The sequence below is a fragment of the Cavia porcellus genome, unplaced genomic scaffold, assembly GCF_034190915.1.
Source record: "Cavia porcellus strain 051 isolate PalLab524CR breed Dunkin Hartley unplaced genomic scaffold, mCavPor4.1 scaffold_5, whole genome shotgun sequence".
NCBI classification, from domain to species: Eukaryota; Metazoa; Chordata; class Mammalia; order Rodentia; family Caviidae; genus Cavia; species Cavia porcellus.
Window position 1 is genome coordinate 52,450,074 of NW_026947488.1, and position 119,549 is coordinate 52,569,622.

At 42.4% G+C, this 119,549-nt stretch overlaps 3 protein-coding genes across 9 annotated transcripts; 1 reads left to right on the forward strand and 2 right to left on the reverse strand.

The window, feature by feature from the left end:
- Positions 1 to 15,638: 15,638 nt before the first annotated feature.
- On the forward strand, positions 15,639 to 44,357 carry Iho1 (interactor of HORMAD1 1). 3 transcript variants are annotated; one of them, XM_063248843.1, is made up of 8 exons: positions 15,639 to 15,880; positions 22,397 to 22,482; positions 26,584 to 26,761; positions 29,639 to 29,802; positions 32,742 to 32,790; positions 33,548 to 33,635; positions 41,785 to 41,888; positions 42,482 to 44,357. In XM_063248843.1, the coding sequence occupies exons 2-8, from the start codon at positions 22,427 to 22,429 to the stop codon at positions 43,610 to 43,612; spliced, it is 1,770 nt and encodes a 589-aa protein (XP_063104913.1). In that variant the 5' UTR covers positions 15,639 to 15,880; positions 22,397 to 22,426; the 3' UTR covers positions 43,613 to 44,357. The 3 variants fall into 3 exon arrangements, with proteins under 3 accessions (XP_063104913.1, XP_023415921.1, XP_063104914.1); XM_023560153.2 differs by having other exon boundaries at positions 22,412 to 22,482; XM_063248844.1 differs by lacking the exons at positions 15,639 to 15,880; positions 22,397 to 22,482; positions 26,584 to 26,761; positions 32,742 to 32,790 and having other exon boundaries at positions 29,693 to 29,802.
- A 16,154-nt stretch (positions 44,358 to 60,511) lies between these two features.
- CUNH3orf62 (chromosome unknown C3orf62 homolog) lies at positions 60,512 to 63,840 on the reverse strand. 2 transcript variants are annotated; one of them, XM_013159613.3, is made up of 4 exons: positions 63,673 to 63,840; positions 63,132 to 63,434; positions 62,238 to 62,329; positions 60,512 to 61,068 (listed from the first exon to the last, which is right to left on the reverse strand). In XM_013159613.3, exons 2-4 carry the CDS (start codon positions 63,428 to 63,430, stop codon positions 60,803 to 60,805), a joined length of 657 nt encoding a protein of 218 aa, XP_013015067.2. In that variant the 5' UTR covers positions 63,431 to 63,434; positions 63,673 to 63,840; the 3' UTR covers positions 60,512 to 60,802. The 2 variants fall into 2 exon arrangements, with proteins under 2 accessions (XP_013015067.2, XP_063104918.1); XM_063248848.1 differs by lacking the exon at positions 63,673 to 63,840 and having other exon boundaries at positions 63,132 to 63,630.
- A 184-nt stretch (positions 63,841 to 64,024) lies between these two features.
- Usp4 (ubiquitin specific peptidase 4) lies at positions 64,025 to 111,661 on the reverse strand. Of its 4 annotated transcripts, XM_063248845.1 has the most exons (22): positions 111,497 to 111,661; positions 108,436 to 108,563; positions 103,272 to 103,402; positions 100,836 to 100,962; positions 99,358 to 99,503; positions 99,188 to 99,249; positions 94,609 to 94,749; positions 93,736 to 93,853; positions 89,394 to 89,567; positions 86,968 to 87,126; positions 84,779 to 85,003; positions 82,982 to 83,065; positions 82,349 to 82,443; positions 80,786 to 80,977; positions 77,767 to 77,855; positions 75,440 to 75,667; positions 74,464 to 74,534; positions 73,769 to 73,887; positions 72,700 to 72,849; positions 66,825 to 66,928; positions 64,929 to 65,017; positions 64,025 to 64,584 (listed from the first exon to the last, which is right to left on the reverse strand). In XM_063248845.1, the coding sequence occupies exons 1-22, from the start codon at positions 111,595 to 111,597 to the stop codon at positions 64,423 to 64,425; spliced, it is 2,895 nt and encodes a 964-aa protein (XP_063104915.1). In that variant the 5' UTR covers positions 111,598 to 111,661; the 3' UTR covers positions 64,025 to 64,422. The 4 variants fall into 4 exon arrangements, with proteins under 4 accessions (XP_063104915.1, XP_063104916.1, XP_023416000.1 ...); XM_063248846.1 differs by lacking the exon at positions 94,609 to 94,749; XM_023560232.2 differs by lacking the exons at positions 100,836 to 100,962; positions 108,436 to 108,563; positions 111,497 to 111,661.
- Positions 111,662 to 119,549: the final 7,888 nt, after the last annotated feature.

Genomic DNA, 119,549 nt, shown 5'->3' on the forward strand with positions numbered 1-119,549 from the left:
TGTTACACAGTCTTGATATATTTGATGCTATAGCATATGAAGTTATATTTAAATATTTCAAAGAAAAAGACACTATGGTAACTACTATTAAGTCGGGTTATTTGGAGGTGAAGCACTAGGTTGCTGAAAGTGTTATGCTTTAACCTGTATTGTTATGTTGTTATGCCCCCTTTTATCTCATCCTTTCCCTTATTCATTAAAAAATCATTTAATTTTTTTAAAAAAATATATCAACCAATAAAAAATGCTCCTGGTTCTGAAGGGAAAAAGAAACCCTTTACAACTGTTGGTTAGAGAGTAGATTAGTACAAACACTGTGGAAATCAGTGTGGAGATTCCTCAAAAAATTAGGATTAGAGGTCCCATTCAACCCAGGTATTCCCCTTCTGTGTATCTTCCCAGGATTGAAAAACATTACACCACAGTGACATATGTGAAACCATAAGGTTCAAAATATACAATAGTCACTGTGAAATGGAAGGAAACTGTTCAATAAAAAGCAGAAACTAAGACAGGGGAAAAGAGAAAGGATAGAAGGGAAAAGAAAAAAATGCAAATTACTTATACCATTAGTGTCACTTCACTAAATAGGAAAGGTTGTGCTAATATTGATTGAAGAAATTTTTATGCCCATATTTTTTAGTTGAGTGACTAAGATAATGTTGTGTAATTTATCAACAATTGTTACTTTTTCATTATTTTGTTGTGAAAATTTGTTTTACTTTTTCTTCTTAATATTAACAAATAAAGTAATAAATTTAATAAAAAAATAAATTTGGGGGGGTATGATTTTTTTGAGTTCTTTATAAGTTCTCTATAGTAATCCTTTGAGCAAACATTTTCTCCAATATTGTGGACTGTCTCTTCACTCTGTTGGTGATTTCTCTTGTGCAAAAGGGTGAGATCAATAGGATAAGATGTTGATTCTTTGTGATAGTTTCTATACAATTAGGGTTTTGTTAATAAACTCTTTGCCTACATCTATGTCTTCAAGACTTTTATGTACTCTGTCTTTCATCAGATTTAATGTTTCTGGTTTTTTTTTGTTTGTTTGTTTTTTGTTTTTTGGTACCAGGGATCAAATTCATGAGCTCATGCTTGCCAGGCAGGCGCTCATGCCGCTGAGCTAAATCCCCGGCCCTAATGTTTCTGTTTTAGCAGTAATATCTTTTTTTTTTTTTTTTTTAATCGGTACCAGGGATCGAACTCAGGGCTGCGCACTTGCAAGGCAGGCTCTTATGCTGCTGAGCTAAACCCCCAGCCCCAGCAGTAATATCTTTGATCTATTCCAATTTTAGCTTAGGACACACTGAAAGACATGGGTCCAGTTTTAATCTTTGGCATGTGTAGAGCCAGTTTTTCCAGCACCATTTATTAAAGAGGCTAACTCTCTTCCAGTGAATGTATTGGGCACCTTGGTCAAAGATAAGGTGGCTTAGTGTGTCTGCAGTTGTTTCTGCATCTTCTAATCTGTTTCATTGATCTTTGGGCCTGTTTTTTTTGTCAGTACCACACTTTTTTTTTTTTTATCACAGTAGCTTTATAGTATAATTTTAAGTCAGGGATTATGATGCCCCCTGTCTTATATTTGTTGCTCAGGATTGCCTTTGCTATTCTAGGTCTCTTCTAGTTCCAGATGAATTTTCAGATTGTTTTCTCTAATTCTATGAGATATACTATAGGAATTTTGATTGGGGTTGCACTGAATCTGTATAACAGTTTTGGAAGTATGACCATTTTCACTCTATTGGTTCTTCCTACTCAAGAACATGGGATATCTCTCCATTTTCTAGTATCTTCTTCAATTTCCTTTTTTAGAGTACTGTAGTTTTCAATGTACCTCCTTTGTTATACTGATTCCTAGATATTTCATTTTTTTTAGTGCTACTGTAAAAGGTATTGTTTCCCTGATTTCTCTCTCAGTGAGTTTGTCATTCGTGTCCAGGAAGGCTATTGCTGATTTTTGAGTGTTGACTTTGTAACCAGCTACGTCACTGAATTTGCCTATTAAATCTAGAAGTCTTTTTTTTTTTTTTTTCGTTTTTATCGGTACCAGGGATTGAACTCATGACTGCCTGCTTGCAAGGCAGGCGCTTATGCTGCTAAATCCCCAGCCCCAAATCTAGAAGTCTTTTAGTGGAGTCTTTGGGGTCTTATAAGTAGAGTATCATGTCATCTGCAAATAACAATAGTTCAACTTCTTCCTTTCCTGTCTTTATTTCTTTCTTTTGTCTAATTGCTCCAGCTAAAGTTTCCAGGACTATGTTGTATAAGAGTGGAGACAGTGTACACCTTTGTCTTGTTCTTGATTTTAGATAATTTTCAGTTTTTGTCCATTTAGTATGATGTTGGCTCTTGGTTTGTCATAGATGGCTCTTGTCAGGTTGAGAGAAAGACCATCTGTTCCAGTTTTCTGTAGGGTTTTTTTTTTTTTTTTTTTTTTGTCATGAATGGGTGCTGGACTTTGTCAAAAGCTTTTTCTGCATCTATTGAGATGATCATACGATTTTTGTCCCTGAGTCTGTTAATACTGTATATTAAATTTATGGATTTAAGTATGTTGAACCAACCCTGCATCCCTGGGATGAATCCCACTTGATCATAGTGTATAATCTTTTTGATGATTTGCCACATTGTTTGCCAGTCTCTTCTTGAGGATTTTTGCATCTATGTTCTTTATGGAGATTGGCCTGTAATTCTCTTTTTTAGTTGGTTCCTTCTCCAATTTTGGTATGCTCACTTCCAGAAATAAATTTGGGAGTATTGCTTCTCTTTAAATTTCATTAAAGTGTTTGAGAAGTAATGGTGTTGAGTTTTCCATAAATTCTTGTAGAATTCAGCAGTAAGTCCATTAGGGCCTGGGCTTTTCTTTGTTGGTAGGTTTTTTCTTCCAGTTTTAACCATTCATCTTTACTGATAAAATAGGCTCCTATGCCAATGCATACGCTCAGACATAAATGTAAAGTTCCATAAAACAAAAAAGTGGGGTGGAAAACTGTTCTAAAAACAAAGTGTATGTATTTCAACATCCAAGATCTTAAAATTTAAGCAAGAAGGCCAAGAATAAATTAACTTACTTATTTAAAAAAATCATTCATCAAATAAATGTTTTATAACAGAGCTGCCTCAATGAACAGCCTCAGACTTAATCTCAACTGTGTAGCTTATTTTCTTTAATTTTTCCTTGGGATAAAACTATTTGAATGAATATGCCCTTTAATTAAGGGAAATTTTCCTTAAAACCTGTAGAAATTTTTTAAAATTTTATTTTGAAAGTATACAACAGAACAAGACAGAATAAAGCCAACTAAGATTGTACAGTGAAATTAGTACAGAACTTCACAGCAAAAACCTGTAGAAATTTTAAAAGTATCATTTATTTATAAAATATCAATTAAGGCCTCTGAATGAGAAAAGAAATCTAATATTTGGGCTATTAGCCATTTTTGTTTTGTTTTGTTTTTGTTTTTGGTATTCAGGATTGAACTCATGACCTTGTGCTTGCCAGGCAGGCACTTAAGCCGCTAAGCTAAATCCCCAGCCCTGTTAGCCATTTTTTAATCGGCCTTTTTTTAATCACCTCAAATTTAAAATAGAAAATCTTTGAAATAGCCTGGTGTGGTGGTTCACGCCTGTAATCCCAGCACTTGGGACGCTGAAACATGAGGATCATTGTGAGGTCGAGACCAGCCTAGGCTATAAAGTGAGCTCAAGGCCAGCCTGAACTGCATAGAGAGACCCTGCCTCAAAAAGAAAAAAAAAGAAAAAAAAATCTTTGAAGTGAAAAGCAGTTTTGAATTTTACCATTGTATGAAATAATACATAAATATTACAAGAAGTAGGGACTAGGGATTTAGCTCAGCGGCATAAGCGCCTGCCTTGGAAGCAGGCAGTCATGAGTTAGATCCCCGGTACCGATAAAAAGGAAAAAAACAAAAAAAAAAATTACAAGAAGTAATATTTCTTTAACAAATTATATACGTGGAAGTAGAACTTTCTATTTGTACAATTTTAATATGAACTTAATATAAATGAGTATAATATAATCATATTTGATACTCTTTAATATGCTCACTACATATAATCATATAATCATTTGGTACTCTTTCTATACTCACTACAAAATAAGAAAACTTTAGGTGTTTTTTTTTTTTTTTTTTTTGAGATGGGATATCACTATACAGTTCAGGCTGGCTTTGAGCTCACTTTGTGCCTAGGCTGGTATCGACCCCACAACGATCCTCCTGTCTCAGCCTCCCAAGTTCTGGGATTACAGGCGTCCACCATGCCCAGCTAAAACTTTAGGTCTTGGGCTGTTGATTTAGCTCAGCGGCATAAGCACCTGCCTTTCAAGCAGGCGGTCGTGAGTTTGATCCCAGTACCGATAAAAAACCTAGGTCTTAATTGGTGTTAAAGCACACATATCTGGTATCTTAAAAATTCATACATTGTACATTTGATTTTTTTGTTACATTTGATTTTTAAAAAAAAACAAAAGAAAATAAATACTTGTAAATCCATAGAAAGGTCAGAAATCCAAATGAAAGGTCACAAGAAAAACCTTACAGGTTATGAGTATCAGATGAAGTTTAAAAATACACCCAAAATATTTTTCTGAAGTTTGACTACTTTTTGTGTCTCAAGAGTAATTAAGAAGTTGGAGGTTTTTGTCATGATCACATTGATGAAAAAAAAAGAAGTTGGAGGTTTAGCTCAGTGTCATAAGAGCCTGCTGGCAAATGCAATGCTGTGAGTTTGATCCCCAGCATATGCATACACACACAAAAAGTAGTTAACAAAAAAGGGGACTTTCATGAACCAGAGAAATTCTGAATTTTATCTTGAAAGTTTCCATACCTAGCTTTCTATGTCAAACAGTTTAACTCTGTTAGCTAAATGAACCATATAATCTCCTTAAATAGGTGTAGACCAGAGAAGAAAAAAAATCTAATTTTCATAATGTCTGGGGAACCAAAATTTATTCTTTTTTTTTTTTTTTGTCTTTTTCTTTTTTTATCGGTACCAGGGATCGAACTCACGACTGACTGCCTGCTTGCAAGGCAGGCGCTTATGCCACTGAGCTAAATCCCCAGCCCCCAAAATTTATTCTTTCAAAGAAGTAGTTTAACCTACTAAGTATATCTATTATTTGATCTTCTTTCTCAGAAAGTAATTATTCCTTCTCTTTCACTCCTGAAATGTTTCATACATTTCAGCATGTTTTAGACAACTGAATGTTGGTAGGTTTTTAATTATATCTTTAATTTCATTGATTGATATTGATTTATTTAGGATTTTTATATTCTCTTTATTCAGTTTTGGTAATGCATATAGGAATGTCTATTTCTTTTGCATTTTCCATCTTATTAGAATACAAGTTTTCAAAGTAAGTATAGATGATTTCCTGGATTTCTGCAGGGTCCATTGTGAATTCATGCTTTTCATTCCTAATTGCGTGCATTTGGTCTTTTCTCTCTCTCTTTTTTTTATAAGGGTTTGTTGATATTAGTTAATCTTTTAAAGAGCCAACTCTTCAATTCATTGATTCTTTGTATTGTTTTTTAGTTTCCAATGCATTAATTTCTGCTCTCATCTTTTTTTTTTTGTCTTTTTTTCTTTTTATCGGTACTGGGGATTGAACTCACGACTGCCTGCTTGCAAGACAGGTGCTTATGCCACCGAGCTAAATTCCCAGCCCCTCTGCTCTCATCTTTATAATTTCCTTCTTTGTACAAGCTTTTGGCTGTCCTGCTCTTCTTTTTCTAGAAGTTTGAGGTTCATCACTAAGTTGTTTATTTGCACTTGCTCTGTTTTCCTGATATGGGTATTTACTGCTGTACATTTCCTTCTTAGGATTGCTTTCATTGTGTCCCATAAGTCCTGTACATTGTATTTTCATTATCACACAGTTGTAAAGACTGTGTAATTTCTTCTTTAATCCGTAACCTATTGATTGTTCAAGAGGTTGCTATTTAATTTCAATGTGTTTATGAAGTTTTTGTGGTTTCTGTTCATATTGATTTCAAATTTTATTGTGCTATGGCCCGATAATATGCATAAGATAACTTTGATTCCTTTGCATTTACTTATGCATGTTCTATGAGCTAGTATGTACTCTATTTGGAGAACATCACATGCACAATTTAGAAGAATGTATATTCTGATGTTGTAGTGTAGAGCATTCTTACATCTACTAAATCCATTTGTTCAAAAAATTTTTTCAGTTCTAATATTTCAGTTGTTTTTTTGTCTAATTGATCTATTTGTGACAGTGGGCTATTTAGATACCCCAATTTAATAGTGCTTATTTGGTCTTTCCTGCCCATTTATATAGCTCAGTGGCACAGCACTTGCTTGGCAAGCATGAGGTCCTGAGTTTGATTCCCGGTAACCCCCCAAATTTGTTTTATATACTTGGATACACTGGTATTTGTTGCATATATATTTATGATTGTTATCTCTTCCTCTTGGATTGTTTCCTTTCCAAAGATGTAGTGACCTTCTTTGTCTCTCTTAACCAGTCTTGGTTTGAAATCTAGCTTGCCTGCAAATAGAATAGCTGCGCCTATTTTTTCCAGGTCGCTGTCACATAGAGTATTGTTTTATGTACTTTTGACATACAACCTATTAATTTCTTTTTGAATTAAATGCGTATCTTGTATAGGCATATTGTTGGGTCTTGTTTCTTTTTTCTTTCTTTCTTTCTTACTTTTTTTTTTTTTTTTTTTGATACTGGGGCTCAAACTCATGACCTTGTGCTTGCCAGGCAGGCACTTGCTTATGCCACTGAGCTAAATCCCCAGCCCTAGATCTTACTTCTTCTTCTTCTTCTTCTTTTTTTTTTTTTTTTTTTTTTTTTTTTGGATCTTACTTCTTGATCCATTCTTCCAGTTTGTTTCTTTTGCCTGGTGAATTGAGACTATTAACATTGTTATAACTGGAATGTATTGACTTATCATATTATTTTTCTGTCGTTGGCTCCTTTTTTCTCTCCATTTGCTTTGCCTGGTGGATTCATTCTGGTGTGGTTCACAGAGGTGTAGTCCTTGTTATCTCTTTCTAAAATGACTTTTAGAACATTTTGGAGTGCTGGTTTGATGGTAGTATAACTTTTTTTGTGGGGTATGGGTACTGTAAATCAAACTCATGACCTTCCGTTTGGCAGGCAGGTGCTGTGTCATTGAGCTATATCCTCAGATTCTGTTTGCTAGTAATGTATCTTATTTCTCCATCAATTTTGAAAGATAGTTTTGAAGGGTACGTTAATCTGATTTGAAAATTGTTTTCCTTTAGGGCTTGAAATACTTCACTCCAAGCTCTCTTTGACTTGAGAGTTTGTGTTGAGAAGTTATGATTCTCATGGGCTTTCCTGTACAGGTGATTTCTTTTCTCTAGTAGCTTTTACATTTGATTTTAGGCAAAAGTTTGAGAAGTGATCTAGCAGCTTTCAATATTATTTTGTGTTGAATTTCTGGATTTTTTTTTTTTCGTACTAGGGATTGAACTCACGACCTTCCAATTGCCAGCGGGCATTTATTCCTGCTGAGCTAAATCTCTGCCAGGAATCTTAACTACTATATCTTGCTGTAGATTTTTTTGATCATGGCTAATTATAATCTATATGCCTAACTTGTCTGTATGTCAAATTCTTTTTCCCTATTAGGGAAGTTTTCTGCCATGACATCTCTGAACAAGTGTTTTATATCATTTGTGCTATCTCCTGCCTTTCATTAATTCCAGTTAATCTAATTTATTCTTCTTTGCGTCATCTAGCTGTCGCTGGATTGATTTTTTTGTGGTCTCTTGCTACTATCTTTTTTTTGTACCGGGGATCAAACTTACAACCTTGTGCTTGCCAGGCAGGCACTTATGCCACTGAGCTAAATCCTCAGCCTTCACTTGCTATTTTTAAGAAATGTTTCTTTTCATGATCACTAACCCAAAGTTTAGCTTTTCTTTTCTTTTTCTTTTTTTTTTTTTTAGCTTAGTTTTTCTATCTGAGATTCTGTCCTGACACTGGTTTGTTCTGCTGCAGATACGTTCAATGGATTTTTAGCCTCCTGGATATCTGCTTTAATAAGTTTTAGGAATTCCATTTCTTTCTCATGTTGGGCATTCATGGTTTCCATCATTTTCCTTAGCTGTTCTTTTCTCATTTGTAATCTATATCTGCTCTTGAGTCACTAAGCATGCTTTTCATTGTGGGTACCATCTCTGTCTAAGAAATTGTTTTGCATTTGACTTTTTTCTAGAGCCTCATTCATTTGCTTTGCTGTTACCACTTCAAAGAGGCCAGATGGGGCTGGGGATTTAGCTCAGCGGCATAAGTGCCTGCCTTGCAAGCAGGCAGTCGTGAGTTCGATCCTTGGTACCAATAAAAAGCAAAAAGACAAAAAAAAAAAAAAAAAAAAAAGAGGCCAGATGGGTAGCTTTTGGATTGCCTCACCTCATTGTCCTCTGGGTTTACCTTTGGCAAACTGAATTTCTGGGGTTTCTCAAGTGTCTTTTCTTTCTTTTTTCTTTAAGTTTAATTCCTGGTTTGATGCTTGCAAATTGCCTATCATGAGTAGCTTTTTTGCTATTATTTTGCACCTGTAGGAAATAACTACTTCTCAGAGATATCTTCTAGGTATAGCTGGATTTTGGGTTTTGAGTCTGTTGCAAGATCCTTCCTCTTTGGGCTCAGGGGTATAGTTTAGGGGCACAGTGCCTGCCTGGCAAGCACGAGGTTCTGAGTTCAATTCTTGATTTCAAAAAAAAAAAAATTCTACTTCAATTTATTGGAGTTGAGAAGTTGCTATCTTTTTGGCCCAGCCCCTGGTTCTTTGGCACTGGATCACAGTATTTTCTAAGTCCCTTAGGCAATCTCTCTCTTGGTATATCAGGAAGAACAGCAGGTTTAAAATAATTATGTTACTTTGGCTAAAGTGATACAATTAGCAAGAGTAATACAGCAAATATAGCCTAGAAAATGACAAACTAAGGTAACAATTTGTCACCTTTAACTGTATGAACTGGATTTGTGGTTATAAAACAAAATGTAAATTAAACTAGAAAATTGTATGAAGTAAATAAGCCCTCAATATGCCCTCAGGGGAGAAAATTTTAAAAGACTTATGGGAAAAATGTAAACAACTAGAAGAGAGCCTGGGGATTTAGCTCAGTGGGATAAGTCTGTGCCTGGAAAGCACAAGACTGTGAGTTCGATCCCTAGTACCAAAAAAAAGGAGGAAGAGATTAGAAGCGGAGTAAAGGAAGATCACCCACACTTTGGGAAACTGGTGCAGAAGACAGGAAGGATGAGAAGGAAAAATGGAAGAAAAAAAAAAAAGAGAGCCACCAAAAACAAAAACTAGAAACTATGTGCACACTCACATAAAAAGATCAAATAAGAACCTTCACCACTCCCAAATACCACTTCAAGGTTTATCAACCTCTTGACATAGCCTCCAGATCCACACTGATTTACCCCAGGAAGCCAACAGTAGCTTTACAACAGGGTAGTGGAATCATAGTAAGTATTCTATACATAGTATATTGTCTTTCACGCAACATAATTGAGATTTTTCATAGTGTGTTATTAAGTCTTTTTTATTACTTGTAGTTTTCTATTGTAGGATATTTTATATTGTAGGATATAGCAGGACTTCTGCTCTTTTGAAACCACACACCAATCAAGCTTCTATCAGGTTTTTGTCTCTACCACACCACTGAAAGTGCACCTGCAAAGATCAATTCTCACTTGTTAAAAAAAAAAAATCCTTACTCATCTTCCTTGCCTCAGCAATGGCAAGTCAATTTGATCCCCACCATGCACCCCCTCCCCCCGCAATTTGGGATTAACCCAGGGGCTTTACGTTGAGTTACATCTCCAGCCATTTTATTATTTTTGTTTGCTATGTAGCTCACTCTGTCCTGGACCTCACAGTAATCTTCCTGCCTCAGCCTCACAAATGCTGGGATCAGATATGTGCCACCACATTCAATCCCAAACCCTTTAAAACTTTGAGGCAGGCTCTTGCTAAATTCCCCAAACTAGATGCAAACTTGCCGTCTTTCTGCCTCAGCCTCCTGAGTGCTGGCATGATTCCTGCTCTCTCTGCATGGTTTCCTGGGGGGCCTCTGGAGCACCCTCTGCTTTGGGCTCCCTTCTCGGTGTAGGATTAGTGTGCTCTGGCGCTTGGCATCACTCTTGTCACCTCGTTGCCTTTCCTGGTCAGTTGCAGTCTGAGCTCTTTTTTTTGTTTTGTTTTGTTTTTTTTTTGAGACAGGGTCTCTCTATGCAGTTCAGGCTGGCCTTGAGCTCACTTTGTAGCCCAAGATGGGGTCTCGAACTCGCAACGATCCTCCTGCCTCAGCTTCCAGTCTGAGCTCATTTCACTCTCATTTCGTCTACACTCGCTGGTAAGCCCGTCCCGTAGACTTTCTGGATCGTCTCAAACCCCAAGGCAGAGTTGGGGACTCCTCCTGGGTACCCTGCCATCTCCGCCCACAGACAACTGTCTGCCTGGCTCCATCCTGCAGTGTCCTAGGTCTGCACCCCCACGTGATCTTAGTGCCTTCCGCCCTGGAATCCCACTCTGCCCACCTGGTTCCCGTTCCCAAGCCCGAGCCAGGTCCTAGTCCTTAGCTACCTGGTCGCTGCCCTTCCACAGCATTGTCATATCTAGGTGGCAGAGACTCCATTTTACGCAAATACTAGGTGATGAATGAGGACTGTGCTGCGCAGCTGGGTGCGGCTTACATTGCAGTGGGGACAGCTAGGCTACAAAAGTGCTGGGTAACCACAGCGGACTGTTAGGAATTTTAAAAACTTTTTTTTTTTTTTTGGTCTTTTCCCTTTTTATCGGTACCAGGGATCGAACTCACGACTGCCTGCTTGCAAGGCAGGCACTTATGCCACTGAGCTAAATCCCCAGCCCCGAATTTTAAAAACTTTTAACCGCGCACCGTGGAGGGGGCGGAATCTCATTGGTCACTGTGAGCCTAGAGGCGGGGCTGCGCATGCCTAGATAGTCTCCACTGACAAGGCGGGAATTCTGGAAGGACGATCCAACAAGGTGACTCCAGGTTGGCACGTGAGGACCAGTGGAGGTGGGGGCTCACAGAATGTGGGGAGAGGCCCGGAAACCGAGTGGAAAAGTTGGGGAGCCAAACAGGGCCTTGGGGAACAGGCGAGGCATTTCTGGGGACCTCGAGGCATTTCCAGGAATTTAGGCATTAGGGACCACGTCCTCTTCTTTTTTGAAGCTGCAGTTTGAGTAGAGTTAATGGGACCACGAAATGAGGAGGAGCTGCTTTTCCTTCAGTGGAGAAGCGGGACTCCTGAGGTATCAGTCCCAGCCTCAAGAGGACGTGGAGTGGGTGCAGGCCGTGCCCTCACCTACCCCCTGCCTACAAGGCACCTACCAGCTCCTCTCACCTTCCTTTAGCGGGGCCTGGGCAGGAAATGGAAGGAGAGCCCTCCCCTGCTGGGTGTGAGTGCAGTGTTTAAATCGTCCTTCATCTTGGGAGGAGGGATGAGACATGTGCCCTCTGAGGGGATTTAAGTAGATGGTACTTCCGGTTCAACCGGAAGTGAAAATTCCCTCAGGTAGCGTGAATTAGCTACACGCTCAAAAACAACATGAGCCAGAGTCCATTAAGCCCTGGACACTCCTTCGTGAAGGGAAGAGTACTTATCACAGTTGGTTTAAAAATGAGGGTATAGGGGCTGGAGATTTAGCTCAGCGGCATAAGCGCCTGCCTTGCAAGCAGGCAGTCATGAGTTGGATCCCTGGTACCGATAAAAAGGAAAAAGACAAAAAAAAAAAAAAAAAAGAAAGAAAAAAAAAGAAAATTGAGGGTATAATTACGATTTCTTTCAAAGATCTTCCTAAGAGTCTAGTGTGGTGGTGCACACTTGTGATCCGAGCATTAGGGAAGCTGAAGCAGGAGGGTCACTGTGAGTTTGAGGCTAGCTTGCTCTACATAGTTGGAGGGGACCCTATCCCAACTGCCCCTCCATCCCCCCCAAAAAGCTTCCTAAGAGTTGAGGGTGATGGTATAAGCTTATAATTTAAGCACTCAGGAGGCTGAGGCAAAGAAGTAGTCAGGAATTTGAGCCTATTTTGTGCTACATAGTGAGTTCAAGGCCAACCTAAGCTACATAGTGAGACTCAAAATCCTAAAAATAGGTTAGATTCTTAAACTCTGGTTAGCAGTATTCCTCCCTTATCCATTGCTTTCTGTAGCTTCATTTACCCATGGTTATCGCAACCCAAAAATATTAAATGGAAAATTCCAAAATTAGCAATTCGTGTGAAGTATGTGCCATTCAAAATATCATGATAAAATCTCCTGCTGTCCTGCTTCAGCTTGTGTCCTGGGCAGCACAAATCATTGTTTTGTCCAGGGTATCTAAACTGTATGTGATACCCACCCACTAATCACTTTATCCGAGTTCCTTTGGTTATTAGATAAACTGTCATATTATCTAAGTGCTTGTGATCAAGTAACCCTTATTTCACTTGGTAATGGTCACAGAGTGCAAGCATAATAATGTTGGGAATTGAGATATACAAAGAAAAATTTTAAAGTGCTCCTTGAAAGTGCCAAGATGATCCAACTGGGTCTGGTGATATGGAACTGTATTCTCAGCACTCAGAAGACTGAAACAGAAGGATCACTGTGAATCTGAGGCCAGTGAAGTGAGATCAAGGTCAGCCTGAACTGCATAGCAAAACTCTGTCTCAAAAAGATAAAAAAAAAAAAAAAGTGCCAAGATGACAGTTTCCAATTTAAGAAAAAAAATTGTATTTCTGAGGTTGCTAAGATCCATGATAAGAAAACTTTTATCCATTAAATTGTGAAGAAAATAAAAGCAACTTACATTAATTATTACTGTCATTCCTTAAAATGCAAAAGTTATAGTTAGGTGGTAAGATGGAAAAGGCAGTATATTATAGGGCTTGGTATGATATGTTTTTTCAGCAATCTGCTAAAAGTCTAAGAAAATAACCCATTGGGATAAGAGGAAACTATTATTGTCTAATGCCCAAGTCATGGACTATAAATTACTCTCCTTTGGCAACATAAACAGATATGAAAGGTGATAGAGGATAGACATATTAATCTAGGTATAGAATAATGACATTAAACAATGGACTTTTTTTTTGCTTTTGAGAGAGGGGTCTCACTGTATAATGCAAGCTGATTTTGAACTTGTGATCCTCCTGTCTGAATCTCCCAGGGTCCTGGGATTACAGGCACGTGCCATTACACCTGGCTTTTTATTTTTGATATGAGATCTTGCTATATTGCCCAGGCTGGCCTGGAACTCCTGTGATCCTGAGCTCAACTCAACCTGCTGGGTTTCTGGGAACTATAGGTGTGAATGGTAGTGCCTGTAAGAAGTCAGTACTGATCCAAGGATTTAGAATGTAATTGGGTGTAGGCCAATGGGAAAGTACCTGCTTAGCCCTGGGTTCAATGTCCAGTATCAAAAAAAGCCTTGTATGCTTTAAATTTTAGGTAGTTTGCTCCATTGTTTCTCTTGTTCTAATCTAATTCCCAAGTTTTTTACTCACTTAAAGCTAACTGTTTTCTGATATGTGCCTGACATGATTTCTAGCTTCTGGAAGATAAAGCAGTGAAGAAAAAAGCAGCCGTATCCTGAAAGAGCCTAATATTATATTCTAGTAAGCATGGATATGTGTACAGTGACAGAAGGCAAAGATAAATTAATAAGATACTGTATATACTGTGTTGGAATGATAATTTGCTGTGGAAAAAAATAAAGCAAGAGGGGCTGGGGATTTAGCTCAGTGGCATAAGCGCCTGCCTTGCAAGCAGGCAGTCGTGAGTTCAATCCCCGGTACCGATAAAAAGGAAAAAGACAAAAATAAATAAATAAATAAAGCAAGAGAGTCATAATTTAAGAGAACACCTGAAAAAAGTGGGGTGACCTGTGATGCTGATAGTTGACAAAGAAGTGTACCAAATCAAGGGCGCTGCGTACACAGGGACGTGAAACCAGTGTGTGCTCAGCACAGGAAGGAGCTAAGGAAAGGTATGGAGAGAGGTGTAGATGAAAAAGGGGCAAGGTTAGGGCGGATGGCAGAATACCCTGGAATTGTGAGAACTCTGGGTTGTATTTTCAGTAGGGTAGAGGGGTTGAGAGTCTGAGGAAAGGGAGGATATAATCTGATTCAGGGTTACCATACCTCTGATTATAGAGAAGACATTGAAATGGGTCACAGGGATTGCCTGTTTTGGCCTCTTGTCTCTTTACAGGAACTGTAGAATCAATGATATCCACAAACTAATTTGCTAGAATTCTTTTTATCAGAATTGCACTGAATTTGTAGATCGGATTGGGAAGAAATGATCTGTCAGTAATTTTGAATCTTCTTGTTCATCAATACAAGTCTCCACATGTTAGTTTTTCTTTGATTTATATCATCAGCATTTTATAGTTTTCCTCACATGTATCTGATGCTTTTTCTTTTCTTTCTTTTTTTTTTTTTTGAGACAGAATCTCACTATGTAGTTTAGGCTAGACTTAACTCACTATGCAGCCCAGGCTGGCTTTGAATTTGTGGCAGTCCTCTTGCCTCAGCCTCCCCAGTGCTGGAATCTCAGGTGTATGCCACCACATCCAGCCTTGATGGAAATTTTGTAAGATTTATACTTAAGTAGCCAGCTATGGTGGTGCATGCTTGTAATCTCAGCTCTTGGGAGGCTGAGGCAGGAGGATTGCAGCAAGTTTGAAGCCAACCTAGGCTACATAGTGAGTTCAAGACCAGCCTGAACTACATAGCAAGACCCTGTCTCAAAAAACAGAGAAGAAGGGCTGGGAATTTACCTCAGTGGCATAACTGCCTACGTTGCAAGTGTGTGGTCATGAGTTTGATCTGGGTACAAAAAAAAAAAACCCACAACAGAAGTTACATATGTTTTTTGGGGGGGTGCTAATATATGTGTTGCTGTATTTAATTTCTAATTGTGTTTATTCATACTAGTATGTAAGAAGTAAATGACTTTGTATTTTTTTTTTTTTGAGACAGGGTCTCACTCTGCAGTTCAGGCTGGCCTTGAACTTGCAGCAGTCCTTCTGCCTCAGCCTCCCAAGTGCTGGGAGTACATGTGTGAGCCACCACACCCAGCTGTGACTTCATATTCTTTTTGTCCTGTAACCTTGCTATAATCACTTATCAGTTCTAGGAATATTTTCTTGATTCTTTTATTTTCAACATAAAAGATAGTTTTCTTTCTTCCTTCCCAGTATGTGTATCTTTTATTTATTTATTTTTGTTTCTTTTATTTAAGCCTGCCTTATTCCTGATCTTAGCAGGATAGCATCTAGTTCCTCACTGTAAGTACAATGTCAAGCTGGGTATGGTGGCACCGTAAGTACAATGTCAGCAGGATGGCGGGGTCAGTATCAGGCTGAGCTACACAGCAAGTTGGAAGTTCCTGCATCTCAAACAAGCAAGTGAGCAGTGTGAGCTCTAGGTTTGTCGTGGATGTTTTTCATCAAGCTGAAGTTCCCCTTTCTTACTAGTTTCCTATGACTTTCTATTATGACTTAGTGTTGAATTTTGTCAAACGCTTTTTCAGCAACAATTGATATGATTGTATGATTTTTCTTCTTTTTTTAAGAGTAGGAAAATTTATTGGAGAAAAGGAATGGGGAATAGGATTGGGGAAATAGCTTCTGAGAGATAGGAGGGGTTGCCAACAAGCCCACCTCTCAGAGGAAGTTTCTTTTTTTGTCTTTTTTCCTTTTTATCGGTACCAGGGATCGAACTCACGACCACCTGCTTGCAAGACAGGTGCTTATGCTGCTGAGCTAAATCCCTAGCCCCTTCAGAGGAAGTTTCATAGAACAAAATCTGAGGTGAGTACAATGTGACTCAAAATTATGATCAACCAATAATATTGCAAGCATAGTTGCTCAGGTAACATTGATGTAATAGTAGCAAGGATTCATGGGTGACATCCTTAACATTGGTGGATAATCTATAATTTAGTCTTATCTTCAGTCTTAGTAGTGTTAGTCTCAGTCTTAGTTGGTAGGAGAGGATGGCCCACTCCTTATAAAATAGTGGGAATTCTCAAAAGGCTGTTACCAATAACCCCAAACCTCCAGGTTCAACCCTTAGGGGTAAGTGTGTAGAACTAGCCATTACAGCTTTAATCTTCAGATGCCCTTCCAGCCACAGTCCTAATGCATTCTCATCTTTTGTACTTACTTCCTCAGGGCAGGCCCTATCTGACTGTATTTCCACCTAATTTAGCTGTTTATAATATTTTCCCTTCTGAAGGGGTGTCCCTAACTGTGGTTAGGGGAGAGGGGCTATCATTTCCTTCTAACTGTTTTGAGCTGAGAACGGTCATTATAGTGGAAACTATAGTCAGGGACCTTCTCCAGAGAGCTAATCTAATGGGCCTTAGAAGTCATACTGTAGTTTAGCAATTATGAACCCTTTACAAGTTTAATCTGGTGGATCCTGGGAAAGGAGCCTAGCACATTTGTTGTTGGTTCCATCTGCATGATCTCTTAGAGTCTAGCTGCCTTTCCTTCCAGATACCTCATGTGTTCTCCAAGATGCATAGGGGGTATGCTAGATGTCAGATATATTGAGTTTATGTCCCCTGAAGTAGAAAAATGAATTTTAAGGAACAGCAGACATTAAGAGTAGGAAAATTTATTAAAGAAAAGAAATGGAGAATAGGAATGGGGGAATAGGGAACAGGAATAAGTCCTGAGAGAAAGGAGGGCTCCGCATGGGTTGCCCCTTTCTCCTATTGATGTGGATTATATTAATTGGTTTTTGAATGTTGAAACAGCCTTGAGTGCTTGAAATAAATCCCACTTTGTTGAGCTATATGATTCTTTTTATAAATCTAAATGATTTATAAAGTAGAATAAATGATTCTACTTGCTTGTATTTTGTTAAGGACTTTGAATGTCTGTGATTTTCCTGTAATGTTGCTGCATAGTTTGGTAGAATACTGGCCTCTTAGAATGATTTAGGAAATGTTTTTTCTGACTCTGTTTATTGGAATGGATTGTAAAGAATTATCATAGGCTAGGCGCAGCACACCTGTAATCCCAGTACTCAGGGAGTATGAGGCAAGAGGATCACTATGAGTTCAAGGCCGGCCTGAACTGCATAGCAAGACCCTGTAAGAAAAACATAATAATTTCGTTAAATGTTTGATAGAATCCGACCTTTCATGTGTGCGTTTGTGTATGTGTGCACATATGTCTGTTTTGTGTGTATATTTGTGTATTTTTTTTTTCATTTTATTTAAGGAGAAAAAGAAAAAAAACAAAAAGGGTACAAGTAATACAGAATTTCAAAAAAAATAAACAGTAGGAAATCACTAGTTAATAGTTACATATTGTTGTCTTAGAAATAGTTATTCAAGTTACAAAATTAAAGCATATAAAGTAGACATTCAAACAGTGAGACTGCAAACAGTTCTGTTCAATGATCCAACAAAAACTCAGTAATATGGTTATCTATCTTATACGCTTAAATACACATGCAGTTATATCCTTTAGAGCACTTTCTTTTCCTCTCTTTTTTACAATGACAATTACACATTTTGGGTTTTATTACTCTCACAGTTCTTATTACTTTTTTTGAAGAGAGTAAAACCAAATGTGACATATCAGAACAGAGTCAGTCAAATCAAAACGATGGACATAATAGATAATGTAAAAACAAAATACAAGGTGATCAACAATAGTTACCATACTGCCTCTTGCTATCTTAAGAAGAATTGCCTATATCATCAGTTATAATAAAATTGAACAAAACAGTAAAGAATAAAACCAAAACATTGGAGACATAACAGGACTTTAAAAGAAGATAATAGTCAACCAGAATGGGCGTGATAATGAATCTTATTGTCTTCACAGTTGTTGTCTATACTTTCGAACTTGGTACTATCAAGCTAAGCAAAATAGGGAAAAATCAGTCAAAATAAGATGGTGAGGGCAATACAAGGTTTCAAATCAAGTTAATAGGAAATCAAAGTAGATTACTATAATGTTTCCTGCTATTTTTAATTTATTTTTCCCTTAATTAAAAAGATAAAAATAAAAAAGTAAATAACTTAAAAAAGGAGATTGAGATAAAAGAGGGCATAACAACAAAACAGTGCAGGTCATTTAAGCAAAATAGTGTTTCACCACAAGATATCCTGACATAAGGGCCAGAGGTTTAGCTCAGTGGCATAAGCGCCTGCCTGGCAAGTGCGAGTTCATGAGTTCAATCCCTGGTACCGCAAAAAAAAGAAGAAGAAGAAAAAAAAGATATCCTGACATAAAAGTAGGTTACCATAGTGTCTCTTTCCTTGAAATCTTTGAGTATAACTTCGTATACTGTAGCACCAAACATATCCAGACAATGTAAAACCATTCAAGAGAATGACATTATGACAGGGTATTTAGAGCCAACTAACAGAAAATGAACAATGGTTTCTGTATAATCTCCTTGTCTATAAAAGTTTTTGCTTATATTATCACATATAATAAAATCCTATAAGATACAACCTGTTAAGACCGATGGAGATAGAAGAATAAAAGCTTGATGGGACTTCAAAACAAGATGATACTAAATCAGCACTAGCTATTATGATGTCTTGTTTTCTCCAAAATAGCTGTTCCTACCTTCTAATCTTCTCTGCCTCATTTCTGTTGAGCTCTTTTTCTGTTGTTTGTTGTCAGTTTGTCTTCTTCATTTCTCTTTCTGCTCCATTCATTGTGGCCTCTCTGCCACTATTTCTGGAATCTTGGTATTTTCCTTTTTTAGAATATCCTGCAGTATTCTCTGTAGAGTTGAATTAGTGGTTGCAAATTCCCCTAGTTCCTCTTTATCCTGGAAGCACTTTGTTTTTCCATCAATTTCCAGGGACAATTGTGCAGGCTATATCAATCTTGGCTGGAGGTTATTATCTTTCAAAGCTTGAATTATTTCCCCCCACACTCTTCATGATTTGATGGTTTGTGCCAAGAAGTCTGCTGTAATTCTGATGGGTGTTCCCTTGTAAGTGATCTGTTTCTTGTCTCTGATGGCTTTTAATATTCTGTTCTTATATTGGATTTCTGGAATTTTGATTATTATATACCTGGGTGTAGCTCTGTTTGGGTTGTAGGTGGTTGGGGCCTGTATGCCTCATACATCTGAGTATCTTTACCTTTTGCTAAATTAGGGAAATTCTCTTGGATTATTTCTGTGAATAGCTTTTGTAGTCCATTTGTTTGTGTCCCTATTTCTTTTATGTTCTTAATTCTTAAGTTATAGATCCTCTTACCATCTTCTAGCCTTTGTATTATTGTTGTTTGTTTTCTTGTTATTTTAAAGAAGTTTTTCATTTTATGCTCCAACATTACAAATCTGCCCTCCAGTTCAGATAATCTATCCTTAGTTTCTTTCAAGCTGTTATGCCAGCTTTTGATAGAGTTTTTAGTTTCCCAGTAATCTCTTTGAACCTGCTTCACGTATTCTATGTTTTCTCTATTTTCTCCATCAAACAATTCTCCCCTTTTTTTCTGTTCTTCTATTCCACTATCTGTTTTTTCTTGGGTGGTGCTTAGCATTTCCCTAACTATTCTATTTATATCTTGCTTTAGGTCATTAATAACTTCATTTTTAAACTGGTCTATGAGGCTCTGGAGATAATGCTTTATGTCTATTGGTGCTGTGTCTGATATTGCATGTTTCTCAGGATTGGGGACCAAGGACCCTTTCTTGTTGCTCCCTCTTCGCATATTTTTTGTTCCTTCCATACAAGTGTATGTAGGAGGCCCAGTTTCTTTCTTTGTCGGTTACAGTTTGTTTGAATTGCACAGGCTAGGTGTTCCTGCCCACTGCAGTGTACTAGGGAGACACAGACCTGGGTAGCCTATGCTTGGCGCACCCCTCCAGGTAAACCTACTGAAGGCTTCACTGCTAGGGTGCACCTCCAGGGGCTGGGACCTGGTTTGGGCTAGCCTACTGGGTCTTAAGTCAGCGCTGACACCCAGGCCAGGCACTCCCCACCAATCCTGCTTGAGGGGAATATGCGACTAAGGACACTGCAGCATCCTGTTCCAGCTAGTCTTCCTGGTCCTAGTATGTCCTTTGCTGAAGCCTCCTACTCTATGGAAGGGTGCCCAATCTGCTCACTCACTGCAGGTCGATGTAGGGCTCCTGGCCAGTCCCACTTTCAACTCCATTCGCCACTTCCCACTCTCAGAGCTTTTGCACCTCTCTCCTTTCGGTGCCAATTGGGATGCATCAGTGGCTGCCGGAAATTCAAATCGCGGCTTCCAGTGGCACAGGCTCCAGCTTCTGCACTGAGACCTTATCTGTTCCTGTTATAGCACCAGGATTGCATTTCCAGTTGGTTTCTCTTAGTTTAGTTCGTTCCTGGGTCGGCAGGGTATATCTCCCCTTGCTTAGGACTTCTCGCCCTGCACCATTCCTGGATTTTAAGTGGGATATCTCAGAGAACCTCCGTAGCTTTGCTATCTATCCGCCATGTTTTCCCGGAAGTCATCATAGTGAATCTTATTGTCAAACTTGGTATTATCAAGCAAAACAGAATAGAGTAAAATCAGTAAAAACAAGATGGTAAGAGCAATACAGGGTTTCAAATCAAGTTAGTAGGAAATCAAAGTGGGTTATTATAATATATCCTGCTATTTTGTGTTTTTATTTTTTGAGACCTTTTCACTATGTAAACTAGTTTGGCCTTGAACTCACAGTGATCCTTGTGCTTCAACCTCTTGAGTGTTTGGATTACAGGTATATATCACCCAACCAGGCGTGTAGCTAGTTTTTGTTTGTTTGTTTGTTTGTTTTTGAGACAAGGTCTCAAAAAATCTTAAAAACCTGTGATATTTAGTTTCAATCCTCTGGGAATGTTATTTACACTAAGGTGAATGAGAGAGTCTGTATAAATTACTCATTTGAATTGAGAGCAATTAAATGTGAATAGTCCTCAGAGATCATGAATTTATTAGAAAATGGCAAAGCCACATTCTCTGAGAAAATAATTTTAAAAAGGCTAATAATAATTACCAGTGTTCATTCCAACTGTTTGGTTTTGTTTTTCTGAAAGACTAGGAATTGAGGCCAGGGCCTTTGTAGTGAGCCACATCCCCAGCCTTTTTTTTTTTTTTTTTTTAACACAGTGTCTCATTATGCAGTTTGAGCTGACCTTGAACTCACTTTGTAGCCCAGGCTGGTCTGGAATTTGCCGTGATCTTTCTGCCTCAACCTCTCAAGTACTAGGATTACAGTCCTGTGGCACCATGCCCAGCCCCATGCTTCTTTTTAAAAAGTTTTTTAAAACAAGATATTGCTGAATTGCTCAGGTGGAACACGAACTAGCAAGCCTCCTGAAACTGACAAGTTTCCCAGAATGTTGGGATTGTAGGCATGCACTATCATGTCTGACTGGTGTTTATGTGTTTTATTTTGTTGTTGTTGCTTTCACACATGCTAAACAGGTACTTCATCACTGAATCACTCATGTTCATATTCTTGAATTCCTATCTCTGTTCTTTAAGAAAGCTATTATCCTTTTGTTCTCATTTAATGAAGAAACTGAGGTTCCAAAAAGTGGGCTAGCTTCACTCAGTTTATAAATTCAAGAGTCAGGATCTGAACCTTCATCTGGTGGCTTTTAAAGCTTTTGGCTGAGTGTGGAGGTGCCCACCTCTAATCCCAGCACTTGGGAGGCGGAGGCAAGAAAAACATGAGTTCAAGCCAACCTGAACTACGTATCAAGATCCTGTCTCAAAAATAAATAAATAAATGAATAAGAAATTTTTAAAATGCAAGCAAGCAAGTTAGCTAGCCATATGGTTTCAATATATTGCCTTGATACTAACAATGGAAGACATTCAGAACAGCTTGGTCTTGGAAAATACCAAAAGTACCTGGAAAGTACCTAAAACAGTCAATGTTAAGAAACAGAGGACTGAGGATTTAGCTTAGCATTATAAGCGCCTGCCTGGCAAGCATGAAGTCGTGATTTTGATCTCCGGTACCAAAAAAAAGAAAGAAAGAAACAGAACATAGTGTGCTTTAAACAGTAGGACTTTGATACAGGGCTGACCTTGTTTAGAACCTCTTTGTCAGCCCATCATAGTTGTGCATGCCTATAATTCCAGTACTCTGGGAGACTGAGGCAGCAGGGTCTAATGTTTAAGCTCAACCTGTGTAAAATAATGATTTACTGAGACCTTGTCCCAAACTTAATTAATTTGAGATAGGGCCTTGGTGTGTAGGGCATGCTAACCTTGAACTTTAAGTCCTCCTGCCTCAACCTCCTGAATAGTTGGATTATAAGCATTCACAGCATACACATTCTTAATTAATATTCTTTCTTTTTAATTCTTCTTAATTAGTGTTCTTTCTCATAGAGAAAATCGTAAGAAATGAGCTTTAATGTCTGGAATATCAAAGAGATGCTCAGTATTCCTTCAGGCTCTGGGTAAGTTTTCTGGTTATGTTCTGTGTTATTGAAGGGGGCCTTAAGATTGTATAGAGACTGGGTGGGGATATAGTTCAGTAGCACAAGCACCTACCTGGCAAGCTGATGATTCTAAGTTTGATCTCCAGTACCAAAAAAAAAAAAAAAAAAGACACATACACAGAAAGTTTTTGCTGGGCATGGTGACTCATGTTGTAACCCCAGTACTTGGGAGGCTGAGGCAGGTGGATCCTTGCTGGGCTACAAAGTAAACTCAAGGTCATTCTGAACTGCATAGCAAGACTCTGTCTCAAAAATAAAATAAATAAATTAGAGTCACAGAGAAAAGGTCGCCTTCCTATTAGTTTATACTAATACAGATACCCCATACTGACTCTTTTCCATCTTCTATGTCATTGCTGGTCCTTCCTGTGCTTGTCATTTTCATTCTGCCCATTTCCTGGTAGGGAGTCACTTCCACTTTGTGTTAACAGTAATAAATATATTCTAGCACTAGGTTTACAGACCATACCTATGAAAATCATACATGGTCCAACACGGAACATCTGACCACCAGTTGGGCAACTCTACTGAATAGTAAAAAGCAAAATCAGATCAGTGTTCACTTATGAGTCTGACTGAATAGTGGAATGCGTAGGTGTTGTGGGGATAAGAGCCACTTATTGACAAGGCCCACTCCAAAAAAAAAGACAGTGCCCACTCCATTGCCCTTCTGAGTAATTTAATTGGTGTCTGTCCACCTCCAGTATGTCTGTTACTGCTAATTTGGAGGATACTCCCCCACTAGTGTACATTTCAGAGTATTCTAATTGCTTTTGGTATGCTTGTGGCATTATTAGGTAGTTCTTTTCCTCCCTAACACTTTTCTGAAGAAAAATATTAATTGATAAAAACCTAGAACACCTTCTCTTTATTTCTCCAAAAGAAAAAAGTGTTTACAGGAGATACAAATTAGAGAAAAATCCTTGTTTAATTCCAAGTTGTAGCTGGGCATAGTGGTGCATTCCTGTAATCCCAGCACTCTAGGAGGCTGAGGCAGAAGGGTCACCATGAGTTCAAGGCCAGCCTGTGCTATATATAGTGAGTTCAAGGCCAGCCTGAACTGCACAGTGACACCCCATCTCAAGAAAAAGAAAAGAGAAAGAAAAAGAAAACCTCAAATTCCAGGTTATTGGTTCCAGACATAAATCTCATATTATTTAAGTAGACTTATGGAACTTTTAGTTTTTTTCTAGCCTAGTTAATTTTGCTATTTTGAGCATGATTATGCAACCCATATTACAAAATACATGTGAAGCCCATTTAGCTAATCTGAAGAAAAGGTTCTATGAGTAAAAATAATTGCCTTTGTACTGAACTATTGAGTTTCTTTTAGTTTTATTAATATTTGCTTACAACAATATATGTTGACTTTTTGTTTGTATTGATAAAATGAACTTTTCTTTAACTTAGAGTATGTATTTACATACTAGTTTAAATTACATATTTGAAAATAGTGATTTGTAGGTAGATCCGTATCATTCATGCAAACCTTTTATTCTCAGGTTATTCAATAGCATTAAATAATGGAAATTGCCATTGAGATACCTTTTTTGTTAGGGTTTTTTTTGTTTTGTTTTGTTTTGTTTTGTTTTTTGAGACTGTCTCATTGTGCAGCCCAGTCCTTGGACTCATTATGTAATCCAGGCTGGCCTTGAACTCATGGCAATCCTCCTACCTCAACCTGAGTACTGAAATTAGAGATGTGAGTCACTTGGCTGAGATACCTTTTTTTCTCCTCTGGTTTTGGTTTGGATTTTGGATTTTCAAGACAGGGACTCACTTTGTAGTTCAGGTTGGCCTTGAACTTACTATGTGGCCCAGGCTGGTCTCAAACTCATGGTAATCTTACCTCACTCGGCCTCCTGAGTACAGGGATGTGCCACCACACCAGGCTGGGATATCTTTTCATCAAATTTTAAAAAAAAGTTCTTGGCAGTTTTAGGGATTGAGCCAAGGCTTTTATACTAATCTGTACTCCCAGGCCTTCCCCACCCCCTTTTTTGAAAAAAATCTTTCTAAATTGCCCAGCTGAACTCAAACCTGTGGTCCTTCCTTCATACCCAATGTTTAAAGACTGACAGGGGCCAGGGATATAGCTCAGTGGTGCAGCACCTGCCTTAACTATCTTAGGTCCTATGTTCGATTCCCAGTATTAAAAAAAGGAAAAAACCCTGACATAAAGGCCAAAGGGATTTAGAAATTATCAAAATATATTTTATTCATGTACAAATATAATAAATGAAACCCACTATTCTGTATAACTAATATACACTAAAAAAAAAAAAGACTGGCATAGATCTCCAAGGAAAGCATAGATGCACATATTTAAAGCAAGAAAAGACATGACATTAAAAGATGAAAAGGAATAACACCTGTAACAAAATTTTGTTTTGTTCTGTTTTTGATAGTTGAGACAGGATCTCAATATATAGCTTAGGTTGAGCTTGAACTGGCAATCCTCCTGCCTCAGCTTCCTGAGTTCTATGATCTCAAGTGTGTACCACCATGCCCAGTTTTCAAAAATATTTTTCTTAAATATTCCTGTGCATAGAGTGGAGTTGTTTATATGCTTCTCTGTGGACAAAGCCTGTCTGCTCAGGCTGCTGTAACAAAATAGGCTAAACGTGAGAAATTTATTTTCCCATAGTTCCTGAGTCTGGGCTCAGGGCACCAACTTGGTTGGTTTCTCATGAGGCCTGTATTCCTGGCTTACAGGCCGACCTCTTTCATTATGTATCTTTTCATAACTGAGACAGAAACCATGGTGTACTGTAGTGTGTGAGGGGGGGGAATTCTGAGCGTTTCTTAGCTATCTGATGTCTTTTTTTTTTTTTTAAGAGGACATTGATCCTATCATACCCTCAGAATCTCATTTAAACCTAAGTACTTTCCAAAGGCCCCACATCTAAATACCTTCACTTTGGGAAGGTTGGGTTTCAACATATAAATCTGAGGGGGATACGACAGCCCACAGCAAGACTTAGCTTGCATTTATTCCAAATGGTTCCTTCTCTCTCTCCAGTCCTATTGCCTTCTGCATAAGCACACACTTTTGAGAAAGTTAGTGTGTGTCCTTCTCCTTCATCTTCTATACACTCAGTATATTTGTTCAGTGTAAATAATGTTGGTTTAAAAATTCACAAAAATAAGCTGGGCATGGGAGAGCAGGCCTAAATCTGGAGGCTAAGGTAAGAGGATCACAAGTTCAAGGCCAGCATGTACTACACAAGATCCTTCCTCAAACAACAAAAATTCACATAAAAGATGTATGATAGGGCCACGGATTTAGCTCAGCAGTATAAGTACTTGTGTGGCAAGCACAAAGTTGTGAGTTTGCTTCCTGATACCAAAAAAAATATATATATATAAATATATATGATAGAGCTTGTTTGATTTTTAATTTGTTTACATACAAAATTGTTTTTCATACATAAATATGTGATTATATATAATTCTAGTTTATTGTTTCTATTATAGCAACTAAATGTATATTCCATATTTTATCTATCTAGTCCCTCAATAATGAACTAATATATCTTTTAAAAGCAGATATTCTTTTAATTCCTAAAAATTTTTATGAACTTTAATATCTAGAATGATATTATGGCCCAGAATGCTACAATACAAGAAGTAATAGTGTCAGTTTTTTCTGTTTGAATTTTCATTTGGTGGTTCCAAGGTCTTTATATTAAAAATATGTGGCATTTAAAATTTTCCTGCTGCCAGGCGTGGTTGTGCACCCTGTACTCTCAGCTCTGGAGAGACTGAAGTAGGAGGATCACTGTGGGTTTTAGGCCAGCCTGCACTATATAAAGAGACCCTGTCTCAAAACAAAGCAAAACAAAAAAGTGTGGGGGTAGGGTGGGGTGAGGTGTGTGTGTGTGGGGGGGGTATTTGTGGGTAATACTGGCAGTACATTGGGGTCTTAAAGGTCAGAACAAGCTAGCATTCTGCCCAGAATATTCTGAAAGTGTGAATTATGAATTATATTTGTTCAAGATATTAGCCTACTTATGTGTGTGTATATATATATATATATGTTATTTTTCGTAATTTCAGGACCGCTAAGTCATCTAACTGGAATAATAACAATCAGACTGATTATTCTGCTCTCAGTGATTCCCAGTTCCTCTTTGGATCTCAGTTTTGTCCGGAGAATTCAGAGACCCTGTCAGCACCCTTAGACTTAGGTGCTCACTTGAGACATCCAAAGCAGTTGCACCAAAATTCTCTGGACGTGAGTCTGATTTCTAGAATTTCTCTACATGTATTTCATAGTTATTATGGAGATAAGCTATGAAGAAGAATATTCTGTTGGAATATATTTTATTTTATTTTATTTTATTTTTTTTTTTTTTTTGAGACAGTTTTTCACTATGCTGTTCAGGCTGGCTTTGAACTCACTTTGTAGCCCAGGCTGCTCTTGAACTCACAATGATCCTCTTGTCTCAGCCTCCTGAATATATTCCTACCTGGAATATATTTTAGAATTGTACGTTTATAATGACTACCACCCTGAATCATAAGTTGTTTTATTGTCAATCCATTTGATGTGGTAGTCTGAAGTGAAAAAAAAAATTTGTAGTTTATCCTCCTACCAAAACAATATAGACTATTGTTGGTCTGTTGAATGCTTCTAGAGAAAAATGAGTATCATTTCCTAAGTCTAGTCATACTATAGTTTGTGAAAATTTCACAAGGGAAATAGTTTACATAAAATAGGGGTTAATGGGGCTGGGGATTTAGCTCAGCGGCATAAGCACCTGCCTTGCAAGCAGGTGGTCGTGAGTTTGATCCCCGGTACCAATAAAAAGATAAAAAATAAAATAAAATAAAATAGGGGTTAACTGGCATAAATTTTATCTTAGGTGGATTTTTTTTCCCTTTGGCTCCAGGAATCAAACTGAGGACCTTGCACTTGCCAGGCAGGCATTAATGCCACTGAACTATATACCTAGCCCTTTAGATGGACTTTGTTTTCTATGAAACTTCATGGCCATGCATTCATGCCTAGCTAAATCTTTGATTTTTTTTCACTTCCTTGACTTTTTTTTTTTTTTTTTTTTTTTTTTGTCTTTTTCCTTTTTTATCGGTACCGGGGATCGAACTCAGGACTGCCTGCTTGCAAGGCAGGCACTTATGCCGCTGAGCTAAATCCCCAGCTCTTGACTTTTTTTTTTCATTGGTACCGGGAATCAAACTCATGAGCACGTCCTTGAAAAGCAGGCGCTTATGCCGCTGAGCTAAATCCCCAGCCCCACTTCCTTGACTTTTTTGAGACCAATCTGTTCTCTCTCTCTCTCTCTTTTTTTTTTTTTTTTTTTTTTTGTCTTTTTCATTTTTATCGGTACCGGGGATCAAACTCACGACCGCCTGCTTGCAAGGCAGGTGCTTACCCCGCTGAGCTAAATCCCCAGCCCCAGGTAGCTCCTTTTGAAAATGGTTCACCAAATAAAGGTTACCAGGTTCTGAGTTGCCCACCTCTCTTTCAGGAGTTAGATTCTAGGTTCTTCTCATATTGAACAAAGAATTGGATGAAATGAGCCAAAAGAAGTGGCAAAGTTTATTTGAAAAAGTAAAAGTGAAGAGTGAAGGAGAAACTGGCTCTGCAAAGTGAGTTTGGGCCAAATAAAAGAGAAAAAGCAAGATAAAAGTACACCCTGAAGGAAGCAGGACAGGTTATCCTAAGGAAAGTCATAATAGCAAACTCTTCTTCGTATCTGTGCCCTTTTATACACTCTGAATCTTGAAGAAACCCAAAAGAAGTTTTATGTATGGGTCCTGAGAGGCAGTGGTAGGATCCCGGGCCTCAGGCTCATGTCAGATCTTGGTCTCACCATTAAAAAACTGCTCACATTTCCCTAAGAAGTGCAGGGCATGTGTTCTGGGATCTTGTAATTAACAGGTCACACCTACTTTCCCAGCCAGTTTTGCCATGTCCTAATTTCCTATGTCAACATAAAGAAAAATAGATGTATTTGCTGAATGTTTCAGGTTGTTTTCTAAGATGCAGGAAATGATGAGCTCAATATAGTGGTACACGCATATAAACCAAGCACCCAGAAGCCTGAGTCAGAAGGATCATGTGTTCAAGATCAGCCTGGGCTACATAGTAAGAACCCACTTAAACAAACAACAAATCACAAGAAATGGCTCATCACTGACACCCTGCTCACTGCCCAGGTCATATCAAACTTACCAGCAGGTTTTTAATTTTTTTTTTTTTTTTTTGTCTTTTTCGTTTTTATCGGTACCAGGGATCGAACTCACGACTGCCTGCTTGCAAGGCAGGTGCTTATGCTGCTGAGCTAAATCCCCAGCCCCAAGCAGGTTTTAAATTTATTAGCACCAAAAAGAAGCAGTTTTCCAGGTGTGGTGGTACCCTCCTATAATTCCAACTCGGGACTGAGGCAGGTTTGAGGCTGGCCTGGGGTACATTAACAAAACCTTATCTCAAATTAAAATGCAAACAGCAATTTGAATCAAACCTATTAATATAAAAACTTTAATACATTGTCTCAGAAAAGTAATTTGTCTTGTGCCTATAAATTTATGCAACCGATTTCAAGCCATTTTATCTAATTTTGTATGTGTGTGTGCATGGGGTGTGTGTGTGTGTGTGTGTGTGTGTGTGTGTGTGTGTGTGTATAGGTGTGGGTGGTATGGGGACTGAATCCAGGGCCTTGCACATTGAGCTATATCTCTAAGTCTCCTTCTTTCCTTTCTTCTTTTTTCTTTCTTCTTTCCTCTTTCTTTCTTTCTTTTTCTTTCTTTCTTTCCTTACTTCCTTCCTTCCTTCCTTCTTTCTTTTCCCAGGCTGAGCTCAAACTTGCAGTCCTCCTGCCTCAGTCTCTCAGAGTTCTGGGATTATAGGTTTGTGCTACCACACCTGGCTTTACCTGACATATTAAATATCTCTGTACTGACAGAAACTTTATTAGTAAAAAGGGTTGATTTACTATATTATTTTCTGATGGATACAAAAAATTAACATATATGCTATATTATTTTAGCAATATGGTTTTCAGATAAAAATGATTCTTCATTATACAAAAATTAATGAATTCTATAATCTTTATATGTAAAATGGTGTATCTTTTTTTTCATTTAACAGAGTGAACCTAGTATTTTCACAAAGTATCAGACAAAACCCCAACTCTTTGGAGGAGAGGCAAAGGATGGGGGGTTATTTTCCCTTCCTTTGCCAGTTGGAAAACCAAAATGCCTTTTGAAACAATTTGAGGAGAAAAACAAAAAAGCAAAAGACAAATGTGACAGGTATGGAAACTTTTCAAATGGATAAGCAAATCTGTGTTTCCTGAAGGAACAAAATGTAATGTCAGTAATCAAATAATTCAGTACTTTTGGAGAGTGAGGCAGGAGGATCACAAGTTCAGGCCCAGCTTGGGTAACTTAGTGATTTAGGGAGCCCATACCTGTAATCCCAGCATTCTGGGAGGCTGAGGCAGGAGGATTGCAGTTTCAAGCCCAGGCTAGGCAATTTAGTAATTTAAGAGAATCTGTTTCAAAATAAAAAGAGCTAGGAATGTAGTTCAGTATGAAGGCCTAGATCCAATCCCCAGTCTGCAAAGAAAAAAAAAAAAAGATAAATAAATACGAAGCTGAGGATGTAGCTCAGTGCAAAGCTCTGGGTTTAGTCCCAAAACCAGTTTTTTAAAAATCAATTCAATTGGGGCTGGGGATTTAGCTCAGCGGCTTAAGTGCCTGCCTTGCAAGCAGGCAGTCATGAGTTTGATCCCTGTATTGATAAAATAAAATAAATTCAATTCAATTTTAACACCATAGATATATTAAGAGTTCTCCATGCTGGGGCTGGGGATTTAGCTCAGCGGCATAAGCACCTGCCTTGCAAGCAGGTGGTCTTGAGTTCGATCCCTGGTACCGATAAAAAGTTTGAAAAAAAAAAAAAAAAGAAAGAAAAAAAAGAGTTCTCTATGCTGGGTATGGTGGTGCACGCTTGTAATCCCAGCACTTGGAAGGCTGAGGCAGGAGGATCATTGTGAGTTTTTGTTTTTCTTTCTTTTTTTTTTTTTTTTTTTTGGTACCAGGGATTGAACTCACGGCCTTGCACTTCCCAGGCAGGCACTTGTGCTGCTGAGCTAAATCCAGCCTATTGTGAGTTTGAAACCAGCCTAGGCTACAAAGAAAACTCAAGGCTAGTCTAAAATACAGAGTGAGATCCTGTCTCAGGAAAAAAAAAAAAAAAAAAAAAAAAGTTCTCCAAAGAAGCAAAATCTAGTGTCATCTTGTTTTGAAATCCCACCAAGCATATGTTCTTCTGTCTCCATCGGTTTTATCATGTTGTGTCTTATTGGATTTTATTGTATGTGAGAGTATAAACAAAATTTTTTATAGACAAGGAGATAATGTAGTAACCATTGTTCGTTTTCTGTTAGTTGGTTCTGAATACCCGTAATACTTTCATTCTCTTGAATGGTTTTACACTGTCTTTTTACATTTGATATGATAGTAAATCAAGGTATACTCAAATATTTCAAGGAAAGAGACATTATGGTAGCTACTGTTACGTCAGATTGTCTTGTGGTGAAACACTGTGTTGCTTAAATTGTTCTGTTCTGAAAAAAAAACAAATAAGCAAAATCAGTCAGATTTGTATATATTATAGGCAGAGACAGAAATAGAAACAGATAAGAAGAGATACACATGCCTGTAACCCCAATACTTGCGAATTTGAGGCAGGAGGATCACTACGAGTTTGAAGCCAGCCTGGGTTACATAGTGAGCTCAAGGCCAGCCTGAAATACAGAGTGAGACCCTGTCTCAAAAAAAAAAACCACTTAAGAATTCCTCTTTTGGTGGGTACTGAACTCAGGGGCTCCTTCGTGTTAGGTAAGTCCTTCTAAAGTACTACACCTCTGGCCAGTATAATGCACAAATTCTTAAGTCATAGTTCAGGCTGCTTTTCTCACTTTGAAATGTAATTACAATTCCAATTACAATGAAATTTGTAAGCTGTATTCTGAATTTTTTACATATTATTTATTATTTTTTTCATGGCAAATGTGGGATGAATGAGGACTATTAAACCAGGTATGATGGTCCACACCTGTAGTTCCAGTTCCTGCCATACCTGTAATCCCAGGCTAAGGCAGAAGGGTCACTTGAGCTCATAAATTCAGGACCAGCTTGGGGCCCATACTGAGATCTCATGGCTGGGGGCATGGGAGGTGAGAATGAGAATATGAATGAATTGCAATGGCCATATTTATTTATTTATTGAGACAGGTTATTGGTATGTGGTTTGGACTGGCCTTGAACTCACTGTGTAGCCCAGGCTGGCTCAGATTTGCAATGATCTGCCTGCCTCAGCTTCTCAAGTACTAGTGTTACAGACTTGTGCCACCATACCCAGCACCTATATTCATTTTTTTTGGTTCTATATTAATTTTTATGTAAGGAAGTTCATCAGAGAAATTAGTGACTTGGTAGTAAGTTATAAAGCTGCCTCTTTACCTGCCTGGCAAGCTCGAGGTCATGAGTTCAATCTCCAGTATCAAAAAAACCCAAAAAGCTGCCTCTAAAGGTTTAATAGGTAGCATATTTAATTATTTATATAAAGATGAGCTATTGCATAAATCCTAAAGATGTGATAGAAATCATAGAATTAGGCCAGGTGTGGTGGCGCACATCTGTAATCTCAGCACTCAGAGGAATCTGAGGCAGAAGGATCATATATTGAAACATAAATATATTGTATTGATACATTGATGTACTGTACTATATTGTGAGACCCTGTCTCAAAAACAAACAAGCAAAAAAACTCTCAAAGAACTGTTTGTATATTAACTTCAATATAGTGGTAATATAGTCAATATAGTGGTAAAACTAAGATGTGTGCAGGAACTTTGGACCATTAGAATGAAACCACTGCTTTCTGAAGTCATTGTTGCTGTAAAAATGAAAGCTGGTTTTTCCTACTTCGGTAAACTTGCTAAAATTTACTCTTATTTAAAATACATAATACATATTTTTTTCAAATGTGATTTTCCTTGGAAATGGTCACAATTCATGTTCCACTTAGTCTCTTTCTAAGCCCTGAGGTTTTTGGGTTGGGTTCCATCTCTGATCTGTTCTGACACTGTCCTCCATGGACACTTGCCATGTGCAAGGAATCAGCTCTGTTACATGTTGTTTCAATATTTCCAAAAAAAACCTTTTTTCTTCTCCAACTCCAGTGAAACTCTGTACAACTTCGTTTCCCAGGTCAGAGAAAGCATTCAGAGGGTAAGTTAGCTACATTTCAAGGATTTAGAGCATTTTACTTAAGACCTTTAATAATTAAAATGTAACCAGGGATGTAGCTCAGTGGCTTAAATGCCTGCCTGTTAAGCGCAAGGTCCCAAGTTTGATTTTTGGTTAAAAAAATAATGATAATTAAAATGTGTATTTCTGGGCTTGGTGGTGCATACCAGTAATTCCAGCACTTGGGAGGCTGAGGCCAGAAGATCACAATAAGTTCAAAGCCTCCCTGGGCTACATAGTGAACTTAAGGCCAAGGTAAACTACACAGTGAAACCTTGCCTCAAAAAGCCAAAAGGCCCAGGAATAGAGCTCAATGGCACAGTACTTACCTAGCAAGCATGAGGTCATGAGTTTGATTCCTGGTACAAACAAACCAACAAACATACAAAAGGCCAGGGATATAGCTTAGCAGCACAAGTCCTGCCCTCAAGTGCAAGATCCTGAGTTTGATTCCCAGTATCACAAAAAGCCAAAAAATTTATAATGTATTGATTTTAATTTTAACCACCCTGGTTTTTTTTTAAATCGGTACCGGGGATCGAACTCACGACCCCGTGCTTACAAGGCAGACACATGCCGCTGAGCTAAATCCCCAGCCCCTCTACCCTGTTTTATTAATTAAAAATTAAATGACAGTTCTCCAAGTTAGTAAAATATATGTGCTGCTGAAGCGAGCACTCCAAAGTTAGTAAAATAAATGAGTATTCTGTGATGTCTTTTTTAACTTTGGGTTCCTTAGTTACAGACATCTGTGGAAGAGTCTGAGGAACGCCTCAGTTCAAGAAGTCAATCGGTTTTGGATTGTCTGGAGACTGTAGCTAAGACACGTAAGTGTTTCATATGGGGGAGAGGTGTCACCAGAGGGTGCTGGTGAGCAGCCACCTTGAACTGTCTGACTTTTGTGCGCTGCTAGGGCTGTGGCCCGTATGTTTCAGATCAGGGGATGTGTAACAGGAGTTCTGGAGGGAGGCAGAGCACACATTAGGCTAGGTGATAGAAGCCAGCACTATGTGGCAACGCTGATTCTAAAATGTCTTTTGTGAAGTGCTTTTCCTCAAGTAACCCTGCTGTCCCAGGGGTCTTTCTCTGCCAGGTTTTTCATCTCACTGATGAAATGGGTCAGCAGCTGCCCTGAGCTGTCCAGGATCAGCCCCTGCTGTGCTGTCTATAGAGACACAGAAACACTGCTCACTAAAATTTCAGAAATGCTCCAGTCACCTGGCATTCTTCCTGCTGACTGCATTTCAGTGAGAGTTGTTTTCTGTTGGATCACAGCATCATTCTCAATTTTAGATAAAGTTTGTGATTTGTAAAATCCCCTGCCCTCCTAGTATAGTGATTTACAGGTAGATGAAACCATTGCTTTTGCCCTTACAATCAGAGGAGAGAAAACATATAAACCGTCTTAGCAGATGCTTCCCTAGATTTACTAGTTTCTAAACAAAATAGAGAGTTGATGACTCTGCATCTCTATTTGTTTGGCTTTGTCTGTGTTTATTTTTCATTTTAAATCAGTGGAAGTCAACATTCAAATGCCATGGGATGAATTGTTCATGATTTACAAAAAGTAATGCCTTTGTGTGGCATAGAAATTAATCCCCATCTGTCTGCAAAGAAACACTGTGTTGCCTGTCTGCTGGCTTCCACCAGGATTGTCCCCCACACAGGCCAGCTGTGCATCTGCTTGCAAACTAATGCTGGAGCCTTAGGACTGCTACCCCATAGAAGTAAGTAACAAGGCAGGAGACAGAAGCAGGTCATGGATGCTTCTTTGTATAATGTGATAGAATAACGCATTTGTAAGTGCCCAACGAAAACTATGTTAAATGGCTTTCTGTCACTGTGACAAAATACCTGAAATAATCAACTTATAAGGAGGAAAGGTTTTTTTGGTTGCTTGGCTCTGTTGCTTTTTGTTTTTGTTTTTGTCTTTTTGAGACAGCAATTTTGCTATGCAGTTCAATCTGGCTTTGATCTCACTTTGTAGCCCATGTTGGTCTCGAGCTTGCAATAATCCTTCTGCCTCAGTGCCTCTTCACTACCACCAGTGCTGGGATCACATGTGTGCCACCATATCAGAGTTTTTTTTTTAACTGTTACTTTGATACTGTGGCAGCACAGTACATCATTGCAGATGTGCATGTCAGAGGAGGCCTGTTGCCTTCATGGTGGCTGGAAAAAAAAGAAAGACAGGCCCGGCTTCCCAGTATTTCCTTTAAAGGTGAAACTTGAGGACCTAACTTCCTCCCATTAGGCCTTCTTCCTAAAGGTCCCACCGTTTCTGAATAGAAATGGCTGGCAACCAAACTTTTAACATATGAATCTTTGGGAGACTTCCTAAGCCAAAGTATACTCTGTTTTTGTTCTACATTTATACCTGGATGAATAACTGGGTATGGGAGAAGATACCTTTAGTCCTGGCACACACCTATAATCCCAGCACTCTGAAACTGGGCAGTTTAGTGATTTAGTTAGACCCTGTCTCCAAAAAAAAAAAAAAATTAAAAGGCCTTAGATTCCATCACGAGTACTGCAAATTAAAAAAAAAAAAGGAAACTTGAAGTATGCCAAAGGAGAATTGCAGTAAAAAGTGGCATTTAAATCCCAAGGTTCACAAAATCAAAGCAGGACCAGGCATGGTGGCACACAACTGTGATCCCAGCACTCTGGACTGAGACAGGAAGATCACTTTGAGACCAAGGCTAAGGTCTCCTGGGCAACATAGTTGAAGGCCAGCCTGAACTACATAGAGGGACCCTGTCTGGAATCAATAAGTAAACAGCAAACAGCAAACGAGATGATAGCAGAGAGAGGACTGGAACTGAATTTGCCTTATAGGAAGCACAGGGATCTTAATTTTGTTGTTGTTGTTTTTTGTTTGGTTGTTGTTGTTTTAAGACAAGGTCTTGGGGGCTGGGGATTTAGCTTAGTGGCATAAGCGCCTGCCTTGCAAACAGGCAGTCGTGAGTTCGATCCCCGGTACTGATAAAAAGGAAAAAGACAAAAAAAAAAAAAAAAAAAAGACAAGGTCTCACTATGTAGTTCAGACTGGCCTTGAACTCACTGGGTAGCCCAAACTGGCCTTGAACTCACACCAATCCTCTTGCCTCAGCCTCCTGAGTGCTAGGATTACAGGTGTGGGCCATACCTGGGCAAGGGATCTTGATTCTTGGGCCCTAATGGTTCCTTTCCTTTGAGAGGATCAGACTCAGGAGAGGGACCCACACCGAGAGGATAAATAATAACAAAGCAGTGACATCATATTAATTAGAAGCTAAGCCCTAAAGATGTTGAGTGAGAAGGCTAAATTGGCCAACATTGTTGGTACACAGCTGTAATCCCAGCTGCTAGGTCATCCTCGAAAATGGGTACAGGTAGCCTTTCCCGAATCATTCCTTTTCTTGATAGGTAATGATCAAGGGATGAAAGTTAGCAACTGACAAAGAAACCAGAAGAAGCTTCTATCACATAGGTAGGCCCTCACTCAGTGCCTTTGCCCAATAAAGGGAGAGTAAAGACCCTCTGTGCTGTATTGTGTTCATGTGCCTAGTGCCCTCAGGGAAAGAGATGGTGAGACCTTTTTCTCAGGCAGCATCTGCCTGTCTATCCAGGAGTCTCGCTGAAGCTGTCTATTTCTTCAGCCAAGGACACCAAGGGCCAGAGTAATCAAATTACCATGGTGTTACATTCTGCTTCACTTTGGGCTGGTGGGGGCCAATAAAACGAAGAGCAGGACTTTCACTGACAGCTATGAGTTCTTTTGAAAAATATGGGGATTATGAATTAAAAAGAAGTAGCCACAATCAAAATCATAAAATGTCCCTTTTGGAAAATAGAGAATGCTATGCATCAAAATAAATTCCTTATAAATCAATATATTTTAAAATTTTTGTTCATTTTTATCAACATACAGCATTCTAATAGAAGACTGTCTTTTTTTAGGAGTACTAAATCTTTATTTTTTCTCTGCTCTTAATTTAACTAATGAATTTTTGCTTCCATCAACCCATGAAAGTGCAATCTTATTCTTTTCTTACTGTGTACTCAACTGTACCAAAACACCTGAATTATTTAAAAGTTAAAATGGTTTTTCTTTGAAAAGATAAAATGGTTTTTCTTTGAAAAGATTAACAAAATTGACATTTAACTAGATGAATTTCTAAAAAAAGAAAACACCAATTACTAAAATCAGGGGCAAAAGAAAGGACATTGCTACCAATCTGGCAAAAATAAAAAGGACTTACAAGGTAATACCGTCAACAACTAACTTAGATGAAATGGATAAATTCCTAGAAAGACACAAAATCCTGGACTGATTCAGGAAGAAAATCAAAGTAAACCTGATAATGAAATTGAATTAGTGATTAAAAAGCTATGGGATGTGGTAGTGCATGTTGGTAATCCCAGCAGTTGGGAGGCTGAGGCAGAAGGATCGTTGCGAGTTCAAGACCAGCCTGGGCTACAACGTAAGCTCAAGGCCAGCCTGAACTGCATAGTGAAATGTTTAGTTCCTGGAGATGTCCCTTCCTTTGTTGGAATTTCAGCTAAGTGTCTTAAAAGTATATTTTATATTTATCCAGCATCTAAGAGTTTATGGAATGTTTTTCCATCCTGTTGCTGGTGTATGTATCACACTAACAGGAAATGCAACAAATCTGGAGCCTTGACATGGGTCTGAAGATGTTTCATACCCCCTTTTTGGATCGCACTACTGCTGCCCTTAAGTAAATGTCCTACTAGTGCAGTGTGCTTCAAACTATTGATTATGATCATTTTTTTGGTACTGCAAATCAAACTCAGGACCTTGTACTCACCTGTAAGGCACTTGTGTTGCTGAGCTGTATTCCAGGCCCAACTTTTGTGAATTTTTATATGAACGCTCAGTTTACATATATGTAATTCAGAAAACATTGACCCTAACTAAGTAGAATGCACTGTTTTTTTCTACTTTTGTTTTTTGAGAGAGGTTCTTGCTATGTAGTTCAGTCTGGTCTTGAACTTACTATGTAACCTAGGCTGGCCTCAAGTTTGTGGTGACCCTGCTTCCTTAGCCTTCTCAGCACTGGGGTCACAGCCATGCTTCACCATGCCTGGCTCTCCAGAATGTTACCTTTTAATCAAGGTTACTATAGACTGTCACTACCTAGTACACTATACTTACTTAACTCTTCTTTTGGTTGAAAGATTCTTTAGCAGCAGTAATGTGATTCAAAAAGGAAATATGAAGTCTTCAGACCCATTCCACGGCGCCAGATTTGTATGATACAATTATTTATTCTTACTGATTTGTAAATTGTCTTGTGATTTCAGTGAAATTTCTTAGCTTTTATTTACTGAATGATTTCTTCAGTAGGAAAACTTTTCATGTCAAAATACTTGCTACAAAATTAATGCATTTTTCCAAATCTTCTTTTTAACTTTGTTGCTTAAAATATAGTAAGATTGTCAGGAATAGTGGCACACCCCTGGAGTCCCAGTTCTTGAAAGGCTGAAGCAGGAGAATTGCTGTGAGTTTGAGGCCAGCCTAGGCTAAAAGGGAGACTGTGCCTCACAAAAAAAAAAGGTGGGCATGGTGGTACATGCTTGTATTACCAGTACTCTGGAGGCTAAGGCAGAAGGATTGCTGTGAATTTGAGGTCAACCTGGGCTACATAGTGAGTTCAAGGCCAGCCTGAAGTACATAGTAAGACCCTGTCTCAAAAAAAAAGGGCTGGGGATATAGCTCAATGGCACAATGCCTACTTGGCAAGCACAAGATCCTGAGTTCAATTCCTGGTACCAAAAAAATAAGTAAATAAAGTCAGGCATGTTGGTGCAAGCCTATCGTTTTAGTACTTGAGAGGCTGACACAGAAGGATCTCTACAAGTTTGAGGCCAGCCTGAGGGCTCCTTAGTAACTTTGAGTCTAGCCTGAACTACATAGTGAGACCCTTTCTCTAAATAAATAAATAAATAAATTACATAATAAAAATGAAATAAGATTCTTTGAAACTGAATGTGACATCAGTGGTTCCAAAATGTAAGCATAAACCCCATAGGAAAGAATCTATTCTCTCCCCTTTTGCTTTGCAGCAGGTATATGAATGTCCTGTATGAACATCTCATATGAATTTTCTGCATATAATCAATATATTATGAATGGTGATCAGATCATTAAAAAACTAGAAGAAAGTGTAGGCAAAATTTTGTAATTTTACAATGAGAACATTTTCAATCAAAGCATATAAAATTGTTAGGAGCACGATGCTGTTCAAGTACATATGATTTGCTCCCAGACTTGTTTCGTGGGTAGAATTCACCCCGCCAGTGAAGATTAGGAAGGGCGTCATTAAAGGAAAATGAAGACGGTTAAGTGTTTATTGTTACCTAGAGAAGCTCCCAGGACTTCCCTTACTCTCTCAGCAGCACATCAGGGAAATGCAGAATAACATGAAAATCACTAGCTACTGGCAGAAATAACTTGCTTTTATCAGAATCTGGGCTGGTGTGATGCTGCACATCTGGAATCCCAGCACTTGTGAGCCGGAAGCAGTAGAATCTCAGATTTGAGGCCAGCCTGGCCTACACAGAAAGACCGTCTCAAAAAAAGAAAAACTTGCCCATCCGCAGCAATCCTGCCTCAGCATCCCTCAGTGCTGGGATTACAGATGTGTGCCATGGTGCCTATCTTCATAACTCAATTTTTTAAAAGTAGACTTTGGAAGCCACACGTGTTAGCACATATGTACAGTCTCAGCACTCTGGAAGATTGAGGCAGGAAGATTGCAAGTTTTTTTTTTTTTTTGGTCTTTTTCCTTTTTATCGGTACCAGGGTCTAACTCACGACTGCCTGCTTGCAAGGCAGGCGTTTATGCTGCTGAGCTAAATCCCCAGCCCAGTTTTTGTTTTTTGAGACTGGCTCTCCTATGTAGCTCAGGCTAAGCTGGTCTTGAAGTCTGGAGATCTTCCTACCTCAACCTCCCAAATCCTGGGTTTATAGGCATATACCTAAAAGTGCTCTTTTTTTTTTTTTTACATCAGTATCCCATATCACATACTTTTAGCAATTTAAGACATAATTTATATGCCAGATGGTTTACTCATTTAGAATATACATTTCTTTTAAAAATGTTTTTATTGGGGCTGGGGATTTAGCTCAGCGGCATAAGTGCCTGCCTTGCAAGCAGGCAGTCGTGAGTTCGATCCCTGGTACCGATAAAAAGGAAAAAGACAAAAAAAAAAAAATAATAAAAAAAAAATGTTTTTATTAGTACACATTTGCAGTACGTGGTTACATTCATTATGCAGAGCTGCTACATGTACATAACACATCTAAATTCTTTTTATAGCCATTTCCCTCCTCTCCCTCCCTCTTTGGGAGTGTGACTTTTGAAGAGAAAAGGCAGTTGTGCCAACTTGCTGCCTAATTGTGTCAGTGACTAAGTCCTAGGACCCAGTTTTCAATCTTGATGTGGCACACACATCCCCAGCCCTGTCCCTGCCCAGCATGCATTGGACATGCTGAGCTTAGGCTTCCTCCCTGTGGACGGGTTCGTTTTTTTGCCGGTAACATTCTCCCCCTTGGGTTAAGAGTGGTTGAGCTAAGCAGAAGCTCCTTAGGGAAGCCTTGCCTCACCCCTTGAGACTGACCACCTCAGTCTCAGCATAGTTTTCCTCTAGAGCACTGATTACATCCATCAGTAGTTACTTGTGCAATTACTCACTGACTGCTCTTTTCCCCAGTAAGACTGTAATTTTAAGAAAGCTGTATCTTTCTTAAACCAATGTGGTGGCATACAACTGTCATCCTAGCACTCAGTAGGCTGATGTAGGAGGATTGCCTTAGGTTGGACATCAGCCTAGACTGTATAGTGAAACCCTGTCTCAAAAAAACAAAGAGCATTATCTTTTTTTTTTTTTTTTTAGCTTTATGTTTCTTGGCTACTGTTAGGTCTATAGGGCCTGGCACATAGAAGGTGCTCATTAAATATTTCTTAAATAAATGTAAAATCAGCTTTATATAACCTGTAGTCAAGCAAGAGGATGGCAATAATTAATTGCAACACAGAATGTTATTAAATGTGATGTGAGTCCAAGTGTAACTAGGAAGTAACCATAGGATGGCACATGATGCTCGAGCCTGGGGCCGCCAGCAGAGAGGAGGAGCACCCCACCAGACAAGAGTGGGGTTTTCCCAAGGAGGCGACTGTGAAAGCACAAAGAATGGGAATTAGCTGGACTATGGTAGTAGCTGGGAGAGGAGGCAGGTGTGACAAGAATAAAAGTAGCAGTCTTCCAAGCAGAGGAATCCAATGCACAAAAGACAGCAAGGGGCTGGGGATTTAGCTCAGCGGCATAAGTACCTGCTTTGCAAGTGCGCGGTTGTGAGTTTGATCCCTAGTACTGATTTAAAAAAAAAAAGTGGGGAATAAGTAAGCCTGGGGCTCATTATCCAGGTGAAAGATGAGGGCTGGTGGCTCATATCGGTCATTCCAGCACTCAGGAGGATCACAAATTCAAGCCCCACCTCGGTAATTTAGCATGACCCTGCCTGCAAAAATAAAGGTTGGAGATATAGCCTAGCATAGAGGTGCTGGGTTCAATTTCCAGTACAAAAGAAAAATTTTGGACTTTGTTCTGTGGCCAGTGGGATGCCATTGAACCAGTGAGGATTTGGGGGTCCACATGCTGCAGAGATCACGCTGATAACAGACCCAGGAAGGAAGGCTAAGGGGCGTGGTCCTGCCCTTTGACCCACGTGGCAGATTCTCAAGGTCCCTAGCAGGTACTGATGCCAGCCAGGATCGTCTCAGGAAGAAAAAAGAAAAAGAAGCCATGAAGAAGCAGCTCTAGCTGGGGAGGACAGAGTCCAGGGTGCTAGGAGAGAAGGCTCAAGGAGTCCATGCCAGTGTCTCTTCCCCTTTTCCGCCACTGTTCTGGGCAGGGGGATACACTGCAACCCTCCCGGAGTAAATGGTTGTTGTCTTCTGTATTTAGTGCAAGAAACTGCACGCGCCCAGAGTGACATGAGGTTTGAGGCAATACAAGAGAAAGGCAGTGCAGGGCAGGCCATCCTTGAGATGCAGAAGAAGTTTGAAGCTGTGAGTATAAATCCCAGATTCTTTAAGTTTATTTTTGGCTTTGTACCTCAGATCCAGAAGGACAGCTGAAAGTTGCACATTTTCTTTTTTTTTTTTTAATTTTATTTAAGGAGAAAAAGAAAAAAAAAAAACAGAAAAAGGGTACAAGTTATACAGAATTTCAGAAAAACAGGAGGAAATCACTAGTTAATAGATTACATATTGTCATCTTAGAAATAGTTGTGCAAGTTACAAAATTAAAGCATATAAAGTGGACATTCGAACAGTGACACTGCAAACAGTTCTGTTCAATGATCCAACAAAACTCAGTAATATGGTTATCTATCTTATACACTTAAATATACACGCAGTTATACCCTTTAGAGCAGAAAGTTGCACATTTTCAGCCAAGACCAGAGGTTAGCACAAGGGCCTTGGGAATGAGCCAGGGTACAGGTCGGCCCCCCAGGGGTTCCCAGCAGAGTGCAGCCCCAGTGCCTTCTCCATAGTGTAACTGTGCTTGCCCTGAGAGGTGTCCGCTGATTGCGGTCACATTTTATTGTACCTTTTGCCTTGCACTGCCCATTATCTGCTTTCTCACTGCTTCTCTGCAGAAACAAACAGAGTTTATAGAAATGAAATCCAGCCTGGAGCGTCTTGAGGTTTTAGTTGTCCAGCAGAGTAAGGACTTCAAGCAGTTGTGTGAGCAATTAGGCCAGCTGTACGTGCCTGACATCCTTGCAGAGCTGAAGAGACTGCTCCTGGCACCTCGGGTACTTGACCACAAGAAAGATAACGCTTCTCAGACGTCACCACCTCTGGCCCAGAGCCTCCGTTTCATCAATCAGAAAAAGCTCCCCCTGGAAGAGCCAGTTATAGGACAGACCCAGGCCGCCCCTGCTGCAAGGAACCCCAAGGCAGGCTCCCTGATGCCTGAGGAGTTTGGTGTCTGGGCTGATTATTTCCAGGAGAAGGCTGCACTGCCAGCAAGTGAGCCTTGCAAAGGAAATGGGCAAGTCCAGGACAAGGCGGTACAGACTAACTGCCAGGATACGGCCGGAAGTCCTAAGAACCATGTTGGCCCCGGCATCCCAGGTCACCAAGTACATGCTGATGGAGACCTGGCTTCCCAGAGAGACACACAGTTCACATCCCTGGACTTAAACAACACGGCAAACAGCATTCAGAGCGCCTGCCCAGAATATCACAGCCAAGGCATCGTTCTTTGTGACTCATGTGAACAGCTGGCAACTGAACAGAAAGGCAAGAGTGCAGAAACAGCGAAGAAAGGAAAGAAACGGCAGCCCATGAAGGCCCGCAGGGACAGGCACCTGCCTAGGAAGCCAGCGCAGACCCCACGCAAGACCTGTGCCCCTAACACTAAGTACCAGCGTCCCCAGTCTCCAGTCTCCAGCAAGCAAAGGCCCCCAGCAGGGCAGCAAGAGCTTCTTGCTCAGGCCCTGTGTGTGCAGACTCCTAGAAGCTCCCCAAAATCAGATTGTCCCACTCCAGGAGGCAGGGTCAAGCCCAGGAAGACAGCAAGGGCAGTAAGAGGGGGCACCTTACAGCTCACCATGTGCCCTTCCAAGAGAAGCAGGTTCCTTTCCAGCAGTTTCCAGGGAGACCACCAGATGAGCTGGTTCAGCAGCCTCAACCCGGAAGGCTCAGAGAATGCTCTGTGTAAGGAGGCAGAGAAGAATTTACTGTATCACCTGCATTTTGATAGCAGCGATGATGACTTTTGAGCAGCCAGCAGTGACTATTGATCTTACCTAGTGTTTGCAGAACACTTGAACTGGCACAGCAGAAAGTCCCCAGCCTGCTGGGTCACCCTCATGGCCAGAGGCCCTACTGCAGTAGAATCAGTGGGCGGTGGGGACAGCCCCAGTACGCTGTGTTTCCAGGGCTGCCGCCTCTGTGAAAGGCATGGGCAAGTTCACCCTGATTTCTTAGAAGAAAGGGTAGGGAGATGACACACGGGACTGCAGCCTGGGGGTGAGCATCAGAGCATGACTTTCCTGGGGGAAAAGGGACTGATGGGCTGTGGCAGCATAACTGCCAGACACAGCAATTTTTGTCGGCAGAATATTCCTTGTTTATAACCCATACCTTCCTGGGCCTCAGACATTTTTTCTTATCTTTATCCAATTATGGTGCCAGAGAGTTTGCCTGTTTCTATCAGAGGACGTGTTACAGATCACACTAAGTCAGTCTTCTTGCGAACAAAGGAGGATCAAAGCTGCCAGTGAAAACAGGTATCATACCACTAACTGTCCAGAGCACCTCTGTTTCTAAGACAGAGGAGTCCAGTTTTTCTTCCCCGCTGGTTTTCGGTTTTTTCCAACAACGTTTCAACCTGATGGCAGTGTCTGCAGATCCTGTGTTACTGCTGGAAAGTAGAAGGTCTATTTACATATTTACATATTCCTAAATTTGAATTTTTCCAACATGCATGTCTTTTTTGTAACTAAAAATAAATAAAAATTTAGATAAAACCCCTGAGAGCATTTCATTCTTTAAGTTTAATGAACTGATCTTCCAGTTTGATTTTTATTTACTTAAGAAATTAAATAGATTAGATGCATATCATCTTTTTATTCTCTAAGTCTTTCACAATATGATTTTGAAAGCCAGGCATGGTAGTGCACACCTGTAATTCCAGCACTCAGGAAGCTGAGGCAGGAGGATCTCTGAGTTGGAAGCTGGCCTGGGCTACACAGTGGTGAGTTCTAGGCCAATTTTTACTATATAACAAGACCCTGTCTCAAAAAGTTGGGGGGGGGGTTTGGATGATTTTGAATAAAGAATATATTATTTATGGTGATTTTATTTTTTAATTTTTGGTACCAGGGATCAAACTCATGACCCTGAACTTGCCAGGCAGGTGCTTATGCTGCTGAGCTAAATCCCTGGCTTGGAATATTCCATTTAAACTGGTTTTTATTTTCCTCTATTGAAACTTAAAATCGTCACGGAATTGATGATTTCCAGAATTTTCCCATTCCCAATTCAGTGCAGTCAGTGATATTAGAAGTAGGCATAATGACACATGCCTATAATCTCAGCTCTCAGGGCTGAGGCAGGATATGTTGTGTGTTGGAGGCCAGCCTGGGCTGCTTAGTGAGGTCTTATCTCAAAAAGCCAAAATAAATAAATAACAGACCAACATTAGGTGACATTAGGTCCACAGAGTGGAGTGTCATAGAAAGCAATGGGTTTTTACTTTGTCTCTTCCTCTTCTTCCTCTTCCTCCTCTTTTTCCTTCTCTTCCTCTTCTTCCTCCTCCTCCTCCTCCTCCTCTTCTTCTTCCTGATTTCTACTTCTTATGCTTTATTTTCAGGAATATATGTCCCAGGGAGGACCCTGGCCAGGCAGTGTGCATCTGCAATCCCAGCTACATGGGAGGCTGAGGCAGAAGAATCTGAATTCTAGTCCTGCTTAGGGAATTTAGCAAGAAGGCCCTGGGTTCAATCTCTAGTACTGCAAACAATAAAAGTTAGAAAGAAAAGGGCTGGGTACAAGCACAGCAATAGAGGACTTGTAGAGCATGTGGAAGGCCTGGGGTCAATCTAGTTACTGAAAAAAAGTCTGCTAGCACTGCAAGCCTGAGTCAGGGCTGGGAGTTTGAGACCAGTCTGAGCGACACATTTAGTCCTCTTGCCAAAAACAAAAAAGTCGGGTATGGTGGAGCACCCCTGTAATCCCGACACTCTGGGAGGCTGAGGCTGGAGGACAGTAAAATTGAGCCCAACCTAGGCAATTTACTGATAGAACTGTGGGGGACCAGTGGTGGCTGAAAAGATAAGTATGAAATATAAATGACCTTTATTTTGAGAATGTGGGGAGAGACAGCCCCGATCCCCTGGGTCACGGCATCTCCCCCCAGGGTCGCCAATCTCTCCATGGAACACATGGAGTGGAGGCATATAAGTAGCCTCAGTTTGGGGTGGAACCTAAGGGGGCATTAGGGATGTGCAGGTAGCCCGTGGGTCTTTGTTTGGCAGCCATAGGTAAATTCCTAGGGGTGGGGGAGATGGAACTCCTTGGTTCCACCTGAGGTTTTTCCAGCTACAGTATCCAGAATGGGCCAAACTGTTTCATTGACTAATTTAGCAAAATCCAGTGTCAAAAAAAGGACTGAGAAGGTAGTTGCCTCTAAAGGCCCTAGGTTCGGTCCTTATGCCTAAAAACCCAAACTAAAACAAACCAAAAGAAACAAAACCTCAGGAGGAGCTGGATTTGCCTTCAGCACCCATGGCTGAGAGGCTGAAAGGGTGGCTGGCCCAGACCGGACACTATAGCCAGAAAAAGCCTCAGCCGGAATTAGGGAGCTCCTGCCTCCCCCGCCCCTAGAGATTTACCTGTAACCCGATTTACCTGTAACCCTATACCCTTAGAAACCTACCTCTGGTGCCAAACTAAGACCAATGGGCTACCTGTGCATCCCTAATACCCCAGGCCGAGGCTACTTATGTGCCTCACACCACGTGTTCCACAGAGAGATCGCCAGCCCCGGGGTGGAGATGCTGAGCCCCGGCGGGCCAGGGGTGTCTTTCCCCGCATTCCCGAAATAAAGGTTACTTATATTTTATACTTCTTATCTTTTCAGCCACCGCCGGCCAGTCCTTCCCCCTCTCCCCCGTCCTCAGACCTATCAGGGGCCAGACTCCGCCCCACAGTACTCCCCTGTGGATTCCAGGCCACTTCCTGGGCCTGTTAACTGGGGCCTCGCGCTTAGCAGCTTTCCCTCAGGCCGAGGCAGGCAGGTTTGTCACACTCACAGTCTGCCTGCCTGCCTGTCGGCCTCCCTTTTGTGTTCTCTGCAGCCTCCACAGCCTCCCCTGCTGGTTTCCTGGTGTTTGTGCAAGGACAGCCTGGAAGGAAGAAGCCCAGCCACACCCTGGGTTCCTACAGCCCTACCGGACTGAATGCAGGAGCTGTCTGAGGAGCTATTCGAGAGGCTTACAGACCAGAGGACCCAGGAGCTAACTCGCTCTAGATCTTTTAGTCTTTCTCGTTTTCTCTCGCTCTCTTTTTTTGTAATAGATCTGTCTGTGTTGCCCAAGGTGGTCTAGAATTCATCGTTTAAACTACCCTCCTGCCTCAGTCTCCCTGAGCTGGGACTGAGACGTGTTGAACCACTGTGTCCAACTCACCCCATGTAGTTATTTTATTCAGAGTTGACATCACGTGGGGAGAACGCTATCCATATTTATAACTGTGACCATCTTGAAGGGTCTAACTTTAAAATGCCAAAGAAGGGCCTCTGGCTCTTGGCTCTGCTGTGTCACGACGTCCTGCGTTTCTTCAGAAATATTTCATATATTTCATTCCGTGTAGTGAAGTCACAGTTCAGAGTGAGTCAGGCATGTGCAGAGTGAGGGGTAAACTATCTCCTAATAAGGCTAAATTAAATAAAATTACATTGTCTGACTGTGATCACCAGGAAAGGATATGTTTCCTTTACTGTTTTATTATTGCTATTTTGTCCCGAGGGCTTTTACGCCGCTTTTTCAGCACCGCGTTCCCGCAGACTCAGTGTGCTGACACAGCCCGGGCGTTGCCTGGTGCAGGGCGCAGGGCTTTGCGGAGGCGCCTGGGCTGTGTGGGGCTGCGCGGCCGAGCGGGCGGCTCCTCTCCAGCTGCCACAGCTCCAGGCGGGGAGCGAGGCTGACTGTCCAGCAGCCCAGGGTCCTTCACCTAAAGATAGACAACCCGCCGGTCCTGTTCACCGCTCATGTGCTCGCCCCATTTTAACTGTGTCACTCTGCATTCCACGGGAATTACGTACTCATTTGTGCACTTGTGTTTCACTTGCCCAACCCAAGGGTACAATTCTGGAAGCAAGAGCAGCATCTGCCGTCTCTGCCCAGTCCCTATTGTAGTCTCAGCATAAGGGAAAGTGTTTGACATTAGTCACTAGGTCATACTTACTGAGATCAAGGATTGCTTTCTTATTTTCTTTCTTTCTTTCTTTCTTTCTTTCTTTCTTTCTTTCTTTTTGAAAGTGTCTTGCTATGTAGTTCTGCCTGGCCTCAAACTTGTGGTCATCCTCCTGTCTCAGCCTCCCTAGTGCTGGGATTACGAGTATACGCCATCTTGTCCAGCTTTTTTTTTTTTTTTTTTTTTTTTTTTTGGTAGTATTGGTGATTGAGCCCAGGGCTTTTGCACTGTGCTACATCAGAGGCCATTTATTTCTTTACATATATTTAAGGAAAAGAAATATGTGTACATATTTTAATACTAAATTTGTTGTGACACTGTGAGATTTAAAAAGTTACCTATGGCTTCTACAGTTACAAGAGGTGCTCGAAGTAGTGGCTGAGCTTCCAGACTGTTAGTAAGCTAACCTGCTGCTTGGGTCGCCTTGATCACTGAGATTGCTCCACATGTATTTTCTTTTTTTCTTTTTTTATCAGTACCAGGGATCGAACTTACGACCGCCTGCTTGCAAGGCAGGTGCTTATGCCACTGAGCTAAATTCTCAGCCCCTGCACATGCATTTTCAATTTCTTCTCTAAGGGTTAGCAGCATAGTAGGTTTTCTGTGACCTACAACATCCTCTAGGGTTCCCCATATGAGGGTACCACCACCTGTTGAAAAAACATTACCATTTTTCTGTTCCTGAAGTGTGTGTACCTTGCTAAATTGCTGGTCTTGACCCTCCTGCCTCAGCCCCTCAAAGTACTGGAATTACAGGCATGAGTCACTGTGCCCAGCAAGAGATTGCTATTCTTATACAACAGCTTCTCGTAGCCCTGTTTGGAAAGCAGAGCCTTTTTACAGTACCCCTTTACAGTTTCCCACTCATATGTTTGGCCTTGGAAGCAATAAAATGGCTTCTCATAAAGGGTTTCCCCGCAGTATACCCACTGATCTCTCCCTGGCCAGTTCCCAGTAGCCTTTCTGTTACCCAGAGTGCCCAGAAAGCAGCATATCTGCCCTCAAGAAAGATTCTAGATGCTAGGCATGATGCCATACATGTGAAATCCCAGCACTTGGGAGGCTGAGACAGGAAGATTGCAGCAAGTTCGAGGTCAGTCTGCCCAACCCAACATAGGAAGTTCAAAGCCAGCCTGGACTATGTAACAAGACCCAGGCAAAAACAAAAACAACAACAAGGAAAGATGGTGGGTTCTTACAGAGGTTGAGTAGTTTTTGATAGGTTTTTTCCCCACATAGGAGAGGCCTTGGGTGCTGGACAGCACCCCCTTGTGTTAATTTCGCAAACCCACTAGTCAAAGCGCTCGCTCTTGGCGCATGCGCAGAGGCTCCTCCTAGCGGCTGTCAGTGCATCATTCTACCTGCCCCTTTAGCTCCACCTCTGTTAGGTTTCAGATAAAAGGCGGTGATTGTTCTTAAAGATTCTGAGGCCCTTCCGTGTCCCCAGTAAAGGTCTGTTTACCTTGGTCCTGCTCTCTCTCAAATGGCGAAAAAAACAGTTTTTAAATTCTTAAATGTCATACTTCAGGCCCAAACTCATCAGACCAAACTTTTTAAACAGCTTAGCACAGAGACTCCACACCAGTCCTGGGATCAGCTGAGTAAACTTCGCTTCCTCTAGAGGTTGTAGGGTAGCGCATGTACATAATCTTAGCCCCGTGAGTTCAAGGCCACCCTGGGATACATAATAAGTTCAAGACCAGCCTGAACTAACAAATATTTAGTTAGACCCTACAATATTAATGTTTTCCCACACTCTCTAAAGAGCAGAGAAGCCACCAGCTGGCTGACCTGCCCATCTCCGGACACCCGTGCCTTTTCAGAGATCCTCTGAGGCTACTGAGAATCATCTCCAAAGCCTTCCCCTGCTTGCAGGAACCAGTGGTGTTTGCTGCCATGAGGAATCTGGAGCCATTAAGGAGGGCGTCCAGCCCTCCTGTAAAGCTTCATCAGTCTTCTTCAGCCCCCAGATTATCTGTCTCCTTCTCCTATCCACAAACCCCTCTGGCAGCATCTCTGAGGTATGAAGGGGAGGCTCCAGGAGGAGGCCAAGGAGCAGGGTAGGTGGCCTGGTGGAGGCAACCAAGGCCCAGAGGAGAGAAGGGAGGTTGTGGCACCGAGGGAGTGGCCCATCCTGCAGAGGCACAGGCAGCTAACCAGCACCCAGTGCTGCCCTAGCAAAGCTCTGCATCTAGAGCCAGACCCCATGGCCAGACAGGCAGCAGCGCTCATGGTGTGGCAGTGGTGCCTTCCAGATAGGTGAGAGCAAGGTCATGGATTCCTACTCTTGGCCCTTCCCCCTCGCCCCCAGTACTGTGTATCCAACCCAGTGGGGCTCTACCACTGAGCCACATCACAGCCCTTTTATTATTTTGAGACTCACTGACTTACCCCATGAGCCTCCTCTCTTAGCCCCCTCTGATGGGATTACAACTGTATACCACCATCCCAGCCTTTTGCTTTGAGAAAGGGTCTTCCTGTGTAGCCCAGGATGGCCTTAAACTCATAGTCCTTCTGCCTAGTCTCCCCAGTGCGTGTTACAGATGTGCAACCCACCTATACCCCAGGCCTCTCCAGCTGTCCCTTGCAAAGAGCTGCTGCTCTGGGAGCAGAGCCTTCACCCAGCCCCTTGTTCATTTACTTGTTCCTGTCCTTTCCCCCTCAACCTTCCCCAAGCCCTGCATCCTTCCCTTCTCAGGGTTTCTCCAGACCATTCCTGCTTTCAGCAGCTGTCCGGTCTGTCTACACAGCTGGCTTCAGTGGCTTTGCCATGAACTCTGGGCTACAGCATGGGATCTGATACTCTCTCCTACAGGGTTGGGTGGGACAGCACATTCCTTGTGCTGTGTGTGAGCTGGATTTGCACCTTGCAACTAGCAGGTTCCAAGGCTCCTGTTTATTCTTTTTATTTTTAGGGTACCAGGGATCAAACTCACGACCTGGTGCCTGCCAGGCAGGCACTTGTGCTGCTGACCTAAACCCCCAGCCTGGCCCCTGTTGATTCTTGAATGAATCTGCCTTGTTTCTATTTTGGTTCTGGTTTCCACATTGCAGACTGGTGTTTCCAGGGAGACAGTTCAGGGATTTGGGGCTTGCCAAAATAAGGTGGGGGGAGACCCAAATGGCACAGCATGTTGTTTCTCGTATGTGACCAGGATCATCTGTCCCATCTCTCTGAGCATGCTGTGGTCCCAGCTCCCTGCAAACCTAAGGAAACTTTATTAAATGAGACATTCTGGACTCCTGCCTCTGCTGAGCTAAATTCCTAGAGCAGGACTCCTCCTACCCTGTTCCCAAGGCACAGATGCAGCCCACAAAGGTGAGAAGGTCTCATTTAGGGAGGCAGAGATGGGCAACAATGCCAGAAGAGAGTCAGGGAGGCTTGTGTGCCCCTCACTCCCGCCGTCTGGGCCTGGTGTGCCAAAGGCTTGACTCATCTTCTTGCTGATCAGTGAGGAAAAGTCCCTCACTCAGGGATTCCAGGCTGAATTGCCTGTTCGATCAATCTGAGTTTTCACACAAAGCTTTTGCTAAAACAGAGCTTACCTACCTCTCTGCCCAGCGGAAGTCTAACCCCGCCTTGTTCTGCATCCTTATTACCAAAGTCCACGGTCTCCATCCAGTGGGAAAAAAGATCCTCTTGTTTAGAAAAAAAGTTTTCTAAAATTAGGGCTCCATTTACAGCAGCCACTTCCTTTGCAAAGCGCTCTCCCTCTCCCTTTGTACCGGGAATTGAACTCAGGACTTTGCACTTGCACAGGAGAGGTGCTTGTGCCACTGAGCTGTATCCCTGGCAAGGGACACAACCCTGACCAGTAAAGGACTGCTGAGAAGCTGCTCTGCGACCCAGAGCACCCAGGACTCTTGTATCATTCAGGGTTACTAGAGAAATAGATATAACACATATATACAGATGTGTAAGAGATTACAAGACTGGCTTACAGTGGTCAGCCACAAAGTCCAATAAGGGATCCATCGCAAAGGAGCACACGGAAGGTGTCTGCACACTAGAGGCTGAAGGGTCTAGCCCACTGCAAGTCCGAGTCAGGAGGCTGATGGGTCTGTGATGGGACACTGAAGAATCTATGACGAAGGCTGAAGAGTCCCAGGCAGAAGCCAAACAGTCTGTGCCAGGAGCCAGGAGACAACGTCCAAGATAAAAGCCCAGACTGGCAGCAATCTGTCCTGTCCTCCTAACCGGCCTTTTGCTATACGCAGGCTGCTCCCGAGCAGGCGGGTGCAGCACTTACCATCTGCCTGCCCTCCTGTTGCACGGGATGAGGATGCTACAAACTAGGGACCCTGGAATCTCTTAGTTAAAGTTCTGACCTTCTCAAACTGACACAATGAACAATACCCTAGAACAGTAACCTGCCCTCTACACCCCAGGAGGCAGAGCTGCTGAATCACTGAGAGAAGCTTCTGGACGTCTCAAGCTGACACAGGTGTAAACCAGAACAGTTCCTCTCGGAGTCCTGTCAGCCTTCCCGGGCTCCACTTGGGTTTGCAGAAACTGCCAGTCTGGCCTGGGCAGACTGGGTCCACAGCTAGCAAGGGAGATGAGGATTTCAAAAGAAACAAAACCTTATGGCCAGGGTGCAGCCGGGTGATGCAGCACTCACCCAGCACGTACCACAGACACAAAACAAAGAAGCCAGGTGCATTGATAATCCCAGCACTTGGGAGGCTGAGGCAGGAGGATGGAAAGTTTGAGTTCAGTCTGAGTAATTTAGCACCGGTTAAAGACTGTACCGAAATGAAAATTTAGAAAGGGTTAGAGGATAACCCTTAGTGAGAAGCATAATTTTTGTTTTGTTTTGTTTTAGTTTTTAAAACTGTTATCTTTTTTTAAATTCAAGGTCCCTTATGATCCCGCTTCCCTGAGAGACCAAGGGAGAGTGCTGGGGGAAGCCAGGCGTCAAGAAACCATCATCCCCACAACTTCCATTTATACACAGCACTAAACAGACACCTGCAGAGTCACTATTTCCCTTAGAAACTGGCAGTCTGGGAGCGGGAGGAGTAGGTGGGGGTAGGGATGTCATTAAAAAATACAGGCCACCCCCAATGCTAGCTGCCTGAGGGGAATTTGTCTGTTTCAACCCAACAGGAATCAGATCAAAAGCAGCTTGGACAGGCCAAAACCAGCAGGGATGGTGGCAGGAGGAAGGTCCAGGGGGTATGGGGGGTGTTTGGCACTGAGGGGAAGGGACTGCCCTCCCCGTGCTGGGATCCCCATCCTCCAGTCTGGCAGGAAGGGGGCAGCCTTCCACCCCCACACTGAGGGCAGGTCCAGGGCTGCCAGATGCCCCAGGGATTGGAGGGGCTGACAAAGGCTCACCCTCCAGGGAGGTGACTGCACTTGGCGCCCAGCAGTGGCCCTTGACCTCCCTGTAGCAATCCGTTTGTGATGGGCATAGAGATCAGATTTTTTGCTCTTAAGGGTGCACACTCAGGGGCCTAAAAGGTAAATACCAGGTCCTCCTCCTCACCCTCCTTGTCTCACAGATTGTGTCAGAGACAGTCCTGGTCTGACAGTATCTTGACAAAGGTGGCCTAGGGGTCTCCATGGTATGGCCCACTTCCCCAACAGGCTCTCCTTGCCTGCCTCTGGGATAAGCACCGTCTTCCTGTGCTTCTCACTGCTTCCTGGCAGTGAGGACCTGCGCACCTTCCTGTCACTGAAAACCTTGCCCACACCATCAGAGACATCCATGTCAGAGGCTGGGCTCCACCAGGACTCTCTCTCTCTCTCTCTCTCTCTCTTCAGAAATCATAATCCCTCTGCAGACAAATTAGAAAATACCAGAAAGGACCGGGGATTTAGCTCAGCAGCATAAGCACCTGCCTGCCAATTGCGAAGTCGTGAGTCTGATCCCCAGTACCAAAAAAACCCCCCAAAACAAAATAACACCTCTTATTTCTGATAGAGTTATTTCCAAAAGATGAAAAATATTAACAAAAGATGAGAAATATAAAATAAAAAGCGGCCTTTATTCTGAGAACACGGAGAGAGATGACCGGCAACCCCACCGCTGGCGTCCGGCGATCTCTCCGGCGGACACGCGGCGTGGGGGCCTGTAAATAGCCTCGGTTTGGGGTGGAACCTAAGGCGGGCATTAGGGATACACAGGTAGCCCATTGGTCCTAGGTTTGGCGCCATATGTAAATTCCCAGGGGCGGGAAGATGGCGTCACAGGTAACTTCCTAGGGGCAGGGCAAGATGGGGCTTCCTGCTTCCGGTTGTGGCTTTCCTGGCTACAGTGTCCTGCCTGGGCCAAAACCTTTCAATTTCCTGTATAACAGATCTCTACTACCAAGCATGGGGATTGAACCAAAGGCCTCACAATTAGCTACATTCCCAATGCTTTAAAAAAAGTTTTTAAATAATAAGAAACATTTAAAAAAATAAGAAACATGAGCTGAACATGGTGAGTCACACCTTTAGTCCCAGCACTTGGGGAGTAGGAGGATCTCTGTAAGTTTGAGACCAGCCTGGGCTACAAAGTGAGTTCAAAGTCTGTCCAAACTGCTTAGTAAGACATTGGGTCAAAAAGACCTCCCCTCAAAAAAAATATATGAAGAAGAAACATTTGTTAGAGATTGCTTCTCTTTTTGCTAATGAATAATTCTTAGCTGTAATATCACTGACCTGAATAAGTAAGTCATGTTTGAGTATATAAGGAAAAATAAACACATGTAAGTGAAGAAAACATTATTACTACATATTTACTAGACTGTGGCTGGGGATTTAGCTCAGGGCATAAGCACCTGCCTTGCAAGCAGGTGGTTGTGAGTTTGATCCCCGGTACTGAAGAGAAAGAAAGAAAAAAAAACCAATTCCATATTTACTAGACCATTTCTACCTCTAACATTTTAGAAGCTTAGCGATTTAGGGTATTTTTACATTAACTGCAAGAAAAATTAAATGAGAAATTCCTTTTTTGAGCTATGAAGTCATATGGTTATATAAATTCTGTATTTGTGTGCAAACCATAAAACGTACTTACCTTTATTCCTTGCTTAGTCTTATCAATCACCTAGCAGCATTTAATAGATACCTTTCCAAGAGACACAGCCTGAGATGTGTTTATATAACTTCAGTAACCCTAACCACAACAGGAGTGAGATGCAGTAGCCTCTGCATCTCTTCTACACCTGATAAACTACTTGTTGTTATGTTTCACCATGGCGTCACCTTCATTTTCACATAAGCATGATGGCATAATTCAAGTTTGATAAATCAGAAATCTTAATATTAAAAATTTATCTTGACTTTAAATCATTTCTGATAGGGTTTTAGCCACATAAATCTGCCAAACATCATGGCAGAGGTCCAACATGCTGAGGAGACCATAAAAAGACACCTTATCAGCCTTCTCCCTCTGGAGCTCCCAATCCAAAATAGACTTCCTGCCTTTACTTTGGGCTGGTGCCAAAGGCACTCTAATCCCTACATAAAATGTCACTCCTGCTCCACCCAGTGAAAGTTAATGTAAGCAGCCCCCAGCCCTTTGTCTAGCCAGGGAGTCTCTGCATTCCTCTGCAGCCTCTCCTCTCGACCCCTCCTTAAAGGCCTCTTCATACTTTGTTTCCTTCTTATCTCTCCGGAGACAATTTAGATTGAGTGCCAAAAATAATCAGTTACCATATTAACAATCAAAACAGGTAAACACACAGGAATGGGTACTATGAAACCACTGGGCTGGAGTTGGTTTCTTGACACATTAGCTCTTTTTTTATAGGAAAGAGGTAGTGCATCTTAGTTTGCTTACAAGGCAGGAGATCACTTTGAATTCTGAATTTTCTTTTTTTTATTTAAATTTTTTTTGTTTGTTTGAGACAGGGTCTCTCTATGCAGTTCAGGCCGGCCTTGAGCTCACTTTGTAGCCTAGGCTGGTCTCGAACTCACAATGATCCTCTTGCCTCAGCCTCCCGAGTGCTGGGATTACAGGCGTGAGCCACCACGCCCAGCGAATTCTGAATTTTCTAACTGCAAACAATATAGCACTTAAAACAGGGTATAAATAAACTTTTTCAAGCACAGAGCCAGTCCCAATACTACTACACTATTTTAATAGAGACCTATGCAATAAATTCTGTTTACAATGGAAAAAAAAAAAACTGTGCAAACAAGCTTAAACTACCTTTTGGTGCCTGCTAGGGTTATTTCCAAAAGATGAAAAATATTAACAAAAGATGAGAAATATAAAATAAAAAGCGGCCTTTATTCTGAGAACTCGGAGAGAGATGACAGGCACCCCCACCGCTGGTGTATCTCCGGCGGACACGTGGGGCGTGGGGGCATGTAAATAGCCTCGGTTTGGGGTGGAACCTAAGGCGGGCATTAGGGATGCACAGGTAGCCCATTGGTCCTAGGTTTGGCGCCATATGTAAATTTCCACGGGCAGGAAGATGGCGTCACAGGTAACTTCCTAGGGCCAGGGGAGATGGGGCTTCCTGCTTCTGGTTGTGGCTTTCCTGGCTACAGTGTCCTATCTGGGCCAAAACCCTTTCAGTGCCAGTGTTATAAAATGTAACTTTTAATAAAACCTTGATCCCAATGCCAGTAACTTCAGAAGAAAATCTAGGTGGAGAGAAAAAGAAAGTTATTTCACTTAGAAAAATAACCACTATTTTTCTCCCCTAATCTAACATACACAATTTATACATGAATAGCTGCTATAACACTTTACACAATTATACAATTACTTTTTTTTTTTTTTTTTTTTGCAGTACCAGGGATGGAACTTGCGACCTTGAACTTGCCAGGAAAGCACTTGTGCCACTGAGCTAAATCCCTGGCTCTACAATTACCTTTTTAAACACTGGGTCAAGACTTTACATAAAAAACATCCTATTCCCCCCCCATCAATATGTAAATATTTTCTAAAATATTTACATAAAAATATCATCCTATTTTTTTCCAAGTTTCTAGAATACTTTTCTCAACATCTGCAGCCATCCAGGGATTTTAAGGAAACTTTTGTGCATGATCTTAATCCCTAATCGCTGGCTCTTTGGTCTCAGTAACAAAAGATCAAAACCACCAGAAATGATGGCTCACTGGTCAGAGGAGAGACCTTGGCTTAGTCTCACAGGATGGAAGCAGTGTTGCATCCACCGGCTGCATGTAGGAGAGCCCCGAAGGACCTCATCAATCAGCTACAATCCAGCTGACAGATGGGCATGCGCGGCAGAAATCAGAATGGGGTCTTCCTAGACAAAGTCCAACATGCAGATCATACACTTCAAATCTTTTTTCTGGCCCATCTGTTCCAGTCATAAACTCCTTTACGCAGGGCTGTGCAAAGCCTGCTCTCTGAGCTACGCTAATTGGTTCCTCTTCAGTCAGCTGAGCTTCTGGCTGGGCTTTAGATGACAGACTGGTTCTGGAACTGCTGCAGAAGGGCGGCGGTGGTGGCTACTGAGCTCGCCAAAGCCAGCCCAATGGCCCTGAGACACGTGAAGCAGGGAGCTGTCATCCAAGGTGGGGGATGTGAAGCAGTTCCCTTCTTTTGAGGCTGAGCTGTGTGATCTGACTCTGAAATCTCTCTAGTCTTCTCCGCTCCCCCACACACTGTTTTACCTGGTTTAAGGCCTAAGCCTCGCCTCTTTCTTGGTGCAGTGTTCAAGAGTCTTCACTTTTTAAAAATGTTAAGCCACCGTTTCATGGTGCAGCAAGGCTGGCCTTGAATTTGTGATCTTCCTGCCTCAGCCTACTAAGTACTGGGGTTACAAGCGAGTCTTTTGCTCATATCCATTTTTACAAACTTGGAATCAATTATACTTTTTAAATTAAAAGGGGTCGGGCCAGGGATTTAGCTCAGTGGCATAAGTGCCTGCCTGGCAAGCGTGAGGTTGTGAGTTCGATCCCCAGTACTGCAAAAATAATTAATTAATTAATTAATTAAAAGGGGTTAGGGCTATAGCAAATCAGTGTAGTCCTTGCCTAGCATGTGCAAGGTCCTGGGTTCAACCTCCAGCACCACTAAAACAAATAAATAAAATAAACACATTTTAATTTTTTTGGTTTTTTTTTTTCCAAATTAGGGTCTCACTATGTAGTACAGACTGGCCTTGCACTCTTGACAATCCTGTCTCAGCCTCCGAGGTGCTGGGATTACAGGTGTGTGCCACTATATCCAGCTATTAAATTTTAAAATAATTATAGATTTGGGGCTGAGGATTTAGCTCAGTGGCATAAGCACCTGACTTGCAAGCAGGCAGTCGTGAGTTCGATCCCCGGTACCGATAAAAAAGAAAAAGACAAAACAACAACAACAACAACAAAAATAATTATAGATTTACAGAATTGCAAAGATAATGAGCTCATATATACTCTTCACCCAGCTGTGCCAGTGTTAACATCTTAACTGTTTACCTGGTGAAGTGAACATCAAAACACTAACTCTAGTCTTCATTTGGATTTCATGTTTTTCCATACCATTTTCTTTCTGTTCTAGGATGTAGTCCAAGCTTTCACACTTCCTTAGTCAATGTGTCCCCTCAGTTCTTGCTGGTCTGTGACTTTTAGAGTCTTTGTTTTCATTACTTCGATTTCTATTTTTTTGTTCTGTTTTTGAGACAAGAGTTTTAACGTGTTGCTCGGGCTGGCCTTGAGCTCACTTTGTAGCCTAGACTGGTCTCAAACTCAGAGATCCTCCTGCCTCGGCCTCCTGAGTGCTGGAATTATAGGCATGTACCACCACATCCAGCTTATCTTGATGTCTTGAATATCTCCAATCTAAGCTGGTCCACCATCTGTGTCTGGATTACCAAATGGGACCAGGTAGGACATAGGTTTTGGTTAGAAGACCACAGGTGGTGCCCCCATCACATCCTCAGGATGATATCCACATGACATCATTGGTGGAAGTGTCAATCTAGCTGACCCTTATGTGATGGCAACACAGGAAGGAGCAGGACTCAAGCTCCTTGCCTCTGAGTGCCCAGCACAGGGGATACACCTGTAATCCCAGGGACTCTGGATGCTGAGGCAGGATACAAAATTTGAGCCTAGTCTGGCAACTTAGTGAGATCCTGTATCAAAATAGAGAACAGTAACTGAGTGTGGTGGGGCACACTTATGCAGGGAGTTCAAGGCCAGCCTGGGCCTCATGGTGAGTTCAGAGCCAGCCTGAACTACATGGTGAAACCTTGTCTCAAACAAAAGAAAAATGAAAGAGGAAAGGTCTGGAGATGTATTCAGTGTGTCAGTTTTATTGAGAGACAGAGACAGACAGACTCCAGATAGGGTATTACGAACGTGGCAGTTTGAGGTTCAAGACAGAGTCTCATTAGGGAACTCAGGCTGGCCTCAAATTTATTTATTTTTTGGTACCAGGGATCGAACTCATGACCTCATGCTTGCCAGGCAGGCACTTATGCCGCTGAGCTAAATCCCTGATCCTCGGCCTCAAATTTATAGTGACTTTCCTGCCTCAACCTCCCACGTGCTGAGATTCCTGGCACGTACTATCAAACCTGGCCCACTCCATCCAGCCCATCCATTCCTTACCAAGCAGGACAAGGTCAGTATGGCCAGAGCATCGAGAGCCTGGCCTCACTTCCTCCAGGGACTGAGTAACTTCTGGGTAGCTCTGCTTTATCCTCCCATGCAAGCTAATGCCAATGTCCACACCAGGGCCAGAACTAAGCTAACACCCAGCAAGGAGGCCAAAGGCACAGAGGCCAGGCTCAGGAGCTAGGTGGGGCTATGCAAGGGAGCACATGGTTCTGCCTTCATGCCCAGAGGGGTCACCAGGCTGGGTGAAGAGGTCTTGAGTCTGCCTTGAAGATGGCCCAGTGGGCAGTCACTCAGCTACTGGCCTTTTCCTCACCTTCAGGTTGTTCAAATATACATTACGAACAGCCCTGTGCCAGCCTCCTCACACCCATCCTCCTTTAGTAGCTCAAGGTGGAAGCCCAGTGTGGTGGCCGCACACCTGTAATCCTAGCACTTGGGAGGCTGAGGCAGGAGGATTACAAATTCAAGCCCAGGCTGGGCAGCTAAGCAATTTATCAAGACATGATCTCGAGAACATTTTTTTAAAATGGTGATTTAACCCATTTTTTTAAAATGGTGATTTAACCCAGTGAGAAGGTCCTTGGGTTCAATCCCCACTACCAAAAAGTAATTTTTCCACATGAAGTTTTGGTGATGTCCTTTCTTTCCAAGGGTGGGGATGTTATGTTCCTACTGCTATGTTCATGGTCTGAGGCAGTGGCTTGGCCCGTCCTTCATCACTTACCCTGTCTTACCCAGTAAGGCCACTGCCATGGGAACCACCTGAGACCTGCAATGGGATGGATGAAGTCCAGGTGTGAAGGAGACCAGGAGACCCATACTCTTCCTCTCCTTTCCCTCAGCCAGGGCAGTGTCTGTGTAGGGATGTGTGGCAGGTGTCCTATTGCAGGCACCAGGGGCCTCTGCAGAAGTCTCCAAGGTAGGAAGGACTGGTGGGGACTAACAAGGTAGGACTGGATATAAGGATGACATGGGCATAGCAAGGGACAGGGAGCCCCCAGGCAAGCAGAGCTGTGTGTTGTAGCAGCAGAAGGCCTAGCTCAGATCCAGCTCAATCCTGGTTCTGTGCCAGATGAGCCAGTCTGGATGGGTGGACTGGAGGGCACAGAGCTCATCTGCTTCCAGCTCCTGCATGTTTTCAGGGCCCTTAAGAAACAACATCAAGACTCAGTAGAGGTACAACTCACACCTGCCTGGGTGTGGGTATTGGCTATATTGAACATCAATCAAAAAGAAACTTTCAAAAGTCAAAAAAATCAGTAAGAAACATTTCAAAGCAACAGAATACAAAGATTGGGCTCTCAGCTGAAAGAACACAAGTAACAAAGTAAAAAGGGGCTTGGTGACTGGAGTTGCAGCCCTGGGACAAGCACGGCCTTGGGTGACCACTGTGGCTGCCTCTGCACAGGCTCCATGTAGGCAGCCTCCTGCTGTAAAGAAGCAAAGCTGAACTAGACTCTCCTTACTCAGCTTGGTACTTGAAATAGGTCATTAAGTTGTAGTCTTCTTCCAAGTCCAGAACAGTCTCGATGATACTCTGATCATCAAAAGCCTGCTTGAGGCTGCCGGGGTCACCATCTGAGACCTTCAGAGGGCTCTCATCCAGAAGCAGGGCCCATGCTTCCTCCTGGAAGGGTGAATCTTGGCAGTGACCACACACGCGGTTCAATTCGTTTTCAAATTCTAGTTTTCCAGCCAATTCTTCAATAGTTCGGATACTTGTGTGGTCTTAAAAATAAGAACATGAGGCTTTGTAGTTACAGTGAGCAGTTTCTAAAAGCACAGCAGACATGAATGGGAAGAACCAACCAAAAAACCCCAAAACAAACAAACAAACAAACAAACAAAAACATGAATGGAAGACACATTTGTAGTCCTAGCACTTGGGAGGCAGAGGCAAGAGGATTGCCACAAGTTCAAGGCCAGCCTGGGCTACATAGTGAGATCAAAGCCAGCCTGAACTAGTTAGACCCCATTTAAAAAACCAAAAAAACACCATGAATGGACAGTCACTCTCTGCAGACAGCGTGGAGAGGGCAGTCTTGCACCAGGACAGACTTGGTACCCTCCTTTCTGACCCTGCCATTTATCCAGCTCCAACCACCTGCTTGTGCCCAAGAAAGGTGAGTGGGGGGGAAACAGCCTGTCCTGCTTCTTGGGGATCTCCCTCACGTGCAGGAATGACATACAAACCCCAGGATTCTTAGGGTAATCAAGACATTGACAGGGCTGGTGAGGCTGAGGAGATGGTGAATAAGGCAGTGATGGCTCAGCCCTCCCGTGGCTTCTGGAGGGGACTAGCCCCACTGCAAGTGCAGGCCAGCAGAGGTCTTATGGCTTAAGGTGAGTTACTTGCCTCACCAAGCCTCCTTTTTCATCTTTCATAACCTGGAGACCCTTCAGAGCCAACAGCTTCAGGCAGCACCCAGGGCTCTGCATTCCTCACCTACCAGGGCTCCCACACCACACAGCTCCAACTGGGTGTAGGCTGAAGCAGAGCAGCGCAGGTGGCTGCTCTGGGGGTGGGTAATAGAAGAGTACTGAGACCTCAGCTGCACTTATGCTCACAGTACCCACCACAGCTGGACGCCTCTCTCCTCTTCTTTGCCTGTGTCCTGCTGCCTTCAGATCTAACTTCCTTGCCTTCTGGGACTCACCAGAACCAGACATTAATGAAATGGCCTGATCTATGTGGGACTTCTCTAGGTCACCAGTTCTATAAAGGCAGGGACAGGATTTGATTAACTCACTGCCCTCTGAACAGAATCAGCTGTGAGCAAAATAAACAGATGATAAATGAGTGTTCTTTGTTTCTCACCCAAGTCTTATGGTGACTCTGGGCCTCTATGGAGGACCTATTGGCCCAAGAAGAGAATGGCTGGGGTCTCCTCACTCACCGATCATATCAAGCAGGTCCTTGGTGACTTCTTGGCTGGAACTGCTGAGTAGCAAGTTTGAGTCAGCTTTAACATCTCCCTCTGCATCTTTCCTGCAGCCCCCAAGTGGGGGAGGGGGCAAGGTGGGGAATTAGATCTCCTTTCAAGAAAAATACTGTGAACTCAATATTAGATAATCTAAAAGATATAAATTAACCAATGGTTTTAAGCTGTCATGTATTTTGTGATTAGAGAGAAATGAAAAGTTGCTAAAATCAGTTAAGAAACTAACAGATTATCATGACTCACAGCACCACAGGTGGTGCCTCCCTTACAATACCAATGTGCATACTCATGGTTAAATTGCTCCTTTCATAGGGAAGCATGATGGGGGACTGAAATGACATCCAGCATGGTTGTCCTTGGGCTAAATCAAGGTACCTGGGCCCAGACTGTTTGAAGTGGCTGGGGGAGGAGGGGAGGCAGGTAATGTAGAGCTGTGGAAAAGGTTTGGGGGCAGAGGAGGGTGCAGAGGAGGCGGAATCAAAGTGCGGCAAAAGAAGGTACTTAAAGCTCCAGTTCAAGCACAATAGTTAAGACAAAACTAACATTTTTTTTTTTTTGTACCAGGGATTGAACCATGACTGCGCGTTTGCAAGGCAGGCGCTTATGCCACTGAGCTAAATCCCCAGCCCACATTTTTGTTTTTGTAGCGTAAAAATAAGGCTTTTCTTAAAAGTCAGGTCAAAACTCGCTCTGTACGGTGGTTCCAGTAAAGGAATCAGAGCTGCTTTGGGCCTGGCTCTGAGGAATGTGCGGCCCTCCCTAAGTCTGGCTGCTCCCCTCCACAGCTTTCCAGGAACAAGAACCTCCCTCAGGGCGGCTGTGGCTAGGGCACGACAAAGCAGGCGTCACCTGAAGCTTTTCTCCCTCCAGTTCTCCGCGTCTCCTGCGGCTCTCCAGACGGAGGGGTGCAGCAGCACATTCTCCCTGCTGCTCAGGGGTTTCCTCCGAGGCCACACAGGTTGCGGCTTGGTGTTCCCCGGGCCACAGGGCAGCACGTGGTCCGGGCTCTCTCGACCCCCATGGGGTGCCCCGCGCACAGCCTGGGTGCCGGTGGCCAGGCCGGGCTCCTGGGAACGCCTGACCCCTTCGAGGGCGCGGTCAATAGCCGCTGTCAGCTCCTTTCTGCATCTTCTTAGTTTTTCGGACATTTCCCTAAAAGCGACCATGGTCTCCTTATGGAACATACTGGAACCACGTGAAGCAGCGAGCCCAAGAGGTCACCGAGGCGTAGCCGCGACACCCTGAGCCTGCTTGCTCCTCGGGGACAGCCCATGCAGTCTTTGTTCCCCCAGACCCCCAGGACAGTGGGGCTGCCCACCAGCAACACCCCCAGCCCCGGCCCCAAAGCCCACCCACCTGATCTCCACCCCGCCCTGCACCTGCTCCTCACCGTCACAGCCCAACTGTCACTGTCGTCCCAGCCCCGCCCCTTGGGCCAGGTCAAAGGTCAGCCAGCAGCGGAGGGGGGAGGGGTGGCAGTTAGTCTCAGAAATTCAGGTGACAATGCCAATCCCGAGCAGAACTGGACCAGAGAAGAACTGGGCCGGAACTGGCCAGACCACGCGCTCAGCACCTCTACCCAATGCTTTTTAAAGGGATTTCTAATAAAAGTGACACAGAGTCAGTTTATCAAGGGGAGGGGACAGAACAGCACCACCTCCAGAGGTCCAGGACCAGGGCACCCCAGTTCACTAGGTGCAGGAATGCAGAAATTTTGAGGGCTGAATACAGAAACAAAGAGCTTCAGTACCTAATTTTTATAAAATTATAAATCCATGTCAATGAACAGCAAAGGACAAGGGACAACATTAAGTTTACACGAGGCTTGGTTTACTATGCCCAACTACTAAGGTGACCAGGATGGGCAACAGTAGCACAGGCCCTGCTGAGTCCTGCTCCAGCGTCCACCCTTCCCTTGCCTCTGGCTGGTGGCTCCACTGTGCCCTATGCCACGGCTCAGGTCCACAGGCTTCTCGAACCACCTGCTTAAAAAGCACAGTCGACCTTGACATAACTCTCTGAGCAAATGGGGCCTTTTTCTCTTCACACAAAGGAAGGGAATTTTCTCCTGTGGTTTTGATATTCAGTGGCTTCTCAAGGTGGCAATGGTGCTGCAGAGTAGCAGGGCCTCTGAGTCACATCAGTTGGTGTCCATGCTGCAAGTGTCATCATCCCCCAAGCCCTGCTTCGAGCTGCCTGGCCTCATCTCACTGTCACAGGAACCAGGGAAGCCAGTGAGTGGAGGCTCCTTGCAACAGTCCTCATCCCGACGCTGGTAAAACAGCACATAAGCAGCTTTTGTCTAGAACACGGAGGAGAAAAGTCCATTTGCTGGTTTAAAAAATGGCTCATTTTCCCTTGCCTTCCTTTCCCTGTTTAACACTTCCAGAGATCAGCCACCTTGACCCTGCACACTGGAGGTGACCAGGAAGGCCCTGCCACCTGAGGCTGGGCACTGCTGCCTCTGGTGGGGAAAGGCAGGTGCTGTGTGCCACAGAACCTGGAGAAAAGCAGTGCTTCTCCCTTGGGAAGGGTCTCAGGAGAGGCAGCACCTCACGCCACATCTGCAGTTCCACCCACCTTTGGACTGGCTGGGCTTTGCCCCACCCAGGAGAAGGAAGGGCCAATGTAGAGCTGCACACTCACCACAATCTGGTCCTCAGAGGCCAGGGATACGTTGCTATCATCAAAGTAATACCATTTACCACTGAATTTGTTCTTTGCATATGCAGTGTCTGCCAAATAATACAGAAACATCCCCAATTGTGGGGAATTAATCCAGCTACTTTATCAGACTTGTATTACACACACACACACACACACACACACACACACACGCACACGCACACACACACGCACACACACACAGTAAAAATGATTTGCAATTTATGTCCTAATGACCAAGGTCTCAAACTCAGTGATTCTCCTGTCTCAGCCTCCTGAGTGGTGGATTATAGGTATGCACCACTGTGCCTAGCTTTTTTTATTTTTTTAAATGAGGTCTCACTATGCCCAGGCTAAGTTCAAACTTGTGATCCTCTTGCCTCAGCTCCTTGAACACTGACATTATACAGCACCCTATAATAACAGCTCAAGGTTTGAACTATAATTTTGGAAAACTAATCCAAAAGAGTGTATCTAGTATCAATCAATTTTAAGGCTAGAGGTAGTAATCCAGAGCCAGGAGACTCATAAATGGAGCTAATATTTGACCAAGACTACAGCTCTTAAACCAACAGTCCAGGGTGATCTCCACAACCTGTCCAGGCAGAGGGCTGCTATGTTCAGCAGGAAGCACACGGCCTCTGGAGCCTGAAGGGTAATCGCAATGGACACCTGGTTTGTAGAGCTGGGATTGGAACAGGTGGGCTGAACTTCTCCCCCTAAAACTGTGTGAGCCAGGTCTGTGGTTAGGTCATAATTTCTCATGCAGGTCCAAGTCTTCCCACGGTCTTCATTCTACGTGCAAGCAATAGGTGTTTGTAACAATCCCAACAGGCAGACCCAGGTGATCCTACACCCAATATGAAACACTACAGAACCTAAGGGATATGTGGTCTCCAGCCACAACAGCCAGAATGACTAAGGGCAGCTGTTTAGTGCTTCTGCCTCAGTCTCCCCAGCATCCCACTGCCTTCACAGAGTGGGAGGAGACCACCAGAGAAGAACTAAGCCTGGCAGCACCACTCCTGACAAACAGCAGAAATGTAGCTTGGGGAAATTCAGCCTTGGGGAGTTCATCCAGGGGGTCCCCATGAGCCTCATCTCCTGGGTGAGAAAATTAAGGCTTATGAGTCAAAACACAGCTAGAAAAACACTTTTGACCAGAATATGTGAATGTTAGTAGACATCAAAGTTACTTCTGAGAGAAAAAAGCAAGGTACAGTAGCCACTGTAGACATGGCCTGATAAAAAAAATCACTACCAGTCACTCTGGCAGGGCCCGGCTCTCACACAGGCACACTTGTCTTCCCAGCCCCTCCTATAGTGCTGTGTGACCAACGGGCCGATCGTAACCAGTGCAGAGTATGTGGAGGAGGCCAGGTGGACTCTTAAAGGCTGCCTTTTTCCCTTTGGATGGCACAGAATCCAAACATGAGGGTTCTAGAGCCAGGAGGTTACTCAGTAAGAACAGAGGGTCAAGGCCAGCACACTGTCATCCTAGCCACTCATGAGGCTGAGGGAGGACTGTATATTCAAGGCCGGTCTGAGCTACGCCGTAAACCCAAAGCCATTCTGAACTATACAGAGACCCTGTTTCTTTACTTTTTTTTCGGAGTAGGAACTACCAGGAATCAAACTCAGCACCTTGAGCTTGCCAGGCAGGCACTTGTGCTGCCAGCTACATCCCTGGCCCCAGTTTCAAACAAAACAAAGAAGTACATAAAACAGAATTTTTAAGAATGGGCAGGGCAGCAGTACTAAAAAGTCCAAATCCTGGGCCTGTGAAACTGCAAGTGAGGTGCACAGCACAGTGTCTGGGGAAAGAGGGCTGGCAAGGGCATTTTAATACCATCAACCGAAGCAGATGTCAATACTCACAGTGGCCAACTCCCATGGCTCCATAGTGATTAGACACGGCAATGAGGTCGTACACGTAAGGCTGGGCTGACGGGTCACAGACAAACTCAGACATGTTCAGAGCTCTGAGCATAACACAAGAACAACTCTTAGATATGTTAAAATGAGATTAAAAAAAAAAAAAGAGTAACCCAGCAATTCCTTTCAACAAGCTCTGACACACGGAGGCATTCAAAAACCTATTTAGGAATAAAATAAAGGGGTCAGGGATTTAGTTCAGCAGCACAAGCGACTGCATGGCATATGCAGGGTCATGAGTTTGATCGCTGGTACCAAAACAAAACAAACAAAGGAATAAAACAAATGAACAAGCAGGTATAGCAGCGCACACCTATGATCCCAGTGACTCACAAGCTAAGGCAGAGGATCTCAAATTGGAGGCCATTCTGGGCAGCTCAGTGAAACCCTGTCTCAGAATAAAATAAAAGGGTGGGATGGTGCTCAGTGGTAAAATGCCTGCAAAGTCCTGGCTCAATCCTCATTATGATAAAAACAAAAACAGACCACAACTGAGGGATGCTGTGGCCTATGGTATGACCAAATGACACCTTCAGGTCTGACACTGAAGTCACCTCCTGTGTAATTGTAACGGCTAACCAAGCAGGGAGGTTAAGGGCCTGGATTTCGGAACTAGGCAATCAATAGCCAATATTAACTATTACAAATGGTGCTGCCAGGATTTAAATTAAATACCAAAATAGGCTCCTACAAAGGTTTCTTCTTTTTTTTTTTGGATTCAGTTCTGATCTTTGATTTTTTTGTCTAGTTGTTCTATACAGTAGGGTATTGAGGTCCCCTATTACAACTGTATTAGTGCTTATTTATTTTTCATGTCTGTTAGTATTTGCTTTATACAGTTAAGTGTGCTAGTATCTGGAACATATATATTCATGGTTGTTATTTTGTCCTCTTAGATTGCTTCTTTTACAAAGATATAATGACTCTGTCTCTCTTTATCAGTCTTGGCTTAAAATCTACTTTGTCTGCAAATAGAATAGTTACCTCTGCCGTTTTTCTGCTTTCTGGTCAAATGGAAGAACGTTTTCTATTCTGACTTTTAGTCTATGAATTTCTTCCTGAATTAAGTTTGTTTCTTGTTTGCAGCACAACATTGGATGTTGCTTTTTGATCCATTCTGCCAGTCTGTTTCTTTTGATTGGCAAATTGAAGTCATTATCATAGATGGTTATAACTTCTATATACTGACTTACCCTTGTCATGGTATTTTCTCCTCTGTTTAACTGCTTGCCTCACCTGGTGGATTCATTCTGTTGGGATTCCTGGGGTTATGGTCTTCATTTTCTCTTTCAAGGGTGTCCTTCAGAACACTTTAGAGTGCTGGTTTACTGGTCATGAATTTCTTCAGGTGTTATCATGGAAGTATTTTATCCCTACATTTGTTTTTTTTTTTTTTTTTTTTGTCTTTTTCCTTTTCATTGGTACCAGGGATCGAACTCACAACAGCCTGCTTGCAAGGCAGGTGCTTATGCCACTAAGCTAAATCCCCAGCCCCATATCCCTACATCTTGAAAGACAGTTTTTTGAGGTACATCAGTGTAGGCTGGAGGTTGTTTTAGGGCTTGAACTGCTTCACTCCAAATTCTCCTTGACATGAGAGGGTCTGTGTTGAGAAGTCTGCTGTGATTCTGATGGGCTTCCCTTTCTAGGTGATTTGATCCTTTAACAGCTTTTAATTTTCTGATCTTGGGTTGAATTTCTGGAATTTTCACTGTTAAATTCCATGGTGTAGATCTGTTCTGATTCTGGCTAATTCGAGTTCTATATGCTTCACTTATTTGTATATCAAATTCTTTTCCCTTGCTTTGGAGACTTTTCTGCCATTACTTCTGGAAAACAGGTTTTTAAATGTTATTTGTGCTACTTCCTGTTTTTTCATTGACTGATCTTATGTTATTTGTCTTTGTACCATCTAGCAAAAAAGCCTGACTTTGCATCATCTCTTGCTCTTTTTAAGAACTCTTTCTTTTCATGATCACTATTTGCAACCCTGGGTTCTAGATCTGATATTCTGTCTTCACACTGGCTCATTCCGTTGCATATACTTTTTTTTAAATCGGTACCAGGGATCGAACTCACGACTGCCTGCTTGCAAGGCAGGCGCTTATGCCACTGAGCTAAATCCCCAGCCCCTGCATATACTTTCAATAGAAATTTTAAGCTCTTGAATATATTTGAATATGTTTCATGGATTCCATTTCTTTTTCTTCTTTTTTTTTTTTTTTTTTTGTCTTTTTCCTTTTTATTGGTACGGGGCATCAAACTCACGACTGCCTGCTTGCAAGGCAGGCGCTTATGCTGCTGAGCTAAATCTCCAGCCCCCAATGGATTCCATTTCTATGTTAGATGTTCTCAGCTTCCATTTTTCTAAGCTCCTCTATTGTTTTTTGGTACCAGGAACTGAACTGAGGGCCTTGCCAATTAGGCACTTGTAGGGAGCGGCATATCTCACTGCTACCACCTTATCTCGCCCTCCTGTGGGCCTCTGCAGTGTCTGCCTACATTTCCCATGATCTTCATGTCTGCCTACATTACCCACAATTCTCTCCTGCTCACATACTTTCTCTTCAGCTTACCTAGTTGCCTACCCATGGTTTCCTGCTAATCTGATAAGTCCACATCATATGAGGAGATCTAAACTGACCTATCCTATAAAGCCACATTCCCTTGGACTTTATATAAGCCATGTATACTTCCTGAATAGACGAGACTTGATTGGAATCTCATCTTGCCTCCATCTGTCTTTCCTCTTGCCCTGCTCCCCATCCCCGTTCTCTCTCCAGGCAAGACCCACAGACTGATCCAGAGGCCGGATCAGGCACTCCTCTATTTTTAAATCATTAAGCATGTATATTATAGTTACCATCTCGGTAGTTATGTGAGAAATGATTTCTGACTTGATTTTTTCTGGAGCTCACTCACTGGCTTGATTACTTCTGGTTTACCACTTCAGAGTCCTTCAGGATTCTAAACTGCTCAATCCTATTTTTCCCTGGTTTTGTCTTGGTAAACTGAAAGTCTAGGGTTGCACCTTGCCTAAAAGTCTTCTCATTTTCTCCCCCCCCCCCCCCCGGTACCAGAAATCGAATTCAGGACCTTGCGCATACCAGGCAGGTGCTGAGTTGTACCTCCAGCTACCCCGCCTTTTTTGTTTAATTCCAGGGTTGATGCTTATAAATTGCTTATGGCAACTAGATTTACTGCTGGTGTTGGATACCACAAATTCACAATGGCTAATTTCGCATACTTCCCTGAGGGATAAAATGGAGGCTTGGAATTGGCGATACCACTCATCTGAGATTTCCCACTGACTCTTCTTAGCATATGACATCTACACCCTCTAGTTATCCCAGGATTATACCCCAGGACAAGATCCTTCTTAGCATATGATCATCTATACCCTCTTGAATCATCTCAGGATTATACTTGCCCATAGAGTCATAAAACTCTAAGTCTTCCACCAAATTGGAATCTTTTGCTAGCCCCTCCTACCACTGTATGCACCCAATAAATAGTGGCTGTTTAGGAGTGTGAGGAGGAGGACCCATCAGGGGACCCTGACTTCCCAGTCACACATGTATAACTAAACTTGTCTCTGCTTTTTATTTTTCTTGCTGGACCCTTAACACAGACAACTGGAACTCTTTACTGGGTCTCTGATAGCTAGCATTTAGAACCCTCAGGAAATAACTACTTCTCAGAGCTATCTTCTGGGTGTAGCTGGCTTTTGGGTTTGGAGTCTGTTGCAAGATCCTACTTCTTGGGCCGGGGATATAGCTCAGTGGTACAGCACCTGTCTGGTAAACACAAGGTTCTGAGTTTAATTCCCAATACCCACCCCCCTTCAATTTATTGAGGATGAGAAATTTCTATTTTGTCCAGCCCCTGGTTCTTTGGCAATGGCCTGTAATATTTTTTTATGATCATTAGGCAATCTCAGTCTTGGTTTACCAGGATAACTGATTAGAACAATTATGTCACCTTGGCTAAAGTAACAATAATAGTACACAACAATAGTAATAACAAAAATACAATCAGTAATAACAATAGCATCAAGCACAGCCTACACAATGACAAACGATGTAACTATTAATCTGATACCTTTAACCATGTGAGCTAGATTCCTCAGTATGGAATTTACCTTCTGGGGAAAAGATTTAAAAGAGCTTGGGTAAAAATAGGGAACCAGAACAAGAAGAGATTAGAAGCAAGGGTGGAGTACAAAGTCAGTTTACAAAAACTGAGAAACTGGTGCAGAGGACAGGAGAGAAAGAGAAGAAATAAAAACAAGAACAGATCAACAAAAAACTAGAAATAATGTTCACAATTATATAAAAGCAAGGATAAATAATCAAGATGAAAGAAAGAAAAGGAAAGTTGCTGGCTGTGAGGCTGGAACCCAATTTGCTCAGCCTATAACATTCCATGAGCCTCCTGCAGGTCTGAACTTGGCCCCTGGACCTCCTGCACACTTAAACTCAGTTCTGCCTGACCCTGATACTAGGAGCCACTAGATGGAGCCAACCTGCAGCTGCTCTGAGTACTCAGCTCAGTGGGCCCCTCTTCAAAATGGCTACCTACCAACTGTCCTCTTCTAGATGTCTGAACCTAAATAACTCATCAGCTACTGCAGTCTGCTGTGTCCCTGTTCCACTGGTGCATTTCTCCACAGAGGCTTCTTGGGTTGCTAGTAGTGACCTTGCATCTGCAGATTCGAGCCACCCCTCCCACACAGCAAGTCAAGGTTCAAGGAGAAAGTACTACTTGCCATCTCCTTCTTCTGTGATGAGTTCTCTTTCTATGATCTCCCCATAGGCTTCAATTCTTGCTTCAAATCCTTGCTGGATCCTAGGGACCCACTTTTCTCCTTCTTCGCTTCCTCATGTTGCTATATTCTAGCTTCTGGACACCAAATCTCAGAGAGGTTCTTTCTCTGCTGTTCAGCACTCCACCATCTTTTGGGAAGTCCCTTCAATGAATGTTTTTTTTTTTTTTTTTTTTTTTTTTAAGGAACTCAGTATAATTTAGGATGGCCTCAAGATCACTGTGTAACTGAAGTTGGCTTCAAACCTGTTGCAATCCTCCTGCCTCAGTCTCTCAAATGCTAGGATTATCGGCACGTGTCATCACATTTGGCTAGAAAGCTTCTTTTCCTACAACATTCTTAGTTATTTTCTTTTTCTTGGGACAGGAACTTGCTAACTGCCCAAAGCTGATCTTAAGCTTTTTAGCTCAAATGATCCTCCTGCCTCAGTCTCCCAAGAACCTGGGCTTATAGACAGCTGGAACTACACTGTACGTGTCTTACATTTTATTTGGAAAATTTCAAACATATAGAAAAAAGTTTTTACAAAAAATATTCATTACATATCATTAACATTATTGCTGCATTTCATGTTATCTATTTCCCAAAAGAATCTTAAAATCCACATTTTATAGCGAAGTCCTATTTGGTTGGCTTACATTCCTCTCTTACAGTCTGCATCATGGAGCCTGAGGGGACTTAAAAGACCTAAGCAGACAGCCAGTGCCAGTCACTCCCTCAGGGACACCACCATGGAGGTGCAAGCCACCTACTACTGCCCATTAAAATCCCAGTTTCTTGCAGTAGAGTTGTACCTGTGCTGGCTGTCCAAGGGCAGGCACCCTGGGATCAGTGACATAGATGATTGGTAGCACCCCAAGCCAGGTAAGGGTTTCTACAGGAGTCCACCCTAACCCCAGAAGGCTGATGGCAGGTGCCACATCCAGGCTCCCCCAGCAAAGTGTGGCACACAGATGGCAAACTTCTCAGCTGATCAGCATCACAAGGACCCACCTGACTGGGAATTCCACAACTGTGTCAAGCTTATCCCTCCAATATCTGTTGTAGGAGAAACGTTTGAGGTGGACCACCAGAATCTTAGGCAACGACCACAGGTCAAACTTCTTTGTGGCCTGCTGGTGCTTCTTACAGTTAGGACAGTACCTGATAAGAAAAGAGGCAGCGAGTGACACATGGTCAAAAAGCATAATTACAACATCACATCCTCTCAGGCAACAATCAAAAGCGTAAATTCCATGAAGCAACCTGCCATCAGTCTGGAGATGGCTGTCTTAGCCTGGAACACACATCCCACACAGGAGGACTGTGGGGCAGGGCTGGTGTTTTAGAAGTGACATGTTCGGGCTGGGGATTTAGCTCAGCAGCATAAGCTCCTGCCTTGCAAGCAGGCGGTCCTGAGTTCGATCCCTGGTACCGATAAAAACGAAAAAGGAAAAAAAAAAAAAAAAAAAAGAAGTGACATGTTCACACAGGTCCCACTTGACCCAGCCATTCCCCTTATGGATATCTTTGCACTCATGTTTATAGCAGCACAATCTGTAATAACTAGATCTTGGAAACAACCCAAATGCCCATCAACTGAGGAATGGATACAAAAGAAGTGGTATTTTTGTACAATGGAGCACTACTTAGTCATAAAGGATAAACTAGAGACCTTTATAAATAAATGGATGCAACTTGAGATCATACTCATAAGTGAAATATTATGTAAACATTACATTGTCTCACCACTGTGAAAAGCTAAAACAACATATGTATATATACATGTAATATAAAAAAACTAATTAAGGTAGTTATACTACTGATTTCTCTGAGTTCACTGAAAAAAAAAGATTTGTGCTAGTATTGTTTGGACAATTGAATGCAGATGTCTTATGTCCTGGTTGAATGATTTGGAGATGACAATGCGCAATGTATGGAACACTGTTGCTCCTAATTAATGTGTTTTGAAATTTTGTTTTACATTTTTTTCTCCTTGAAATAAAGTAGATTTAAAAAAAAAAAAAAAAGTGACATGTCCATTCTCAAGGCATGCCGCCTGTGAGGTCAAAGAGCTCCATACCAAGGGTCGTGCTCGCCGAGGGTCTCCATGGTGGTGAAAAGCTCAATGCAGTCTCTCAGGGCCACTGAGGTCTTCTTTTTCTTTGGAGGCTGCACCATGCTCACATGCTTCTCGTAGGCCTGTGGAGATAAACAAGGTGCTGTGTTCAGCTGGAGAAACCTGATCTTCCCAGCTCAGAACATGGCCTACCAAGGAGCACCACTGGATAAACTACCTCCTGACGCCTCTCAGCATAAAAGGACAAATTCTTGGGTGCTTTTCATCTTCAGTCTTGTTTATGTTTTGTAGTAGTAAGGACTGAATTCATGGTTTTTGGACAAGGTTACATGCTCAGCCTTTCCTTTCCCCTTTTTAAAAATTAATTAATTAATTAATTAATTAATTACTTTATTGATTGATTGATTGATTGTCTTTTTCCTTTTTTATCAGTACCAGGGATCGAACTCACGACTGCCTGCTTGCAAGGCAGGCACTTATGCCACTGAACTAAATCCCCAGCCCCTTCCCCTTTTATTTTTTAAGACAAGGTTTCACTATGTAGTTAAGGCTGCCCTCAAATTTGCAATATTCCTGCCCCAGCCTCCTGAGTACATCTTCAGCCTTAATCAGTACTGTTGTCCAGCTAATGAGTGATACAGGCACACATCTAGAGCAGAAGCAGGTAACACCAATGACCACAAACCCATTTGACATACCTCAGATTCCTGCTCATCATAGTAAAGGCTCCGGGTTTCAGTGTCCCAGTCGATGGCCAGTGTGGATCGAGCTGCAGACGGGATCACAGTGTCACTCATTACAGAATGGCTAGCATCAGGAGAGGCTCTTTGAGTGACCAAAATAAGCACCATGCTCAGGTAGCACCAACCACACCTGCTCACCTGCCGGCAGCTACTGCCAAGAGCAGTGCCTTGGCCAGTAGGTGCCAGTCTCAGCCCCCAGAAACTGTTAACAAAGACTTTCTAGGAGCTCCTGATGGAGCTCCAAGGAACTAAGTATCCAAAATTCCAGCAGAGCACAGTCAAGATGGAGGAGTGGGGACCAGATTTATCATCTTAGCTTAAATCACAAGAAAGCCTGATAGTGCGTGCATGTGTGTGTTTGCATGTATGTAGGGCTCTTCTAGGACCACAGAGCTTGACAATAACTGAAACATTTATTTAATCTGTGGGTAGGGATTAGACTCAGGGCCTTTGCACTGTACCTCCAGTGCATTTTTATTCTGAGATAGGTTTTGCTAAGTCACTAAGTTGCCCAGTTTGGGCTTGAAGTTTGAGAACCTTCTGTCTCAGCCTCTCAGAATGCTGCTACTTCAGGAGTATGCCGCCATGACCAGATTTCTGTATTTTCATGGAACAAAAAGTTATACACAGGCATTCTCATATGCGAAATAAATCTAGAGTAGCCACAGGAAGTATCTCTGACCTAGAACAAAGGTCTTACAAAGCAGTGAGGGTAGAGGGAGGACTGCTTTCTGCCAGGTCACCACAGAGCACAGCAAAGAGCCTTGAGACAGCGACATGCCTCAACAGTCCACACAGGGCTATCAGTGACAGGTCACACAGGTGTCTGCTTCTGCAGCCACAAGGAGAATGTGACAACAGGGAGTGTTGAAGGCAAGGATTTGCAAACAGATCCAGAGTCCCCACAGTGAAAGGTCAGGGATGTGCTTACAGTTGAGTTTGAGTAGTTTCCCATCAGTTGCAAGTGAATTTATGTCGGCTGTTCCATATGAGTTCACAAGACTGAAGGTGAAAAGCCTCCTCAGACAGGGCTGGCCCTTGACCTTCTTTTGGGTGGTCTCACTGGGGTCACCACCCTGGCTGTCCTCCGCAGTGCCTTCTGGCTCTGAAAGCTCCTCTTTACCTTCATCCTGATGCTCCATTTCTTCTTCATCATCTCCTGCAACACAAATGAAAAACAACGTACAGTGGTACTTCAGTCCACAAACACTTTGCTTATGAACAATTTGGTTTGTAAATACATAAAAGTGCATGGCAAAATTTTTTGTTTGCAAACTCTGTATCAGGTGGCAAACACAACATGACCATCTTTCCCAAAATGATGGAACAAATGATGAACTGAGCTACCACTAAATACTTATTACCATGTAAATATTACAAATTGTAATATTAATAACTGTCATTATTATTATTATCATTATTACAATATTGATGGTTCATCCCAGATTTTGCACTATGTGAGACTCCCTTTGTATTTGTCAGATACTTGAGGTTACAGGAGACCCTTCCCAGGGTGGGGATAGGGGGTGAGACAGGCAGAGTTAACTACTGCTATTCCTGGAGAGAAAGCAGAGGCCCAGAGCTTAAATGGTCTCCCAGAGCGAAGTGTCCCTGCAACTCCATGCTAAACAGGTCATACTCTCTAACATATATGGGACTTCACACATACCCTTGCTCTTGATGTCATCATTAGATTCACAGAGAGAAAAGGACTACAGTGAGACAGACACTCAGTGCTCAGGGAGATAGTCTGGTAAGAAATGTCTCAAAATAAAACCAGAAAAAGGGATGGGGAGGTAGGTTAATAATAAAGTGCTTGCCTACCATGATCAAGACCCTGGGTTCCATCTCCAGCACCACACACACATACAGTAGGTCAATTTCCAAGTCTCACAATGAATAAAAACATGAAGTAGAAACATTTAGTTCCTCCAGAAAGAGACACGCTGAATGCTTAAAATGGAGCCTTGTGGCATTTTTATTTCTTTCCTCTCATTCTTCCTTCCTTCCTTTCTTCCAGTTTTGCTTTCTTGAGACAGGGTTTGTCATGTACCCTATGCTGGTCTTATAATCTTGTCTCAACTTCTCGTATGGAATTACAGGTGGCTGTTTTGTTTGAATAATATTGTCATTATTATTATTACTGTTATTATCAGTATTTTGGTTTATCTTTGAGACAGGGTCTTGCTTGGTAATGCAGGCTGGTCTTGAACTCACTATGTTGCCCAGGCTGTTGCTCACACTTAGAGCAATCCTCCTGCCTCAGTTTCCCAAGGACTGGGATTACGGGCAAGTGCCACCATGCCTGGCTCTGTGGTCATTTTTATATCAATTTTCACTTTCTAGGACTGTACATGTCTTGGAGATATCTGTGGAATTTGCAACTGAGACATTATAACACTAACTCAGAGGTACTTTATGGTTTTTTGTGATACTGAGGACTGAATCCATTAAGTTACATCCCCAGACCTTTGTTAACTTTTTATTTTCAAACACTGCTTTACTAAATCGCTGTCCAGGCTGGGCTCAAAATTGTGATCTTACTGTTTTGGCCTTCTAAAGTGATGATGAGAGGCCTGCATTAGTGTGCTCAGCTCCACTTTTGATTTTTTTTGGAATAAAATCATTGAGTTACCCACATTCTCAAAAGAAGAATAACTACTACACTGCAAATCAGACATGGCCTCTTGGTCAAAGATGGACCTGTTGACACCCAGTCACAAGGGAGACCAAAGCCTCTGGGTTTCCTGTAACAAGTCTCCTGCACTACTTTTCTGATCACAACTAACTTCCCTCTCACAGCAGTAGTTGTCTGGAGTCAGGCACCACCTGTAGCTTCTTAATGAGACATAAGGAAAGCTCAGGGAAGCCTATCTCCATCTTTCTACTGAAAGGCCAGGAATCGGTTCTACCTAGGGACTAAAGGCTCGCCAAACATGCTGAGCAGCACTTATGGGCCAAGATAACAATAATTTTGCCAAAAGAAGTCAGGTCACAGAGTCAGCCATATGCTAGGCAACCACCCATTTGACAACCCAAATGGATAAGCATTCAAATCTTGACTCTGCTTCCTGACCTCAGGCAAGTCACTTAATCCCTCATGGCTCAATGGGCCTGGAGTGAGACCCAGTCTACATGAGCAGGTTGGAGGCCAGCAGCACACAGAGCCGTTCCTGCAGCCAGAGCCCCCAGCCTCCCTTTCCCAGGTGACTCAGGTGCTGCAATTGGTCCCAGCCCCACAGCATGGCCAGCACTCACCTTCACAGCTGCCCCTGGAGCCATTGCAGGCCCCCGGCTCCAAGGGCGAGCTGCAAAACTCGTCAGGCAAAGGTTGCTTTATATAGCGGCTTACAAAATATGAAAGAAAGGACTGTTAGTTTTAACAATTTACTATTTTTCTCCACTATGCAGCTAAGAAGTAGTTCATAACTTTTATATTCAGCTATTCGCAAAGCAATTTATGTACATATAAGTGCTTTCAAATCATGTAATGATTCAACACTGTTAAGAAACTAGGAAGAACTTGAGATCAGATGTTTAACCTATAAAGCCATTGAAAACACCAGGGAAGATTGCTTCAGATCTTCTACGAATGCCATGCTTATTTCTAATCTGCTCTCAGCTGGTGGGCATGGGACCACAGGCCTATGATCCCAGCTATTCAGGAATCTAAAGCAGCAGGATCAAAAGTTTGAGGCCAGTCTGGGCAATTTAATGAGACTCTGCCTCAAAATAAAATTTTTAAATAAGGTGTGATGGTGCATGCCTATAATCTAAGCACTCTGGGAAGTAGAGGAAGGAGGATTGCAAGTTTGAGCCCAGCCTAGGCAACACATTGAGATCCTGTCTAAAAAGAAAAGAATGTATAAAAAGGGGTGCAGGTACAGTACAACGGGAAGTCCTTGGATGAATTCCCCAATATCAGGTGGACATACATACATACATAAATAACGCTATCAAACAGAACTAGGATGCAGCTCAGTGGGAGCACTTGCCTAGCACAGGTTTAATCCCAAGCACTGAAAACAAACAAGAAATCCCTTATAGTCCAACAGCAGAACTACAGTGAGGTACATCAGAGATAGATGTCATCTTCCCTCCCTTCAGTTCTGGTGATTGAACTAGGGCCTTGCACTAAACAACATCCCCAACCCTTCTTATGTTTTAAAGTAGGGTCTCACTAAGCTGCCCAGGGTCATCTCAAACTTGCCATAATCCTGCCTCCGCCTCCCAAGGATATATGTTCTATCCAGAGATAGAATTCAAAATACCAGTCTTCTGAACACAGGGGACTGAGGAGAGGCCTGGTGCCCCAAGTAGTGACACCTAAGTGACACCTGCCCTGTCTACCTAGGGATCAGCACAACTGCACTTCTTACATGACAAAACCATATATTTAAGTGGTGGGCTGGGGATTTAGCTCAGCGGCTTAAGTGCCTGCCTTGCAAACAGGCAGTCATGAGTTCAATCCCTGGTACCGGTAAAAATGAGAAAGCCAAAAAAAAAAAAAAAAAAAAAGACATATATATTTAAGTGGTACAACATGATGTTCTGAGATGCAAGTTAAGTTGTGAATAAAAAAAAAAAATGCTGTGAAAGATTGCTATAATAGGGGGCTGGGAATTTAGCTCAGCGGCATAAGCACCTGCCTTGCAAGCAGGCGGTCATGAGTTCGATCCCTGGTACTGATAAAAATGAAAAAGACAAAAAAAAGATTGCTATAACCAAATCAATTAATACAGCCGCCACTTCACATACTTATTTAAATTCTTACTTTTCTCTTTCTAGAAACATTTTATAATAGTACAAGTCAAATAATTTTTTTTTTTTTTTTTTTTTTTTTTTTTTTTTTTTAATAGAAAGTGTCTTACTGGGGCTGGGGATGCAGCTCAACAGCATAAGCGCCTACCTGGCAAGTGTGGGGTCATAAGTAAGCAAGAAAGTGTCTCATTATATAGTTCAAACTGACCTCGAAATCACTACGTGGCCTTAACTGGACTCAAGCTCAGATAATCTTCCTGTCTCAGCCTCCAGGGTGCTGAGATTATAGGAGTACATTACCAAGCAAGGCCCAAAATACTCATAATAAAAAGAATGTGCTCAGGATCTCACTCCCAGAGAGATACAGGGTTCCATAAATACCACTCTAGACCACCCCCCTCCACCCCCCAGTTCTGGAAAGGAAATCCTGGGCCTTGATACTGAACTACATTCATGGCCCTTCTTAAAAATTATATATGTACATATCTTTTTTTGTTTTAAATTTGGATGACACGTGGTCTACTTCACTAAAACACTAAGTTACCCAGGATAAAGCTGTGATCCTGCTTCAGCATTCCAGAATGGTACTAAGATTTACAGGCATGCACTACCACTACCAGTTTAGATGAGATCTTTCTTTCTTTTCCACTTGGATCTTTTGATATAGGATCTCACTAGGTAGTCCAGGCTGGTCTTGAACTCACAGCAATCCTCCTGCCTCAGCTTCTCAAGTGCTGGGATTACACTCATGTACCACCACACTTGCACTGATTTCTTGATATCACTAAACATAAATACATTTTTAAAAATTTAAAAATTTGGCAATCCTAAAGTTTTTTTAACCTGCTATTTCACTTAATGTAGTAGACAGCTTTTTAGCTTAATAAATTAATGTTGACATGTTGATCTCCTACCTTAATATTCCCTTCTTCCCTCCTCCTATTCCCTTTCTCTTATCTAATGATAGTCTCCTTTATGCATTCATGTGATCTCTTTCAGATTGCACGTATCAGGGAAAGCATGTGAAATGTGCCTTTCCCAGCCTGGTATATCTCTCGCAGAGGTGAGCACCTGGGGTTCACATAGACCCTCTGCAGGGATAGGCATTACTACTCTTAGTCTTTCTGGTTTTTTGTTTGTTTGGTTTTTTGGTATTAGGGGTTGAACCCAGGAGCTTCACAGTGTGTTATACCCCCAGTACATTTGTTTATTTGTTTGGTTGTTTGTTTGGAGACAGGGTCTCACTATGTAGTTTAGGTTGGCCTTGAACTTACTTTGTAGCCCAGGTTGATCTTGAGTGAGCAGCAATCCTCTTGCCTCAGCCTCCAAGTGCTGGGATTACAGGCATGTGCCACCACATCTGGTTTATTTTTGATTGTGAAATGGTATCTCATTGAGTAACATGGGCTGGGTCAATCCTCCTGCCTCAGGCCCCTGGAGTGTGTGTACCATAGACCCAGACCACCATGCTTATCTTCATCTTATATGACAACCCGACTGTGTGCCTGCCACCAACCTGATGCGATCACAAACAGTCTGGTACAGAGACTCCAGGGTCAGCTTGTGCTTGGGGATGGACACCAACAGTGGCTGTCCATAAAGCACCACCCCAGAGGAAGTGCCTGCTGGCCTGGACTTTCTTTCCCTGAAGTAGATGGGAAGTGTAATACACTCTGAGTCGTCTGTGGAGGTGCTGCAGACTTCATACCTGCAATCACAGAAAGGGGCTCCTTTAGTAGCTGGCCCGTAGGAACAAAGAGACCTGAGCTGCACTGAGAGAGAGGCCAGAACTATAATTACTAGGACAGAGCATCTTTAGCAGAAGAGGTAGTCAAGCCATCTCTGAGGCAATTCCAGCAGAAAGTGATAGAGGGTCATCATCAGTACAATGTAAACCCATACAACTGAGCCAGGCTTAACTCTGATGCTCTCCCATCACGGCCTCAACTCTGTGGGCTTCAACTGAGACTCAACATTGACAATGGCTGTCACCTGAATCATCCCAAGTCCTGGCCATCAAGTACATCTTTTGTCACCAAAGTGCTCAATGCTCTGGTTTTTTTTTTTTTGGTACCAGGGATTGAACTCATGACCTTGAGCTTGCCAGGCAGGCGCATATGCTGCTGAGCTAAATTCCCAGCCCTGGGTTTGGTTTTTTAGACAGGTTCTTGGTTAAGTTTTTCAGACTGCTTTTTTTTTTTTTTTCTGGTACCAGGGATGGTACTCACAACCTTGCACTTGCCAGGCAAGCACTTATGCCACTGAGTTAAATCCCTGGCCCCTTCAGGCTGGTTTTGACATCACTATGTATTCCATGCTGGCTTCAAACTCCAGGTGGTCTCCCTGCCTCAGCTTCCCAAGTGCTAGGATTACAGGTGTGCACTGGCACACCTAGCTTCAAAGCTCCACCTTTTTTTAAAATTCTATTTCAGTCCTCTTCCCCTCCCCTCCCCCTTCAACCTTTTTTCTCCTTCCCATTTATAAAACATCAATATCCATTTATCCATTTTTCCCTTCAATTTTTTTTTCCCTTTAAATCCCTACCCCTAACTGTGCGCCAAAATAAACTTTTCCTCTGTTAACTTGTGGATGTCAGGCATTTTGTCTCAGCAAAGAGAAAACATCTTCTGCTATAGAGATACAAATAAGGTACAGCTTATAGAAGAGGCAAGTACAACATGCAGGCTGCCTGGTCTTTTTTTTTTTTTTTTCCCCACTGTTTGGTTTGGGTTTTGTTGTGCTGAGACAGGGTCTCAATACGTAGCCCAGGGTCTCAGTATGTGGCCCAGGCTTACCTCAAATTCATGGTGATCATCCTACCTCAGCCACCTCCTGAGGATTACAGGAATGTACTACCAAGCCCAGTACTGCCCTCTTTTTCAAATGTTACAATGAATATTAAAAACAAGCTAAGTTTGTTTCCTATATACATGGAACTCTATAATCTATTCTATATGCAGCTTAAGACAGTCCTTCTCCACTCAAGACTGGGCTAGGTGAGCCAGGCTGCCCAACCCACAGGCTACAGGGCAGAATGCTGTGTTCCCTGACCCAGCACCAGAAACTGCTGAGTACTCACACAAAAATGTCATCTCGTGGCATGATGTGGCTTAAACCTTCATCCATTTGGAAAATTTTATGGAACCGGTGATTATACACATCTGTGACCACCATCTGGGAATCAATAGCAACAAGATTAGAGGATGGCTCAGAGCACCCTTTTGGCTAACAGCCTAGAAACAAATGGGGAAAATGCCCTGCTGGGTGCTGCCTTGAGAATTCGCTCTGCAGCCACTTCCAGGGTTCATGGCCAAGGGTGAGGGGACTGGCAGGACTGCTGCCAACATTATCACAATGGTAACCTCGGCCTCTAAGTAGTAGGAAGGACAACAGATGAGTGGTAACCACAGACCAGTCATCATCTAGAGGCTTCAGAGCACTGTGTAATACCCAGTCTGCCTGTCACCTCTGGCACACAGTGCTGGCCCTCTAACATGGGTAGTGTGACCTCGATGCAAGAAAGATGGCTTTTCCCGAAGCTGGGACAGCCTCAACTACAGGTTACACACTGAGGAAGGGCCAGGCATGGTGCACCAAGATACTCACCAATAATCACTATCCTCAAAAAAGTGGTTATAAGATTAAAAGCAAACCCCCAAGGACCACAAATAGACCCCAACAGTCTAAATGCCACTGATTCCCTCCACCTTACATTTTCTGCAGCAACGCCAGACAGTCTGGAAAGAGCCTCGCACAGGTCAGACACAGCCCCCATCAGTGGCACTGTCACACGATACTGCAAGGAAGAGACGGTCAGGATGATGGGTGCTCCAATGAGGAAGGAAATAACCAAGAGAAGCCGGCACCACTTGGTCAGGGGGTGCTTCAGAGACAGTTTCTGGGAAACTGGAGCTCAGAGGCACTAGCAACAGCACAAACAGGTAAGACTTTCATATCAGCATTCAGGCAGCAGTGTGGGACGTGGGTCATGTCTTTCCCTCTCAAACACTGCTTGCTTATTTGCTCTTTCTTTCTTTCTTTTTATTTTTCTGTATTTTTTAAATCTTTTTATCGGTACTAGGGATCAAACTCATACGGCCTGCTTGCAAGGCAGGTGCTTATGCCGCTGAGCTAAATCCCCAGCCCTCTTTCTTTCTTTTGTGTGTGTGTGTGTGTGTGTGTGTGTGTGTGTGTGTGTGTGTATGTGTGTGTATGTGTCTGTGTCTGTGTCTGTGTGTATGTGTGCGGTACTGGGGATTGAACTCATGACCTTGCGCTTGCCAGGCAGGCGCTGATGCTACTGAGCTAAATCCTCAGCCTGCCTGCCTGCCTTCCTTTCTTTGTCTTTCTGTCTTTCCTCCTCTCCGTCTCCCCCTCATCTCCTCTCCCTTCCCCTGTGTTCCTTTCTTCCTTCCTCTGGCAGCCCTGAGGATCAAACCTGGGGCCTCATCCATGCTAGGCACTGTGCCACTGAGCCAAGCCATCAATTCACTTCATTTTATTCTCTACTTTCTGGAATGGTTTACTACTTCCTCTAAAGAACTGTAAAATGATACAAATTGCCAGTTGGGCATGGTGGTACATGTTTGTAATCCCAGCACTCTAGGGAAGTGAAACAGGAGGATCATCAAAAGTTCAAGTCCAGCCTGGACAACTTAATGACTTACTAGGAGACTGTTTCAAAGTAAAAAAATTAAAAAGGCCTAGCCACAGAGGTCCTGAGTGTAATCTTTAGTACTAAAAAATAAAATAAAATTGTCATCTGGTCCTACATAACATATTTCTATTCTTTTGGTTTTTCTTTTCTTTGCTTCTTCTTCTTCTTCTTTTTTTTTTTTTTTTTTTTGTCTTTTTGAGCCAGGGTTTCACTATGCAGTTCAGGCTGGCCTTGAATTCACTTTGTAGCCTAGACTGGTCTGGAACTTGCAGTGATCCTCCTGTCTCAGCCTCCCAAATGCTCGGATTTCAGGCGTGTGCCACCATGCCTGGCTCACCTTTCTTTTTTGATAAAGACACCAACATTAGGGGCCAGGAATTTAGCTCATAAGTGCCTGCCAGGCAAGCATTACTCCCAAGTTTGATTCAAAACCAAAAAACCCAAGAAACTAACATCAGAAGACTAGTGACAAATCATACTGTGAGCTGTCAGCAAAATTGGACAGCAAGATGGCTAGTCACTCTGCTTACCTGACTCTCGTGGCCACAGTTCTAGCTGATTAAAGGACGAGCCTAAGCATCTAGCTCTGGGTTCTCCAACGTTTACAGTCATGGACTACTTAACAGATCACCCAGGTTACTACAGGTGCACAAATAAAGCATTGGTAAAAAAGGGACACAGAAGCCCCAAAGGTGTCTCCAACAGGGCCTGAATGACATGTTATTCTACAAAGCCCAAAGCCACACACACAGACAAGACTGATGGGACACAGGCAGTTGAGGAAGTGTCCTCATCCCACCACAGCAGGGACCCCTGCACTAAGGTAGACCGTGAGAGTACCGATTCTGTTACCTGGGTAGGTCTGCAGTGAGGGTCTGCAGGAACGAGGAAGACATCCATAACTCGATCTTTCTTCAAGGGCAGTGGGAGAGTTAGGTAGCAAAATGGGTCAAAGGTGACAGAAACCTTAGCACATTCTGGGCAAACCAATGTTGATTTGAAGAGGCCATGAAAAGTGTCCACAATCACAGAATCATTTCGCAACCTGTGATTCTCCCAGGCTTCCTTTGCTACCACCTGGATGAAAGGAGATGGATAAATGACATTCTCAACATCTCAGTTTTCTCCCATACAGAATGACTGCAGGACATGCTGAAAAGGACAGGGAGGCACGCTGTGCAGGCCAGGCAGGACTGGGGCTGGTGCTGGCATCCAGCACACATCAGCTCTAGCTGTCTTACTTTACAAAGTGTCAACCAAGGAAGTTATGGGAAACAAGGAGTGGTGAGAGCACTGTGGTTACCAGATCCCAAGATTAGTCTCAGTGAGCCAGGTATGGTGGTGCATGCCTGTAATGACAAGTACTAAGGAGGCTGAGGCAGGAGGACTGCCACAAGTTTGAGGCCAGCCTGGACTATAGAGAAAGACCACTTCAAAACAACCAAAAAAATAAAGTCCTTTTGGTGAGGTATTTTTTCCTTCTTTTTGTGGTACTGGGATTGAATCTAGGCCCTCATGCATGCTAGACAAGTGCTCAATTACTCAACTATAGTCTCAGATCTCTTTATTTATTTATTTATTTATTTTTTTGTCTTTTTCGTTTTTATCGGTACCAGGGATCGAACTCACGACTGCCTGCTTGCAAGGCAGGCGCTTATGCCGCTGAGCTAAATCCCCAGCTCCTCAGATCTCTTTATTTTTATTTTTTATTTTTTTGGTACCGGGGATTGAACTTACGACCTTGCACTTGCGTGGCAGATCTTTGTGAGACAAGGTCTTACTAAGTTGCTCAGGCTGTCCTCAAACTTGTAAGCCTCCTGTCTGAGCTCCCTAACTAGCTAGAATTAAAGGCATGCACCATCACAGTGGCTCTTGTGTGAGAGCTCACCAAATCTATCCAATAATTCAGCTCACTATGGCTTTTCCTTTAAGGCCTAAGTGCAACTTTAAAAGCATTCCATATTGATTATTCCAGTGTCACAGGGCAGTGAACTAATTCAAATCCCTTTCTGCACATGAGAAAATCAAGGCAGAAAAAGTATAAATGCCCTAAATTAATATTAATAACAGGCTTGGCTGGGGATGTAGCTGAGTGGCACAGCCCCTGCCTGACAAACACAAGATCCTGAGTTCAATTCCCAGTACCAAAAAAAAAAAAAAAAAAAAAATTAGTAACAGGTTGGTGTGGTGCATGCTGCTAACTCCAGCACTCAGGAGGCTGAGACAGCAGGATCATCTTGAGTTCAAGTCCAGCCTGGACTACACAGTGAGTTCAAGGCCAGCCCAAACTGCATAGCAAAGCCCTGTCTCACAAAGACAAAAAAAAAAAGTAATTACAGAAGAATTTTAAGGAGTAGCAACAATCTACACTGTAGATCGCAGTTTTCAGCGTGCACTAGTCTCATTCACCAATGAAATATTAAACAAAATGGTAAGTTAGGCCTGTAATTCCAGCATCCAGTAGAGTGACCATGAATTCAAGGTCAACCTGAACTATGTAGCAAGACCTTGTCTCAAGAAACTAAAAAACAAAACGAAAACCAAAAAGAAACATCCAGGCAGTAATGTTTGGCTACTTTGGTTGCAGGTGTCCCTCAGTGGCAGAGTGCCTGGGATGAGGATCCTGGGTTTAATTCTTAGCACTTAAAAACAAACAAACCCAGAAAATGAGTAACTGGCACCTTTCTGGGTGTTTTGTTTTGTTTTTGAGACAAGGTCTTGCTAGAAAGTTCAGGCTGCCCTTGAACTTGCCAGGTACCCCAGGCTCGCCTCCAGCTCACGAGGATTCTCTTGCTTCAGCCTCAATCCTCCTGCTTCAAGTTCACAGTGCTGGGATTATAGGCGTGTGCCACCACGCCCAGCTATAACTAGCCCCTTTTTGACCTGGTATGCATTTCTCTTCTAGAATCTACACCCTGTCCCAGCGAGAGGCAACACTATCCCAGCACTAATCCCCAAAGCACAGAAGACTGTCTCTACAATCCCACAATAGGAGGCAGCCTCCTGGACCATTACCATGCGAACAGCTTGCCACATCTTACCACATCTGGCCGCCCATTGGCATCCTTTGGTAGCAGGTAGGGCTTCTTCTTGACTCGATTCAGGTCTTCATGCAATCCATCTAGAATAAAGGCTAATAGCTCCTGAGAGTCTTGTTGCTGGTAGCCAGAAAACTGAGGGGCAAAGCGTCCCACTTGGGTCTACAACAAAAACAACTACATCAGAAAGCATAATATACAAGGAAGCAATGAAGTCAAAAGGGCAGTATCATCAAAAATCATTATGCAGAGTCAGCTGAGACATGCAGGAAACTAGGTGAGGAGCCCAGTTACATCTTGGAGAACTTAACAGAGCCAATGGTGCTCCCAGAAGGGAGGCTCTGACAGCCAGAACAGGGAGGGACCAGAGTCCAGGCCAGGACCCCAGTGGGGCAGGAGAACACTCTGATGACAAGGAGTATCAACTGACACGAATCTTTCTCCAGTATCCTGCTTTTGTTCAGAGAATTTTAGAAATGCTATATATATCAGCAAGAGACTCCTACACACAATGGCCTTCTGGCCCTAGATAACAGGCTGCTCAGTACTGATCCTTAGACGCCAACCAGCAGTGGCCCTGGGAGCACAGTGGCAATGCACATTCTCAGGCTCCTCTCCAGATCCACTTAACTGGAAACACCCAGCAGGTCAGCAGTCTACCTGGGAACAGCCCTCCTGGAGACTGTGATGAATCCTAAAATGGGACAATCACTACAGGTGTGTTATCCAATTCCACAGCCACTAACTATATGTGGCTATTTAAATTTAAATTAGTTACAAGACGAGGATGATGGCACACTCCTGCAATCCCGGCACTCAGGAGGCTGAGGCAGGAGGATCACTGCAAGTTCAAGACCAGCCTGGGTTACAAAGTGAGCCCAAAGCCAGCCTGAATTGCATAGTAAGACCTTGTCTCAAAAAGACAAAATAAAATTTTTAATCAGTTACAATTTAACACAGGGGCTAGAACACAGCTTGGTGATATGGCAGATTCCTAGCTTGTGCAAGTCCGTGGGTTCAATCCCCAACATCAAAAGAAAATACAAATACAACTTAAAATTCAGGTTCAGGCCAGTAGCATCTGAGCTAGTAATTCAGACAGTGCAACACAGAAAATGTCATCACTGAGGAAGCTCTAGACTACCCTAACATCCCAAATTCTGTATTTATGTTAACTTAAACCCAGGTGTTGGTCACACAACACCAGTTTATGACTTAGCATGTGACTATGACTTAGTAATTTACTTCTATTTCTAAAAAATTAATGTTATTAGGGCCGGGAATTTAGCTCAGTGGCATTAAGAGCCTGCCATGCAAGTATGTGGTCATAAGTTCGATTCCCGATGCAAAAAAAAAAAAAATGTCATCAAGGGGATTAGCAAGAATTCATTTTCAATTTCAACACCTCACTGAGATTTTTATTTTCTTTTTTTGATTTTTTGAGACAGAGTATCACTATGTAGTCCAGGCTCCCTAACCTTGAACTCATGGCAGTACTCCTACCTCAGCTTTCCAAGTGCTAGAATTACAGGAGTGTGCCACTATACTTGGTTTGAGACTTCTATTTTCTCACTGAGTTAAGGTGCTATTTTCTTTTTCCCTTCCTGAATCAAAATCTTGCAATTTTTTTTTTTTTAAACTATATACTTCCTGAAGACTCAGTGCAGGCTTCTTCAGATTTCAGCATATGGGAACAAGGATATTGACCTCCAGGCAAAAAGAAACATCTAGGCAATGAAAACCCGGAGTTGCTCCAAAGCCTGGTGCAAATCACACACGCTCTCCCCAAGTATTCCTAGCTGAGAGACAAGAATGAGACCTATTCCTCACATCACCTTGTGAGCATGTGAACTCCATTTCTGACTCAGGGGAGCCTAACTCAAAATAATAGGCCCAGGTTCAGAGAGTAGCCTTCTTTGGAAGTAGCCCTCATACTATCCTGGAATTTAAAATGAATTTTCATAAGATAAAATGAATCTTCAGGATTTTAATATTGTTACCAAGCTGGGCATGGTAGACATTTGCAATTCCAGCACTTGAGAGGCTGAGTCAGGAGGACTCCCATGAGTTTGAGGCAGCCTGGACTAGGTAGTGAGTTCAAGGCTAGCCTGAATTATATAGCAAGACCCTGTCTCAAAAAACCAAAATAATAATAATAAAAAAATAACTATACACATACACACAGAGTACCACAGAATGCAGAATTCTGAGCAACCATCTTACAAAGGGCTTCTGGGACAGAGGTGGGCATGGGGTACACTTACAACAAGTGTGTGCTGAATGACTGACAAAATGAATGAAAGAAGGGTATGAAGATGTGGTACTTTTGACTTAGAAACCTCTTAATCCTAAAATGCAAATAAAGGAACAGTTCATTACGACACTAAACCACCCTCCTCAAAAGGGGATAAAGGAAATACTTCACCTACTTTGAACATGCGAGGTGCCACGTGAGCGTCCCTTCCAGACCACATCTGCTTAATGAGTTCTGCATAGGCCTCTGCAATCTCCCCTTTCATGCCAAGAGGGTTGTCTCTGTTGATCTCAGCCTCATACTCATCTTTGAGAAAGTAGTCAGTCAGTGGTGCAGTGTTGCTCAGGCACTGAAATAGAAAGCCATCGCCAAACAAATGGGGAAACAGGATAATCAGGCTCCAAAACTCATGGCAGTACTTCTACCTCAGCTTTCTAAGTGTTAGAATTACAGGAGTGTGCCACTATGCTTGGTGTGAGACTTTTATTTTCTCACTGAGTTAAGGCTCCAAAAGGCTATGGAGGCTTCACCCTGACAAAAGCCTCCCAAGCAGAAAACCACAGCCTCAGGAGATCAAGCTGAGAGCCCGCCAGGGGCTGACTCAGGGACATGGTCTTGGAGAAGCCTAATACCTCCTGAGATGTGGTCTTTTCAACTAGCTACCTGAAGGCAAAAGATGAATGTTTTTATTCAATGGGAGATTGTTTTTAAGGTAATGTGTTTTAACAGAAGGGACTGGAAAATTCCAGTGTTTTATGGAAGACAAAATTTAATGAAGCCAAAGCAAAATACCTTATCACAACCAAAAAATGAGGGAAAAATCAGGATGATCAGCACAAAAACCATAATCATACATGTGTATACCAATTGTACCTATTTATAGTAAAAAATGAAGATGGATGCTACATTTTATCAAATAAACTTCCTACATTTACTAAGAATTGTATAGGCTTCTCCTTTATTCTGTGACCAGTTAAATAACAACTATTAATTATTCAGGTATCAAACCAACCTAATTTTCTTGGCACAAACCCTCAAGCGGTATGTTGTATCCCTTTTTTTTGTTATTGGAGATTAAACTTATAACCTCCTTACCATGCAGGTGCTGTACTGCCCCAGCTTCATTATCACTTTAATTAGGTATCATTTAATTGGACTTTCTAAATTTTTTTCAGGTCATTTGCGACTATAGTCATGAGATTTAATAGTCTAAAATTTTCTAACCAGGCATGGTAGGCAAGTCTATAATCCTATTACTCGTGAGGCTAAGGCAAGCGAATCAATGAACGTTCAGGGCCAGCCTGAAATGCATGGTGAAACCCTGTCTCAAAAAAAAGGATAAGTCAATAAATAAAAATTTTTTCTATAAACTTCCTTCTCAGATTATAGTATCAGCACATAATGCCTTGACAAATGATTTGACAGATGTTCTCTTTTTCAATGCTATGGGAATTTAAAGTAGACTGATGTTACCGAGTTCCTGAAATCTTTAAATACATTCACTAGTAAACCTATCCAGTAAAAGAATTTTCTTAGTTGTAAGGCTATTAATTATTGAATCAACTTCTTTAACACAAAAAAAATTTAGATTTTGTTTTTCCTTCTGTAAGGCTGGTAAATGGGGTTTTCAAGGCAACTTGTTCATGTTAACTGAACTGTCCAAATACATAAAGAGTTTTACCATTCCTCAATAATCTTTTTAAATGTAACATCTATTGTGGTTTCTTTCTTCATTCCTGCCATTAGTCATTTTGTATTTCTCCCTGTGAGTCTTCCTAGCAGGTTATTAAAGTTTTTTTTCAAAGAATTACATTTAAAGCCAGATGAGGCAGTACAAACATACAATATCAGCAGGGAGATCATAAACTGAACCCAGGCTATGAAACTTAGTGACTTAATGAGACCCTCTCTCAAAATAAAAAAAGGAAACTGGTTGTCGGGGCACTTGCCTGTAATTCCAGCACTTGAGAAGCTGAAGCAACAGGACTGCCATGAGTTTAAGGCCAGCCTGGGCAATATAGTGAGTTCAGGGCCATTGTGAACTACACAGTGAGACCCTATCTCAAAAAACAAAACAAAATAAAACAGAAGTGAAGTCCTTTGATTCAATTCTTCATTACTGGGGATTTTAAAAAAAGGATCACGTTTGAACCAAGTGAGGTGGAAGATACCTGTAGGAGGATGGCCGGTTCAAGCCCAGACAGGGCAACTTGTGAGATTCTACCTTGGGAAAATAAAAAGGTCTGTGAATGGAGCTCAGTGCAAAGGCCCTGAGTTCAATTCTCAGTACAGAAAAGGAAAAAAAGAAAAAGAAAATCCAAAGGCAATTTGTCTTTTTGAGACAGGGTCTAACTATGCAGCTCAGGTTGGTCTTGAGCTCACATTGTAGCCCAGGCTGGTCTTGAACTCATAATGATCCTCCTGCCTCAGCCTCCGAAGTGCTGTGATTATAGGAGGGAGCCACCATGCCTGGCTTCAAAGACAGTTTGGGCTACTTAGAGTACTACGATGGACCAAAAACCCAGGTCTCAATCTCAAAGAAAAGAAGAATTATGCACACCTGTACACTGCAGCTCAGGTGAGCTTCCATGAGGTAGCGCACTCTGTGGTAATGCTACACACCGTACCATGAAAACTATGTGTTCTTACTCCACAGAGAGAACACTCTTGCTCCACATCTGGACTCTGGACATGCCCCATTTGCTTCCTCCCTTGGCTAATTTTAATCTGTATTCTTTTGCTATCATAGACTATTATCAGGAGCTTAATGGTTTCAGGTGAATCCTGCTAAGAAATCATCAAAACTGAAGGTGGCCCTAGGAACCCCCAAACTTGCAGCTGGCTTCAGAACTTAGGCAGTCTTGGGGAGCATGCAATTCCTGACTGCAGCGGGACCCTAACTCCTGTGGTCTGTAAAAGTCACAGGGCTATCCTATACTGTATGCTCAATGAATATTTGATGAATGAACAAGTGAGGTTTCAAACAAAGATTCTAGGACTACTTCAGTAAGGTGAGGTAATTGACTCTCATGAAAAAGGGGCCATCCAGGGGCTGGGGATTTAGCTCAGCAGCTTAAGTGCCTGCCTTGCAAGCAGGCAGTCATGAGTTCGATCCCTGGTACCGATGAAAAATGAAAAAGACAAAAAAAAAAAAAAAAAAGAAAAAGGGGCCATCCTTCTGTGTACCCTAGCTGAGCATGGCCCACCTGTTCAAAATTCTTACCCCTCCAGAGACCAACCAGAAAGGTATTCCAATACTTTCTAGGGAGATTATACCCTAACAGCCAACAAAATTTTTACTATTTTTTACTATTGCTAACCCTATCTACTTAGGAAGCAGAATCAATAGGACTGAAAATTCAAAGCCACCTGGGCAATTTAGCAAGACCCTGTTTAAAAAGAAAATGATTCAAAACAAACAAACAAAACAAAACAAAACAAAACAGCAAGGCAGGTAGCTGAATAGTAGAGCACTTGCCTAGCATCTTTGGGTTTAATCTCCACTACTGGGAAAGTTTTCTCGTTTCATTTTTATTTTTATTTTATTTTTTACTGTAACACAAACTCAGAATTAAGAATATCTATTGTGGTCACAAGTACTCATGAAGGCTGTTTTTTAGTTTGTTTTGTTTTACTGTTTTAAGAGCAGAATATATTTACTGGGGGGAAAAGCTTCTGTTTGAGAGAGAGACTAAAGGGGTTCCAAGTAGGTTGCCAAGAACTTTGCCTTTTCTAGGGATTTTTCATAGAGCAAAACCACAAGTGAGGCAGGTTTGAAGTGGGAAAAAAATGGGAAATCACAGGTGGGATGAGGTGGGACAAAACTATGTTCAACCAGTAAGATTACAAGTATAACTGCTCAGCTAATATTGATTAAATGGGGATCAAATAGAGAAGCAAATTATGTAGCAAGCAGGCATGAAACAGGAAAAGGGCTCTTCCTGTAGGGAGTTGGGTCAATTGCTCCTCCTAGCTTTCTCCAGGTGATTGATACCTATTTAGAATATCAATCCTTGATGTTTATCGTCAGAAGAATGGGTGCATTTGGTTCATGTTTGTGTTGAGGTTTGATCCTCAGCTGGAGGTGCCTGTCTCCTCCACAGTTGCAAGGTATCCCCTCTTGTGCTCTGGCTCCTTCAAGGGCCTAGTCATATCTGACTGCCCAAAATATTTCTACTTAACTCAGCTGTCTATTACATCCCCCTCTCCAAAAAGTACCCCAAAATGCCGTGAGGGAACAATGGGAGATGACAGATCTAACTGATGAAGTCATTCTTTTTTTTTTTGAATACCAAGGTTTGAACTCATGACTTATACTTGCCAAGCAGGTACCTGTGTCACTGAGCTATACTCCTCGGCCCTGAAGTCATTCTTAACCAAGCCAATGAGGTATGCCCTTTCAAACTACCAAGCCACTAAAAGTAGGTAGAAACTACCACTCCTACCCAAAACTCGTACTCCAGACCACTATTGCAAGACTCAGGACACACTGATTCAGATAATAGCTCTTCCCATACCTGCAAAGCAGAGTTCATGAAGCAGGTATTCCCCAGGTTTCCAAGTCCACAGAGACCAGGCTGGATATGAGAAGATGGTGGTTCCTGGTAATTATACAAAGCGGAGAAGCCAGATCCACTGAAAAACATAACTCATGTCAGCAAAAAAAGTAAGTGCTGCACACATACCCACAGATGTTTTTGGGAGCTCTGCTGGGTCCTCTAGAACTCATGTCCAAGAACAGGCCCCTAATGTAAGTTCTTTCCTCTCCCCTATGCAGCCCTCCAGACCTGATCTTTTTGATGACTAGCAACTGGTAAACACATCTTTAAGGTGAGAAATACTACTTGTATTTTCCTCTTTTGGGCTTTGGTAAGTGCTATTTTTATAGCCTTCTAGAAGGCTATCTGTAGGTGACTTCAAGAACATTTAGATCACTAGGATAAACAGGTTTGCCTCTGGAACCACCCTCCAGACCACACCCAGCCTTGACTGGACCTGAGCATTTACACATAGTCTCTCAACTCATATCTGTCTATGCTATGTGGCAGACACTCCTGAAACTCCTGAAGCAAGTCATGGCCACACAGAAGAGAAACAGAGCATTTGCATAGCTAAGAACCCTCCCCATGCAGCTGTTGTGGCATATGGCCAGCCCATCCTTACACAAATAACTGTAGTTACACCCTCAGCTTCAGCCCCCATGACACAGGCTGTGGGAAACACCAGCTCGCAGGACAAGCAGAATTTGGCTGGAACTAGCAGAGAAACCACATGCAGCATGCTCCCACAGAGAGCTCTGATCCCATGATACTTAACGAAGTGGATGAGCACTCCAGACACAGCTTGCGAAAACTCAGAGAACAGGGATGCAGAGCATGCGTGCCTCTTACCCCCTGCTGATACCGGAACTGTGCACCCCAGAGATGTTAGTGCTATCACCATTTGCAACAGGAGAGGCAGACACTGAGGAACAGGGACTTGCTGATGCTTTTGGAGAGGTAGTAAAATTTCTGGTAGGTGCAGTGCTTGATCTGGGAGAAAGAAGTAGAAATAATACTACTGACTTTTTGCAAAGTACAAGCCTTATTTAAAGCCTTGGATCTCTTCTCAAAAAATAACATTCTCTGAGCCTGGTATAACAGTACATGCTTGTGATCATAGCACTTGGGAGGCTGAGGCAGAACAATCACCTTGAGTGTGAGGGCAACCTGGGCTACAAAGCGCATTCAAGAGCAGCCTGAATCACAAAGCAAGATTCTATCTCAAAAAAAGAAACAAAAGAAAAGAAAAAAAAATTCTGAGGTCATTTAAAATAAACTGTAAAAATCCTCTTGTACTAATACTTCAAGATAAATTATTTAAGTGAGAGTCAAGACATTAATTAGTCTTGCCAGGGATATAGCTCAGTGGCACAGTGTCTGCCTGGCAAACACAAGGTCCTAAGTTTGATTCATTCCCAATACCAAAACAAACAAACAAACAAGACATTAAACTGGGAGGTGAAGGGCTGGGGATTTAGCTCAGCGGCATAAGCCCCTGCCTTGCAAGCAGGCAGTTGTGAGTTTGATCCCCGGTACCCAAAAAAAAAAAAAAAAAAACAAAACTGGGAGGTGGTTCTCATCTATGGTCTCAGAATTCGGGAGACTGAGACAGGAGGATCACTGCAAGTGTAAGGCTAGTCTGGGCTACATAACAAGACCCTATCTCAAAATAAAACAAAAAAAATTTTTTTTAACTAGTTCTTTCTATCTCATTGGTTCACAGGGTCACACACTAAATGTGCCACTGTAACAAACCCCTAAAGATGGACCTTTCTGCTTTTATTTATATACAATAAGCTTCTCTGTATTTTAGGAATTACACATAAAAGGCATACAAAACAGCATACAAAAATGGCAAAAACAACTTTTCCCAAAAATACCCCACACAAATTAAGTATCTGGTTATAGAGATAGGTGCGGTAGCCCACACTGTCATTTCAGCACTTGGGAGGTTGAGGCAGGAGGATCACGTATCAATAGTGATTGCAAGGTTAGTGCCCAAACTATACAGTCAGATCCTGTCTTTAAAAGTTAAAAGCAAAGATAAATAAATAATTAAATAAAAATAAATGAATAGCTGGCTAGGGCACTAGAACAGGAAAATGTCAATTTAGTTCCACAATGCTTTTCAAAGGGAATTATATTTCTTCATATTTGTCAAACACAAGCACCTCCACTGTTTCAAACTCATGTTTTAATACCTTTCACAGATTAATCTGTGGCCTAATCATCCCATATCTTAAATTGCTACCTATTTTATAAATTTATTGGTGGGTTAAAGTTATGAAGTCAGCCAAACATGTTGGTACAAATCTTTAATTCCAGTACTCAGGAGGCTGAGGCAGAAAGATCACAAGTTTGAGCCCAACCTGGGCAATTTAGTAGTCTCTGTCTCAAAAAATCAAAGAGAGGCTGGGAACAGAGCTTAGTGTGAAGGTCCTGGGTTCAATCCCAAGTACCACAAATAAATAATAAACAAGGTATATTGATGTATGCCTGTAATCTCAATACTAAAAAGACTGAGGCAGAAGGATCATTGTGAGTTTAGCTCAGGCTACAAAACAAGTTTAAGCCTGTCTCAAAAAAATGTTCTTTAGACTCTGAAAAAAAAAAAAAAGAATCTTTTAGATCCATTACTGAGAAGCTTGACATCAGCTGGGCATGGTATCACACACTTGTAATTCCAACACTCTTGCCAGGTGAAGTTGAAGGACTACAGGTTCCAACTCACCCTGGGCAACTGAGCAACAGTATTCTCAAAACAAGCAACAAACAAAGCCCAGGGGACACAGCCCATTGCAAAGATCCTGGAGTAAATCTCCAGCATGAGGAGGAGAGATTTATATTGCTCTGCTTTTTCATTCTTCTTTTCCCCTGTTGCTAGGGTCTGAACCCAAGGCCTTCACACTAAGCTGCATCCTCAACCCATTTTTATTTTGAGACATGGTCTCATTAAGTCACTAAATTGAACAGGCAGGCTCAATCCACCTGACTCAGTAGCTTAGGGTGCTGAGGTTACAGGTAGGTGTGAGCCACCATAACCAGCTGTAAGTGGCCAGGTATAGTGGTACATGTCTACAGTCTCAGCACTGGGGGCTGAGGCAGGAGGATCACTATGAGTTTAAGGCCACCCTGGGCTACATGACAACACCATATCTCAAAACATAAACAAACAAAAATCACCCAACCACAAAACCAAATGAAATTCAAACACCAAATATAAGTGACTTGGAATTTTCTCTTCATCTTTGTTATTAATTTCACTCTTCTATATAGACCTATGGGTTTTTTAAAAATGTCATTTTATGTGATATTTGTTTTTTTTTAATTTTTTTTTTTTTTTTTGTCTTTTTCCTTTTTACCGGTACCAGGGATTGAACTCACGACTGCCTGCTTGCAAGGCAGGCGCTTATGCCGCTGAGCTAAATCCCCAGCCCCTTTATGTCATATTTGGCATGCTTTTGGGGGGTTGGAGTTGAGACAGGATCTTGCTATTAGCTCAAGCTGGCCTTAAACTCACTATGTAGCCCAGGCTGGCCTTGAACTTGTATCAATCCTTCTGCCTCAGCCTCTGAAAAGCTGGAATTACAGGGGTGCACCATGATACCAGGCAATATAGAAGTACTCTTACAGGGATACAAATTAATACAGAAAAATTAATACTCTCCATAGTACATTTCTATCATCTCCTTTTTTTATCCCTTCACAATGCCTTCTAGAATTCTTCAACTTGATCGTCCAAATTGTTTAGTCTTCAGCCTCAACCATTCTACTGTTCAAGCTGTGCTCTGAATTCTCTTTCCAAGTATATACACTTGTCCCTATTCATCACTTCAATAATATTCTTCATGCTTATTTCATCTTCTTATGCTGAGAGGAACTTTTTTGCTTTGGTTTGTTTGAGGCAGGGTCTCACTATGTAGTCCAGGCAGGCCTTGAACTCTAAGTGATCTTCCTGCCTCATCTTCTTGGTTCCTGGGGTTACAGGCATACAGCACCAGGCCCACTGAGAGAAGTCTGTTTTTTTCCACTTATGCTGACTATCCTTATCAACCTCTGATTCTAACTCCCTGGGAGTCACCACAGATCACAAACTATTCCTCAACATATCATCCAACAGGCTCCTCCTAGCTAGCATACCTAGCCCCCTTTTGCTTTGAACTACCAACCAACCCTACCTCATAGGCTGCAATCTACAGGCTGTCACTCCAGGTGGTTCTCAGTTTGCAGATTACTGTCCCCTTGCAGAATTTCCAGTTCTAGGGAAGAGTTGACTGCCTAGGTGTGTTAGTTTACTATCACTGTCACACACTCAATGACTTAAAACAATAAATGTACTATTTTGTATTTCCAAAGTCAGAGGTCCAAAATGCTTCTCTCTGAGCTAAAACCAAAGTGCTGGCCACATGGCCAGCTGTATCCCTCTTTAAGGCCATATGAACTGCTAGAGGCTGCCCATTTTCACTGCCCTCGCTCATGATTGCTCACTCCAATTCTGCTTCTTTTCTCACACCACATCAGGAATATTTCATTATAAGCTCACACAGTCACAGGTCCTGCAGATCAGGAGTGGGCATCTCTTGTGGGGACACGAGGCATTATTCTATCTACCACAGCTATTTCTGTCATCTTGTCAGGAAATAGTACCCATGGTTTCTCACAACTGGAGTCCATGACTGGGCTTCCAGGGGTCTGTGAAACTCCTGAAAATATTGACCAATCTTTTTTATGTCTTCATCCATGTTTATCAAGAGAGGCTTCAGTTTTAGTTTTGAAAAGAGCTATGAGGCTGATCACTACAAAACTGAAAGAAGAGAGCAGAGCTCACCATTCTCTCCATAAAGACTGAAGCAGACAAGATAAAAATTCATCAATTCTTTCCTTCTGAAGATATGCACAATTCCATGCATTACATGAATACCTCTGAAATATCTGTGGCCTGGAGTCCAAGTTTAGTAGCTGAAACAATTCCTCATCCAAGTTCCCAGAGCAACAAGGAATAACTGGCAGGGTGGGGTTGAATGAAACTGTCACCTTTAAGTCATACAAGACCCCATGCCTCAGTCATTTTCCTTTTTCCTGCAAAGCCTCTGTCTAAGGTAAGGAAAGAAAAGAGTTTAACAGAACAGCCACCTCGTGGCAGAGCAAGAGGGTCAGATCCTGGCCCCCTTTCTTCCTCCTCCTGTCATTCTCACAGGCAGAGGTTCTCAGCTTTCCTGAGACACCTGACAGGTCTCCTTTCCATGGCTGCCTCACATGCTGCTTACCAAAGGCTGGGGACTTCATCCTGACTCTGAATTCTGGATATGAAACAGTGAATATTCCATTTGATTCACAACAATTTTCCTTAGTACAATTAACCACCTTAGGAAAGAGTGTCTCTATGAGACCTGTGAACTCGGCCACACAGGAGAAAAGGTTCACTTACTTTGACTGCACAGTCTGCCTGGGCCATGTGCCATCTTCATTTTGGGGCTCAATTATTAGCACCTGAAAGGGTAAACCAAATGATGAGAGTGTCACCCACACTTCTGAAATGCTACAGCCAGTGATTTATCACATGCCCTGGGTGAAGTTTCTTGCTTGGTACCCTCCTACCTGGCCTTGGTATAGCCCAGCATCCTGGATAGTGTTGTCCAGCTTGCTCAGCTGCTCGTAGGTATTGCTCGTGTATTTATTCCAAAGCCGAGTTTCACGCTCTGCAGGGATGTTAAAAAGCTTCCGCATTTTTTTCTCAATGGTTGCTAGGGAGAGGCAGAACATCACTCAGGGATTTGGTTTTATGTGTGTATGTGTGTCTGTGTGTGTCACGAATCAAACTCAGGACCTTGTTTGTGCTTGTCATGTAGGCACTGTATCAATGAGCTGTATCCCCCACCACAAGAATTTCTCAATACAAGGATAAACATAGTGTGAACAAACCAGCACCTTCCTCCTCCCTTTTCAGATGTGCACAGGTACTGTGAAATGAAAGTTCTGACAGAAGTCAATCTCCCTGCCTTGCACTTGTATGACTGGAAAATGTCATTATACTTCTCTAGTAACATAGGTCTTACAACAGAGAAGCAACATAGTGAAAAAGCAAGGCTGGCAATGTAGCTCAGGGGTGAGCACATGAATGAGGCCCTGGGTTCAACCCTGAATATGGTGAGAAAAAAAGTGAGAAAACTTTTCTTTGGAGTTAAGACAGATGTGGCTTTATTTATTTTTTTTTTTCCTTAAACAGGTTCTCATTTTGTAGCCCAAGCTGACTTTGAACTCACTGTGATTCTCCTGCCTCAGCTTCCCGATGCTGAGACTACAAGGCATGTGCCACCACATCCATCTCTATCTCATCTTTTTGAGGCATCATGGCACACACCTATAATACTAGCACTGTTAGAAGCTAAGGCAGGATGCAATTTTGAGCCCAGTCTAGCCAATTTAGCCCAGTCTGTCTCTTTCTCTCCATCTTTCCCTCTCCCTTCATGGTATTAAGTTACATACCCAGACATTTTTATTTTTTACTTTGAGACAGTGTCTAAGTTTCCTAGACAGACCTCAAACTTGCTGATTCTTTTGTCTCAGCCTCACAGTATACTGGGATTACAGGTGTGTGCCATCATTTCCAGGTACAAGCCTTGTTCCTAAATAACAAAATTTTTAATGTGCTAGAATACAGCTTGGCTTCAATCCTGAGGGAGAGGGTAGGAGTGTTTACTAAATGTCATTTTCCTGTTGAGAACGTTGTGGTGGTAGTTTTGGATGTGTGCTAGGAATTGAACCCAAGGCACTACACACACTACTGCTACTAAACAACATCAGTCTCTTACTAGAACTTTTTACTAAGTTACATTTTAACTTCTCTAACTCTGCTTTTCTTCCTACTATCCTATGACAGATGGACAAGGACCACACCCAGTGTTCTATAGAACAAGATTCCTATACAAGTCTCTCCACAGGAATCTCCGGAGAACAGGTTCAGGGTCAACATGATCTGGGTAACAGGTTTACAGAATGTACAGCTTCCTTTTTACCAGCCACACTGCCCTACGGGTGTCTTACAACACACCCGGGACTCTAGCCTACTTGCTCACCGATGGTGTCTGCCTTGCTGAAATGGCAACTAAACACGTTGGTGGGGTCACTGTTCTCACAGAGCTTCAGTTCCAGCAAATACACCTCCACTTTGCACTGCTTGACAAACAGGCCATGCTCTATAACCTGGAAACAAGAAGTAGAGTGAAGGAGCAGTGCTTCATAACAAGCAGTCTTTTCTCTGTTCATTTTTTGGGCTTTTTGGTATTGAGGATCAAATTCATGACCTCGCACTTGTTAGGCAGATACTGTGCCACATCTCTGCACTTGGTAGGCAGATGTGGAGCTACATCTCTGGCTACACAGGCAGTCTTAGAAGCAATATATCCCAGTAGCAACAAACAGCAGAAACCTCATTATCATCAGTGTCCTTTGGTCATCAAGGGTTGAGAAGTACCAATTTTTTTAAATTACAGATTTTTAAAGATATCAGCATCTCCTCCAGAATATTAAAAATCTTTTTTCTAGTCAGACATGGAGGTACACTTCTATAATCCCAGCACTCAAGAGGCTGAGGCAAGAGGGTTACCAAGAGTTTGAAAATAACCTGGCTTACATATGAGCTCAAGGCCAGTCTGAACTACTTATGAGACTGTCTCAAAAAATCAACCAAAACTAAATATTTTTTCCTACTTACTAGGACCTACCAAGGGCACTTGATGGGACCACAGAAGAAAGTTTGTGCTTCCAACTCAACAAGATAAGCTCCAACTCTTTCTCCAGAAAGTACATACCTGGCTATATGGAAGAACTGCTGGGTTAGGGGGGTACAGCCCAGTGGGAAAGCACTTGCCTGACATACGTAAGGTTCCAGATTCAATCCCCAGCACCAACAAAACAAAACAAAACAAAACACATACACACACAGAGCAAAAAAGAAACTCCTAACATTAATTTAGAGCCACGCTTATCCATGAAGTCAGATACTGCCCAGAAGTAAAGTCACCATTCACCTCAAATGCAAGACCATGATCACTCCCTTGAAGGATCTGACTGATCAGGAGATTGAGAACATAGGCACAACCCTGAGCTCATGTGGCAGCACCCTAGATGCAGGAGGACACATGTAGGAGGTTAGAATACATCTAAAAAAAAAAAAAAAAAAAAGAAAAAAAAAAAATATATATATATATATATATGTCTATATGTTTTTTTTTTTTTTTTTTTGCTATTTTTGAAACAGGGTCTCATTATGCAGTTCAGGCTGGCCTTGAGCTCACTTTGCAGCCTAGGCTGGTCTCAAACTCACAGCAATCCTCCTGCCTCAGTCTCCTGAGTGCTAGGATTACAGGTGTGCACCACCACGCTCAGCTACCCCCTAAATTTTTGATTCCTAACCATTTTTGGTTCAAACTAGAGAAAAAGACTCTTCAGGCTTAAATAATGACTAAAAGAAACATGGTCTTAGGACTGTAGCACTCTCCTCCTCTGCTAAAATGGAGAACATATATCAGCAGAATGAGAAATTTACCTAGTGTCAAAATATCAGCCGGCAGATGGGCTCTTGTGATTCTGTTCTGGTAAGACAAACAACTGTGGGAGACAAGGTGGTGTCTTCTTGTGAGTCCTGACCATCAGAGCTGCTAACAGCCCATGCCAGAGCTTGCCTGCCCAAAGAACTTTTGTTAACCATGTGACTACCACTTAAACTCAAGGAGAAAAGTGTCAGAAAGGCAATGAAGGTGGTCATAGTATCTGCAGTGTGTGATTCAGTACAGGGCCTCACATGTGCTAGGTAAGCTCTTCACCACAGAACTCCATCCCAAGCCCGCAATTTTTTTTTTTTTTTTTGAGACAGGGTCTTGCTGTGCAGTTCAGGCTGCCCTTGAGCTCACTTTGTAGTGTAGGCTGGTCTCGAACTCGCAAAGATCCTCCTGCCTCAGCCTCCCGAGTGCTGGGATTACAGGCGTGAGCCACCACGCCTAGCTAAGCCCTCAAATATTTTACAATAAATAATTAGGGAATGAGGTGCAGTGGCCCATACCTATAATCCCAGGCGAGGCAACTCAGCAAGACCCTGTCTCAAAATAAAAAAGTTGAGGATGTAGCTTAGTGCATCCTGGCTTCAAGTTCAAGTATTAGGAGGCCAGAGAGGGTAGGAGGGGAACAGTTAAATTAAATTGTTAAGGAAAAAAAAGTACGTTAACTATACGTCCATTTGGTCCTCAGAGCCTTCAGGAAAGCACCCTCACACTGCTGGTTGCATCCCAAGCCAGTGGGCAGTGCTAGGGGCAGCTCACTCTAACACTATCAATGAGCAGCTTCACTCTCCACATACAACCCAGATCCCTTAAGAGAGCCACAAACAAGGGCTCAGTCACCTTCACTCAACCTCTTAAACACGTGCATTTTCCTAGGAAACCAGCACAAGTCAAGTGTCCCCCATAGAGCACACACAGGGACTGACCAGCAAATGTGGCCAATCATATACTCACTTTCCTGACAATGGGCTGCTGGCCTTCCACACAGCCATACCAATTCAGTAATTTGTTCCAGGCCTCAGCTGGGACCAATACATAGTCCAGTTCATCAATTAAGTGTTCTTTCAGGGTCTGACTCTCAGGATCTGGAAAAAGAAAATAGTAACATTCTATACTGGGTGTGGAGGCACACACCTGTAATCCCAGCACTCAGGAAGTTGAGGCAGGAGTATTGTTGTGGAGTTTGGGACCAGCCTGGGCTGTAAAGTGAGTTCAACGCCTGCTCGAACAGGATAGTGAGACCTTGTCTCAAAAAAGAAATGAAAGGCTGGGGATTTAACTCAGCAGCATAAGCGCCTGCCTTGCAAGCACACAGTTGTGAGTTTGATCCCCAGTACCAAAAAAAAAAAAGAAAGAAAGAAAGAAGCAAGCAAGCAACATATTAACTCACTGCTCTTCCAGAAATGTTTGTTTCACATTATTTGTACATATTTTTCATCAATAACAAAGTATTAAAGAGAAAAAAACACAAATCTCACAATTCCATACATTGCTGGGGATTTAGCTCAGCGGCATAAGCACTTGCCTTGCAAGTGTGCAGTTGTGAGTTCAATACCTGGTACCGATAAAAAAGAAAAACGAAAAAGACAAAAAAGAAAAAAATTTCTTACATTGACATAACAGAGCAGACTTCTGACTGGTGTTTGATCTTAGCCATGTTTTCCAAATATTTTACGAGGGACTCCTACTTTTTTTTTTTTTTACTGGTACCAGGGATCAAACTCATGACCACGCATTTGTAAGGCAGGTGCTTATGCCACTGAGCTAAATCCCCAACCCCGATACCTACTTCTTTTAACAATTAGTGAGAAAAGAAACTTGGGTGTGGTGGGGCAAGACTGTAATCCTATCTACCTTGGAAGCTGAAGGGGGAGGATGGAAAATTTGAAGCCAGACTTGACAACTTAGGGACTAAGAGATACTATGTCCAAAAATAAAAATAGAAATAGAAAAATAAACATGAAAATACCAGGCTAGGAACTTAGGGCAGTGCATAGGCCCTAGCAATCCCAGCCCCAACCACAAATAAAAGGAAAAAGAGAATAAAAAATTCCAATTTAAAGCACCTGCCTGACAAAGTCATGAGTTCGATCCCCAGTAGCAACAAAACAAAACAAAAATAAGGAACTTAGAGAATATGCTTAATATGCCACCATTCATTACACAGACACCTAAGAAGGTAAAGTACTCCTAGGATCTGAACTAGACACTCATGGTCTGAAATACACTCCATTAAAAATAAAGCCTAGGGGGCTGGGGATTTAGCTCAGCGGCATAAGCGCCTGCCTTGCAAGCAGGCAGTCGTGAGTTTGATCCCTGGTACCAATAAAAACGAAAAAGACAAAAAAAAAAAATAAAAAATAAAAATAAAAAAATTAAGCCTAGGCAGCACTATATTTTTTTTAAAGAAAGACAAAACAAGATAGAAAACAGGCAGAAATAGTACATACTTTCAAAGAAAAGAAACAGACAGTAATAAATCACTAGCTGATGTATACATATTGTTCCCCTATAAATAGTTGTTCAACTATCCAACAAAAACTAAGTATTATGGCTATCAATTCTATACACTTAGACATGTACGCATTTAACCATATCTACATTTATGCTGAAGCCTAACAGAGCATATTAGATTAAAATCCTTCTGAACAAAGATTAATAATATTATATTATTAATAATATAATAATGTTAATAATATTAATAATTAATAATAACATCATAACACTCTGGAATCAGGATTAGGTACTGCAGTGCCACTTTCTTTCTTTCAAATCATTTCATCATGTGTTATCAGATCAGTGCTCATAAACTGTTTATAGGTTTTACGTAAGCTTGAGTCTTTTTTTTTTTTTTGTCTTTTTCCTTTTTATCGGTACCGGGGATCGAACTCACGACTGCCTGCTTGCAAGGCAGGCGCTTATGCGGCTGAGCTAAATCCCCAGCCCCCTGGCTCTTTATCTTGAACAGTTAACTTGAACACTTATCTTGAACAGTTAAATTAACTTAATTTTGCTGTTGCTTTGTGGAATTAAGGAACAGAAATTTGTTAGGTTTTATTATCTAATAATAGTGATGAAAATTATTACCTATTCAGGCAGAATTTAAGATCTTGTCTTTTAAATAAAAGTTTATATAGTCGTAAATTGTGCATGTGCCAAAAATTTTTCATACTTCTGTGAGGGTGCTGTCCCTTTTAGGAAATACAGTAACTGGAGAATTGATTACATGAATTACATTTTCTAGACGTTTGAAAACAGATGAAGGACCAGAGATATAGCTCAGCGGCTTAAGTGCCTGCCCGGCAAGTGCAAGGCCCTGAGTTCAATTCCCAGCACAAAAAAAAAAAGCTCAGTGTGGTGGCACATGCACTGGCAAGGCTGAAGCAGAAAGATTATCACAAGTTCGAGCTCATCCTGGCTACAAAGTGAGTTCAAGGCAGTCTGACTGCACAGTGAGACCCTGTCTCAAAAAGAAAAAAATAAACAGCTAATTCTGTTTTAAATCTATATTTTTCTGTGGGAGGATATTTGATTTTTTTTTCTTTTTTTTTTTTATCGTTACCAGGGATCGAACTCACGACTGCCTGCTTGCAAGGCAGGTGCTTATGCTGCTGAGCTAAATCCCCAGCCCCCTGATACCTGATATTTTTAACTTTGTTTTTGAGTTTAGTTTTACACAGTGAATTTGTACTGCGGGTTGAGTATCTTCTATCTGAAATGCTTAGTACAAGAATTCTGATTTTTTTTTTTTTTTTTTTTTGTCTTTTTCGTTTTTATCGGTACCAGGGATCGAACTCACGACTGCCTGCTTGCAAGGCAGGCGCTTATGCCGCTGAGCTAAATCCCCAGCCCAAGAATTCTGATTTTAGTTTTTTCCAGACTTTTAGATATTTCTATCTACATAATGAGATATCTTGCATAGTGGGACCCAAGTTTAAACATTAAATCCATTTGTTTCATATTCTTAGTATACACAGCTATTTATTTCATACAGACTTTATACACACAAATAATATTACACAGTATGTTTCACTTTTGGTTGCAACTCCTCACTTGAGGAAATTACATCTGTGGCATAACATCAGCATTGACGATTTTTCAGATTTTGGAGCATTTTGGATTTCAGATTTTCAGATTAGGGATGCTCAGTCTATACCTACTCTTAAAAAGTAAAATCTTTTGTGGAGCTAAGGAATCAAACTCAGGCCTTGTACATGTAAAGGAAACACTTTACCACAGAGGTACATGTCCAGCCCCTAAAAAAGGCTTTTTTTAAAAAAAGCCTTCTTTACAGTAAAAAGGAACGTTTGCTAATTAACACTACCAATTAATATTAACACGATGTAATGGAGGAACTCTTAAGTTTGACGAATTCTCAGAATTGATGGCTTGTTTTACAATAAGATAATGAATTCACAAGCATTTAGAATTTTCTTTTGGGGCTGGGGATATAGCTCAGCGGCATAAGCGCCTGCCTTGCAAGTGTGTGGTCGTGAGTTTGATCCCCGGTACCGATTAAAAAAGAAAGAAAAAAAATTTTTCTTTCATAAATTTATTATTATTTACTGAATCCTACACTATTTCAGAAAAATAAATAAATAAATAAATAAATAAAAAGTTGCCGGGCATGGTGGCTCACGGCTGTAAACCCAGCACTTGGGAGGCTGAGGCAAGAGGATCATTGCAAGTTCAAGACCAGCCTGGGCTACAAAGTGAGCTCAAGGCCTGAACTGCATAGAGAGACCCTGTCTCAAAAAGACAAAAATAAAAAAATAAAAAGTCAAGGGTATAGCTCAGGGTGAAAGGCCTGGGTCTAGCACTTCCTTCCTTAAGGGAGCACCCAAGAAAAACTGATCAACATCCACTATGGTGGCCCCTGCCAAGCTTGTGACAATTAACACCTACTCTAAGAAAGCGGAAGTCACTGCTCTTTCCCAGACCAGTAAGTCATGAAACGGAAATTGCAAACAGTATTCACAATAATACAATTTCTCTGTAAGTCAAGTCAAACAACATAAAAACAAAAGAAAATAAAAGTCAACCATATGTGGGGCTTCCTACTGTCCTCTTAATAGCTTACACCCCATTCCATCAGGTCTTCCACCATTCTTTTTTTTTTTTTCATTTTTATCAATACCAGGGATCGAACTCATGACCCCCTGCTTGCAAGGCAGGTGCTTATGCTACTGAGCTAAACCCCCAGCCCCTAGACTTCCACCATTCTTAAGGACAAATTTCCACCCTGACTCAACTCCACGTTTTAGATTTCTAAGGAAGAAACTAGGGAGCTGTGGAAAAGAAGTGTATGTAGGTAAGTCAGATGAATGGATAAAGAAAATGTTGCATGTATGTATGTATATGTGTATGTATGTGTGTGCATGTGTGTGTGTATGGAGTAGCCTTGAAAGGGAAGGAAATTTTGCTGGACTTGGTGGTACACACTCATTATCTCAGCACTCTGGGAGGCTGAGACAAGAGATCACAAGTTCAAGGCCAGTCTGGGCAACTTACTTAGTGAGACTGTCTCTAAAAATAACAAAGGAGCCGGGCATGGTGGTGCACATCTATAATCCCAGCACTCCAGGAGGATGATATAGAAGGATCTTTGTGAGTTTGAGACCAGCCTGAGTTACAAAGTGAGCTCAAGGCCAACATAAACTGCATAGTGATACCCTGTCTCAAAAAGACAAAAATAAATAATAAATCCCAGCACTCTGGAAGCTAAGGCAGGATTGCCAGGAATTTGGGGCTAGTTTGAGCTACACAAAGAGTTCAAGGTCAGCCTGAGCTATACAGTAAGACCTTGTCTCAATAAATAAATAAATAAAAGGCAGCTTAACTTCTTAAGGATTTCTAAAGACATGCAAATTAAGGACACCTGTTTCTACCTCCTTATACCAGGAAAGACAGGTTCACAATGTCCACGTCACAGATATATAAAACCCCAGTCAGGTGTGGTGGTACATGCCTGCAATCACAGCACTAGGAGAATGAGTCAGGAGGATTACTAAGTTCTAGGTCAGCCTTCTATATTTCGAGACACTACTGTGAGGGGAGAAAAGAAAAGCAAGCTAGGTTATTTCCCAAGTAATCATTTAGCTAGAAAAGCATACTTTACCTGAAAAGAGTCCAGAGTTGTCTATTGGTCCAGGAAACAGGTTATGTTCACCCACATTATACATATCCCAGCTATCAAAGCCCACATACTTCTTCCATTGCTTGAACCATCGGATGTCAATAAGGTACCTAGAGAGAAACAATTTATTACAGCAAAAAAGATTAGTTTCTATAGCTCGCCTTTTGGGTTTCTTGTATCTTTGGTTTCAGTGCTGGGAATTGGAACATGAGATCTCCGGCTTGGTAGGCAAGTGATCTACCACTAATCTGCCTGTCCAGCCACCTTAATCTTTATTATGATTTTTTGACCTCGAGAATATTTAACCCCTACCATAACACACACTCCCAAACAAGGACCCCATATAGCACAGAAGGCTTGGCTTAAAAGCAGGCATCCACTAAGAAGGACTCCTATAATACTAAATATAGCCAGGCATAGTGGTACACACCTATAATCCTAGCTAGCACTAGCTGAAGTCTGAAGCAGGAAGATTGCCAAAGTCTGAGGCCAGCCTGGGCTATATAGTAAGTTCAAGGTCAGACTTAACTGCATAGCAAGATCTTGTTTCAAATAAATAAAAGAAGAAAGCTAAATAAATAAAAGGAAACACAGTTGCAAAATGATGATGTAAATTTGATCCCCAATACTGGAAAAAAGAAAAATAAAATGCTTATTTAAGGGGCCATGGTGCCAAGAATCAAATTCAGGACCTTGTGCTTGCCAGGTAGGCCTAGACCATAATAATGATCTTTATGAAGTATTTGTCCAGGGCGACAGTTTGGTTACACTGCTTTGCTTAACATAAACAGTACTGATTTTCTTTCTCAAAATGGAATACCACCACCACCCAATTCAGTTACCCTTTGAGGACCAAACAAGATAGTATCCCAAAATAACCTGGATTTGGTGATGCATGCCTGTAATGCCTGTAGTCCAGAGGCTGAGGCAGGAGGAGCTCAGTGAATTCAAGGGCACGCTGGCCTGATTGAGACTCAACAGTCCTCTTGTCTCAGCCTCTGGACCCTCATGCACAGTTCATTTCCAACTTACTGCTTTTTATACTTAAATATAAGCAAATCTAGTGGCTCAGTGGCAACTTTCCTGAAACCAAAAGAATCCATAAATACATCCATAGGCCCAACACTTGCGAGGCTGAGGCAGGAGGATCACAATGAGTTTAAGGTCAGCCTGGGCTACACCAGGGGAGTCCGGGGCCAGTTTGAACCACACAGTGAGATCCTATCTCTCTCTCACACTCACACACACACACACACACACAAACCCATAAAAACCCAGCACTCGGGAGGCTGAGGCAGGAGAATTGTTGCGAGTTCAAGACCAGACTGGACTACAAAGTGAGCTCAAGACCAGCCTGAACTGCATAGCGAGACTCTGTCTCAAAAAGACAAAAACAAATCAAAACAAAACAAAAACATAAAAATCTAATTATATTTTAAAAGTATAAAATAGCTATTTTATAGCCAAGACAGGGACTGGCAATGTGGCTCAATGGTGAAGCTCTTGTGTTGCGTGCACAAGGCCCTGAGTTTGATTCCCCAGCACCACCACACACACACAAAAGAAGAAAAAAACTTTGTAATAATTAAGACAGAAGGGGAGGGAAATTTTTGTGAAACAACAAAGCACAATTATATTAGTGAGTAGTTTAAATTCTTTTTTTTTTTGGTCTTTTTCCTTTTTATCGGTACCTGGGATCAAACTCACGACTGCCTGCTTGCAAGGCAGGCGCTTATGCCGCTGAGCTAAATCCCCAGCCCCGAGCACTTTAAATTCTTAAAGACATGTCAGAAGGTCTGGCAACTTTCCTGAAACCAAAAGAATCCATAAATACATACAAATCTCTATAAAATGCTGTTTTCCATTCAAATCTCTTGACCAACACCATCCACACACTTATATTGCGTGATTTTAATCTATTTTAAACTTATCATGCTTTTACTTAGTATTCTTTATATATATCACCCTTTGCAGAATAGGTACAAAAATACTTCAGCTTGCTTTTCACAGCTTGGCTACGCAAAAAAAAAAAAAAAAAAAAAAAATCACCATAAACAAAAGTCATGTGTGAGGTACAAGCCTGTAATCCCAATACTGGGGAGGCTGAGAGAGGATAGTTGTCAGTTCAAGGATAGCCTAGGATATATAGTTAAGTTCAAGGCCAGCCTGAATCACAATGACATTCGGTCTCAAAAAAAAAAAAAAAAATGCAAAAAATGCTGGGGATGTAAAAAAAAAAAAATGCTGGGGATGTAGTTCAGTGCACACACACACACACACACACATATATATTACATGAATTACTCCTGTTTCTCTTCCTTGCTTAAATTCAATGCAAATCCTAGCCCTAGTTTTCTACTACCACACAGTAACCACCCAAAAACCTCTCCACTACTGCAAAGTACTGTCTTTTCTACTGCATCTATTAGAAGGCCTCGTATCTCTCATCTTTGTTCTTCTAAAGCTGAACTTTGAATTTTCTGTCTTGCTCCAGAATCTAGGTTATACTGCTGCCACAATTACTTTTGACGTTTCCTACCAAACTAATCTGGGACTTTCAGAATTTGTTCAGCTTCCGACCTTGACTCGTGTTCTGCAATTTACAAGTTACAAAAAGTATCCACTTCTGATCTTCATCTCAAACCACTGATGGTAGCAAACCACAAATTGCTACCCTGCTTTTAACAGTAAGGAATGGAGGGCGTCTGGACAGCTTCACCCAAGGTCACACAACGAGTCCCCTCCGGTGAAGCGAGTCCTCTTCTCAGGGTCGCCTGAGCACTCCTTTTTCTACATCCTACAGTCCCCTCCCCGCCGGTCGGCAGGACCCCTAGGACTCCGAATGGGCCGAGGACGCTCCAGTGCCACGCGCAGCCTTAAGTCCCTCAGGGTTCCTCTCCCGAGGGGCAAATGTCAGGCCACTCTATTACTGTCACAGACACCACCACTCCCGCCCGACCCCCACCCCAGCCAAGAACGGCCTGGCTCAGCAGCCAGAACCACAGCTCCGGACTCTGAGAGGCGCAGGGCGTCAGGTGCTCACCACTGCGCGCCCCGCTGAAGCGTAGTTCTCAGCAAGGCCCCGAGCTCGGATTTCTGGGTCTCCACATCCGGTGGCTCACTGCAGCACTGGCCTTCCGCCATCTCGTCTGCCGCCCCGGCCTAGCCGGCCCGGACATCCGCCGCGCCCACGCACGCACGCACGCATTCGACGCTGCCGTGCGCGCGCCCTGTCGGACCCGAGCCTGAGCCTATCCAGCCTGCAGCTCTAGCTTTCTGCCCTCCCTCATGCGCCGCCTCCCTGCCCATGCCCAGCGTAGCCCGGAGGCTCGTGGAGCAGTGGCCACCGCTCACTGCACATTGCGAGGGCTTCCCGCTGCCTGCCGGGGCTCAAGGAGGCATCCGCGAAGGTCTCCGAGGCTTACGTAGCCCGCGATCTCAGGTGCTCCGGCCGCAGGCCCTTCAGCTCATTAGCCTCTCCATCCGGACCTGCACCGAGGCGGAGCGCTAGGTCCTAGAACTCACTTTACTCGTCCTCACTCCTTGTCGTTCCACTTTCAGCTGGAGTCCTGCCCCGCAGCTCTACTAAGTTGTAGAAGAGCGCGCCGACACGTGGGTCTGGGTCTCGATGGCTTGGTCTGAATACTGCAGTAGCCTCCAAAAGTCCAGACCTAGCATAGTTGGCCCTGTAGCAGAGTCATCCTGCCCTGCCCAGCGCAGGGAGTTCCCGTGGTGGTGGTGGTGGTGGTGTGGTGGTGGTGAAGGGACCAGAGACACTGATTGATAGGGCACCGCTACACTAAGTGCACCGGTATCTGCATTTGTTCCTAGCAAGCGCAAGGTCCTAAGTTCAATTCCTAGTACAAAAAAAGATACAACACCTCGAACATTAAGATTTTCACGCTGTCCTGAATACTCAGTCCCCCTCCTGGAGAGAAAAGTCAGGCTACAGCAGGGAGGCAGCCGGGAGTCTGGCATAGGTGAATCTACTTATCTGTCTAGCAGTTTCTACTCTCAAAGAAAAATAAGGCAAATAAATTTCGGTTTCTGAAGTTAGGAAGGTGGCCCACTGCTACAGCACTTGAGACCCTAGGTTGGATCTCCAGGGGAAACAAAAAAGTTCTGTTCACTAAATCTGCAAATCACCACAGTACCAAGCAGTGTGAAGTGCCATTAAAGAGTAAAGGGGGGGGGCGGGATTTAGTGGCATAAGCCCCTGTCTTGCAAACTAGTAGTCTTAAATTCGATCCCCAGAACAAAAAAAAAAAAAAAAAAGTAAACCAAGTTGGGCATACTGGCACACATCTGTAATCTCAGCACTCAGGAGGCTGAGGTTTGGCTGAGGATCCCAGTGAGTTCAAGACCAGCCTGAAGTATACAGCAAGACCTTGTCCAAAAAACAGTAATTAATAAAGAGTGTAAACCAAAGTTCACAAGAATGCCAGGTACAAACCTAGCTGTAAAAGGAAGCCTTTGACTTGAGGAGCATTTGAGTGTAGTCTTGGAGAGCATGGAGACATACTCCATCTTACAGGAGGGTGTAGAAGAGTATTTTTGGAAACAGGATGTATTTTGGAGTATTTTGGAGATTCGAGGATGGAGATTAGGCCAATTGATCTGGCTACTAAGAACCTGAGGAAATCTAAAGCCAGGAAAGAGACTAGAGAGGCCACATGATTTGCTTTAAATGGCTGGCAGGCCTGAGAGATAGTGAAGCAGGGGCAAAATACCTGAAGTTACTTAAAACTCTCCAGTATAGGGGCTGGGGATTTAGCTCAGCGGCATAAAGTGCCTGCCTTGCAAGCAGGCAGTCCTGAGTTTGATCCCTGGTATCAATAAAAAGGAGGGGGGGGACAACTGCCCAGTATAGCCTTGACAGATCAATTAGGAACCACTTTTGTAGTTGGGAAGGAGATAAGAAATAGGTGAGCCTGTTCAGTGTGGGGTCAGAAGGGAGCTGGCCCTGCAAAGTTATGGTAGGTCATTTGAGGGGGTTTTTTTAATGTTGGATTTTAGCTAATTGAAATTAATTTTCTGGATAAAGAAAATGTGGTATTTGTACCTGCTGGAGTACTACTCTGCTATAAAGGTAAATTTGAATCATTTGTAGGAAAATGGATGTACCTGAAGTTGATAATGTTAAGTGAAATAAAGCAGACACACAAGCTTAAATATTATATAGTTTCTCTAATATTAGAAACCTAAAGTACAAATAATTTTTTAAAAACCAGCGAGGCAGAAGGATCATCATTAGTTTGCAGCCAGCTTGGCCTATGTAGCGAATTCAAGACCCGCTTGAACTACATAGTGAGACTCTGTCTCAAAAAACCAAAAGTGAATAAATTAATATTAAAAATGAAAAGCTGAGTGTGGTGGTGCATTTTTATAATCTTAGCACTTAGGAGGATCAGTCCAAATAACAAGGCCAACTAGTGAGACCCTGTCTGAAAAAAAAAAAAAAAATAGCCAAGCATTGTGGTGCATGCCTGTAATCCCAGGAAGCAGGAGGATCCTTGTGAGTTTGAGACCAGCCTGGGCTATAAAGGGAGCTCAAGGCCAGCCTGAACTACATATAGAGAACCTCTCTGAAAGTGACCAAAAAAAAAAAAAAAAATAGACAATAGGAAACATGAGGCCTGGACTTGGTCCACACTGAGATGCTTCTGCAGTTAGGGAGACAAGCAGGACAAGCCCTCTTCTGTGACAGTTCTTAGAAACTGCTGAAAATGCTATGAAATAGTGATTTGTAGAAAAATTTGGTTGCCAGCATTAATTTAGAACTTAATTTTAAAGGGTATCTAGTTTCCTAGCTGGGCATAATGGCACATGCCTATAATCCCAGCACTTGGGAGGCTGAGGCAAGAAGATCTTTGCGAGTTCGAGACTAGTCTGGACTACAAAGTGAGCTCAAGGCCAGCCTCAGAGACTAGACCAGAAAAGAAAAAACAGGGTATCTAGTTCCTATTTTGTTTATGAGTTTCATCTACCATTTATGGCAGTCTTAAGGAAGTAGGGCAGGTATTCAACACCACTAGAAAGGAGGACAAAACCTAATTATAAAAGTAAAAATGTAGAAATATTTTAAAGCCAGAAACACTTCTGTTTTTGTTTTGTTTTGTCATTTTGAAACAGAGTCTCGCTAACACCTCACTTTTTTTTCTTTCTTTTTCTGTTCTTATTTTGTTTTATTTTTGGTACTGGGGGTTGAACACCTCACTTTTCTTTCTTTTTTTTTTTATTTTTTGTATTTTTACCAGTACCAGGGATCGAACTCACCACACGCTTGCAAGGCAGGCGCTTATGCTGCTGAGCTAAATCCCCAGCCCCTAAACACCTCACTTTTCAAACAAAGATTTTTCTCACTATCCCACTCCCAGTACATCAGTGCCTAAGGTAAAGCAGACATCCTGTAATTTGGTTGGCCAGCTGGTTGGGTTTTTCCCACAGAAAACTCAGCCAGGGATATAGCTCAGTAGCATAGAGCCTGCCTAGCAAGTGCATGGTCCTGAGTTCAATTCCTGATACCAAAAAAACAACAAAAAAGAACCAGCCATGGGGCCCCATAGCCAGTTCTTTATATCTCAATGCTGTTTTCTCTTGAGGAAATCTCTTTTTGTTCATTACTTCCTTTTTTTTTTTTTTTATCAGTACCAGGGATCAAACTCAAGACCATGCACTTGCAAAGCAGGTGCTTATGCCACTGAGCTAAATCCCCAGCCCCATTACTTCCTTTTATTTGAGACAAGATCTTGTTGACCTCAGGTGACTTTTTGGTATTGGGGATTGAACTCACAACCTCAAGCTTACCAGGCAAGCAGTTGAGCTGCTAAGCTAAATCCCTGGCCCTCAGAGTGACTGTCTAACCACAGCCTCCTGAGTGCTGGGATTATAGGAGTACATCATCATGCCTGGGTCTTAGGAAATCTTTTTTTAATTTTTTTTGGCTTTTTCTTTTTTATCGGTATCAGGAATCGAACTCAGGACTGCCTGCTTCCAAGGCAGGCGCTTATGCCGCTGAGCTAAATCCCCAGCCCCTGTCTTAGGACATCTTTAGCCAGCATTTTCATCTCAGTATTATCCAGAAGTTAATATTTATAAAAGAGCTATTAAATTAATCAAGCCAGGAGCACTTATTACAAATCATTTTTCCCTGAAGATAAATTTCCTTTAAATGTTGTTTGAAGCTTGGCATGGTGGCACATGCCAGTAATCCTAGCACTCAGGAGGCTGAGGCAGGAGGATCACTGCAAATTTGAGGCCAGCTTGGACTAGAAAAAAATGTTGTTTGAGGAACTGCACTGAAAACAGAATTAGGAAGTCATTTGATCAAGAGCTAGTTGTGCAATCCATATCTGACTTGATTTTTTTTTTTAAATAGCATTTCTGCTAAAATAGCTAAAGAAGTTTTTCAGCCTGAGTGACAGTTGGCTCTTTCCCTTCTCACATTGTCTTGACCTAAACACTGCTGTTGCCAGAGCCAACACTGCCTGCAGCCAGGTCTACCAGGGCCAGGTCCTCAGCAGGCTTTCAGTCTTTAGTTTGTTCTTTTGTTTATTGTTTTTGGTTTTGAGACAGGGTCTAGCTGTGTGTATACTTCAGGTTGACCTTGAAGCTTGAGGCTCTGCTGCAGTTTTTCCAATGCTGGGATTATAGGCAGTACCACTATGCCCAAATTTACATGTCCTATTGAGCTGTTGATTCACAATAAAGCAGGGTAGGCACAAATCAGAGCAAAGAACTGGTATAGTAGTAAAAGAGAGAGAAAGAGAGAGAGAGAGAGAGAGATCCAGTTTATTGGAAAACACTGAAGTTTTAACTGTCTTGAGTGTTCTTGAAAAAGAGGGGGTAGTGAAAAAGTTTTAGTTCAGGGAGGAAAGCAATTTTGAGAAGCAATATTCCCTGCCCAGGATCAACAGTGCTGGCAGCTCAGAATTTCCCTTCCCTGGCACCCCAAAACATAAATTATGAGGAAAGAAGTGGTAAGCACGGGTGAGTCAGCAGACAGCCTGGGGGAAGTGGTGGTCATTTTGGAAAGTCCAGTCCTGACCTCCCTTTGGACTGATCTGGCACAGGAACAGGAGCACTGGAGAGGTCCAGTTGGAAGGTCCCTGAGGTAGTCCTGGGCCCCAACCTTCCAACCCCGTGCCGTGGTGGTACACTGTGGCAGATGTTTTCACAAGCACCAGCTGATTCAATACTGTGACTCAGCTCGTAGGACAGGACCTGGTACCTTTCATATCTGTGGCTATGTGGCCTCTTTGAGCTGCCCTTCTCCAGTGCTGTTTGAGGAGCACTCAGTCCACATTGATCTGAGCAGAACTTCTGGCTTTGGGTGTGTACGTGCGTGCGTGCGTGCGCATGTGTATCTTTATGAGACAGTTTCACTATGTAGTGTTCAGCCTGGCCTTGAACTCGAAGTGATCCATCCTCCTGCTCAGTCTCCTGAGTGCTGGAATTACAGGTGTGTGCCACCATACTCAGTTTACTTTTGGTCTTTTTTCCCTCTTCGTTTTTGCAATGCTGGGGAGTGACCCCAAAGACTCTTGTGTCCTAAGCTTGTGCTTTGCCACTGCCCTATATCTCCAGTCCTTTTTATTTTTTAATTTTAATTTGATTTAATTTAATTTTGGTGCTGGAGATGGAACTCAGGACCTTGAGTTTGGCAAGCAGGCACTTACACTGCTGAGCTAAATCCCTGGCCCTTTAAACTGGCCTTGAACTCAATACATAGTCCAGGCTGGCCTTGAATTTACAGAAATGCTCTTGCTTCAACCTCCCAAATCATGGGATTACAAGGATATACCACCATGACTAGTTCTAAATACTGTGTTGTTTTTTAAAACCAGTTCTAAATTCCTTGGAGGCCCTTGAAATCACCTGTCCCAGGTAACTCCACCTGAGTGTCTCATGTAAAACATCTTTTACATATATATAGATAGATAGATAGATAGATAGATAGATTTTTTTTTTTTTAGGGGGGCGGGTACAGGGGATTGAACTCATGCCTTGTGCTTGCCAGATAGGTGTTTATGCCACTGAGCTAAATCCCCAACCCATATATAATTTTTTTAATTTACTGTTTTTTTTGTGTGTAGCACTGATTAAACTTCTCTACTAAGCTACACAATATACCCCTCAATCTTTTTTTTTTTTTTTTTAAGACAGTGTCTCACCAAGTCTCTCAATTGCCCAGACCAGGCTGAAACTTGAAATCTTCCAGCCTCAGTCTCCCAGAGTGCTGAGATTACAGCACATCTGACTCGTGTAACTCATCTTGATATAGGGGAATGAAAATCCCAACCTAGTATATCCAGTATGAGTTCATGTTCTCTAAAATCGAAGACTCAGTTTTAGGAACAACGGAGGTTAAGAGCAGAATATATTTACTGAGAGAAAGAAAGCTTTTGTCTGAGACATAGAAGGGTTGCCAAGGACTCTTATCTTTTCCAGGGACTGTTATGGAGTAAAATTAATGAGATTAGATGGGTCAAAGGTGGGGAAAAAATGGGAATTTCCAAGGTGGGCATAAGGTGGGACAGAACTGTGGTCAAGCAATAAGATTAGTTGCTTAAGTAAAATTGACTGAATTAGGAGGAAATGGGGAAGAGTCACATAGTAACAGGGCATGCTTAACAGCAGTGACTCTTCCTGTTGGGGGGTAAGATGCTGACTCCTGACTTCCTCAGGGCAATAGAGAACTGTTTGGACTGTGGATCCTTAGGATGTTGTTTATTTTGTCTTTTGTCTTGAGATCTGGCCCACAGCAGGTGACTGTCTTTTCCAAGGCTGCAAGGTATCTGACCTTCTACTCTGGCTTCTTTGAGGGCCCTGCCCTGATTGCCTATAATATTTTTCACTAGTTCAGCTCCCTTTAACAATCTGATCTACCTTCTTGCAAAACTTACTCCTCCTTGTGCCATTATCTTTTCCAGTAATGCTACACTTTCTTGGGCTGGGGTATATAGCTCAGTGGTAGAGTGTATGCTTGGTATGCAAATGCCTTGTTCAATCTTATACACCAAATACAGCTTTGTCTCAGGCCTTTTTACATTATACTTGCCTTTTAACCCAGAATCAGTTATTTCCTTGATTTCAGTTTCTCTTTGTAATGTACTGCTGTTCCTTGCTCCAGGACACAATCATGGCCCTTCTATTTATTCTCCAAGCACCCTCTACTATCTTACAGAATATGCTTTTTTAGTAATTAGATACTGTACCTGTGCCTTCCTGAAGCATCCAGTAGAGCACATGTCACAGGACCAAATGATGACTATTGTGGCAAGTCAGTGATGAGTACAGTGCTCTTGCGGAAGACAGAAACATGGCACATAAGGGTCACTGGTGGCCAGGTATACTGTGCTCCACCACAGCCACTATACCTCCTGTCTCTTAACCCTTGGGAAAGCAAATCTATTCATTTGCAGATGCAATCAAGACTTCAGGGGGTTTTGTCAGGAACACAGGCTGGGGCCTAACAGGAAGCAGTTTTGCCTTAGTCACTTCAAAGGGAACTCAAAAGCTGAGGGAATGCTAGGCACAATGCTATAAGCCTGTAATCCCAGCACAGCGAGAGGTTGAGGCAGGAAGGAACAAATTCCAAACCTGGGCAATTTAGTGATTTAGCAAGATCCTGTCAAATAATTAAAAAACTCAATGGGAGGCTGGGTTGTGGTGGCACACAACTATAATCTCAGCACTTGGGAGACTGGAGCTGGATGCTTTGAGTGCCAGAGGAGTCTGGGCTACATAGAGTTCAAGGAAGATCTGAACTACATAGTGAGACCCTGTCTCAAATAAACAAATGAAAACCGAACTAAATAAAAATGTAAAACTCAGTTGGGTATGCCCTGGTAAAATTCCCAGTACCTGAAACCAAAAGTAAATAAAAATATAAATAAAAAGCTGAGAGGAGAGACCTTGTAGCCAGAAGGAAGTGAGTTCTAACAGAGGGAAGCCAGAGCAACTGCTAAGGACCCTCAGAGAACTAAGGGCAGACAGTGGGGTCACAGCAAAAGCTCTATGCTTAGGATCAGAAGCAAAGTTCTTGAAGTTGATTCAGACATAGTCATCAATTTGGGCAGAACTGCGGGACACTA

Bases quoted from the DNA above. Each gene is read 5' to 3' on its own strand.
- Iho1 (XM_063248843.1), top strand. From the start codon at position 22,427: ATGAGCTTTAATGTCTGGAATATCAAAGAGATGCTCAGTATTCCTTCA. The intron at 26,762-29,638 runs GTGAGTCTGATT...TTCATTTAACAG, and splicing joins TGCACCAAAATTCTCTGGAC to AGTGAACCTAGTATTTTCAC. The intron at 33,636-41,784 runs GTAAGTGTTTCA...TTCTGTATTTAG, and splicing joins GGAGACTGTAGCTAAGACAC to TGCAAGAAACTGCACGCGCC.
- Usp4 (XM_063248845.1), bottom strand. From the start codon at position 111,597: ATGGCGGAAGGCCAGTGCTGCAGTGAGCCACCGGATGTGGAGACCCAG. The intron at 103,403-108,435 runs GTAAAGTATGCT...TTCTTTTTCCAG, and splicing joins CAACTCTGGACTCTTTTCAG to ATCCTGAGAGTCAGACCCTG. The intron at 99,504-100,835 runs GTGAGCAAGTAG...GCCTCTCCCTAG, and splicing joins CAGCAAGGCAGACACCATCG to CAACCATTGAGAAAAAAATG.
- CUNH3orf62 (XM_063248848.1), bottom strand. From the start codon at position 63,466: ATGTTCCATAAGGAGACCATGGTCGCTTTTAGGGAAATGTCCGAAAAA. The intron at 62,330-63,131 runs GTGACGCCTGCT...TGGGGGCTGCAG, and splicing joins TGGAGGGAGAAAAGCTTCAG to GAAAGATGCAGAGGGAGATG. The intron at 61,069-62,237 runs GTGAGTGAGGAG...CTTATTTTTAAG, and splicing joins GGACCTGCTTGATATGATCG to ACCACACAAGTATCCGAACT.